At 37.9% G+C, this 114,564-nt stretch overlaps 4 protein-coding genes across 4 annotated transcripts; 2 read left to right on the top strand and 2 right to left on the bottom strand.

Moving 5' to 3' along the window:
• Positions 1 to 1,891: 1,891 nt before the first annotated feature.
• On the bottom strand, positions 1,892 to 10,004 carry LOC139717108 (calcium-activated chloride channel regulator 1-like). Its single transcript, XM_071628613.1, has 5 exons — positions 9,921 to 10,004; positions 8,045 to 8,318; positions 6,929 to 7,212; positions 3,794 to 4,021; positions 1,892 to 1,918 (listed from the first exon to the last, which is right to left on the bottom strand). Exons 1-5 carry the CDS (start codon positions 10,002 to 10,004, stop codon positions 1,892 to 1,894), a joined length of 897 nt encoding a protein of 298 aa, XP_071484714.1.
• A 25,178-nt stretch (positions 10,005 to 35,182) lies between these two features.
• LOC139717109 (uncharacterized) lies at positions 35,183 to 87,889 on the top strand. The gene is made up of 19 exons (XM_071628614.1): positions 35,183 to 35,303; positions 41,165 to 41,489; positions 46,618 to 46,658; positions 47,075 to 47,193; positions 49,470 to 49,600; positions 51,085 to 51,241; positions 59,052 to 59,195; positions 60,784 to 60,869; positions 61,391 to 61,616; positions 62,760 to 62,941; positions 63,762 to 63,950; positions 64,666 to 64,861; positions 65,754 to 65,951; positions 66,878 to 68,044; positions 71,845 to 72,268; positions 72,701 to 72,841; positions 73,057 to 73,198; positions 78,040 to 78,091; positions 87,764 to 87,889. The coding sequence occupies exons 2-19, from the start codon at positions 41,263 to 41,265 to the stop codon at positions 87,887 to 87,889; spliced, it is 3,948 nt and encodes a 1,315-aa protein (XP_071484715.1). The 5' UTR covers positions 35,183 to 35,303; positions 41,165 to 41,262.
• A 3,321-nt stretch (positions 87,890 to 91,210) lies between these two features.
• LOC139717110 (sugar transporter SWEET1-like) lies at positions 91,211 to 94,431 on the top strand. Its single transcript, XM_071628615.1, has 4 exons — positions 91,211 to 91,327; positions 91,944 to 92,105; positions 93,400 to 93,519; positions 94,318 to 94,431. The coding sequence occupies exons 1-4, from the start codon at positions 91,211 to 91,213 to the stop codon at positions 94,429 to 94,431; spliced, it is 513 nt and encodes a 170-aa protein (XP_071484716.1).
• A 12,039-nt stretch (positions 94,432 to 106,470) lies between these two features.
• Positions 106,471 to 107,343, bottom strand: LOC139716939 (cholesterol 25-hydroxylase-like protein 1, member 2). Its single transcript, XM_071628463.1, has one exon. It carries the CDS (start codon positions 107,341 to 107,343, stop codon positions 106,471 to 106,473), a length of 873 nt encoding a protein of 290 aa, XP_071484564.1.
• Positions 107,344 to 114,564: the final 7,221 nt, after the last annotated feature.

The following is a 114,564-nucleotide window of genomic DNA, read 5'->3' on the forward strand; positions in this document are numbered from 1 at the left end:
CTTTCATATCATTACGTACATTTTCAAACATATTACCATAATACTCTCTCTTACGTAAACGAATTGCACTGTTTTACCATATTTCGATATTTAACATAAACTAATCTTCTATATGGAGTTGGACCCAATTCGTATCAGTAAGCCTTGATTGAAATTCACGTATATTTTCCTCAGTTATTATTCTCTTGTACTCTTTAGGCTTTACATTCAAAATTGGACAATTATGATGATCAACGATTGTAAAAATACCAAAATGATCACTCACATCAGCCACAAGAGTACCTATTTTCATTAGATTTTTTGCATCATTTGTAAATATATTATCAATCAATGTTGCAGTATCTGCGGTAATTCTGGTTGGTTTTAATATCAGTGGAAGAAGTGAAAAAGTAGCTAATAGATCAAAAAAAAAATGGTTTCGATGTGAGTTACAAGAAGAGCTCAATAAATCAATATTAAAATCCCCGATCAAATAACATATTTTTCTTTCATGAATTACCTTGGCAAGAAATGTCTCCAATAAGTGCATAAATTCAATTACACTTTGTCCTGGAGGTCTATGAACTACGGCAAGAACTGCATTTATATGATTGCACTGTATTTCGGCAACAATCGTTTCAATAAAATCATTACAAATGTCCGGATCCTCCCGTCTCTTGTATCGAATACTACTCTGTATCATACATGCAACTCCTCCTCCTCGCTTGTTTTTCCTACCTGTTCCTATAAATGTGTAGCCAGGTATGGGGAGGAATGTTAAAAAGCTGGGCGTGTAGGGTGCATTCCCCCACACATAATATGATAAATTATATGATCGATTGACTGATATACATAAAAAGTGGATGAAACAAAAAAGCTAAGACAAAAAGACCTATAACTATCCTAACTAATCCGAAACAAGAGCCCTGAACTAAGTCGCTGTCATGCCGGAAGAGAGGAACAAACAAAGTTATTACGTCGAGTGAAGATAAAAGACAGACAAAAATATAAAAGAAGACTATAACAAGACGAGACGTAGTGGATGGTTAGCCGTGATTTCAACAGAATATAAAATTGGATTTTCCGATGATATTCATTGCAACCGCACTAAAGGAATACAAAATATTAATTTCCATAGTAATATTTAGATAAATTATTATAACTGTTCATTTTTTTCTTCAGATTACCCTTAAAAGAACTTAAACTTGGTGATGCCTTTAAACTATTGCAAAGGTTGTTCCAATATTGGGTCCAGCAAATGTAAATAAAGGTTGTGTAAACATAGTCCTAGTTGAAGGCAGATGGAATTCATCATGGTGACAAGTCGGATATTTATGGAACGAGCGGTTTCTCGCAAACATGTTGGTAAAAACAGACGACAACAACTTATCAATGAGTTTGTACATAAATTGGCCAAGACAATAACAACAAATGTCGGTTATCTTTAAGATTTTGTTTTCAGAAAATAAAACATTGGTGTGAGGTCTGCAAGATACATGGAAAGTTGTTCGAAGAGCTTTTTTCCGGAGACGGGACAGTCTGTCGTAATAGGTGTGATGATTGTTCCCCCAAGCTATGATACCATAGTTTAACGAAATAAGGTAAAATTAAAGCTGAATATAACATTCAAAGGGTGAGAGTGGGGAAATGATATTTAACTCTATTAATAACACCAATATTTCGATATACTGTGTGACAAATACTATCAATATGTGACTTCCAAGAAAGTTTATTATCAATAACTAAACCTAAAAACTTGATGAAACTTCATCTATAACTATAATTATCATCTATTTCAGTATCATCGGGGAAACTATTCAAAATAATACTAAATAATATACAATTAGTTTTCAAAAGATTTAAAGACAACTTATTTGACCTTATCCAACATAACTTTTTTTTTCTTCCGAATTTAACAAATAAGCCAAAATATGAGGATCTGAGTGAGAAAGAAAGAAAAATTTGAGTCATCAGCAAACAGTACAAAAGATAAGATATCAGAAGCATTTGTTATATCATTTATATACAAAATGAACAAAAGAGTCCCAGTAAGCTACCCTGAGGAACACCACAGTTGACAGATTGGTTGCAGGAGTTTTGACCAGATAAAGAAACGTAATGTTTGCGATCTGAAAGTAACACCTGAACCACTCCAAGGCCTAACCAAGTATACCATAGTGACATAATTTACGAAGTAATATTCTATGATCTGTAGTATCGAAGGCCTTGAAGAGGTCTAGGAAGACACCTACTGTGTGATGAGCCCTATCTACTGCTTTGGCTACTTTTTCAATAAAGGAGAGAATTGCTTCAGAAGTGTGAGTCAGAAATGATATCATAGAAATAAAGACATTTGAGGAGTCTTGAATAAACAACTTTTTCTTAAAATTTTGAAAACGATGACAACAATGAAATTGGTTTATAATTACTAATATCTTCTTTGTTACATTTCTTAAATATTGGGATTATTTTGGTAATTTTCATTCGTAACAACACCATTACCAACACCATTATTTATTGACAAATTAAAAATATAAATCAAAGGTTCAACAATATTCTCATTTATATTTTTAAAAATAGCATTATCGATACAATGAGGTCCCGAACTTCTTTTACTTTCCAAACTCATGATGATATCATTCTGTTGACTGTACGATTATTGTTTTGTCGTTGTTTTTATACGGAAAATGAATAAAACACAAAACAAAAAACCCCTCATAACTAATAATGGGGTCAAAAAAGAATTGATTTGACTGAGGTGATTGAAAAAATTCATAAAATTTCTTCTTGCCAGTTCATGTCCAATCTGAGAGAAATGAAGATCAAATGCATCAGCAATCGACGCAGAGTCTGTTGTTTTCCTATCATTAAAAACAACTCTTGTTATACGGGATTTATCATTTTCTTTATTTATAGCACTGTTTATCATTTTCCAAGTCTTACTCAGATCATGTTAAAAACAAAAGATATCTGATCTGAGTAATACTTTTTTTTTTCATAACGCAATATTCTTGTAAAAATATTTTATAAGTAATATATCTACAGTGAGATTGTTCAGTGCGTTTAATTCTATCTGCATAATAAAAATTATTTTTCGATATATAGATCGTAGAAGACATTTTTTTATCCACGGTAATCTAGGATACTTCTTGTAATCACGTTTAACTTCAACCAAAGGAACATATTTGTGTAAATAATAATGAGAATTCAAAATATTCATAAAGACATCAAATGATAGATCAGCATCATGAGCGCTATATACTTCTCTCCAAGTTTCTTCATTCAAACTATTCTTCAATTTCTGTAAATTTTCCGGTGTAACTTTTCTGAATGTTTCTCTAATGGGACTAACTGGTTTCGTGGTGCCTGGGATGGATGTGAAAATGGGGAAGTGTGTCTGATATATCGGATAAAATAATATTCGATTTAGGAGTGGGCGTAACATTACAAAATATATTATCAATAAGAGAATCTGAATTGTTTGTTACTCGGGTGGGTTTAGCAATGAGTGGTAAAACAGGAAAATGAAAACATACTGTCAAGTACATTCTGAGAAGCATTTGCTGTGTGACATTTGAGAACATCTATATTGAAGTCGCCCATAATATATACCCTTCCTCCTATATACCTTGTTAGTTCTATTATAGTAATAAGGTCATATTCTTTTAACTAAAGGCCAAATATAACCACTCATTTCACAAGTCTTTATTTCATGTTTTTATTTCTAGGATAAAAAAAAACCAACAGTAAAATTCATCTTCGTTATATTTGATGTGTGCATGTGACTTTTATAACGATGCCCTGTCCGACTCACCGACATACTACCACTGATATCTAGAACAAGAACCACTCGTCGGACAGGCTGCTGAAGGATGGTGAACGAAGGCTCAGTGTCCACTTGGTTTGGGTCTGGGAAGTAATCCTCACTTGTGATGTCTCCAGTAGTGAGCATTACTTCCCAGGCACTCCTTCTTCCACAGTGATGGTTTTGAAGATTATCTGCCTCGTAATTGTGTACTAATGGGTCGCAAAATTGGTGGATCTAGAAAAGACGAAAGAGTTGATGTCCAAAACATACTTGTATTTCCAAAACTTAAAACGCTTCCTGCATCACACATTTCATAAGCTAATAATGCCCAAGGCAAAATTCACATGATCGGAATGAATTGCAAGTTTTAACTTCACCTATATACCGATATACGCAAGATTTGCACACATGCACGTGCACATAATATACGTTTATATGTATGTATGTATACATATATATATATGTGACCGTGCACCACAAAACGAACATAAAGTCGCACACACTGATTTTGCGTGAGGACTGAAAATAAGTGAAATGGTTCCACCTAGCCGATCTTGACCTTTTCATATTTTCTGAAAGAGCAGGTCTTCTTTTACATAATGGTAAGACTTGGTATCATAAAACGGGCGGGTAAGTGTCTTTTTTAAGCAGTTTATCTCGAACAGTTTTTGGTAGAATAGTGTGATTAGGTGTGTCTTTAGAGTCCCTTTTTCATTTCTGAAAACTTTGTCCACACTCTTCACTTTCAACTCTAATAACTTTTGAAAGGATAACGCTACTGCTTTGAAAGTTGGCATTAATTATGGACAGACTGTGTTAATGAGGCATGCTTAATTTCAATTTAATCCAATAATCCCTTCATTGCTGTTACTCTGGTGGTTTACTTTCTGTTTTTTGTCCCATTCATCGCACAGTCAGCACGGTATGGTAAAGATTAAGCGCTTGAATAGACACTGTACTCCAGAGCCTCTTTTCTCAGTTCACACTTTTCATGAGTTTGTGCTTTCTTTCCAATATTTAGATGTAGGTTAGGAGAGTCCATTTGACTTGAGTTATACATCATTTTAAAGATTAAAGTCTGCTCTTTCAGAATATGGTCTTAACTAAATATTCATGTCTGGCGACTTTTTGTTTGTTTTGTGGTGCAGGGTCACATATATATCATAATTATACATATACATACACATATTTGTAAAGGTAACACATTCGCTCCTAAGACAATTGCTTCGGTCTTCTGCTCTCCAAAATTTATGTATAGCTCAGCGTGTATCTCATTTAAACGTGTACCTTAGCGTGTACCTTATTTAAACTACGGGATTCCTGCTTGGGGTAATACATATCAGATGTTATTTGATAAACTTCTGTTATTGCAAAAGAAAGCGCTTAGAATTGTTTTTAACTTACATACCCGAGAACATACAGATGCTTTGTTTTCTGACCATAAAATATTAAAAGTAAATGATTTGTATGTGTTTCAACTTGGTCAGTTTATGTTTAATTACAACAGTACCTTTTTACCTGAAATATTCCATGATTTATTTCATCGAAACAGTCATGTTCATAACTATCCCACGCGACGATCCGACGAATTCCATCTTCCGTTAATGAGAACCGCACATGCCCAAAATACATTCCTTTATACCGGACCCAGACTTTGGAATAATTTAGATAATAGTTTAAAAGATTCCCCCAAATTTGTCACATTTAAATATAAACTCAGAAAACATTTACTTTCTACTTATAATCTTAGATAATTTAAATTGCTATAATTTATGCTTGAGCTTTCACCTGTCCTGATGTCGCAGCACTTGGCGTGTTCTGTGTGCAGACCTCTCTTCTTTCTTCTCTCCTTTTCCTTTCCTGTCTATTGTTCTTCGTAGACTTGTATTGTTACCGTCTTCTCTCCTCTCGGTACTGTCTCGCGTCCAACAGTGTATATGCGTGTGGGTAATTGAATGTGTGTACGAATGTATTGTCCTTGTCATATTTTCCCGGTACACGTGGTTCAATGAACAGTGTCCGGGCACTATAGCATTGGTATTCTACATTTTTTTCCCGACCTGTGTATCTCTAAATAACTACATGTATATTGTTATAGAATAGTATATCATTCACTCATTATTTATCTAGCGATCCACGTCCGACAAGCTTTGCTTTTTAGTGGATCACTATTTTCCATGATCGAATTTATTTTCCGCTCGCCCACGTAGTATTTGTACAGTGTTCCTCTTTATTATTGTACATATATGTTGTTCTATGATTTGTCTCGTATATTACATGAATCTTTTGCAAGCGTTTGAACAATATCATTCAATGACATGTATACATTGTACTTTGTTTTTGATTTTCGTTGATTGGAAATAAACTATGATTGAATTGAATTAAAAATTGAATTGAATTGAATTGAATTGACTTGAATTGGAGCAATTGTCACAGGAGCGAATGTCATGGAACCACTTACAACTGAACTTGTGTCATATGACAACAAATAAATAATATGATTTACAAGTCAAATGCAGCATGCATATATCCAAGTTCAAGCTAAAGAATCAGTCAAGTTTCACACTAAGTGGATTCAAATAACAGCTATGTTATCAGGAGATAGGCCTACCTAATCATGAACTCTTAGGCGAGTCCAACCATGATTCTTGTTATTATATCTTTTTTTAATCATTAAAGTTCCATAGCCTTCTTTAGTAATGTATCCAACAGCAAGCATTAAGCGACCGGGGTTCGTATATAGAAAACAATTAGCTGGATTCAACAAAACAAAGAGTTGCAATAAGTTTAAAGAATTGATCAGATATCAGTTTAACTGGTTTGGTTGGTAAACGGTCTGATTGTAGTTTCATCAATAACTTCACATCTGTCTTCCATGTTCACACAATTTATTCTAATTCTAGCAAAATCTGCTTTTATTTGAAGGTTTTGACATTTTGTGATGAAGCACTAATTTTTCAAATTTTGAAGTCGAGTAACTTTCAAATGATACTGCAACCAAGGCTGTGTATTCAATATAGAAGAGGGTACTATATGGCCATGCAGAAGTGAACTCATACATGTATGTCTAGGTTGATTAATATACAATTAGGGCACCAAAATTATAGCACGTTTAAATGATTATGAATCTGTTCAACTCACAGAGTCTACGCAATGCGATCCAAAGAGTAGAGAAGCGTTCGTCGTTTGCTCACTGTCAGGAATGAAGACACACTCCTCGTCCACTTTTCCATTAGGATTCTCTGTACACGACCAGCCATCCCCATCTATCATGTCACCAGTTAGATCACGGGAACACCTAGTCGGTTCATAGCGTTGAGTGGTCGAATCGTAGTACTGGTTTGCCTCCCCATAACCTGAGCCATTGAAGTGCTCGGGAAATAGACCCCATCTCAGGCGGCCCCATTCCCGTACCATCGCTTTCCCTACAATGAGAAAGACAAGAAGAAATCAGTGATGCTGGAATGACCTTAGTGATTTAAGATGCCTAGTGTTGATTGAAGAGTAAGCAAATCGCGATGTGTCATAAGGCCATTTACATTTCATCGTATGAATTCTGAACGTGAAGACCTAGTAATTTTGGACTTTTTTTTTTACATCGGGTGCTTGAGGCTTGTACCTGGATAATTTTTAAAATTTAAGAAAATCGTGCAAAAAAAAAATGTTATTTCAGATCCAGAGATTCATATTCATTTCATTCAGGCACTCCATGTGCCCCAAAGCAGATAGTGTATAACTATTCAAATTTAGTCAAATAAATCAGGAAAAGAATATGATATAATACGTATGATATGCTTAAGACTCTCTCTCTCTCTCTCTGCGTACTCACTCAGATCCTGTGTTTGTAAACAATGAAATGGTAGATATAAGTTATATAAAGCGAGCTTTCCCCGGTTATATTAATTTGCCTTTCGTTTATCTCTTATAGGAGATCGTATAATTCTTGAAACAATCTCACCAAGTCGTTAATATTGGTTCTTTTGTGATTTTCTGGCAAACATCTTGACAAAACCACGACGAATCAAATTACAGAGGTTTCAGACATTAGCAACAATTGCCAAAAGGGCTTTTCATTCGTTGTTCCATACTGTATGCTAAACTTCCATCAGTATAACTACACAAATCCCATTTCTTGAGAGAGCTTTGTTTTAAGCCGAGGAAGGATCATTGTGGAATGCCATGTAGGTGAAGGCGTATTTCGTAATCGTAAAAGAAGTTTGAATTCATCAATGGTCGGAATGTATAATAGTGTCCTACCACTGCATGCGTCGACGTTCTGGAGAAGGTACCCGGATGTAAGCGTCATATCAAGCCCTTGGACTCCGCACCCGGCGTGGTTTGTTATCGAAGGATCCCTAGCAGCTCCCTCTATGACCCGGATGTTGGCGCTCCCAAACGACTGGTAGGTGGCCGTCTCGTAGACGTCGGGTTTTCTATTCCATGTGATAGGAACGAGAATTTGGATCTCACCCCAGGACAGTCTGCGGTCGGTTGCATTAAACAGAATTTCTGAGCCTGTCGTGAATGTTTCCTATGAAATCAAACAAGAACAAGACGGGTTTCTTTGCACCGAACTGTGCTGAATATTTATTATAGGCTTTGTAGTCGGGCAGATTTGTAGCAAAATTTGGTCGAGATGCTCACATCCGGCGGAAAGTATGAAATCTTGCATAAAGGGGTATTTTGTGACGCTGATTTCAAATATTGCCAGATCAAAGAGATCTGACCTTGGGATCGGCCGCCATTTTGAATTCCAATATGGCCGCCATCACAAAACACATTTAAAGATCCCTATCTTCAGTTCTGAATGACTTGTGACACCAAAATTTGGCACACATGAGCGTTTTGACATATTGAATTTGACGGCAGATTGATTTGAAGCGTCTGACAAACATCGAATGGCCGCCATTTTGAATTCAAATATGGCCGCCTCGACGAAATATTCAAAATCCCTATCTCGATTTCTAAGTGGTGAGTGACGCTGAAATTAGGTGTAAACAAGTATTTTAACGTATGAGTTAAAATATTAACTAATGTGATGTGTCTGACAGTGCCTGCTATTTTGAATTCCAATGTGGCTGCCAAGACAAACATTACGACTAACATTCACGGGCATGCCAAAAAGCGCAGCAGAAAGGAAGCATAATGCGCCTTTCACTGACGTCACAATGTAAATACAGCAGCGCGCACTCAATCAGTAACAAACGCGCCTAATCAGGTCGCCTAATTTACAAACCCGATAGAGATTTTCAATACTCCAACATGGCAACTATGTATAAAAATTAAAATTGGCTGCTGTGCAGCTTGTTAGACATATCAAATGAGTCTGTTATTGAAATCATCATATCACCATGCTTTTATGTATCAAATTCCAATGGCTTATGTTATTCAGAAATGAAGGTAGGGATCTTTGACGGCGGCCATATTGGAATTCAAAATGGCGGCCGACCCCGTGGCCAGATCTCTTAGATGCGGCATTCTTTTTGTTTTTAAATCAGCGCCTCAAAATACCCCTATATGCAAAATGTCATACTTTCCGCCGGATGTGAGCATCTTTTTCACATATCTGCCCCACTACAATGATGAGGTAATAGACCGAATCCAACAAGAGAAGTCGTCGGGTCCTATGAAGACCTGCTATCAACTGTGAAAATAGTGAGACAATCAGGACTGGTCAAAACAATCTTACAAGGCACAGTGAAAGGAAAGAAAGCACAAGGAAGACGAAAGAAGAGATGGGAAGATAACATTCAAGACAAGGTTGAGAGAGTCACAGAGAGAGGCAGAGGAGAGGGAGGGATGGAGGAAACTGGCTGCGAAGTCATCTGTGTCTTCTCAACATGTGTAAGGGCCCTGTAAGGACACCTTTCCGGGTAAGCTACGCGGGCTCCTTGCGAGTAGGGATTTTCCAGCAGGCAGGAAAATTTGTACCTGTTTTAATATAGAGGCGTGCTATTTACCTGCTACTTGCGTGTATTCCGTGTGACCTGCGTGAGAGCCTTGAAACCGATCCATTTTCAGCTACGATCGACATGCGGGGACTGCGAAGTACCTTCGTTACAGGTGCGAAGTACCTACGTTGGAGTTGCCTGAGAGGTGCTGCCGCTAAGGGCCTTCTACCTCCGCGACTCACCCGGAACAAGTTATAAGCACGCTCAAAGTCCTTGTCACATCGTGTCTGACGGGAAGCCTTGCAGGTTGACTTGCGTGGAAGCATTTTTGCTACCAAGAGCTCTCAGCAGTTAGTCCGCAGTACCTGAGAGTGCCTTTAGCGTGTATCTCGCCCGTAGTTGCCCGGAGGTGCGCACGCAAGTCCGATTTACATGCAGCCAAGTCTTTTGCATGACCAAAACTCTTTCCTGGTGAGTGGCGGGGATTGCCCGCAGAGGTCCACGCAGAACGCCAGTAGGAGGCCCTTAGCAGCAGCACCTTGCAGGCAACTCCCACGCAGGTACTTCGCAGTCCCCGTATTCGGTAAAGATAATGATATTCTGTGGGACTTCTACATGCCATTCCTTCTGAGGAATACTTTCGCTGAGTCGTCAGCTCCCACGCGCCTGGCACGCAGGTCAGACAGAATACCCCCAAGTAGAACTTAAGCAAGTAAGACACATGCAAAACTCGCCCTAATCCTTGTGCGCCCTCATCAGAAATTGTCCGGTTTATGCTGGAAAATATATCCACACGCATCAAGCCCGCGTATCTTGCCCGGAAAGATGTGAAAGGGTCAAACGTGGCTGCGGGTAAAGACGACTTGCGTGCGCATCTCCTTTTAACTACGTGTGAGATACGTGCTAGGTACCGTCATGTGCGGGTTATCTGCGGGGACCTCCGAGTAGCAAAAATTGAAGACCTGAATATAAGAACGACCCAAGTCAAATTTTTGGCCAAATTTGACATGGGAAATTGTAGCTTATGCATGGACTCATCTTGTGTATAAATGATAAATCATAATTACCCCCGGAAGTGCCTGAAATGAATGACTTAAATTGTATATTAATGTAAGAATGAAGGACTTGGGTCATTCTTACATTCATATAATAGCGCCCTCTCTCATCCTTCTCTCATCTCTAAAGCAGAATATCATGTATATGAATCAAAGAACGACCCAAGTCCACCACACAAAATGGCCTCTCCACAATTAATGTAAATGTCAATTGTCATAATAATATTCTAATTTGTATATACAATGTTGCCTTCCCATCACAGTTAAATAGAATATTATTGGACAAATAAAAAAGATATGAAGTTTTTTTTAGTTTACTCGAAATGGTCTTCCATGGACTTGGGTCGTTCTTATATTCATATACTCAATTATTCTTTGCAAGTACCACGCAAGGCTTGCCCTGAAAGGTGTGACACGGCTTTTAGATGTACTGTACGTTTAACACGACAGCTATTTTATATTGGCTCGTTTGACTCACTCAAAGTCTTCAAATACAAAGCAGGAGTGTAGAGCTACTACCAATATGTTCATGAATGCAGTAGTATTGCTTTTTTAGTGTTTATGACGCAATTGTAAAAAAAAAAGATATAAATCTTTAGGTTGAGTTTAATGGACATTGTAATCTGCCTCCGCCACAAACCCTTCCCTCTTGAAAACAAGATCCAATATATCCACTCTGACATTCGAACAATATTCATCATGCCACATATAATGTAAAGTGAAGTTGCACGCTGGATATCAAGCAACTTGATATCGATTATTTTGACAAAATTGATGGAAAAATGATGAACCAATAAAATTATCTAAGTATTGTCATAATCCACAAACGTGTAATACGCGTAAGAGATTTTTCCCACAAACCTCACCCAACACTAGCATTAACATTCAACTGGGTACTACAGATGTACTGAGAAAATCTTTTATAGTCCAAGAGCATTTGGTCAAAATAGGCTTTAACCTTGACATTCTTGGTAACAAGCTGGGTGTTTTTTTTTTTTACAGGATAGGTCCAGAAATACGTCTCGAGTAACATTCTAAAAGTCCTCATGAATCCTCCTTTAGAGTTTTCCTCAATCGAAGATAGCGTCCAAAATGGTGGCTATCATTTTCAGAAATTCTTATGACCTTTCAACCAGGGAATCTAAATACTAAATTTGAATATCTAAATATGTGACCCACCACGACAAAACGACCAATAAGTTGGACAGGTTTTTTTTTAAGTTCCAACACAATCAAAAAGCGGAGATTCTAAGCTTTAAAATGATATATGACACACCTTGTATGGGCAAATCCAAGAAAGTGGGGATGTTAGACAGGGTAATTACCAGAATAGTGGCGAAAACGGGCTCTAAAGAACTGTGACCATTCAGAAGCGCAGAACCGTGTCCTGCTGTCTGGGGACAAAAGGTTTTATCAAATCTCCTTGGCAACCACTACGAAGGAATAATCGGATTAGGATTAAACTTGATACAGCTTTCAAAAAGACATACCCCTCGAATTATCTTAAAAATATCAAGACTAATATTGCTTACTTATTTTTCAGCTATGCGTAGTTGTTTCAAAGCTTCAATGTGATCAAATCAAGCCTTTCTCGAATGGTTTTCTTTCATGTAGCCCTATGAGCTAGAACGTACCAATGACAAGAACTATTTTGAATATTTCTTATAGTAAACATCAGACTCTAACATTTTGTCAGGTAATAGATCGATAGATGGCCTTTCAGATGATACCTAAAAAATAATACCAAAAACTCTTCTCCAACCCAACCCGGCTATTTCAGCTGTTTAGGTGAAAAGTCCCATTGCGACTTATTGGTCGTTTTGTGGTGGTGGGTCATATGTATGTTATGGAGTGTGAAAAACTGAATGAAATACACATTAAGAGATATTGACGCAAGTATCATAATCGAAGATGGTGTCCAAAATAGGCGCCATATCCTGAAAACTCCTCTAAAATTTCAACTAGGTAGCCAAAATACAAAAATTAGATGTCTAAATAAATGTTTTTGATGATGAAGAAATCAATAAAATACAGTGTACATATCAAGAGATGTTGACGCACACAAGTACGGCAATCAAAGATGGCGTCCAAAATGGCCGCCATTTCCAGATTTTTTTTTAATATCCTTTCAACTAGGCACTCCAATACAAAATATTAGTGTCTATGTTTCGGAACATGAAAAACTCATTAAAATACTTATTAAGATATGTTGACGCACGCTAGTACCGTTAGAACTTTTCCCAAAAATGGAGTGCAAAGTGGTCGGCAATAACAATTTTATCCCACATTTATGTTAACGAATGTCAATATAGCGTATTAAAAAAAAATATTTAAGAGAGATTTCTTATGTGTAAATTATACAAATAAAAGCATTTGGATGTTAGACTCAAGGAGTGTGTCCTTGATTTAGAGAGACACATTTCACCATCAGATTTGTTGCTAAACAGATTCGCCAACCAGATTAGGCATTTTGTTCATTCATTATAATTTTTTCATTATAAGTAGTTTAGAAGTCTAGTGCAACATTTCTGATGACATTTTTTTTTGTAGATACTTTATTTTCTGCAAATCAATATATACATAGATTGAATAATCGTGAACATGGGAAACATACAAAGTATATTTGAAACAGAGACGTTTGACTTGAATAAACAACGATATAAAAGGAAATTAATGATATTACAGTATGCATGTCTATGCAGCTGGGATTACAATAACAATATTATATTTAAGAAGTGGTAATGCAGAGGGCCGCCATTGTAAGCATTGCTTGAAAAGATGACTCTGATGTGTGATGGTGGTGAATGTGCGTGATGGTGGTGAAATTTGTTAATGTCAAAAACTGTACAATATCTATGGAAAGGTGCCGAGCGAGTTACGTTTAGCTTTTTCTCTTTTTTTTGCAATTTAATGACAAAGTGCATATACTTCATGTTGACAATTTGGAAAATAAAGATTGTACAGACCACCCCCCCCCCCCCTTCCCCAAAGGGCGGGAGGATGGATCCAATATAATCTATACCCATGTTAGGCACATTTAAGGGGAAGTTTACGCCGGACCTTCTGACTTGTAGAATTATGTTGAATTTCTTTGTCTCTTGAAACAGGTTAAAACAGCAATCTTTTGATGAACAAAATTTTGTGCAACATTTGGTTTCCACGAAGGACTCGTGTGATTTTATTGGTACAAGAACTTGCTTGCTTCATGATCTATAAATGGTTCCTTATGTCTAAAAATATAGGCCTATATTTAGACATTTAAGTGCACATCGTGGATACATATATAGTTGCAAGCTTTGCCTATGGAAAAAACAGGAAATGACAGCCATTTTTGACACCATAGTATTGGGTTTTTCAAAGTAATCAAGTGCTTTATTCGTGTTTCAAAATCTCTGAATAAGTATCATACTTGGTTCCTTGCGACACACAACGTTTATTTCGACATTCTAAGTGTACAAGTGAATTCTACTTGCAAATATGAGGAAAAAAATCAGGAAATGGCGGCCATTTTGGGCGCCATTTTGGATTAAGGTATTTTCATGCTTCATCAACTCTAAATGTTTTAATTGAGTTCTTCATGCTTCAAAACATATATTAATTAGACATTTAATTTTTGTATTTGGGATACCTGGTTGAAAAGTCACAAGAATTTCAGAAAGGCGACCGTTTTGGACGCCATCTTGGATTACGGTTTACGTGCGTCAACATTCTTTTAAATTAATGTTATTGAGTTCTTCATGCTTCAAAACATATATTAGGACATTTAAATCTTGTATTGGGGATACCTGGTTGAAAAGTTATACAAATTTCAGAAGATGGCGGCCATTGTGGACTCCATCTTGGATTGGGGAAAATGCTCAAAGAGAATTTATGTGGACTTTTATTATGTTGTTCTAGACATATGTTTCTAGAGCTATCCTGAAAAAAAAAAAAATCAGCTTGTTACCAAAAATGTTCTGTACAAAACTAACGCTCTTGGACTATTACAAAACATATATCAAGACATTTAAATCTTATATTTGGGATACCTGGTTGAAAAATTATAAGAATTTTATAAAATGGCGGCCATTTTGGACGCCATCTTGGATTGTGGAAAACGTTCAAAAAGGATTTATGCGGATTTTTACTACACTGCAAAAAGTCCGGTGCTAAATAGTGAACACCGAGCTGGTGTTAAATTTTCGGTGCTCATTTATGGTGTTAAATTAACACCTACGGGTGTCATTTCCAAATTTTAAACTGTTTTTGAAGAGTTTCTTAGTAACTGCACTTCTTGTTGATTTTTAATTTAAGCAAGACGATCAAGAATTTTACATTAAAATACTAGATTTTTGAAAAAATGTGAAAATAAATTTACACCAAAGTAACACCAGTTGGTGTGGTCCCTTATTGAAGCTGGACGGGTGTTAAACCATTGATATTAACACCAGCAAATATCAAATCAACACCATGTGGTGTCATTTTTTAATTAACACCAGTACAGCGTCAAAATAACACCAGGTACAGTGTCAACTTAACACCACGAAGTGTCAGGTGAACACTTTTCAACACCATCAGAGTGCATTTTTAACACCTGTGGGTGTGGTCCTTTATTGAAGTTTGATCGGTGTTAGATTTAGCACCCGTGGTGTTAAATCTAACACCGATGTTTTTACAGTGTATGTTGTTCTAGACATATATTTCTAGAGCAATCCTCAAAAAAAAAATCGGCTTGTTACCAAAATGTCCAGGTTTAAACTAATGCTCTTGGACTATTCGAACTCAAGAATGAGGTATGCCAGATAATGAAAAAATCCTCAAACTGTTATAATTGGCATTTTGAAGCTGAAAGGTGGGTGAAACCTCATACCTTGATACTCTTACCTTGATATCTTGTATCAATGTGTCGCTTTCTTCAACATCCGAATCAATGGCAATGAGGATGTTGGTGTATTTTCCATTCTGGAGATGAATTTCATTTCTGTCTTTGCACGAGCCCCTGGCAAACATGCAAGAAGCCATCAAAATGCAACGCAGAGCAAAACGCCACAAAATCATTCTTCTTCTTTACTCTACGAAGTGAAATGGGGCAAATTGCCAATCACTTGAAGGCATAAAAAATCTCAACGAAGATGAGAAATAGTACGATTATCAATTATCCTGATGCTTTTGTCTCATTCCACAAAAGTCGTCCCGAAGACCTACGGTACGTGAAAGTGCATGTGTCGAATTGTTAAAATGAAACGTCAGCAAAACAGCATTTTATTTCGTGAGTTTAGGCAAGAACTCACAGTGAGAACCCGCTCAACGCGGGCGCACTCATAAGAAGGGGACGGGAAACCCCCTAAAAAAACCCAGTAACCCAGGCTTGAGTAAGAAAGCCCCCCCTAAAGAGAAGACGGAGCCACCTCCATGCCTGAAGCCATCATGTTTGAGAAAGTCATGGAAGTGCTACCGTCCCAGGCTACTCGATCCAAACGATCGTATCCAACAACAAAAATTACGTGCGGTGTCACAGGGGATCCGTTCCGGCCAGTACATGTATAAATTATCGTATCCGCCAATCGGCGGGGTTTTTGCCTCGCAGCCGATACGATCCCCACCGCCAATTCGATCCGGGTCTCTACCGTACGTGCATTACACTTGGTAGTGGGGAAAAACACCCCTACAGCAAAATGTACTCTTCCGGTCTCCCTTCAAAGCCAATGAGCTTCTCCAAATATCTCACACCAGCCAATGGAACAAAGATGCAATTTGAAATCCTTAATTACGAAGGGATTTATTATTTGTTTTTTTGTCACTTCAGCGAGGTACAAGTATTGGGTAGTCATGAGGCATGCATCTCGGCGTATTAAATCTCTGACCGGCTGACCTTGTTCGTCATGCCAACCACTCTCTGCTTTGAATCGCCTGGAACGAATGATTTACTGTAGTCTGGATATTCGTCATGTAGCAGCTAATCGTTCACCTTCATAATGATTATTTTTCAGCACTCAGAATCATGATTATCATGTATAATAACGACCATGGCTAACAAAATGGCTAACATCTACACGTACAATATTTCGTTTTATTCATTGTATACAACCTCAAAGACGGGTTGGTTTTTGTTGTTGTTTTTGTGAGGTGTGCGTGCAGATCGTCCCGTTTTTTATTTTGTGTCTGGTGTCTGTGTGTGGGGATGTCTATCGGTCTTCTGGGGTATTAATGTCTTTCACAGAGATTTTATTTATTTCATACAGGCGAGGTATTCTATATGAACAATATAGTTTTGGTTGAGATGAGAGATTTACACACATTTTAACTTTTATAGATATCGAAAAAAACAAGCTAAAACAGAGTTAGCCAGATAAAGGGTGGGGCTAACGTTTTGTTGAGATTTCTTTGTTTTAGATATCTCAGCCATTTCAAAACCAATTTTCATCCGATAAACTTTAAATTCTCCTCAGAATTAAGTGCTCTTTCATATTTCATAAGAAGTTTCTCATTATCTCACAAAAAAGTCGGAAACCTGAAGCCCTATCACATGGTACTACTGTACTATCCCGTTAATTTTTAATGCCTTCCCTTTTCAAGATGGTTACCACGGCCCAAAAACAGATCTTCGAAGGTGAAGTGCATGCAAACCGAGAACAACTTTTTTAAAAACTTCTAATAATATTGGGTGCCATAACATGAATATCCCAATAGTACACCAATATGTCCGAAATCTGGTTTTACACAGAAAAGTTGCAGTTTCTTTTCGTCTTTTCACTGTAAAGACATCGGTGTTAGATTTAACACCACGGGTGTGATCAAACTTCAATAAAGGACCACACCCACAGGTGTTAAAAATGCACTCTGATGGTGTTGAAAAGTGTTCACCTGACACTTCGTGGTGTTAATTTGACACTGTATCTGGTGTTATTTTGACACTGTACTGGTGTTAATTAAAAAATGACACCACATGGTGTTGATTTGATATTTGTTGGTGTTAATATCAATGGTTTAACACCCGTCCAGCTTCACTAAGAGACCACACCAGCTGGTGTTACTTTGGTGTAAATTTATTTTCACATTTTTTCAAAAATCTAGCATTTTAATGTAAAATTCTTGATCGTCTTGCTTAAATTAAAAATCAACAAGAAGTGCAGTTACTAAGAAACTCTTAAAAAAACAGTTTAAAATTTGGAAATGACACCCGGAGATGTTAATTTTACACTATAAATGAGCACCGAAAATTTAACACCAGCTCGGTGTTCACTATTTAACACCGGACTTTTTGCAGTGTTCGTACACAATAAGTTTTATCTATAACATGTAGGCCTACATATAATTTCTTCTCAGAAAATACATAATTACACGCACATGTGAAAAGGCATCTTTAGATCTAATAAAGTCAAGGTGATAGATAGAAATGAAAAGAGATGAGAAAGTGAAGAAAAAAAAGTATACCCTACCTGTTGCAAGAAATGACCATAACAAGCTGAACTACAATGTAGGGCCTACATGTATAATAAATATTAGGGAAACGTGGAAAATAAATGTATATCAAAGAAGACAAAGTACCAGTGCAGTTTAGGGCTTACGGAAGTGAGAGGGTATCGGAGAAGAGAAAGAGCTTTGTATGAACAATAACCAGAGAATTGGAAAGATTGAGAGAGAGTGCGAAGGAGAACAATAAAGAGAAAAAAAGGAAAAAAAAAACTAGATAAATGTTATTCATCTCGGGCTATGATCACAGCTTTACTTCTATCTCAGCCTTCTGCATACACATTCATAAATTTTGCGGACTATCAAAGCAACATTTTTTAAAGTACAGTCAATTTCTTACCATAACAAAGACCATTGTAAAGCCTATTTATCCATGCCGTACTCTACAGCAAAACTCCATTTCTCTCTCTTTCTTCATTTTCACTTCAAACAGTCTCTTATCTCATGTATAAATATCATAATGTTCCAGCTTTGCACTATCCTCTGAAGCATTATTTCAATAGACGGATAGAGCCTACATGTATCATAAAAATTGAAAAAAACAACACAAACAAACAAACACATGGTCCCATGCATAAAAAGGATAAAACTACCTGCGCTGTTCACAAATAAATAAAAAGATGTAAACAATGTATATGGAAATGACTCGAAAAAGGGCCCTCTTTCTGAGACCCCCCCCCCCCTTTTTTTGGCACATCCTTCAGGATATTTTGCATAGCATATAATTATGCCTTCAAATCTTAGCAAAGGCTCTCAAATCACATGAATTGTCACTGTATTCCCTCTTTCATGGACTGTCTGCACTATTTACCGGCGACGCGTCGCGACGACTCGACTCCAACTCCCTCCACTAGTCCACAGTTGTGTGCCGGATCGAGATCGACCCCATCGTCTCACCTTCCTGACCCATCGCAACCTTGCAACACAGTCATGTGCCATGCAGCTGATTCAGTTCGTTCGCGCCACTGATTCGTGCATTTTTTCAGTATACGAGGCTACGATATAACTTAAAATGCCAATATCAGAACGAAATACTAGGTCTGTAATTGAGATTATTTAACGTTTGAAGGACAAGCGCGTTGTGGGTGTGTTTCTTTACATTTTCCTCCAACAGTGTCCATCATCCAAAATAAACATGTATTATTTCGTTTTCCATGTATTAGAAAAACGGCTTGTGCTATTCTAAAGGCTCGCTGGGGTGAAATAAGCTTCAAAATGCTAGTACTCTATGGTGTCTACACGAAGACACATCGAAAACAACGTCCATACTATTAATTACAACCCTGCAACGAACGGATACGTCATGTATCAAAACATTGATTGAGTTCGGCAAAAAGCTTTAAGTGAAAGATGATTTCAGCCTTTCCACACAAAAAAAAAAAATAGTTAAGGGTGTTAAACAGGAAAGATCGGAAATTCGAAAGGACAGATGCAAAGTACACTATAACGTCAAAAAAAATTCATGATAATCGGTAGCGAATTCACGAATAATGTTCCAGAGACCCGACAAGATTGGTAAATACAGGTGAAAACAGGTGTATTGTGTCTGTTCAAGACGTGATGTGTCTAAATGATGTAACTCAGTGAACGTGTTATTCATTTCATAGTCATCCTTCTCATATACACTACATCCATCTCACATCCACCCTTCCACAGGCAAGCTCCTTAAAGGACAAGTTCACCTTCATAGACATGTGGGTTGAGTGAATACAGCAATATTAGTAGAACACATCAATGAGAGTTTGAGGAAAATCAGACAATCCTTTCAAAAGTTATGAATTTTTGAAGTTTCTGCTCAGTCACGGCTGGATGAGAATACTACTATAGCTTGTGATGTCATATGAGTGCAACTATACAAAGAAAGTATTTAAAAAAATCAAGATTTTCTCACATTTCTCACAAAATAAAAGAACACTCGACTTTTCTCTTTTCGAAGTCAGGGGGGAATAACATTACCCATAACATAAGTCAGTAACAAGTCAAGGAAATGTGCACTTTATTCAAAAAGTCAAGTTTTGTAAAATTCTCTTTTTATTTCATTTACATCGTTGTACGCATGTGACATCATACACTGTAGTAGTCTCCTCCTCCAGCAGTGATTGTACAGATCTTTAAAAAATTCAAAAAATTTGAACGAATTGTCGGATTTTACCCAAACTTTCACTGATGTGTTCTGCTAACATTGTTGCCTTCACTCAGTCTACATGTATATGAAGGTGAACTTGTCCTTTAACAGTTCTTTGGTTTCTTTCCCTGGTTAAGATCAACTAATCATCCTACGTGTGACAAGCCACAATCTACTCCCACTTCCTCTCCGCTCCCCCGCCATTCATCTCCACTACATCTTATGTGTAAACAAATGTGTACATAAACAAAGCAATATTTTGTAAGCACAATATCATGATACAGTGTAAAAGCGTTGTAGTATAGTGGAGAACACTGAATTATAAGACACTTGCGCTCTGACTTCGACAAGAAGCAGTCGGCTTTGATATCTCGAGAGGGTGCGGCGCGGAATGGAGCGGAGCGGCACCGTTCCACTCCGTACCGCACCCTTTCGAAATAAGCCCTGTGATCATTATTGCTCGTCCATGACAATCCACGAATATTCTTTGCGGAAAAATTGATAGAAAAGTAGCATTTACGAGAACAGATTATGGATGTCATTACTAGGCCTACACATTTGTTTTGGGAATGTGATGTTACACAAAGATATTTCTCTAACACAGGAATTTTATTTATGTTATACAGAATCAAACTCAAAATTTAATTACTTGAAGTAAGTCATACTTGGTTTAAACAAAAAACCTTAAGTGTTACCATGTGTTTTTATAGTTAAAACACTTCATTTTTTCCGCCAGAAATTAAAATAAATTATTCTATTTTACCAGTTTTGTCATATCTTTAAGCAAGCGAAGAGTAAATGAGTCCAATCATGTCAAAAAAAATAAAGGTTTTGTATCCAATATCAACTGAAATCGTATTCATATTATTCAAACTGTTCATAGCTGCCTGTCCAATCGTATTGTTTGTTTCATGTATCAGATTATGATATGACATTTATTTGTACCGGAATGTTGATAAGCGATTCCAGTGTGAAAAAAAAAAGTTGATAGCAACTGAATATTCTTTTTTTTTTCAACGGCAGGCCTACATTTTACAAATCTCTCTGTTCTGTTGTATGCATAATTATCTATGTATTTCTTGTATATAGATATATGACTTATAAATCTGTTAGTTTTCGTGCAGCAATCAAGTCGACTAAGGCCCGTCGTTTAGTGTTAAAGTGGAAGGCTAGTAACTGATCAGTGGGAATCAGTGGAAATGCTGGGAGATGATTGTTCCAATCCTTATGGGATTCATTCAAGAGTTCATTGTATATCTATTGTTGTGTGAAAATGATTTGCTTCAGAACGGTCTCATATTCAAGTAATGTGCAATTTAATGCTCCGTCACTGACCAGGGACGCTAACCTGGAAGCATTAAACTGCACATTACTTGAATATGAGACCATTCTGAAGCAAATCATTTTCACACAACAATAGATATACAATGAACTCTTGAATGAATCCCATAAGGATTGGAACAATCATCTCCCAGCATTTCCACTGATTCCCACTGATCAGTTACTAGCCTTTCCCTTTAAGTAACATTTATTTCTTTGGAAATTGCGGCTTCTGATACAAACGAACGTTTTAAAATCTATTGTTCATTCCGAAATGAAATGCGAACAAAATGTATCAATTATGATGTAATCAGTACTGACGAAGAAGTTAGAGGTACGTAACTATCCTGTACGTTTCTGTTATTTTTTAGTGTGTGTTACATAATGTGAAATGAAATACGTGAAAATGTGCATGGATTGTCAATTCAATTCAATTCAATTCAATTCAATTCAATTCAATTCAATTCAATTCAAAACTTATTAAGTTTTTGAGTCACTTGTGCAAATTGTTATACAGAGTCAAAAGGTGGTGTGTGGAAAGGTTTAAACACCGCGCACCGTCTCATGAACCATATTGTGCTGCATTCAAACATGAAAACAAATGTTTATGACTGAGATTGATGTTATTGGAACCAACTACTAATGTTCAGGAAGTTATCTGTAAAATAATTAAGGGGCAAAAGTACTCTCTGCCCCCCCCCCCCATTAATTACCAGTCGTGTGCTAACAGATTTTCACAATTTCTTAGATTTTGTTTTCATTCAAACTAGAAAATATTCAAGATACATTACTATTTCTTATTTTTGTAATGCTGTTTTACAGGTTTATCACTTTTTTCTTATAAGCTACCTACATAATTATGAAAGTATAAGATGTCGTTTAGGAAAAGGGTATCAGCAGCCCCCATCAAACAAAAATCACCGCGCTCCGCGTCCCAAACAAGACACGTCAAGCCGGAGACTCGACGTTTTCTTTCTGTTTTATTTGTTGTTTCATCTTTTTGGTGACCTGGATTTGAGTACATTTTCACTGTTTGAAGTCATTCTTTTAAAAGTCAATGATGAAAGGCAATGTAAATGACATGGATTTGCACTGTTATAAATATAAAGGTTGAATATATCTTCTTGAAGTATAGGTAACAGATCCGTCTATAGCCTTCGTGACAGTGTTGCTGATAAGATTTCTTACTTTGTCGAGTTTTCTTTTTCTTTAATGAAAGAATTGGCCTCAACTTTTCCCGAAAGTGAGACACGTCCAAATGACGGTGGATTGTCCGACTTCTAGCATGACGCAGGAGTCCAGTGATCGGAGCATCGTATTTTGATATTGTATAAAGAGTTTTTGTGTTTGTAAAGTCTGGGAGCGCATTCTTTCTGTATCGCAGTCATCCTTGGAATAAGATATTTTGCCCACTATTAACAGGTCGGCGGAATCGTTAAAGCACTTGTATTTGTCCGTCATGGGAGGTCCGTATTTGTGTAGAAAGTTATACATCATATAAAATGTCATAACTGAGCATGGATCCATCAGACGGGTTGCACATGCCTCAATCGAAAAATAGTCAAAGAGAAAAAAAAAAAAAAAAAAAAACTTATTAAAGCCAACATGCCATTAACAGCTGATTAACTTGGACTGGAGTATTTGGTTACCCAAATTTTCCCAATTAGTGTAATGTCCTACACTTCAAAAAAGTAGAGTGACGTCGCCGAAAGTCTGGGAGTCAGTCCATATCTGTAATCACAAGGCTCTTCCAAAGTCATGCGTCTTAGTTGGACCCTCATGCGAAATTCCACTTTTTGATGGCATGCCGGTTTCTATAACGTGTCATGTTTGACCTCGTTGCCATTCCGATGCAAAGATGCTGAAAGTGTGCCCGAAAAATTCATTCCAGAGCTGGTAGCCTTACATTTCAAAATTTAGGGGGAAATCAATAAATTTATTGTAACTATTAACAATATCCTGAAAAGTAATGCTCACTCCACCGCAACTTCCTAGATGATTGACTTCTTGTGTAGGCCACCGCCGGGGCAGATCTAAATACTCATGAATATACCCTTAGTTAGCCCTCACAATGACCAAAGCGTCAAGCTCTTTGTTACTTTGCAAAGATGCTTTGCAAAGATGCTTTACAAAGATGCTCCACAGCCGAAATACAAACATATATTAAATATGTTATGTTTGGTTTTTGGTTTTTTTTTTTTGCTCTATTTTGCAACATTTCACATTTGACCTTTCCTCATACTCAGTCATACTGTGCATTTCAGGAATACCTAATCACAGTAGCAAGTGAGGTGTCATTTTAAAGATGATTAATCAGGCTTTCTTATGTCATATTTAATGAGGATAATGCCGGTATAAGAGAAATATAGTATATCAAACTTTAATTGCAGAACTTATTTTGAGGAGTTTATTTCTGGCAAAAAAAAAAAATCTGGTGCTATTGGGACCAAAAAAAAAGTATTGTCATTAATTGCTCTAAGACTAAAATCGATTCGTTATTTTTGATTCAGAAAAAGGCCTTGCGGATTATAAATCGTGCACATTTTTTGGATCATAGAGATGAATTGTTTGTTTCCAGTAAATTACTAAAAGTTTCTGATTTGTATTTGTATCACGTTGGAATTGTTATGTATAAGTTGAGCATTGGCGATCTTCCTAGTTTATTTTCCTCAATGTTTGCTAAAAACAGTGAAATTCATAATTACCCTACAAGACAAAGTGGATCATATCACTTTTCCCCCGTTCGTACAGTTCTAGCCCTTAAGACAATTACCTCTACCGGTCCTTCTTTCTGGAATGAGTTAGATTCTGTTCGGCTGCAATCAAGTTCTCTAAGTTCCTTTAAGCAAAATCTAAAAGCCAATTTTTTTAAATCTTATGTATAGTTACTTGCTGTGACCATTTTGATATATCTGTTCTTATTCTCAATGATGCCTCGCTCGGGTGTCACTCATTTGACTTCATTTGACCACATTTCTTTGACCAATATTGCAATTTTATGGAGCATTGAATCCCTGAGTTTTACCTTGACCATCATAAACTATTTTGTACATTCTGTAGAGTTTATTATTACCTGGACATACCGATTTTCGCTTGTGTTTCGTCATCTTTCGTAATTAGCATGTTGTACTAAACGCTTATATTGTTTCTTTGGAACCTACATCCTACAAGCATTGCTTTTTAGTAGGTTCCTCATATTTACACATCATTTTATTACATGTCCTTATACATTTGTGAAATTATGTCTAAAATTGAATGTTGTGTTATACATATTTTACTCCGAAATCAAATGGAATATGAAGCCTGAATATGGAATGTGGAATATGGAACTTGAATTTAAAAAAAAAAAAAGTCCAAGAATGTGTGTACAATGTCTATTTCACATTGTTTTACACCCTACACAGTTTATTAACACCCATACGTGAAAAGAAAGGATCATTAAAGGTATATAAACAATGAAACCTACCATTTGGGGATTTTCTAAGGCCCCCATCTCACTAAGAAGGCGACCATGACGACCATGGCGATCTGTGACGACTTAACAAATCGTGGCGCGATCGCCGTCCGTCTCCATTTTTTGGTCTCCGATACACTACGGTTTCTCTACGCTCAACCTGCGCTGTAGGAGAGAAAGCTACGATAATGCTAAGACGCTGCCACGTTTTGCCGCTTTTCCAAGCCGACGAGAAGCGCTGCTTCTGCGATCAAAGCGATCGTATTGCGATATTCGTACGCTTATCAAGATCTCGCTACAACAGTGATACGATCGGAGCGACAGTGATACGTTTAAGCCGGACTCTTGCTACAATCTCAAGCGATCAATGGATTTCTTGATTGAGTTTCTTCAGGCAGATGTCAGTGTCAAACCAACATGGATATGCAGAATATGGGTTTACTTTTACATCTTAGCATTCTAGAACGCACCAGTTAGAACCTGATGTGAAATTGCACTATTATTTAAGTCATCCATTCAATTAAAAGGGTAAAATGAGTATATAATATTAAAGAACCGGCTAACGAGCAACTCAAATCGTATCCTACATGAGACAATTTTATATATAGATATATTTGAAAAGATTACAATTGGATTTATTTCATTGACTTGCAATGGTATATGACAAACAAACAATCTGATAAACAGAGTAGATTCGTACTGAGTGTCCGTGGGAAAATGGATTTTATAAGCTTGCTTCATGTCCACCTTCCTGCATGGTCTGTGCATCACTTTCTTTCGTTCATGGTTGGTTCTTGTTACGTAATACTGTAAAAGTGGTAATTTTCATGGGCGATGGGGCCGCTTTCGATGCGCTTGCGTTACGCCTAACCCGTTGCTCCCTCGTCAGAGTTACGAATGTGGCGCTTTTAATGCGCTCGTGAGGCGATTGTGATACGCTCTAAAACCACGTCGACCTCGCTACGGAAGTTTTGGACATGTTCAAAACTTCCGTAGCGAGGTGGCCGATCATGGCGATGGTGGCGACCCTCCGCGCTTCTGAACCGCTCAAGATACGACGCAGAAGAATTGAAGCGATCAAGCCACGATCCGCCGCGCTTTGTCGATTTTTGATGATCATAGCGGAATTGCCGTCTAGTGAGATGGGGGCATAAAGGCAGTGTCACACCTTTCCGGGCAAGCCTTGCGTGCGACTTGCGAAGTACTCGGAGGTCCCCGCACATGACCCGCACATGACAGTTACTAGCACGTATTTCACCCGGAGTTACCCAGAGTTGCTCACGCATTTCCCATTCACCCGCAGCCAAGTTTAGGCCCTATACCATACCTTTCCCTGCAAGCAAGGCGGGCTTGTTGAGTGTAGGGATTTTCCCGTATCCGGGCAATTACCCCAAGAGGGCAATTACCCCCCGGCCAGATCAATGGTTGGTGGTAAGGGTAGAGTAAAGATTAAGGTTAGGGTTAGGTTTAGGGTTAGGAGTTTGGGTTAGGTTTAGGGTTAGGAGTTTGGGTTAGGGTTAGGGTTAGGTTCACGATTAGGATAAGGATTAGGGCCAGGGGAAGGGTGCGGGGTAATTGCCGGGGGGGGGGGGGGATAATTGCCCTATAGATCCGATTCTCCAGCACAATTTTTGCAGGAGCACAAGGATTTGAGGATTTCAACGCTCTCACGCAGGTCACACGAAATACATCACGCAAGTGGCAGGTAGGAATAGCAAGGGTCTAGAAGTAAGACGCAAGTACGGAACTCGTCAACATCCTTGTCTGTCCGCAGAAAATTCTCCCACGTGCTGAAAAATCCCTACACGCAACAAGTCCGATGTGATGTGACAGGGTCTTAAGATATCCTCTGGAGTACAGCATATCCACAGTTGATCGAAACGAATTATGTTAAAATCACACAACTTTCCCCTTCGCACGTGCTTGGCGTGATGCACGAAAATTAAAGGCATTTTATGTCATGTGCAGATGAAACAAAAACCCAACATTACGTTAAGTATTGTTGAATATGCATAACGTTAAATATAATTACAGCTTTGTTTTCTTTTAAAAAAAGAGTGATATCTTTTTATATTTTAGGCGATACTGTTAATAATATAGTAGAATGGTTTGTGATACAACTGACCTTAACATAATTAATGTATCAAATGTGTTAACTCGAACATTTTCTAAATCACTGCTCCCAATGGTAAACAAGTCCTTTAACGTACATAAAGTTAGTAACTCTACACTCTTTTCATACGTATTGGAATTAATTGTAAGTAGAGTATAATTCAATATTTTATACTCACCGATGCAACTTGTCTGACTAGGTAGGGCTATAGATATTTAATGGAAGTTTCGATGAAAATAATTTCTATGCTTTCATTTCTGTTCTTATTTGTTTTAGTTCTCCTAGATAAAAGCATGCAGTACATCCGTTAAGTTCCCTCGTTATATTTCCCTGCCATTGTTTTGTGTATGGTGCTCTGAAATGGAAAAAAAAACACACACAAGAATAAAATGACAGAAAGGAAAAACAAGATCACAAAAACAGTTACCTCAATACCAGAAGAGTTGAGCCTTAATTGCAGTCAGAGAGCAGGAGAGTTGAGCCATTGCTCCACTCTCCTCTGACTGCTTAACTCTAATCAAGGTGGCCAGTGTTAAATCTATTACATACGTGTAAATCATGTTTCAAAATCAGGATATCAAGCATCCATCAATTAATGACAACAAGATTACACATAAATCGCAGACTAACCGTTAGTTGCCATCTCAGTATTGAAAAGGTTCATCCATCAATCTGAGAAATTCACTATTTGTTGTCCTTTGAGAAGGTTTTATATATTTTTTTACTTGTGTCATTATTGTGGTGTATCACCTGTTGTTTTTTTTTGTGTGTGTGCTATAGAGTGACAGTGATCTTTCAAAAGGGAAAAAACAGTTTCTGTTGAGATGCTTGATGGAAAATATGGAAGAGCGTATAATTCTAAGAGGAATTTATAGTTTATCTAATGTGGGACTCAGGTTTCATTTGGATTGCTTTGTTTTACTTTGTTGTTTTGGTATCTCGGTCATTTCAAAATTGATTTCCATCAAACACACATTGAATTCCTCTTTACAGAATAACAAATGCTCTCTAACATTTCATAAAGTTATGTCTAAGTATCACGCAAGAAGTGTTTTCACCAGGAACTCTCCATGCAGCACCACTCTCTAGTTAATACAGTATATAGTGGGACCACTACCCTGCATCTCCCCTGTAATCAGCGACAGGAGGAGCCTCGACCCTGGATAATGTTTTGCAATGAGACTGATATCACATTATAAAAGGGGTTTTCCCCTCAAGTCCTGCAAGGTATCACGTCAACTTAACCGGTTTCATACGGGAACCTGGTGGCCTGTGTACTAAGTCTATAGGGATTTCAGAATTCAGTATGGAACGGGTTAATTGCGTTGAAAAAAATCTCAACATTTTAAAGTCATTGCTCTCATCAAATATCAGCAAAAGAGGAAGTGTAAAAAAAAAACCCCTCTCTTTCAACAGAGGGTTCACGTGCAAGACCTTTGACCTGTGTACTCTAAACACAAGTTTGAGGAGGGGTAGGGGGAAGAAGGGGCGCTTCAACTCTCCTTATATGGCACCACTCTCCTCATGGCACCACTCCTCCCGCATCTCCCCCGCTGCTGTGGTATGTTATGGCATGCTAGAATATTGAGCCAGGGTTTTGAAGCCATTCCTCTCGTCAAAATATCAGTAAAAGAGGAAGTGTTTTTTAAAACCCCCACTTTCAACAGAGGGTAGGAGACCTTTGACCTGTGTACTCTAAACACAAGTTTGAGGAGGGATATGGGGGAGGGTAATGGGGCGCTTCAACTCTCCTTGTGACACCACTCTCCTCATGGCACCACTTCCCGCATCTCCAGAGCTGATGTGGTATGTTATGGCGTGCTAGAACATTAGAGATGGGGTTTTCCCGTCAAGCCCTGCAAGATAACCATGTCAACTTTGACCCCGTTGAAGAAAACCTAAATATTTTATAGCCACTGCTCTCATCAAAATAATATCAGTAAAAGAAGAAATGGTTTTACCCGCCCCCCCCCCCCCCAAAAAAAAAAAAAAATCACTTTTAAACGTTTGCAGGGCCAAAATCATGTAGTTATCGATATTATTTGGACCTGTTTACGCCAACTTTTGATAGATTTTCCCATTTCTAGCAAAAGGTGTTGCGTTCTATTTCTTAATATCCTTTAAGGGCATAAAGGGACAATTTTGTGGAATGCATCTTTACATAAACTGGATAATAAAACCAGAGCAAAGAAATATATTACTTGGAACACCGATTTTGATATTCGGTGTGCCCGCATACACACTATAAATACAGACCTCTCTGACAATGTATAACTTCACAAATAAGGGCAATGTTGATATAAACTTGAATTTACTGTCGAGATACACTGCATCGTCACACAAAGTATACCTTACACGAAATTTGTCGTGATTGGAGGTTTGCTGCTCCCCATCATTGTCGGTTTTTCCAAAGGCAGTTAAGTGCTGCTCCCCATCATTGCCGATTTTCCAAAGGCAGTTAAGTCAGAAAAGGCACCTCAGCGAAATAAAACCGAAATGAGGGAAACGGTTCTTTTGTCAGTGGCGATAAACGATTAGGGCCTACACAATCGTCAATGTCCAAGCACCTGAATGTACTTATCAAGATGCACATAATCAGGTGTTACAATACAATACATATCTTATGATACAAACAATACAATACAATGCAACTTTACAAGACGGTGCAGTGAATGTTTGATACGCTCTTCCCGTTAGGCTCAGGGCGCTTACAACATGGCAGAGAGAGAGAGAGAGGGGGGGGGGGGGGAGAAATTCTTTCAGGTTTTATGAAAAAGATGTAAGGCTCTGTTAACATGTGATATAATTATGATTTGATTTGATCTATTGTTATCTGTCGATCCGAGGAGCGCATTTGTGTCATGTCATATACAGCGCCCCCACAATGTCAGTTCAGAGATGCACGCGTCATCCCAAACCTGGCTGGCTCAAAATACCAGTGCTGAAACTCATCATCCTGTCATTAACATCATGCACCAGCGATTTTTTGAAGGTCTGTAGTTTGAAAAACGTTCGATAACCCCAGTTGCGCCCAGTGGCTGCACCATGGACCTACTATACACACATGGACTATGAACGAATGTCTTTCTTTTATCCGACCTGCATCACATCCACCTGATTATGTGCATCTTTGCTATAGTAACAAAATTCAATTATGGTAATATTGCAGATATTTTGGATGTATGCAAATTAGATGTTAAAGTTCATTCGCTTTAATAAGACCCGTTGTTGTTCTTTTTTATTGAGGATTTGAAAAATATAATCCCACCAGGTGATACATGCTATTGAATAAACTGCATGCACATAAAAAACTCATGAAGCCTATAATTGAGAATTGCACACCAATCACAATATTTGCATTTATTTTGATACCGCCAAGAACGGATTCTGGTTTTTATCCCACCCTCAAAACCTTAAAGTCTACATATTTAGTGTTTTAACTTCCCTCTCCAGAAAAAAAGAAATATATATATATATATATATATATATAAATTACTCTTCCAGTGTTAATATATATTCATCTGCATAATTCAGTCATAATTTGCATGATAATGAAAGAAATATACTATTTACCACATGACAAACGTTTATTCCTCAACTTGCTATTTCCATTCTATGTACAAAGATTTCAAATCACTTTTTTCCAGCTCGTTTGAAAAAAAAAAATCCAGAAAATGCGTGTCCGAAACTGACAATTTCTGTGGCTGGGCAGTCAAGATCGGTGAATTTCGCTTGGGAACCAGAGTTTTCCTATTAACTTGCCTCTCAAGAAAAAAAATGTAACAATTACTCTTCCAGTGTTAATATATTATCTGCATATTTCAGTACTAATTTGCTTAATTATCAATACAATAATTATACTAGTTACCACCTGAGAAACGTTTATTTCTCAAATTGCTCATTCCATTCTGTGAACAAAGATTTCGAAATCACTGTTTTTCCAGCTGTTTGCAAAGAATTTCTACAAAATGCGTATCCGAACGTAACTAATATCTGTGGCTTGGGTAACCATTCTGTTTATGCCTGTTTGGCTTATCTCGAAAGGGTATACGGCGCGGAATGGAGCACTCGGAGGGCCAAGCTCTCCCTACTGCACCAAGCAGCTCACTTCCTCCATGGACTTAATATAACGTGGACTATTCACGGCAGTCTTTCTTTGATGTAATGATCGTCACCGACACATGATTATGTGCATCTTAATGAGTACATTCAGGTGTCTTGACAATAGCGATTGTGTAATCATGTATCGTCACTAACAAAAGAATGGTTTCCCTCATTTCAGGTTTGTTTCGCTGATGTGCCTTTTTCAAAAGGAAATGTCTTTGAATGAAATGTAATACAGATGATGAGGAGCAGCAAACTTGAGATCATTACAAATTTTGTAATGATGGGTAATTGCTGATTCACACATTTTCGCACACGCATAAGACCTTGCCTAATGGCAAGATAACAGGGGCGGATCCAGGAATTCTGTAAAGGGGGGGCGTGACTAATACTTCTGGTGCCACTTCCGGGTTTAATTTCAATTTTTTTCTTTTTATTTCCTTTGTTTTTGACGAAAATAAAGGGGAGGGGGCGTGCGCCGGTTGCGCCCCCGGATCCGCCACTGAGCTAATAATCTGTTCTCTACCATTACCGTCTCTTTTTGCTCTGGAATAAGCTGGAGAAAAGTGAAATATTGAAATCACAAAAGACAATCATTCTGCCAAGATGTTAGCTTTCTTTTATAAACTGCCTGCTTCTCCCAAGCGTTTGTTTGAGGCATGATTTCATAACATACACTACAACAGCACATTAACTTCGCTTAATTGATTTTTGTGAGTTATTTTCTTTTGCGCATACAGTTTTAGAACTACAGTATTCTCGAATCTCCGTCTTGTTCTTCTCCCGGCTTGCTGGCGGTGACGATCATGGGATCAAAGCAGTGAAGCATGCTATGTCTTCGTGGGGCTTTTGAGATGTACAGGTGCATGAATTAAACAACGATACCATGAATGTTCTTGTATATTAGGTCTATGCTTCCTCCAATGTTGTTATTTGCGCCAAAGGTTTTTGATCCTACATCTTACTGTACAATTATTCCTTGACCATCTGAGCATACGTGCATAGGACCCTACTGGCAGCGCAATGGTTGTGAGGGTCGCTAAAGGAAGCGCGCCATCTTGCGGTCATGATCCCCCCCCCCCCCCCCCCCCCCCGACGTTGTGTTCATGGTAAAATTCATACAAAAGTCCTGAAAAGAAGAGAAACGAAAAAGAAAATGGATTCGGACGATTGTCCGGATAAGTACCAAAATTAAGAAAATGGTTCTTCGTGCAATGATCACTTTTTTCCCCGAAATTTCATCTGAATCAGTTCATAAATTTTTGAGTCACTTTGCAGACAAACAAACAAACAAACAAACAACAAATCAACCTCCTTGGCAGATTTTGAAGGATGCGACTCATAAACCTACGCATCTGAGGACATGGGCCTTTTGTGAGTAAAAGTTATTACTGACACAACACGATCTGTCTCATTTCATGAGAATCGGAGTCATGCAGGAGAAGATGATGATGATGATGATGTCATGATACCAGTTGATACAAACTTGTAAATAATCCATTCTGTTTAAGGAACTGTGGGCACTGCAGGCGCCCTATAACTGTTTGAGTCTTTATTTTGTTTTTATGTTCCAATGGACATTTTAAACATACGCCTATTTTATAATTATGTCTAGAAAAAAAAAACATCTTGTCATTATTATCTTTTTTCCTCTAATATCCATATCATTTCTCTATATCACTACCAGTCTACCCAGTGTATGTTTGAGTTTGTGTAGGCAAGTGCAAGGCGACTGAAATTGAAGTACAGATACTAAACGCTTAGCCCTTCGAAAATAGAATAAAAGAGGGGTAGTAAGGTCAAGGAGGTACTAGGCTCTGAAGTACGGGGTCTATTCAAGTGCTTAAAGGGATGGTACAGTATTGGTGGAGATGAGAATTGGGCTTTTAACTTTTTGTGAGATACCAAGAAAACACTTATGATACATAGTACAGAACATACCATTTTATGAGGAATTCAAAGTTTATTTGATGAAAAGCGGGTTTGGAATGACTGAAACATCCAAAAACAAAGTAAAACAAAGCGATCATAATAAAGTGTGGGTCCCACACTTTATTAGAATCGCTCTTTTTTGGCCGATATCTCAGCCATGTCAAAACCAATTTTCATCCAATAAACGTTGAATTCTTCATAGAATTACATGATCTTTCATATTTCATGAGAGGTTTCTCATTATCTCACCAAAAAAAAAATGTTAAAAACATGAAATTAGGTCTCAACCAATTATACGATCCCTTTAATCTCTACTAAGCCATGCAACCTGTGCCATGAATAGGACCAAAAAAAAAAAATGATTGTTAATTACCGTAGCATCAACAATCAAGGGATTATCAGATTAAGCTGAAATTAAACATGGTCTATCACCACATTCTGACAATGATAATGTCAAATTTCAGAGCAGTAGCACTATCAATCTAAAAGTTACTAGAGTTGAAACTGAAGAGAGTGCAAAGGATTTTCAAAAAAATGAAAGGGTCCTCTAAAAAAAACCCAGATCACAATACTCTACCAAAAGGGGGGTTGTAGAAAAACTGCTGAAAACAACTTTCCCATTCAATTTTTGATCCCAAACTCAAGAAAAAGGTAGAAGAAGAATAGGTCTTTCAGAAATTATGGCCCAAAACTCAAAATTTACTCGGTTCACCTATTTCACCTTTCTTGAGTCCTCACGTAAAATAAAGGGGTGCGACTTTTTTTGTGTGTGATGCACGGTCACATATAAGAAAAATTCTCATTATCTCAAAGTCATCGTAAAGAAAAAAAAACAAAAAAACAAACATCGCAAACCATAAGCCCCATTTAAACGGTAACTGTAAACCATCCCTTGATAAAGAAGAAAAAAATACGACCGTAACGGTATTTAGGAAGAAAAGAGAGAGAGAAGAAGAGGAGCAGGTCTGGTGAAGAGTAAGAGGAATCATTGTAAGCAAAGACTATGACGGATGTGAGGGAATTATATGAGTGACTTAAAGAAAAAAGAAAAGAAAGAACTTTTTGAAAACGCATACTCAGTACGTAGTTTTCAAAGCCCACGGATACGAAGAGAAAAATACCCTGTAATGTATAACATACCTTTTTATAGTCGTTCAAAACTGTTGCAGATTTTTTTTCCTTCTTTTTTCAAACAAAATTTGTTTCTGACCTTCATCGAACAAAATCTCAAGTAGGGGTCTATGCATCCCCCCTCTCGTACCTAAGTATGTAGGCTTATTATCCTGATTAATTAATATTTTGTGCAGGATCTAAACACTTTAGACCGAACAAGTTTATTGCAAGTACATGCATATCATTGTCGGTTTGAATTTTGGCTCATGAAAATCATTTCATTGCCCCGCTGTGTTACCATTACCCAGAAGTACAATGGACATTCAGGATGGAAAGCAATCAAGCATACAATCTTTCAGTCACTAATCTCATCAACTTACAAACCACGATCTTTTGTCATTGAGGGACGAGCCAAATGGATCCACATCGGCGTAGCTTGGGACACAATACAAAGGAGGCTGGCCATTTATCACACAGCAACCATTGTCCAATCACAACACAGTTAGATGACTTAGCGATGCCCTCGATTTGTTTGGACCTGTTACACCCAGAGTTCGTTGTGAATGGGCGAAGAAGAAAATAGTTCATAATTGAATCTGATTAAGATAGCAACTTAGGTATGTATATCGTCTATTATTAAAATATAAGTATCATGAAATAAGACAATTTACATTTTGTGTACCAAACGAGTGATAGAAGAAAGAATTCTTTTTCAGTTAGAGGCGAAATAATATCATTTTCAATGGTAGCCATCTTGTTCATACTACTGTACGTGCATGTAGTCCGTCCGTACACCACCCACGTACTCGACTCGTGCACACTGTACATACGGGACTAATGAAGACTCGTAGACTGAGAAACTCCGATACGTAAAGATTTATGATCAAACTTTTGAGAACTATTAATTTTTCTGGCTTACCACGCTTGACTACATGAATTCTTGAACTCCATCAGAAGGTGAGTTAATGAATTGTGCTCAATTTGTTATTCTTTCCCATGTACATGCTGCCGTATACTATATTGTGGCAATTAACTCACCAAAGAAGGACTCTGAAATGAAGCGAACACAACACTTTCCTACGAGCAGCAGTTATCGTTGATTGAGTGTGCGGGGTGAGCGACGGCGGCTGTACTGTGCTGTGCTGTGGCTACAACACTACTGTATTTAGTAAACACAGTTACAGACACAAAGACACGTTGCTGCTGTAGGAAGGGGACGTTAAGTCGAGAACAAGATCTAACAGCTAAACACTACTAGTTCATCTAAAGTTTATTATACTTTTAGTAATACCACAACAATGCTGTGAATGTTTTCACAGAGTCTAGAGTCTAGCTAGACGTTCTAGTTACGACAATCTTGATTCTTGTCAGTAGGCCTAGGGCCTATACTACCACTGCAGAGGCAGAGATTCTTCCCAGAGCAGATTGCCAGAGAGATGCTTTCATTCACTTAATCAGGTTATGGAACATCCTGCCAGAGCAGGGAGGTGAGTCTCATCTCCCTGGCCAGAGGAACTAACAATATACAATACTAGTTACTAGATCTAGATCTACATGTAGATCTAGTAAAGTTTACACCACCTTTGCAAACCTTTTTAAGGAGGAGTTGCAGAGCATCCTGCGCCATTAAACTTTAAAGTGAAAACGTAGGCCCTAACAATAGTTCTAACTAAGGTAACTGGTAAAGTAGACAGAAAGATCCGTCTGTCCGGAGGACTCTTTTATATTTTGCCATTAACGCTGTCCTCCGTAGACAGACGGAAGGTTGCAGTACCCATTGCTGTGTGGATGTTCTTAACCACTGTCTCTATGGAAAATTGGGTGAGGTACCTCACCCTTCTCGATTGCGTCTAATTCACGGCCCTAGGTCGGCAAATTTAAGCTTGTATGGTGAATTTATTTTTTTAAGAATACGTTACACTCACCAGATTCATGAATAATCCAACATTTTAGGAGAATTTTCAACGTAAAACACAGCCTGTCGCGTCGTCACATTCAAACTGCAGAAACATACACTATGAATCTATTAGCCAATCACATGCGAGGTAGTTTCTACGTGTTTGTTTTACTAAAACACGTACCTCGCATGTGATTGGCTTAGCAATTGTTATAGATTCAAAATGGCGACTTACTGCTCGCGAACGGCGATGTTGCGATATCGATAAAATTTCTGCATTATAACCGAGGTTATGTGAGTATTTCGATTGCACAATGTGAGAAATTTATCCTAAATATTGCTGCATAATGTGTCATGTCATGTCATACTTGTTTGAATGTAAAAAAGCTGTCTGAAATTTGGTTTATCGTAACGTTTGATCTGTGCGCGACTGCTCCACACAGGAGCCGCAATCATTGACTTCGGTCTGTATACGGAGGGGATCCGTGAAGCCAGACGCAGTCTCCGCGGAACATTCCCCGACGGACAGATACAGACCGATCTTTTGGTCAACTGGTAAAGGCCTATTTAGGGTTTGAAAACTCATCGCACCATTTCATATTTGCTTGCAATAGACCCTATGGCCCGAATTCACGAAGGTGGTCTAAATTTAAACCATGGTTTATGGTTCTGCGTATTTATGATTGACAGATTGCGTATGCTAACAGGCATCCAGTAAAAAAACGTGCATTGATGCGCGCATGTATTGGTACGCCTATTTAACGCTTATTTTAGACCATGGTCTAAATTTGTACCATGGTTTAAATTTAAACCACCTTCGTGAATTCGGGCCTATAAGGCTAGACTATATTGAAAGAGTCTAGTAAGTGTCTAGCGTCTACCAAGAAACTAACTATACACAGCCCAGTTACTGCAGGTAGCAACAGGGCTGTACAGACAGAACCACCAACCACGAAGAGAGTTCAACTAGATAATATCTATGCGATTGCTTTGAATTTTGATACTTTCAGATCATTTTTTGTCACCACAAACTCATCTAATGAAATCTTCAATAATGAGACTCCATATCTATGCTATCAATATTTAAATTCACATTATGCAACTTACCGAAATTGATGATTAGATCTATATCCAGCATGTCCAAACGGTACACTGTACATGTAGTGTGTTATGCAGTCTGCACACACTTCAGTGTAGGATGCGTTGCGCATCATTGCGCTTGAAAAACCTTGTTAATCTGCCACCTGAAATCCATTCGAAATTAAGAATATGCTTGTGTTAAAATTGGTTTTGTCACCTGTTACATATGGTAAAATACATTTGGATTACAATTCTACTGTGTTTTTATGGAGGAAAAACGTGAATAAGGAATGTCTTTTGAGAGCGTTCACATGATTGCTCTAACTTTATGTCAGTCATATGATTAGGATTCATATTGCCATGTTTTTTAGAGGGAAAACCCAGGTTTTAAAAGGCCTCATTGCTGCACTACAAATGTACTTGGTATTGTATTCAGTCATTTATTGCAATGCTCATTGTGGCAAGATAGTCTTACAACATATTTCTGAGCCATGATGCCTTGTCTAAAGGCTATGATAATTTACATTATGATTTCTCAGCCATTTCAAAACCAATTTTTGCACAACAAACTTTGAATTCCCTATGAAATCCAATGCTCTTTTATATTTTTAAGCGGTTTCTCATTAGCTTCGAAAAAAAAAAAATTCATTCTGATGTGCCATCGCTAACCAAAACTGTAGGCCTACGGTCCCTTAAGCGTACCCCAACCACGCTTAACTTACGCTTCTGACTGCATAAACTGATGTCAGGGGTAACTACCAACATTTCACTTTGTGATGAAGATGTATAAAATCATATTTTCAGAGTTGATGTTAACTTTTAAAGGTCCCTGTGTATTTAACATCATGTTCATATGTAAGAATATGTGTTCATATGCACACATCATGACAAGACAATATTTCTACAGACATGATGTTCATGCATGTTACAGTACTTGTATGTCATTGCGTATCATTACCTCCGCCAAGGGGGGAGGTTATTGGGCAAGTCCAAGATAACGCGCACGTTACGTACAGTATGGGACATTCAGAGACTTTTATGACCTGAAAAATAGTGTTAATGGCCTTTGATCATATTGAACTTCATCATGGTGATTGATATCTAGGAGAAGTATAATCATGTAAAAAATTGAGAAAAATTACCTTGACAATTATATTCTAGAAGAGAAAATATGTGCCGTTACGTATGGGACCAGAAAAATTTTGTTTTTTTGAACATTTTTTTCAATCTCAAAACTCTCTGAAAGTATATCATTCTACAACTTGTAACTCACTGTGATGAAAGTCACAACACTCAAGATTATCACAGGTAAGTTTCATGTCATTAGGCAAAAAGCTCTAATTACAGGTTCTAATTAAAGACAGACATGACGCGTTACGTATGGGACAGTTACGTATGGGACAGTTTGTCCCCCATTCATTTAGTGTGTGAAGAACCATGTTTATGGGTATTTTGCATAATTATTGAAGTAAAATCAGTTGAAACTACTCAAATACTGATCCAGATTGTCAAGGAAACAATATTCCCCAAATATTCACCATCATAATCATATTCAATCATATTTTTATATATTTATGACCAACCTAGGTATGCATGCCCTTTGTCCCCCATTCGTTTAGTGTGTGGAGAACCATGTTTATGGGTATTTTGCAAAATAATTTTGCAAAATACCCATAAACAAATTTTTGCATAATTATTGAGGTGGAATCAGTTGAAATTACTCAAATACTGATCCAGATTGACAAGGGAACAATATTCCCCAGATATTTACCATCATAATCACATTTAATCATATTCTATATTTTTATGACCAACCTTTAGTGTGTATGCCCTATTTTTATCAGGATAGTTACAACTGAAAAATTGAATAGTTTAAAGTATTTACCTCCTATGATGAAGGGCAGTTTGCCATTCAGTTTCAATAAAAATCAACTTGACACAAGAAATATCAAGTTTAATAAATAAGCAATACCTGCTGCATGGAACCCCAGTGATCGAGTAGATTATGATGTCTGTCTAGCAGTCAGGTCATTGATTCGAGTCACACCTCAGTATGTATACCCATGAATTTTGTTGTGGCTACTATTGAAAACTGAATAAGGACAATTTGTGTATCACTTGCAATAAATAAAAAAATCATTTTACTTTATTTTTTTTTACGACCATTTCAAATTCGAACTCCATACATAAACTTTGAATTCCTCTAGTCTTACGATTGTATGCTCTTAAGTAATTCATATAATTGGTTTCCAATCATCTCATTAAATGTTGAAAACTGAATCCTCATTTCTACAAAAAACTATACCATCCCTTTAATGCTGATTTTTCATTGTGTATTTTGCCATTTTCCCCTCCCCCTTTCTGAAAATTGTTCAGTCAAGTTCATGTATTGTTTCAAGTGTCTATAACTCAAAAAGTAGCTACAATGTTGGGATGCTTTCTTCAGGATGATTGACCATATGTGTACTGAGAGACCTTCCCAGCTAGCTACATGCATTCACATGCAATACTGTATGTATGAGGATGTCCCATACGTAACGCATTTGTCCCATACGCAACATTATTTCAATGCCTAATAAAAAATGTTCCTTTTACTTTTTTTTTCTTTTTTCTCTGGTATTTAATTTCTCTAAACAATAAATTAGAACTTTCCAAAAGGGCATTAAAATAACCTTAGCAATTTCAGAAAAAACCTAAAAAAATGACCTCATTTTGTTACGTATGGGACATCTCATGATAGGACACGAGCTAATTTGCATAATTATTTGCATAATCCCTAAATTTTCATACCAAGTTAAACTATGTGATGAACTTCTTATGTCCACATATAAATCAAATATCATTTGCTTTCCTTTGAATTAATATGAATTTTTATAAATGTCCCATACGTAACGCTGTGTTTCACATTTATGCAAATGAAGCCCTTGAAATTTGCATAAATTTACATAATATCATTTTTCCTCCATGGAAATCAAAACTTCAACTCATAAGCTTCAAAATGATACCAAACATGTCAATATTGATCGAAGATGAAATTTTGCCTTCTGAGGGGACCTTATCTTGGACTTGCCCTATTGTTTTCGTTACCATTGGTTTTGTTTGTTATGTGTACTTAGTTTGTTTGTTAGTTTGTCCGTGTGCATTTTTTAGGTTTTCATGCATGCACGTGTGTGCTCTAGTTTCTGCTGGGGAGAGGCGCGTCGCGCATCTGAGGATTTATGACGTAGCAAAGGCTTAAAGGGGATGGCTAGTAACTGATCAGTGGGAATCAGTGGGAATGCTGGAGGATGATTGTTCCAATCCTTGTGGGATTCATTTATGAGTACATTATGTATCTATTGTGTGAAAATTTTTTGCTCCAGAATGGTCTCATATTCAAGTAATGTGCAGGTTAATGTTTCCAGGTTAGCGTGCCTGGTCAGTGACGGGGCATTAATCTGCACATTACTTGAATATGAGACCGTTCTGAAGCAAATAATTTTCACACAACAATAGATATATAATGTACTCTTAAATGAATCCCACAAGGATTGGAACAAGCATCCCTCAGCATTCCCACTGATTCCCACTGATCGGTTACTAGCCATCCCCTTTAATATATTGGGAAATCAGGCGATTTTTCAGTGGGTAGAAATCACTGATCTCTATGGAAGAGCAAGATCAGTGGTGGAAAGTAAACTGCTTGGCAGAGGTCTGCGCTCTCGGAGTGCTTTTTTAGTTTGATATGCACTATTTATCATTACAAAGTATGTTGGAACAGTTCTAGTAAAGCTATGCTATGCATTCCAATATACATACTGTATGTCATAACAATTTGTGTGATTTTCTTTGTATTATACAGAATTACAATGAATCATCCAACCCGCGGAAGAATTTACCATAGCAAGGACGACTAGTGGGAAGTCATCAGCGAGTCAGCAGCAGCAAGCTGAGAAAGAGATGGTGTCAGACACCCCACCCAGCGAGAGTAAGGATGGGGTGGATGGAGACATGTCTCATAGGAGAGTGATAGAAGACATGGAGGATGAGGGGGAAGGCTTTGAGGAGGAGCTGGAAGGTGAGGGAGACATCGGTGACAGTGGTGTGGAGGATGCTGCAGAGACACAGGATACTCTCACTGAAAAACAAGATACTGTGGTCAAGAAGAAAAAGAAAAGGAAAAAGAAGTAAGTTCAATTTACATTGTTTTAGTGTATCAAAATCATTCTGCCCAGATAATACGTTTTATATTTCTTTGATATTAGTCCACATTCGCTGCGTACATTTGATGTTGTATTTTACATCAATAACAATCATATTGCTTTGAACTGTTTAGTAGACCCTAATGACAGTGCATTTGGTTATTTTTTTTTTCTTCATCAGATCTGCTTGTAAGTTACGAAAAAGAGAAGACTTGGTTACACTTTTGGAATTGAACTGAAGGAGATGGTGCAAGTAATTTACTGCAGACACTCCTAGAAATGGATATTACCATCAATGGTAAAATGAGACAAAACATATGTTTTACTATACACAATACATACAATTTACAATTCATCAAATACCTGCTTTGTTTTGTTTTTCCCAAATCTTTGCTGTAGATACAACATTTTTTTTTTTTTTTTTTAGATTTATTCATGGTTGTTGACATGGTAAGAGTGAGGCCTACATTATTCTACCCTTAGAAAATAAAATAGTTACAATGTACAATGTACATGCTGTACATCCTACATTGTAGTTACGTCCATCACCACAATGTGAGTGTAGTATACTTGATGAATCCTGAATATGTTCAAAAGCTACAGTACAGTGTGTAGTCGTATTCTTAATAGGCAAATCAATATAAAGTGTACCTACAAATATTGTACAATGTAGTGATTGCATGAGAAGCACGGATGCATTCCAGTTGACCTGTGTGCAGCAGTTGAATTGCTCTACAATACGTACACTTGTAGTTCTAAAGGACCATTGTACTACACTGCAGTTCTAAAAGGGTTGTCACTTGTAGCTTTTGCTGCTTCTTGTATCTGGATGCCTAAAGCCTCTATCTACTTTATGCTCTCTATTACCAGGTATTATTGTTGTTCTTTGAGGCAAATAATTGAAGTGATTTTTTTTTTTTTTTTTTTTTTTGCTGTATTGTAAAAATGCATTCTTTACAAACCTTTATGTTAAATGTACTGAAGTGCATGCACTGTGATATAATGTTTTTTTAGGGTTTTTTTCAGCATAGTGTGTACAGTATCTACGCATTACAATAATGGTGTTTACATGTACGTTGTACAAATGTATTGTGTTGTACTGTACACTACTTGTGAGGGAATGTGATACAATGTACAACGCAGTGACAGACTAAAGGTGCTGCACCTACAATGTAGTACATTGTATACAGTGTGATTACATACATTGTAGGCCTGCAGATTGTTCACCCTCCCTTTTGGACTGTGACTCAATTTTGCCTAGAAATACTCATACCTCACAACTGTTTGCCCAAGGACTACCCTGGGATGTCACAAATTCAGTCACAAATACACACATGTCATACAGTATGATTACTCACCGTGCAATACTGTCCTGTCAGGGGTAAGGGATAAAGTAACTACGTGGATTCGTAGTTGACTTTTGAACAACATGTGTGATGTACAGTTGTATTATTGTTTGTGAAATAGCTATTAAAAGAAGAATGAACATCCCTGCAAGACACTTGTAGACTATAATATACTAGTAATGCATATATAAGCATTTAAAGGTTTGTTTTACTGTATTTCTCTGATTATTCAAAAGGTGCCATTGTATACCAGATAGCATTTTCCATACAACGTAGGTACATACACGTACATGTACTGTACATTGTAGTCATAGGCAACAAACGGATCCTAAAGTCGCTGACAGCTGAGCCGAGAAAATCAAGTTTGAAGTCACATTGATCAAAATTGGTCAAAACAATCGGATTTCTGTTTTTGACATAATTTTGTAGTCTAATGTTTTGTCTATCATCTGCCAAAATTACGAAGCTAAATGTACAAAGGAAAGGCAAGAAATCAGCGCTTTTCTGGGCCATGATTTTCCGACTTTCAACGTACATCGTGTCAGAAGCTTTGGATTTAGCGCGGCAGCTACGTTGTAGACTCCACCCTAACAACGAGGGAGTGATCTTAGTGGTCAGTGCGTGGCATCCTGATTTATTGGTCGTGCGTAGACCGCTGGCACTATTAAGCTTGAATGAACATAGCGGATTTCCTCTGGAGCATACCTTCTATTTTCAAGTGGTGAAAACTGTCTTGCCTCCCCTTGATCATGATAGTGTCGGAAGGAAAACTCTGAAGGCGTTTTTATCAAAACTCTGATTTCCACAACCACTTGACGTGCGCTAATAAAATCATCGATATCTCCGCAACCGATTATGAGTTGTGCTATGGTTTAAAGTAGAAGAGTAAAGGAAATAACGTCATGCCTTTTTCAGAAAATTCTCCTCCCGACTTTCGGATCCTTTTGTTGTAGCGGATCACAAATGTATTTGGGGGGGGGGGGGGGAGAGAAAAAGTGACACAGTACAAACTTTTCTGAATTGTATGCTAACATTATCAAAAGAGAATGTACAGTTGTATGTGTACACACGATGTATTGCATACAGGGGCAGTGTATACAGTACATGTGTGTTGTAACTTGAATACATTTTCACTTACATGTATTTGAGTGTACTATGTACTGTTGTACAGTACAATGTACAAAAATGTACTTACGCGTGTACAATTTACGGTACGCGGTCCTTAACTTTCATGCACTGTACAATGTACTGTAGCACACAAGTTGTCTGTACATTGACATGATGGTGATCTGCAGTTAATAAATGTAGTAATACGTATACACAGACTCTATTTGTTTGGTTTTAAATTACATTTTAATCCTGGAATTATTTTTTTTTACCTGTAGGAATCTTTATCAATTGAAAACTAAGCTCTGTACAGTGCAAGGTTCTGATCAGACCAAGGAGGTTTTATACATGGAGTTCCAACTGGCTGTAATTATTCAAACAGTTGTCGGATTTCTATTGATGTACAAAAGAATTCCACAGGTGCACTTGTGTTTTTGATGATCGTTGTTCCAAGCCGCCGTCTTGCTGAGCAATCTGAAGATTCATTTTGAACGTTATCATAAAAGCATGTTTACAAAACAAAAGTCAATTCCGTTCAGAAATTTGCGCAAAAGTGTTAATCAGAGCTGTATTACAATTGTATGTCAAAATGTTTAAAAATGTACCATCCTGGAAAGCTGGTTTTATCACTTTTTGACTTAATTTCCCCAAATGAAACTAACATGTAATAATCTTCAAGTATAATTCTTTAATGATATATATATATCAGATTAGTGCCCGCGTATGCCCAGTTGAGTAATTTTTATCTTCATTTCAGCATTTTCCCCTCAATTTCTGTTCGCGCGTCCTCGTGTCTGTACCACCTAACTTTTATAAGAAGGGATAGCGAAAAGTAATTACCATCACAAAGACATATCTTCCTTTGAAAGTGGCTGGTGATTATGAAATGAGACACGAGTCAATTGTCTTCGTATCGGCGCGGCAGATCCTGTTTGGCACATGCTTCAAATATTTTTGAGCGGCGGCTTCGAATATAGATCGAAGGGAATAACTTTGTTGTTACTCCATCTCTTCAACCTCCTTGATCAGACTAATAATGTTGTGCTGATGTACAAATGTAATCATGAATGGGTAAATAGAAATTGACTCAGGCAATTCAGATCAAAAGAGGCTTTGTGAAGCAGCAACGTACAAACATCTTAAAGGGATCGTATAGTTTTGGTTGAGACCTACAATGTAATTTCAGGTTTCTAACATTTTTGGTGAGATAGTGAGAAACCTCTATAAATATGAAAGAGCATGTAATTCTATAAAGAATTCAACATTTATGTGATGAAAATTGGTTCTGAAATGGCTGAGATATCCAAAAGAGAGCGATTCTAATAAAGTGTGGGACCCACACTTTATTTGACACAGGAAAGTACGGAAAAAAAAAAAAATCATCCATGCGTTTGTCACAAGCAGATTAGATTATTGTAACAGTTTATTTTATGGCTTGCCTGATAATCAATTAGGTAAACTACAAAGGGTGCAAAGTGCATGTGCTAGATTTGTTTGTAACTCTCCTCGTTTTTCTCATTGTAGTCCAATAATACGTGCATTACATTTGGATAGTTGCCTGTAAAGCAGAGAATCATATTTAAAACTGCTAATTACATGTATATAGAGCTATTCATGGTACAGCACCAGCGTACGTACAGCTGTACAAGAACTTGTAGAATCAAAAACATCATTTCAAATATTTTATCATCTTTGAAATTCACGGGATCAAACATTATTGAAATATCCATCGGGGAAATCAAAAGTTACTCTTGGTGACAGGGCATTTTTGTACGCTGCACCAAAATTATGGAATAATCTCCCTTTGTTTGTAAGACAAGCAGTTACAATTAATGAGTTTAAGGCCAGGTTAAAAAGTCTTCTTTTGAAGTACCGGTAATGTATTTTCTGTTTGAATTTCTTGTATGCATGTCATTTTGTAATGCGCAGTAGAGTACAGCTGCGCAATATAAATGTCCTTTATTATTATTATTATCATTATCATTATTATTATTATTATTATTATTATTATTACGATCGCTTTGTTTTACTTTGTTTTTGCATGTTTCAGTCATTCCAAACCCAATTTTCATCAAATATACTTTGAATTCCTCTTAAAATTATGCTCTGTACTATACAGTGTACAAATTGTACATGTATCATTTAAGTGTTTTCTTGGTACAGTGTATCTCGCAAAAAGTTAGAAGCCCAATTCTCATCTCCACCAATACTGTACCATCCCTCTTAAGGAGCAACTTTTACTGTGTCGTGATCTCAACTTCAATGAATAGTTACAGTAGTACATGTGTGCATTTTATTACATACATTTCACATATTTGTATGTACAGTAATAATTGTCCAATATTGTCCTTGGTCCTATACTAGCAGTATATTACAAAATATCTATGTACATGGTACACTGCTTCAGCATATATTTTTTTCCATTTTTTTGTCCATAAAAGTAGATGCTACGAGTGAATTAACTTCTAGAAAATTCTGTATCTGTTGAGGATGGGCTGATTTTGCTACGTATTTCCCATAGACACTTGCCCGAATAATACTCGGGACTCGTTCTCAACGGGTTAATCTTTCAATCCTTTTCATTTCTTTTTCTGTACTTCCGTCGATACATGTATGCTTAATTGTTTGTTTTTGTTTTTGTTTTACTTTTTCTTTTTCAGATTGATTGGCATCAATCTCTCGAGCTGCAAATATGACTCAGGTAAGACCAAAGATATTTGAATTTAGTTTCCTCTTCGTATGGAGTTTTGATTTTTTTTTTTATTATTTAATATTGATCCATCCTCGTGGTTAGAAAGTGAGTGTTTCCTATAGTCAACTTACATTGTAGGTCTTGTGATCAGGCATGCAATGTTCACAAAATGTGTGAACACAATCTAGACAGAGCTTGGAGGGAAGAGATTTCTGGCATGCTCTACAAAATTCCTCTTTTCCCTTTGACCACTAAATCAAATTTAATGGGGTTTTCTGTAAGATGTGGGCAACGAGTTATAGTTTCATACCCTGAAATTGTATTTGGATTGATTCACTGTAAATAAAGTTATCGTTGCGGAGGGTCCCGTTGTAATTTTTTTGGACATACAGTGCTATACTCTTTTCTTGTCTTTGATGTTGCAGTGAGGAGGATGGCACGCAGATTTGGCATGAAAGAAGTGGGGGAGGATGAGGACTGGACATTATACTGGACAGATTGGACAGTGGCCCTGGAGAGAGTGATGGAAATGAAGAAATACCAGGTTTGTATACTTACTGATAAATAATGCATTATGCCAGATATTTTGCTGTCATAATTTTACGTGAATCAGGAGATGTCACAAAATTTTGCAGGTGGTTGAATTCTTGATTAGAAATCACCTATCAACAGAACATGGTAACTGAATACTATACAACAGTATGGTATTCTGGAGTAAGATATGTACAGTACAGGTATTAAACAGTCAGTGTGAACCCTGCACTCTGCTGCACTGTAGAGGCTTCAGTGATTTCTCAGGCTTTTATCTATGGCTGTAGCATAACTGGGTAATTCCATGAAGTTGGGGCAGTGTCCATGTAGCATCGTGATATTTGAAAAATACATTTCAGCATAACTCAATATTGATTATGCTATACATTTATTGTTTGTAGGCTTTACATTTGCATTGAGGCCACACATTTTCCTGGAAATTTTGTGCCATTCAGACTCAATTTTGATGAAGTTATTAAACAATATGTAACGGTGTCCTGTAGCATCGTGACGTGTCCATGTAGCATCATGAAATTTTAAAATTTGGTCCTAAGAGACAAATCATGGCAATCAGCTTGACCAAAATTTGATGCAATATGCATATTTACTAGATTAGTCAGATAGCTAAATATCCCAAATTTCCTGTACACAGTTTTGATTTTAAAAGAAAATTACAAAATGTATCACGATGCTACGCGGTGTCCTTTTTTGTTACATTTGGTGGACACCGTGTAGCATAGTGACACATTGTGTAATTTTCTTGTAAAAGTAAAACTGTGGAAAGGAGAGTTAAGATATTTAGCTATCTGACTAATCTAGTAATTATGCTTATCATATCAAATTTTGGTCAAGCTTATTGCATTAATTTGTCTTTTAGGACCAGATTTTAACTATCACGATGCTACATGGACACGTCACGATGCTACAGGACACCGTTACTTTTTTTTTTAATAACTTCATCAAAATTGAGTCTGAATGAAACAAAATTTCCAGGAAAATGTATGGTCTCAATACAAATGTAAAGCCTATAAAGAATATATGTATAGCATAATTAGTATTGAGTTATGCTAAAATGTAACACTTTGTGCCCCAACTTCATGGAATTACCCAACTACAATGTACGGGTAGTTGTTATTTTCTCCCCATGCCTACCTCACCAGACATTCTTATGTACTGCACGTGTACCACCCAAAGTGTAACATTTAAAATCCGATTCAAACTTGTGGTTTCAGATAGCATGACATGAGTCAAATCAGTAGAGCAGATCCTTTTAATTCCATTGTATCAACTTGCATAGAGGTGAACATTACAGGCTGTGTCGTATTACCTTACTAATACTACTCTGTACTAATCCTAAATTATTCATGAACACAGCTTGTAATTCTGTGTGCCATTGTACAACATGTACATGTGTATGATCTTTCTTGTGCAGAATGAGACCTTTAAATGCAATTATTTTGTCTACTTTTCTGTGTACTATTGTACAATAGTTATGTTAAAGATTTGTCATGATGCACTTTCATTATCATCAAATAGCATTGTAAAGCACAGATTTGTGGAAGAAATCACTACAGTGTATCATGGTCACATGACCAAACTGATATCTTGCACTCTTATGAGTGTCCAATGCTTGCGTGTTGATAATTATGGTGTTGATGTTTTGCTGTGTTATGAGATCACGAGCATAATTTTTTTTTGTGAAGGAAAAGCGTTGCTGCAAAGGATGTATTCGTTACACAGATAAATATACAATTGTACTCTATGCTTCTTTATTAACACTGAATCCAGATATTCCTTGTGTTTGTTGGAAATCTGGCCTAAATTTATTTAGCACTTTTCTTAATACAATATAATTAGCCTTTTCTAATATTATTGTTTAAAATTAAAATACGTTTACACTGTATTGCAGATTTACAATATCTGTGTTTTTGAATGGCATACCATATTCATAATACCAGTAAAGTGCATTTGACTGTTGTACATGTAGTTCTGCAATCTGAGACATACAGTGTATGAAAGCATGATTTTGTGCCTGAAAATCTGTGTAAAACTGTCTCACTCGTACATTGTATTGAGTAGATGAAGGGTAGCAGGCCAGTTTTGTTGCTTTTCAGTGATTTCACAGGGTCACGAAAGTTGTTTTTCAGAAAGAGCTGTCCAGAAAATGATCCAGCCAGTAATTATACCGAGGGTGTGTTTGGCCTCGCCAGGTCGTCTTACTCTAGCGTAACCCTAATCCAATTTCCTCTTGTTTGTGCCTTCTGTTTTTGTTTTTGTGCTGCTGTGTAGAAAGTCAACCACTTTCCTGGCATGACTGAAATCTGCCGCAAAGATCTCCTTGCGCGCAACATGACCCGACTGCTCAAGCTGTTCCCCAAAGACTATGCTATCTTTCCCAGGACCTGGGTTCTGCCCGCAGAGTGAGTGTATATTTCTTGTAGTCTGCATCAGTCTTTGACTCTCTTCACCTGTGAAATTGTGAAGATCAGAAAATCAATAATGCCATTTGCAGCCTTTTACTGGACACCTGTTAGTGTTTTAAATGGAACAATGATATTGCTGTTCCCATTTAATAGCTAAACATTCCTGTTTCTTAGAAAAAGAAAAATCTTTATTTCACTCTTGTGTTCCTATTTTGTCAACACCTAGTGATAAATGGGAAATTGAAAGAAAAATCCTGCTTCTGTATTATTTTCTCTCAGTTACAGCTGTATTCCTATTTCCTGACTTGTAGGCTTGGCAAATAAAATGCAGCATTTTAGAATTGGGAACCAAAAAAATAGAAAAAAAGTTCTGTGTCCTATTTCATCTGTAAGATCAATAAAAAACTTAAAAGGTTGAGTGACATACTACATGTAATTATCATGTTCTTTGAATATCATCACAATCCACATTTTGATGGTACAATGTAGGTAGTTGTCAATGTGACAAGGAAACAAATATGCATCCAGTGGTATAAACCCCATTAAAAAAAGTTTTAATCTGTAATTCAGGTTTGAAGGATGACGTTTTGGGGCGGATTTATTAAAAAAAAACAAACAAACAAACAAACCTTGTCTCATCAAATTATCATGCTTTCCAAGGATTTGCCGTCTGCTGTCATTATGTAATCATTGAATTTGAGCATAGAAGAAAGTCTGAAGTGAAATATTTCAAAATGCATTGTTTTCAGCACAGACGTTTCCATACAGTGTACATGTAATTCTTGAAGATGCAATATGTTTTGGATAGTGCCTAGGTGACAGCACATGTGTTGTTTTTTTCTTCAAGGGACAAACTGTATTTGAATGATGATCAGATGGTTATTGATAAAGTCTAAAGACATTTAATGATATCACTTTTGTGTGTGAGATGATATTTACCTTGAATAATATTTGTGTGAGATACAGCTGTGGATCGCTGCGTGGTCATTTGTGAGATGTAAAGATGCCAGATTTTGCAGCTTTCCATCTATTACAGCTGTACATTTCTGTATATTCAGAAGGACTGCACATTCCAAATGACACATTTTAAAGAGAATTGATCAAGGCTTATAATCAGGAAACCACATTCATGTAAGATGATTTAGGCAACAAGGGATACATTGCTATTAAACATATTTTATTTTTCTTTATTACATTTGGGTTAAATACAATATTTCATACCTAAATAAGTTGCTAGAAATGTTGAGTTTGAGTTGAAGCATGCTTCGGAATGCATAGTGATAATGAAAACTTAAATTCTTTGATTAAAGTTTGTCCCATGTGTTTATTTTGTATCAGGAAAAAGAACTCAATTTGCATGCAGAGGCAGTACATTTGTATGTGTGACAGCTTGTCTTGTCAATGAGATGTGGCTACATGTACATGTAGCTGTGTAATTCCTGTAATGTAACAGGATGTGCACTCTTATGCTTTTGATGCAGCTACGGTGACTATCAAGCATTTTGTCGGACCAAGAAGAACAAGACTTACATCTGCAAACCAGAGAGTGGGTGCCAGGGCAAAGGTATTTTTATCACTAGGAATCCAAAGGACATCAAGCCAGGGGAACATATGGTGTGCCAGCAATACCTCTCCAAGGTGGGTCTTGCAGCTGAGTAGTGATTCTGTATCACTAGTACTAGTAGATATTAGATATTATTGAGGGTAGTACTTTCATTCAGTGGACAAATTAACTGACATATGATACAGGTCATTGTATTTGTTTGTTGTTATTTTTTAGTAATGGGCTTGAATACAGCTTAGGAAATATATTGTAAAACCATACATTTTTGCATGTACAATTGCGTTGTATGAAACTTTTGCAAATTTTGCAAGTTGCCAAGATTGGAGAAAGTAAAATGCATGCTTAACTTTTTGTCAATGCAGTGCACTGAATACTGATACATAAAGTATACTCATAATCTTTTATGGTCTGCAAGTAGTGAATGTTTCATGCTGTAAATATTTCTGGTTTTGCAGTACACTTGTTGCTTGACCACAGAAGTTGGTATTGCAGTCTGTCAAATGTACAACGCATATGTATAGATTTCTTTCTCCAACACCTAAACTGGAAGCTTGTTACTGTCACAAATGTACACACTAGTAGTTATGTACATGTATGATGTACTGTATGCATGGCTGTTTTAATGTGTATGTACACAGGTTGACCAGATTAATGGAGAACATTCTATGTGGTATAGATATAGTACATACAGGCTGACCAGATAAGTGGAGAATTTTCTAGGTGGTATACAATGTAGCTATACAGTACATGCATGTAACAGGAAATACATTATAGCTCACTCAATCTAGAATGATTTCACCCATTCCAGAAAGTTCTGGGAAGTGCTAACATATTTGGCTGAGTGAGGCACTGTCCCTGTAGCCCAATGTGATTGGTAGTTATTCTTGGCAGTGATGTTTTGTACATAGTTAGGCAGTGAGTCATCCAGGTTTCCTGGAACTTGGACTGGCTAGTAGGTTGGAGAGAGTTATAGAATGTGCTAGAAGGGGGTGAATGGATAGTATATAAGCCAGAGAAATTCTGCAGTAGGCAGAGTACCCAACACCTCTGCTCTGAGAGTTACGTCACTTCTGGCTCTGAAGCGACTTGTTATAGTCAGTCCTGTGTTACCTGCTGACCTGTTATGTTTGTGGAGATACTTGGCCTGGGAGACATTTTGCCTACAGAGAATTAATGTGCCTTCATTGGACTCCATATTTTTGTATCAATGGACATTGCTACGGCAAAGCTGTGACGGGCTGGATTCCTAGCTGAACATTATTAAGTGAATCATCATTCAACGCATCAACTGGACGTGGTCGTCACAACGTTTGGACTCTGCACGTTTCGCCGTGGACATATATCGTGGATTTTACCCCGGATCTATACCGAGATCGTAACCTGCGCCTCTGGAGTTACGTCGGAGGAATCATTCATCGGTGCATCGCGGATCATTCATTTGTGCATCGAACATCGTATTTGGACATTTCCAGGGATATTGCGTGTAATGCCTATGTAAGTAATTCCATTACTGACTTATATTTGTTTCTCGTGATCATTATTGTACTGATGTGACGCCGATTACCAGTCTGTACCCACAATATCACTGTTAATAAACCGCCTGAACATCAGTTGATTGTTTCTTTTGTGCGATCATTCTCGGAGTGATTTTGGTCGTAACAAAATTGGGGGCTTGTGTCCGGGAAGTGAATTTAAGCCAAAACTTAGAATTTGGAACGTTCCGGAAGCCAGAATATTGGTACAGACAAAAATACCAGTGAGTTGATTGTTCAATTGTATATTGTGTGTAATACATGTGACAATGTCAATCAGTACAATGGATGTTCAGGCATTTGTTCAGAGGACAGATTTGTCCCTCAAAGATTTGCAAAGGTTACGCAAATGTGATTTGACTGCTATTGCACAGCATTTAAGTGTAGATGTTCCACAAGGTGCAAGAAAGGCAGAAATTCTTGACTTAGTAGCTGGTCACATGGAGCTCAAAGAAGAAATTGACACTCCAGATCAAGCTCAAATTTCAGATCAAACACGGCTTGAGCTTGCTAGATTGGAAATAGAGAAAGAGAAGATGAGATTAGAAAGAGAGAGGGAGAAAGAACAAATGGAAATGAGAAAATTTGAAATGGAGCAACAAATGAAATTGCGTGAGATGGAATTGACTCATGCACAGACTGTTGGAAATCGTGAAAGGGCTCCCCCTGAATTTGATTTGGCCAAGAACATTCGATTGGTGCCAAAGTTTGAAGAAAACAGGGTTGATGCATACTTTGTGTCATTTGAGAAGGTGGCTAACAGTTTGAACTGGCCACAGGAATTTTGGCCCTTGCTCCTTCAAAGTGTGTTTGTCGGCAAAGCAGCCGATGTGTACTCATCTCTCTCTGAAGAGCAATCACGTGACTATGCTACAGTCAAGAAAGCAGTGTTGAATGCTTATGAGTTGGTGCCAGAGGCGTACAGACACAAGTTCAGAAATTCGTACCGCAGACCAGGCCAGACACATGTTGAGTTTGCTCGTGAAAAAGAAATGACGTTTGATAGGTGGTACAGATCCCTGAAGGTGGATCAGGACTTTGATAACCTACGTGAGGTTGTTCTCTTGGAAGAATTCAAAAAGAGTGTTGCTTTCAGTGTGAGGTCACATTTGGATGATCACAAAGTGACAAGTTTGCATAAAGCAGCCTTGATGGCTGATGAGTATGAGCTGACCCACAGAAATGACAACAGACCACCTTTCAGGAATTTCTCTGGAAATAAGAGAGACAAAAATCAGTCGAGCAATCCAAAGAATGCTGGTCCTGAAAAAGGCACGAGTTCTGACACTTCATCGGCACCAAAGCCTCAATCTGACAAAGGGTCCAGTACAAGTGCAAATGTCATCAAATGTTTTCACTGTAACAAGACAGGGCATGTAAAGTCACAGTGTTGGAAGTTGCAAAACAAAACAAAGAAGGACTTGGGATTTGTTATGTCAAAAACTGTCCTACCCGAAAACAGTGTCCCGTTCAGTGAAACACAGGCCATTGAAAGTCAATCTCCCAAAGTCAAAGATAGGCTGAAGCAGGTGGATGAGAGCTATCGTAGCTTTTTGTTTGATGGTGAGGTGACCCCATGTACTTCTGGTGAGGCAGGTAAGCCAGTAGTCATCCTGCGGGATACGGGGGCCTCTCAGTCGTTGATGGTGGATGGTGGTATGACTTTTCCACCAGATAGTGCAGTGAATGCAAAAGTCTTGATTCAGACTGTTGATGGCAGTTATATGTCAGTGCCACTGTATAGAGTGGATTTGAAGTGTGACCTAGTTTCTGGTCCTGTGACTGTTGGAGTTGTTCCCGAGTTGCCCATGGCAGGCATTGACTTCCTGTTGGGGAATGACTTGGCTGGGGACAAGGTAGTTGCGTCTCCAGTTGTTTCGGAGAAACCAGTGGTGGTTGCTGAAACTGAGCAGTTGCAGGAGGAGTTTCCTGGGATTTTCCCAGATTGTGTTGTGACTAGGTCTCAGGCTCGTAGAGCTGTTCAAGATGATGCGGATTCTGTTGATGTGGAGGAGAATTCCGGTGTTTGGTTGGCAGAAACCTTTTTTCAAGGATTTGAATGATGGGGTTGCTGTATTAGGCTCCAAGGCTAACAGTGATGGGCTGTTTAGCAAGTCTTCCTTGGTTGAAGCACAGCAGGCAGACTCTGAGTTGAAAGGCTTGTCTCAGACGGCGTGTTCTGAGGCTGAGGCTGAAAAGGTCCCTGAGTGCTATTATGTCAAAGATGGCATTTTGATGAGGAAGTGGAGACCTCCCCATAGGCCAGCTGATGAGGATTGGACGGTGGTCCGTCAAGTTGTTGTCCCTCCCAGTTACCGCGGTGAGATCTTGAGGATTGCTCACGAGTTACCTGTTGGCGGCCATTTAGGCGTCAGAAAGACAAAGGATCGGATCATGAGGCATTTTTATTGGCCGGGGTTGAATGTGGATGTGGCTGAGTTTTGCAAGACTTGTCACACATGTCAGGTGGCTGGTAAACCACAGCATTCGGTGAAGCCGGCGCCATTGATTCCGATACCTGCGTTTGAAGAACCATTCAGTCGGGTTCTAGTTGACTGTGTTGGACCTTTGCCTAGGACTAGGTCGGGTCACAAGTACCTCTTGACAATCATGGATATGTCTACACGGTTTCCAGAGGCTATCCCATTGAGAAATATCACTGCTAAGACTGTGGTAGATGTTCTAGTGCAGTTTTTCACTAGGTATGGGTTGCCCAAGGAAGTGCAGTCTGACCAAGGGTCAAATTTCATGTCAGGCATATTTCAAGAGGTGATGTATCGTTTGGGTGTGAAGCAGCTGAAGTCGTCAGCTTATCATCCCCAATCCCAAGGTGCGTTGGAGCGCTACCACCAGACCCTAAAGACAATGATTAGGGCATTTTGTGAGGAGTATCCCGAGGATTGGGATAAGGGCATCCCTTTCCTGCTGTTTGCAACGAGGGACTCCCCAAACGAGTCGACGGGTTTCAGCCCATTTGAGTTGGTGTACGGTCATGAAGTCAGGGGCCCACTGAAGCTCATCAAAGAGAAATTCATGACGGAGGATGATGAGGTCCACCTACTTGACTACGTGTCAAAGTTTCGTGAAAGGCTTTCAAAGGCTTGTGAGGTAGCTAGGGAACACTTGAAAGTGTCACAAGACTCTATGAAGAGAAAGGCAGACAAAAATGCCAAAGCCCGAACTTTCAACCCAGGTGACAAAGTTCTTGTACTGCTGCCCATACAAGGTGAACCACTGAAAGCCAAGTTCAGTGGCCCATACTGTGTCAAAAAGAAACTCAATGATGTGAACTATGTGATCAGTACGCCAGACAGACGCAAAGATCAGAGGGTGTGTCACGTAAACATGCTGAAAGAGTACTATGAGAGAAAGGCTAGTCAGCCGGTAGGTGTAACCCAGGTGGTAGAAGAAGAAGTAGATGAAGAGGGAGAAGCTCAAGATGAGAATGGAAGTGAGCCCTCTAGTGCCAGGTTGTCTAACTCAGAGATGTTAGGGAAAGTAGATGAGGCACTGAACTACCTACCTGATGATCAGAGGAAAGATGTGACTAGTCTGTTACATGAGTACGAAGAATTGTGTAAGGACAAACCAGGCTGCACCCCTCTGGCTGTACATGATGTTGATGTAGGAGATGCTGACCCTATCAAGCAAAACCCTTACAGGTTAAACCCGAGCAAACTGCAAAAAGTAAGGGAAGAGGTTCAATACATGCTAGACAATGACATAATAGAACCTAGTAAAAGCAGTTGGAGCTCCCCAATCGTCATGGTGCCCAAACCGGATGGGTCTCAAAGATTCTGCATAGATTACCGAAAGGTGAATGCCGTAACGAAAACTGATTCTTTCCCCATTCCTAGACTTGAAGACTGCATTGACAGGGTCGGAAATTCTGCATATGTCAGTAAAATAGACCTTCTTAAGGGATACTGGCAGGTGCCCTTGACCGACAAAGCCAGAGAGATTTCCGCCTTTGCTACACCAGATGGCTTGTTCCAATGCAAAGTAATGCCATTCGGCATGAAAAATGCTCCGGCCACCTTCCAACGGCTGACAAACCAAATCATTGCTGGACTTGACAATTGTGTAGTATACATTGATGACATCCTAGTGTACAGTGACACGTGGGAGGAGCACATTACACACTTGCGGCAACTTTTTGATCGACTCAGGGAGGCCGGATTGGTGATTAATCTGGCAAAGAGTGAATTTGCAAAGGCCAAAGTGGTGTATCTCGGGCATGTAGTCGGTCAGGGACAAGTATTGCCAAGAGAAGCCAAGGTAGAGGCTATACTAGGCTTTCCCATCCCCCAATCCAAGAAGGAGTTGCTCAGATTTCTGGGCATGGCTGGTTTCTACAGGAAATTTGTACCGAATTTCAGCACTGTAGTCACCCCCCTAACAAACCTGCTGAAGGGCAAGGCAAAGTACACCTGGACTGATAAGTGTCAAAGAGCCTTCGAGAAACTAAAGGCAGTCCTTGCTAATGAGCCTGTTTTGGCAGCTCCTGACTTCGCAAAGCCATTCAAGGTGGCAATAGATGCTAGCGATGTAGGAGTGGGAGCGGTTTTGCTCCAAGAAAATGAAGAAGGCACTGAACGACCAGTTAGCTACTTCTCCAAAAAATTGAACGCATACCAAAAGAAGTACTCCACAATTGAGAAGGAGGCTCTCAGTCTCATCCTTGCTCTCCAGCAATACGAAGTGTACTTGACAAATAGCAAAGGGGAGATCACGGTCTATACTGACCACAACCCCTTGGTCTTTTTAGACCGGTTCAAAATGAAGAACAACAGGTTGTTCAGATGGAGCATGATGACGCAGCCATATGCACTCAAAATCAAACATGTGGCAGGCAAAAACAATGTAATTGCCGACGCTCTGTCAAGAGTGTAACATGAAGAGAGTATCAAAGGTGAAAAGTTTTCACCGCATATCATTTCCAGTGTATGTGTTAAGCATATTCATTAATGTGTGCAAAACAGTTTGATATGATTGTATAAGCTCCGAGAATCCAAGCAATATCATTGTAAATAGTATCCATGAAAAGAGAACATGGAATTAATACAGCTATCCAAAAGGCATGTGATAGTATGTGATTATTGTAGCTTGACTTGGATTTTACCTCACATTTATTGTAAATAATAATGAGAAATTGTGAAGGTAAAAGAAACCCTTGCTACGGCAAGGCTTTCTTTTTCCCATGGGGGATGGTGTCACAAATGTACACACTAGTAGTTATGTACATGTATGATGTACTGTATGCATGGCTGTTTTAATGTGTATGTACACAGGTTGACCAGATTAATGGAGAACATTCTATGTGGTATAGATATAGTACATACAGGCTGACCAGATAAGTGGAGAATTTTCTAGGTGGTATACAATGTAGCTATACAGTACATGCATGTAACAGGAAATACATTATAGCTCACTCAATCTAGAATGATTTCACCCATTCCAGAAAGTTCTGGGAAGTGCTAACATATTTGGCTGAGTGAGGCACTGTCCCTGTAGCCCAATGTGATTGGTAGTTATTCTTGGCAGTGATGTTTTGTACATAGTTAGGCAGTGAGTCATCCAGGTTTCCTGGAACTTGGACTGGCTAGTAGGTTGGAGAGAGTTATAGAATGTGCTAGAAGGGGGTGAATGGATAGTATATAAGCCAGAGAAATTCTGCAGTAGGCAGAGTACCCAACACCTCTGCTCTGAGAGTTACGTCACTTCTGGCTCTGAAGCGACTTGTTATAGTCAGTCCTGTGTTACCTGCTGACCTGTTATGTTTGTGGAGATACTTGGCCTGGGAGACATTTTGCCTACAGAGAATTAATGTGCCTTCATTGGACTCCATATTTTTGTATCAATGGACATTGCTACGGCAAAGCTGTGACGGGCTGGATTCCTAGCTGAACATTATTAAGTGAATCATCATTCAACGCATCAACTGGACGTGGTCGTCACAACGTTTGGACTCTGCACGTTTCGCCGTGGACATATATCGTGGATTTTACCCCGGATCTATACCGAGATCGTAACCTGCGCCTCTGGAGTTACGTCGGAGGAATCATTCATCGGTGCATCGCGGATCATTCATTTGTGCATCGAACATCGTATTTGGACATTTCCAGGGATATTGCGTGTAATGCCTATGTAAGTAATTCCATTACTGACTTATATTTGTTTCTCGTGATCATTATTGTACTGATGTGACGCCGATTACCAGTCTGTACCCACAATATCACTGTTAATAAACCGCCTGAACATCAGTTGATTGTTTCTTTTGTGCGATCATTCTCGGAGTGATTTTGGTCGTAACATTACTTAATTCATCCATTGCTTCATTTTGTCTTCTTAGCCTTTCCTCATCGATGGTTACAAGTTCGACTACAGGATCTATGTTGTGGTGACGTCTTGTGATCCGTTTAGGATATATGTGTACAAGGATGGGCTGGTCCGGTTTGCTACAGTGAAGTACACTGAACCAACCAATTCAAACATGGTGAGTCAATCCTATGTTTGTATGTACAACAAATATGTTACTTTTGTGTTTGAATTATGATGAAATTTGTATCTTTAAAATCTCTCTCACAGGTTGATGAAATGAAGGATATCAAACGGAAGGCACTTTTATTATATCCTCATTGTTAACTATGCCATGGAAAAGTAGTCATTGGCAGATGTTAACCTGTCAAGAATGGACTTCTTTTGCTATTACACACATTTCCATACAGACACCTGCCGAATATTCTCGGGACTCATCTTCATTGGGTTAAGGAATAAATTAGATTAGGAAACCAAAAGACCAAGTTAATATGTGAGTCTAATCAGATGCATTTTATGTAGGATACTGGATGCAGATATCAAAAGATGTTGTAAGGCTTGAGTTTCTTGCAGTTTTCTATATAACCAGATGTACTGTATTTGTTATATGACTTATTCTGTAAAAAAAAAGAATAAGTCTAAATCCACATACAAGGAAATTTAATCAGTGCAGGACATATGGGTACATTGAAAGGCTGAAATTTACAACATTTTGAGTAAACCTATATCTCAATGTCTTGGCACAGTCTATGTGATTTATGGCATGCTCTCAGATACATATAGTACATTGTATGTCAAAAACAATGAAAGCAAAAGTAGTTAGAGTTGGTCAGCTTTTCATTGAAAGTTTGTACAGCAGTAACTGTTGTTTTCCAGTATACTGCATTGCAAACATATTGTTTAAAGTTCTGTATGTTAGCCTATACTTTAATCTGTGTGTTGGACATTGAATATCCTTCTTGGAAATATATGATGTGAAACTTGTGTCATTGATGACATACAGTCACACTTGTCTACAGAGGCCTCTCAAGGAAGACAAAAAAGTGGCTGCCATAGACAGGTGGCTGTAGGCAGGGTCTTTAATATGCTTATTGGGAAGGAGGGGGATTTATTTATAGTGTTTGTATACATTGGAATGCAGTGGTGATGGTATGTGTCGAGGAAGAATGAGAATGATGTCCTGAGGAAAGTGCTAGAGTTTGAAATGAATGAGCCATGAAAGGAAGGACTAACAAAGAAAACGTGGAAGAAACAGGTGGAGGATAAGCTTGAGAAGGTACAAGATTTGTAGTCTTGAGTATTGAGGATGCCCCATGTCAGGGGAGATGGCGGGAAGGTGTGAGAGCTGTTGGTGTTAGAGTAAGGTATAAGTATGGCCACCTCCCTTATGAGGTACAGACCCGGATTAAAACTGGTGATGATAATAATGGTGATAATGATGATGTGACAGGCAGCAGCTTCAGATATGTGGCCGCTATTTAAAGACAGGTTTGACTGTACTTCGTTTATGAGATAGACATGGAGTTTGATGAATATGAAGCCTGAAGGCAGCATTAGAGAACCAGTGACCATTTGGGATAGAAGACCAACTAACATCTGTAATGGTGATATGTATTGACAACTTGTTGCTAGAAAGTTTAGCATAGTCCAGTGCTTCAAAACTTTGGTAAAATGTGAGGCAATCTTCTCTAAAGTCAAGAAGTACCACTGTGGCCCACTGACTGACCAGCGTTTACATCAGGATTTCCATTCTCTCTTTCTTGCAGGACGAAGTATGCATGCATCTCACAAACTACGCCATTAACAAACACAGCTCAGATTTTGTGCGTGATGACGAAAGTGGCTCTAAGAGGTATGTGCTTGTGAAGCAGATTATTCAAATTTCTCCTTCCGAGGCCAGTGTGTTCAGAAGATATTCATTATGCTTTACGACCAGAGCTCAGTTTTTTGTTTTTCATCACATCATGCTGTCAATTTCTGCGCTATAATCCACAAGTACAATTATTGCTAGATTTGATAAGATGTTATCAATTCTGTAAGGGACATAAAACTTGTTGTTTGATAATACATATTTGTGTTTACAATGTAGGACTTTGCATTCATGAAGTAAATCTCACTTGAAAGTGGACTTTTAAAAGTTGTTAGCTTCAAATTCATTTGAGAGACTTGGAAAATTGTTATTCTTTTCAATCAATTGTTATTATTATTATTATTATTATTATTATTATTATTATTATTATTATTATTATTATTATATATTTTTTCTTTTTCTTTATTTTGCATTCATCATAGTTTGTATTTGTTTACTACCAAAAGCATGCCGCCCAAATAATTTGATATGTACCTCTGCTTTACTATGATTTTTATGTACAGGCGTATTACAACGGTAAACGAATGGTTTGAGAGCAATGGATACAGTGTAGAGAAGATCTGGGCAGACATCTATGATGTCATCATCAAGACTCTGATCACAGCTCACCCAGTGCTCAAACACAACTACCGCACCTGTTTCCCCAACCACATCAAAGGCAGTGGCTGCTTTGAGATCCTTGGATTTGACGTCATGCTGGACAAGAAGCTCAAGCCATGGTTGATAGAGGTAAAAACAGGAACACTAAACAGTCACATGTAAAGGCATAATTTACCATTTGCAGATGAAACAAAACCCTAGCACTAGTGCTTTAGAATAGTTCTAAAGTGTGAGCTAAGGATAGAAACAGTCAATATAATGATTTGAACCAGTATAATCGATGTTAAGTATTGTTGAATATACAAAATGTGAACAATAGTTATAATAAAAATGTTTCCAGACTAAACCCGCTACAGTTATGGTTTAATGAGAAAAATACTGATTTCTCCTTATATAGGTGTTATTGCAAAAATTGTATATGGTAGGATGTCTTGTGATACAACTTACCTACATAATGTATGCTTCAAAAGTGATATCTTGAACATTTTTATAAATCACTCTTCCAAAGGTAAACAAGACCTTTAACAGTGGAGGTAGAAAATCATGTACTGTAAAACATGATATATTCACGGCACGAAATTTTCGCGAATTGGAGCCGACGGCCTTTTTCGTGGCAAGAAATTTTCGCGAATTGCCTCTTGCGTTCAATACATATAGTGTAGATAAAGACATTTCGCGTGCATTTTAATTTCACGAATCTTGGCGCTCGCGAAATTCGCGAAATTAAAATGCACGCGAACATTTCTCATTTTACAGTACCTCAATGACTTCCACAATAACTTTGAGAAAATGAATGAGAGAAGTTGAGCGAAAAGCATATTATGTATGTGAATAGTGTCAGTTGCAAAGATTTAAATATTAGATATCCTTTACAAAGAATTGGGGGACATGTCTTGTGAACCAGCGAACCTGACAGGAAATAAGCTATGAAATACTTCACAATATTTTGCCATACTTCAATTTTAGGATACAAAGAAGTCACCTTGTGGTGGTGGTGGTGGTGGTGGTGTTGTTGTTGTTGTTGTTGTTGTTGTTGTTGTTGTTGTTGTTGTTGTTGTTGTTGTTGTTGTTGTTGTTGTTGTTGTTGTTGTTGTTGTTGTTGTTGTTGTTGTTGTTGTTGTTGTTGTTGTTGTTTCTTCTACATGTAGCAATAGACAGGTCAGTCATTACCTAGTAGGATATTTTAATATTGAAGACAATGTATCAGTGAAGAAAAGTACCTGTATCCTTTAAGTTTTGTCTGATGTACGTATCTTTGTCTGGTGTCACCAGGTGAACCACTCACCCAGCTTCCACACAGATGCCAAGCTGGACAAGGAAGTGAAGGAGGGACTACTCTTTGACACTATGAACATTGTCAACCTGACGCCCTTTGATCGCAAGAAGTGTATGGAGGAGGAGAGGCGTAAGATCAAGGAACGACTCATGGCTCGCTCCAAGCCCAAAGAATTCAGGTATTCTTCTCTTCAGTCGCTGTTCCTCCCCCACCCCTGCCCATCATTGTACTCGTAGCCCCCCCCCCCCCATGCCTTTGCTCACGAGCAAGGTTGTATAGTGCTTTGATAACCTTAACATGGTGGGAAAGGCTGATATAAAAGCTAGTGTATTATTAGAATCATTGAGTGTATCAAACGGGCCATGGCTGCGTCCCATGTTATGATCGAATTTCCTCAATTGAACACGCTTGAGATGATTTTTGTTTTAAATATTTACCCATTCTTCCTTTATTTTTCTTTTGTAAAGGAAAACAGGATTTACAGTACACACATCCTCGCACACTTTGAGTAGAACAAGGCAAACTTCATCAAGCCTGTGTTTAAAATTTCAATATCAGCAGGAAGTTATTCCAGACATTTTATATTGTGACATAATATATTGGGTCATATATCATTCATTGTAATGCAATCAAAGGCAAATGTTTTTTTGTTATTATGTTATTTGAAAAGTTGTAGAAAGTTTCAGACAGTATTTATTGTGTATAGGAAATCATACCATGATTTGAGGATAAACTCTTGTCAGCACTGTTTATATGAATTGGCATTATAATTCTATATGACTGTTCACCATTTAGATTGGGCTCTTACAGTAAGATTCATAATCTTTGGTCTTGAATTAAATTTACTTGTGGTATTACTACATAACTATTTTTTTTCTTTGTAGCATTTGGAAAGAATATTCTATTAGCCTATTAAATGGTTTATGTGAATTCATGTGATATGATTATGTGAAGCCAGAATGAATGTAGTCTGAATGCCGTTGACCTTTTGACCCTAGGAAAGAGGAGTATGAGGATTCCTATGACAAGGCTGCTGAGGCCCAGCTCAAGTATGAAGAGGCACACATCGGAGGCTTCACTCGTATCTACCCTACTGAGGACTCGGAAAAGTATGACAAGTACTTCCAGCACAGCGGTTCACTCTTCCAGGAGACAGCAGCCTCTAAGGCCAGGGGAGAGTGTGCCAGGTAAGTAGGTCATACACGTGTATTCAAAAATCATTGCTTGTGCAAGAATCAGACTCATTATTGACCATGCCATAGGTTGTTTGTTGAATACCCTGAAATAATCTTGTACATGTATGTCAGACCTTCATCCTCACATACAGTGTACAAAAAAGCATAATTTAATGGTATGCTGGATGTGTAAAGGCACTTAAAAAAAGGTGATGAACAACTGTGGTCTTGATTTCTGCAGTGCTGACATCTGCCTTGGATTTTATCTAGCAGGCTTGTAAATTCTGTTTTGATGGACAGCCCTGTCATGATATTTGATATTTAGATTGATACAAGATATTGTTTTTCCCCTGAAACATATCTACATGCAACTGATTGACAAATTGTCCTACATCAATGTAAATAAAAGTAGCACTGAATTTATGAGTGTTTAGTAGTAGCCATGACAAATGAAATCATGGGCATACATAATTGGGCAGGGTTCAAACCTACAACTTCGTGATCACTGGACAGGCGTCTTATCCATTAGACCACCAAGCTTCTGCCCACCCTATGATTTCTGTTGCCATCTCTGCTACTAAACACTGATTAATTCAGTGCTTATTTACGTCGATGTAGGGCTATGTGTAATCAGTTGCCTAAAAAGATAACTAGATGTAAGAACTTCGTCAATTTGACTATTTATATGTATACCCCTCATCCAATCTCCTTGTCCATGGCTGTTCAGACAACAGAGGGAAGAGATTCGTGCCAAGCAAGAGAAGTTAGAAATGATGCTGAAGAAGAAGCCGAGTGAAAGGAAAGACTCTGGTGGTCTCAGACCAGAGAGTCCCCAGGGAGATGGGCGGAACCGCAGGCGACTTCGCCCGACTGTTCCCAGGGTGGCCATGGGCAAGAGGCCCTATGGAAGGTCCCAATCAGAGGTACTTATCTCAGCATATCCTTTAGTGACATCACATGATAGGGTGACACGAGCCAGGTGAAAGAAATTTTAGTTCAGAAACCTACTTAGGTTTCTGAAGAATTGTCATTGGTGCATCAAGCTATATGCTAGATGACAGGGGATGAGAATGTCCTGAATCATACTTTGTGTAATGAACCAAATGAGAGCAATGCAGGTACACTGTACTTCATTAAGTATTTGTATCGATTGCTGTAGTTTAGTTTTAAAAGCCGTGTAGAAGTGTGTACTTTCTGTTGTGTTGTGCTGTTCTTCATTTGAAGATTAATACTTGTTTAAATAGAAAAATAATCGTTGTATGTCTCCTCTTCATGTAACAAGTCTCAAAGATGCACAACTGTGCTTATGTGCAGGCAAAGAATATGGCATTTTGATGGTACAATGATTATCCATTCATTTTACTGTTGCACATGTGACTTTCAGAGCACTTTCATAGTGACTGTCATTGAACAGATAGTGAATGTTGCATACACGCAACTGGGATTGGCAGGTTCATTTTAATATAGAAAGCATTGTCAGACTTTTTACCTACAGCGTAAATCTCACTGTTATCTGTGCCTTAATACTTTGTCCTATGAGATTTCTTTCCTTCCATTGTTTGTAAAAATTATCCTTCCTCTTCATCACTCTCCGTATCATTTCCTGCTCTTCATGTATAGATAGATTTTCAGCTGTCTTAAGGGCTTGTGGGGGGAATTTAGGTTAACTTGTGTTTGTTCATATTTAGTATGCAGTAAAAATGAATGTCCACCATTTGTATTGTTTTCATGTATTTGTGAAGTACTGTGTGCTGTCCGTGAACACTGAAAATGTTTTATTTAATCACACACAAATTTGTGTATCTTGATTCATAGTTCATGCTGGATTATGAAGCTGTGGACTCAACTAAACCTCAAGACATTGTAGAAGAAGAAGAGTTGGAGAGGATTAGTTCCCTTTTGCAACGAGACAACCTTGTCCGTGGCTTGGGGGTCGTGGAGCATGTCTACAGGTTACTGCACTGTACTCCAGGAACAGTGGGTGTTATGAAGAATGCAGACCGACAGCCAAATGTAAGTTCACATGTTATCATCACCTACCATGCTATATGTTGTTTGGAACGATGGAGTATTCACAAGACTTTCATAATGGTGGCATCTAGAGGCTTGTTTCTGCTTGCAGTAATCATGGGATGTGAGTCTCCTGAGAAGACTCGTGCAGTCTGATTGTGCAGTGCTTGATAGTTTGTGAGCTAGGGTTCTATGGTGATGGTCAAACTGTCCTTTCTCCAGAAAATCAAGTACACGTTTTCACTGTGACTCGTGGTTTCATCTTCACCCAGAGCAAACAGAGCATAATGCTTTGCATTAGCTTCGTCCAACACAAGATAGAAATGCACAGTCAATGATGCAGCACTGATAGCATTCATTCTTCCATTATTTTTCCCTGCCTTATGTACACCAAATGGATTGGCAATTGTTATTGTATTTCCCCATCCTCATTTGTCTCATAATTATGTCTTGCTTTCGTCTCTCTTGACAACTCTTACAATGTAGAACATGTTTATGTTTCTCTTTTCCTCATGTTTCCATTCAAACTATAAAAAACGGAACCATTTTCATCTGATGCAGAATTAATTCTTTCAAGAGGGAATTAATTCAGAGTTTCATTCATCTTTTCTTCATGGATCTTTCATTTCCTGTCCTATCTAAGATTCTTGAGCTATTTATCTATGAATCGATGACAAAGTTAAGGTCTTACTTGTTCAAGTGAACAATACTCTGCATAATAAGGTAACAGTCAAGCATGTATGAGAAATAAAAGGGACAGTGGAGAAAGATATATATACATCAAAATCAGAGAATATGAGAAGAACAGTCTAGACTTTCCTACAAGATTGTTTCATTCTTCATTTTGATACTTGATACTTTACCAGAGCAGTAGCTGAATGTCAGGAGTGTAGCTTGATATTTTCTTTCTCTTATCGATGGTTTAGCAGCAATACCAGCGCCTTGGTTTGGTATCCTCTGCACCATACTGGAACAGTGCTGTTGCGGGTCGCATGAATGCATACCTGCATCTTGACACGCCGCCGTACCATAAAACCCCGAGTCACCATCCCGCAAGTCGCAACAAGAAGACAAATAGCAAACCTGGTGCTGTCGGGAGCTCAGTGACTTCCAAAAAAAGAACTGCTGCTAGTCAAATCCCAGAATTATTTTCATACAACATGCACAATCACTCCTACTACCCAAAGAATGACAGTGACCGAAAGGTTGAAGCAAGTAATGACCTTGCTTCCATTGACCCAAGCTCTAGTAGGTCTAGGTCCTACTCCAGCCAAGACCCTCAAAACCACACCCCAGGTAGTGACCAAAATAGACAGGATTCAAAGCGGGTAGACATCAAGGATGCACCAAGGAAAGAAAAACATCAAAACAACAATAGCTGCCACAATGCTATCCTGTATCCAAACCAGTACGGGGTGGCAAACAAACACAGACCTGGTAATGGTGGTGGTTCTATGGTGCTGAGTGAACAAAAAGATTCAGAAGCTATGAGTGGTGTTCTCACTGTAGAGGCCTTAAAGAAGTGGATACCCAGTGGGAAACAGAAGAAGTGTGCCAGAGAGCTGGTCACTCCTGAACTTGGACTCCAGTTCCTGACCAGCTGTCAGAAAACCCTTGCAGCCCGACATATGGCCAAGACAGATGCTGCCGAGGCACACACTCCAGGAAAGTCAAGTTCTAGTCCAATACCTCTGCTTACCATGAAAAGTCATGGAACTCCTGTAAACCGAAACAATAACAGAGCAGTAGAGGGCAGACCGGGGGAGGCTAGCCCTGGGACCACACCCTCCTTCACTCTCAGTCCCCTCAGGCCAGCTACAATGGGGGACTTTCCATCCATTTCAGGAAGTGAAAGTTTGTCACCTTCTGATCTTTCTGAGGTGGACTTATCCTCAGACCTTCCCAAAGAGACCGCCGTCGATTCTGAGACGTCACCCGAGGGCCTCCCTCCCTTACTGTGTTGCAATGTACCTCATGGGAATCTTGAGGGAGGGGCCACCTCAGACAGGGGAAAGTACCAGTGTCACAGATGGGGCAGAAGACTGCACCTTAACATCAATGACATCAAATTTGAATCCCCTCAGGACAAAAAGGAGGTACAAAGTGTTAGGAGAGACACCTCCATTCCCAGAATTCCAGCCAGAGTTGAGTTTTGTTGCTGAGCTGGAAGTGTTGTTTGCTTCAGGCAGTTGTTAATTCCAGGTGTTGCCAGATTTTCCAAGCCGACAAAGCCTCTAATCTCTATATTTTATGAGACTAGAGTGTTGCTACTTATTCATCTTCAATTATACATTGTAGTTCACATTCCTCTTCTTTCTTTCATATTATATTACATCTTTGTTTGACTATGCATGTGCTTATTGATGTTGGAATTGTTTTCATAACATTTCGTTCTTGTTGGTATACAATGTATGAATTGTTGACTATTGTTATGTTCCGGTTTCCATTTGGCAAATTTTAATTGAGGTGGACAGTTTCACATGACTTTGATACAACATCTGCAGTTGCCCATTGAATCAGCAGCCTGCTGTATATAATATGACGTAAACATACATATGTGTGTGTACATAGGTTGAAATGTACCTTCTGTACCTTGTTACTCATCATCAAGCTACACAAGCTTTAATTTTCTCAAGTCTTGTAGGCCCTCTTCTTACTAATTTCACATTTTAAAAGAGCTTGCAAATTCAAATATTAGAAAAAACAAAAACACTGCCTACCAGCAAACATCTCATGCATAAATCTGTGTATCACTATGCAAATGTACAGAGTTGTATCTTGGTCAGTGTGTCTCATTCCAATTCTTCTTTTCTTCTCCTTTTTTTTTTGTTTTTTTGTCTTTTTGCATGCCCTAAATGTTCATTTCATATCATTGTTCCTGCATACTTCTGTTCTCCTCTAGCACTCTGCTATTTCTCGAAATAGCCAAGGCACCGGTCTCTCCCAAAGTACATGTGATACTCTGGCACAGATGATAGGACAGAGTGAAGAGCAATTGTACACTCTTCACCTCCAGCCTTTTAGTGAGAAGGTGATCAAAGGCTTCAAACCTCTCCCCACATTGCACAATGTACATGTAATGTGTGCCATATATCGAACAAAATCAAAGTTTTGTAGCTGCTTGAATAATGTGCATCACATTGTCACCTCAAACAAGCTCTTTGTCACACCCACTAAATGATTTAGTTTAGCTCATGTCCACTTGTAATTTGTTTTCTGCACCAACATATTTTTTGTGTCTGCACCAAATGCTAATATCTCGTATAGCAAAGTTTTGGTTTTAATATGTGAATTGTGTAAGCTAAACCTATATAACACATACCCCTGCTCATATACATTACCCATTATAATACCCAATGATATGGTTAAGTCTCACACATTTTATTATGTGAACTAGTAAAAACTATCAGGCCTGTTATAACTACATTTCAAAATGCATGTAGATGTCATACATTGTAGTATGCTTGGCCAATGTTCAGGCATCCATGTTATGACTACATGTAGATATTCATGTCCTACGTACAATACATAGGAAAAGCTCAAAATACAATAGCTGTTCACCTTTAAGGAATGTTAATATGCAACAATGGTTATTGTTTAAATACATGACTGATCAGAAAGCATGTGATGGTCCCTCACCCTAGTGCCTGACACGACGTATTTCCTTACTTTCTCAACCCTGTTTCTCACCTTTCTGTCTACTTTGATGTTTTGTATTCTTTGTTACTTCTGTATGTGTGTCTTCCTTCCTGTCTCTCTGAATGTTGCTAATGTTCAATTTCTCCTTAACATCAGTTTCTGTTACTACTGTTTTTATTTCGATTTATATCCTCTTCCATTTCACTTTCATGTCTTTTGTATGCATCACACTCACATTTGACGTGCAGTTCATACAGTGTTGAGCGTGGAAGTGTTATTAACACATAAATGGCATAATTATGTCAATAACACTTAAAGTGTTATTGACATGATGCCATTTACGTATGTTTGCTCCTGAGATACTGTTACGATTTTTTTTTTTAAAATTACGGACTGCTTATGAATTCAATAGCAGGGCTGCACACTAACCCATTTTTTTCTACTGGTCGGACCTATCTGTGGGCCGAGTAGGTACCCACTTTTCAATTTTTTACTTGTCCGTTCCCGAAAAAGTTATGGTCCGATAATGATTTTTACTGGTCCGATCGTTGGACCAATTCCAGTGTGCAGCGTTGTCAATAGAATTATAATCGATTGTGTTGCATAATCAATCTCAAAATAAGTTTGTACCCATATTCGGTTACATGTTCTATTTGTTAGAGAATTCATCTGTTTATTTTGTGACAATTATTATCATGCTATCAACCTAATTTACCTAATTTCCATTAACCCTATTTTAACTGGGCTATTTGAGACCAAGTTTTTACTGGGGGGGTCAATTTGACCCCCCCCCCCCCTTCAGATCTCGGCCGCCGATCGCGTGATCGCCGCAAAATTTTGCCTGAAGATAGAATCGGATGTCAACTACAAGATTACATGGTCATACAATAGAAAAATATTGGCTTTCTATTTTTAATAAATTAATTATGCAAATTTATGCATGAAATCATATTTTCACCTATAACTCCATTAAAAAGACTGAAGGATTGCTAAATTTTTGTGTCAGAGTTCCTCACGACACATCAAACAACTCTTTTTTTTTACAAATAACACAATCAAAATCAATTTCTTTTGGTTTTATTTTTTTTTTAATTTCTTATGTATTTTATTGTTTTTTCCGACATTTTATTTTCTATTGTTTTTTTGCCAAAATTTGTTGCAGGCACTTTTTCAAGCTTATCTACATTAGAATTGATTAATTTCAATGGTTAAAAGTTGAAATAATCTAATTTATATCAATTTAACCAAAAAACACAATTTGCATTGGATTTGCACACGATATCATGAATTTGAGCTGTTTTCAGGTTGACATGCATATTCAAAACATTGCGTAACTTCAGAACAGTGTACCCGGATGTCGCAAATTTGGTCTCAAAATATGCGGGAGACTTCAATGAAAAAAGTCATGAAACGACTCGGCAAAATCTTTGCGCGTCGCGGAATCGTGGCGCGAAATGTCAAGGGAGGGTCAATTTGACCCCCCCTCCCCCAGTTAAAATAGGGTTAAGGCTAGTTTGTAGTCTGTGTCTGTTCAGGGTGAAAAATTCTTGGGATGTGATTTTTTTTTGGACAAATTTCTTTGTTTTTCCTCTGATCTTAAAGTAATGCATAGTCAAAGTAGCTCAGTTCGGTTCTAAGAATGTTGTGAGCATGATTGTAAAATCAAACCTTATAGATTTATGTAAAATATGTGATGGGTGTAGGGATAGCATGTCTATGAAAGCAAATTGTGACTGTATACTTTTTTCGCTGTTAGAAGTTATAGCGTTCTATAGCCAACTTCAAAAGTGTGTTTGGAGGCCATGCGGTATTAATCAGTGTACAATTTTTTACCTCAAGTGCATCTGCATGGAAGGGAAAAATGAAAGGATTCTCTGAATGTGCCATTTCCTTGAATATTTGAGGGGCTTGTTTGCATTATACTGAAGTAATGTCCTGTAAACATCTACATGCTTGTACTTTTAGCATTAATAATGTTAGTGGTCATGTCTCCACAAATCATGCTTGCCATTTCTCTTGTAGTCAAATGTGAACTGCTTCCTGCTAGAATCCCATTCTTTACCGATGACTTTGATTTGCATACTGTGAGTTTCATTTCGCATGGTGATACAAGGCCTTTTTTAAAGGATGGTATACATTGTATATAGTGCACCAATGGGTGCTTGCCCAGGATGCTACATTTGTAGTACTAGTGAACATGAATGATATGAAGTTGTTAGTAATACGAGTCTGGTCGTCATTTTTACTACCCAAACAGGGTTCAAACTTCCAGGTGGGGATGACAAAGACCCAGCCTCAGCCCCCAGGAGGGGTGCCATGGCCCCAGTCAGCAAGCAGGGCTACACGAGGTCTGTCCCAGTACAGTGAACACACCTACTCCAATGCCCAGAATGCAGCTGTTGTAGGAATGGGGCCCAACCTAGGTAGCCAGAGGCAGCGATTTGCCCCACGCAAGGGGCCAGTACCACGTGAGACGCACACAATGAACAACCTAGTCATTGCAGAGCAGGACCTCCAGAATCTATCCATGATGGACAATGATAGCATACGAGGTGGTCGCCATGGCAACATGCCATTGAACTCCAATACTGCAGCAATGGGACAGGGAGACTGGAGAATAATGGAAGGAGGATACGCCAGGAGAATACTGAGTGCAAATACAGGACAGAGAAAAGAGTCGGGTAAGTCTACCATTTCTTCACCGTCTACTCCTTCTCTACATAACATCTCTCACATATTGTATACAAGTGTACACAGACTCACTTCCAGAAATGTAAAATACATGAGATTGAATAATGTTAGTCAAACTGATTTGCCCTTTCAGAATATTTACCCGTTGGGGACGAGTCCCGAGTATACTCGGCAAGTGTCTATGGGAAATGTGTGTTGTAGCAAAATCTATCTGTCCTCAATGGATTACAGCACAATTCAAAAAGGGGAAGAAGGGGAAGGAATTAGTCTATACCATTCCCTTTGATGAAATCAAATGCTGAATCATGGGCAGAAGTCTTTTCTAGATTTCCACAGAGTTGTGTAAACATGCAAAGAGCTGAGTGAAATCGTTGCTTATTCTGTTCATTGATTTGATTCACTGTTTCCTAAATTTCCTGCAGGGAGCATCCAGATTCGTCTCAACACCCGTGGTGGCAACTCCTACAATACATCAACTACTCCTCCGCCTGGCATGTATGCTACAAACAGCAACTTTCCAAACCTGTTGAAAGTGGGCCCCACAGGGTCCAACACGTCAGCAGGTGAGGCTTTGTGACCTGGCTAGCTGTACCTAAATGAACATGGTCTAGACAAAAATAAAAATGTAGAGACTGCCGTAAAGCAAAAAAGAGACAAACTTTAGTTGTGCTGTTTATTTTGGTAATGTACTTGAATGCAATCTTGATAAGGAACATGAAATGAATGACTGTTGAAGTACTTCCTTCATCGAGGTGAAATTTTCCTTTGTATCCTGCAGGTGCAATGATCAACCTATCAGTTGTGTCTGGGCCTGCACCTGTTGTCCACAGACCAGACTTGGCAAGTGCTGGGAGCAGTCGGGCCACGGTCAGTAGGGAGACACTAGGCAGTGCGCCGGACTCTTATAGCCATCCATTAAGGTCAGCATTACTCTCAGTCTAGTGTAGCCAGAAACAGCTAAGCACATCAATACCTTTAATACAAAATTCACATGGAACTACTAATGAACTAACATGTGCTGTTATCAAAGCAAGTCCACTGTGTTAAAAAGCTTGAACTGCCTTAATGCTATTAAAATCAATAATCATTTTGTTAATAATACACTCTTCACAATCTGTGTTTACTCGTTACACCTTGTGTAACTAATCCTTGTTTGTGCTGGATGTATCACATGAATGGTTCCAATAAACATGCAACTTTGGAAGGAGAAGAGTGCAGTAAACCTGATGAGTTACTAATGAACTAATCTTAACCCTCTGAACATTATAAGAAGTCCCCCCTCCCCCCCCCCCCCAAAAAAAAAAAAAATGTATATATATATATATTGACATAACCTGCCCTACCCTAAAAATATCCCTAACCCTTGGTTTCTTTTTATCTCACCTGGGCCAAAGACTCGGCTGAGCATGGTGCGTCATCTATCGTGTGTCTTCCATTGTGCATAAACCTTTTACCTTTTTTTTTTAAATGTGTGGTCAAATTTTCTATAAACTCGGCAGGTATTATTGCCAGCGTGATAGTCTATACAAATGAACACCATGCCCCCTGAAGGCCCCCCCCCCCCCCAAGTTGCTCTGCCTATTTCAGGTAATAGTCTGCAAGAAAGTGTGTGAGGTGAACTCGCAATACTCAGATGAATGTATGATAGTCAGGTGAGCGCAAGACACCACTTGGTGTCGTTGGTTTGTTTGGTTTATTGCTTCTTTGTGCGTGTGTGTTGGGGGGGGGGGGGTCCCTTCTTTTATACCTGGAGACCAAAGAAATAAAGTGTTTGTTTTTGGTTTGGTTTATGTCCACCAAACTTCATAAAGAGAATAATACACCTGTAGGCTGTTGGCAGGGGGAAAACAAGTTTTTAAAAGCGGGACAGTGCCAGGATGAATTACTACCGCAGTGAGTACCATTGATGTGTTAACATGTCACATCACTGTCAAATTCAGATGGACAAAATATGTAGCCATTATTAATATCTATGTAAGGAGAAAACTAACACTGAATGACAGTGTGCAGCAGCGCTAAATGGAGTGACTGTATTCATTTGAAAATAACCATTTCATTGTTTTGGGGTTGCAGTTAATTTTTTATATCCCTCACTTTCTATTTGTGAGGTGCATTGTCATCAGCAAGGATGCTGTACTGTGGCAGCTACAGTGCACATTATGGAAATTGAACCACAGAAATAAAAAAACTAGAAATACATGAACACACAAACATACACATCACACACAGTTCTGAGCATTTGCTATGTCAGGACTGCACACTAACCTATATTTCCCTACTGGTCCAAACCTTGAATTTACTGGTCCTGTACTATTTTCAACTGCCCTGACAATGTAATTTTTGTTATTTTACCTGTCATGTTAGGCTAGTAAATCTAGAAATCCCTGAAAAGTTTAATACTGGTCCAACAGTGATTTTTAGCGGTCTGGGACTGTTGGACCAGTGCCAGTGTGCAGCATTAGCTACAGTAAATGAGTGGACAAGATGAAAGTAGTGTAATAAATGTGTATGTGTTATGTTGTTGATTTGCTGTTATCATTAATTTGACACAATCCCAATGTAACACTAAACCAGGAATAGGCAACTAACCAAGGAAGAGATTTGGGATCTGTCTCGCATGGACCCGAAGTCTCCCATATACCGTGCATTGAGTGGACTACTGAAAGACAGACACCAGACATGTATGTCAGTATGAATCTCATCAAAGCCTCTCTGCTGCAGTATTTCTTTTGTCTCTAGATGCTGAGAGAATGTGTTTTCTATTCTGGATTCAGCTGTCATGAAGATTTTTTCCAAAGTTGTGCATTTATATTTCACTTTCTACAATGTATGCTGATGTTTTTTGCTACCTAGTATTCAAAAGCATGTGTTTGAAGTGCAGCTTTACAGTAAGTTTTCATCACAGAGCTACATGTAGAATAGAGCTCAAAATACTGTAAAAGTGGAAATTTTCGTGGTGCTGAAATTTTCGCGCATTTCGCGCAATCAGATACTAGCGCGAAAATAAAAGCATGCAAATATTTTTGCTTGCCATATGTTCCTGTAGTTGATGTCTTTATACCGCGGAATTAAAAACACGCGAAACTCTTCTTACTGCGCCGCGCGCGAAATATTAGTCGCGCGAAAATATCCACTTTTACAGTAGTGCATTTATAGTGCTTTTTTTTTTTTTAATATTCTTACTCTTTGCCAGTAACAAATACCGCATACAAATAGAACACAAAACAAGAACTCTGGGTTTAATTTAGTTTTCAGGGAAATAATCATTGTGGGCAAACGGTTTTTGTTTTACAACACATGCACATGTAGCATGGCATACGTGAATATTCCCTGCTGTTTGCTTACTCATGATTTTGTATGCATACGCTTCTTTACCTTGTCAATCGTTCAAAAACAAAAAAGAAAATGGGAAAAGCTCTGCATTGACTCAACTGTGTTTGTGTGTATGCTCATGCTTTCTACGCATTGACGGTCAAACTGCTTTAGAATGGTGAATATGTTCGTACATTTTGCCGTAGCTTGCCTTTCTAGAAGGCAAATACCACCCATTTGCAGTTCTAGTGATGTGTGTTTATGACATGAATATGCCAAAATTGGTAGTTGGACTTGTTGTGTGTTTGGTTTCTTCTAGAAACTCTTTAAGTAGGACAACCACAAATCATTGCTTTTCTTTTCTTTAAAGTGTTTTGTTGTTTTTTTTTGTCCCTATGATACTGCGCAAGAAAGCAACCAATTAGATGAATGATGATTAATATTGGACTTTCTTTTTGCTGGCAAATCATTCTCTAAATATTTGAATATCTATTTCAATTGTCTCTGTGGTATATTTCTTGCAAAAAGCAAAGAAACAAAAAGGTTTTTTGGGGGAGGGGGAAGGGGAGGGGGGTAATGAGGACTTGATCAACATGCATGCTGCTTTGTACACTGCATTTCTATTGTACAAGATGTGATGCATTGTAGGATTCTGGGAGGATGGCTTGCATTGATTTTTACCTTTTGTTCTCATCTGGAGATTCGCCAAGAAGGTCTATTGAGACAATGAAATCTTGGATACAGTATGACACCTTGAAGTTGTTTGTTTGCTGTCTGTATAGTCATTGTAGATTGGTATTATATGGTTGCTGTTGGCTTCACACAACTTGATGTAACGCCCTCCCATTCATGCCTTCCTGCTTCCTGCATGCTATGTTTCAAAATTTCTTTGAATGTACTATTTATATATGATATCTTTGCATGAGGACAAAAATTAATGATGTAAATCTCATTCTTGAGTTGTGAATGAACTGGTAAACCTTGTAGACCTGTTGTCATTTAAGACCATCTATATTCACACTATCATTAGCCTGTTGAGGATGGTTTGATTTTGCTACTACGCACATTTCCCATAGACACCTGCCCGAGTGTACTCAGGTCTCGTCCTCAACGGGTTAAGGTTGCTCCTAACATATGAATAATGTTCACATGGTGCTCATCATCAAAAAGACTCAAAGATAGCTAACAACGAGCTACTATGTACGCTTGATAAAATCTGGAAACGTTGTAGTGCTATTAATATGCAGTGACCCCCATTACATGTACATGTGTATACCAAGCATTTGAACATTATTATGGGAGGTAATTTAGCACTCAGAGGGGCCAGGCCTAATAACAAGCACGTTTAACTGCTTTGACATACATGTAGGCCCTCTGAATTACTACAACACTTCACAGGGGTCGCCCTTATTATTAGTGTGGACTTGATATCACACTGACTCACATACTGTAACTAACCTTCTTGCAAGTTCACTCACATGTTTCCTAACTTTAACTTCCCAGGGGCCCTAAGAGGCCAGCTCAGTGTGAACCTAACTACTGTGTACAATCAATAACTGTCACATTTTGTTCTCATATCGCTTGCCATGCTTCTCATTGCAACTTAAATAATTATTTACATATCCTAAGGTACTGCCAAATACCATAAATATATTCCAATAATTTCACAGGCATATTTTGTGAACCAGGAGTTGTAAGGCAATTTTGCAGGTATTTGAATACACAATTGGTGATCAACTACAATGTGCACTGTCTCAGCAAGACATGGTAAATTTGTGATAGGGAAAGACTGCTAGGGAGTGAAAACAGGTGGACTTTTAATTCCACTGCATATTAAAAAAAGGAGCTCAGCAAGAATGTACAATGTAGGCTTGCATGTACGCATACACTTTTTGTAGTATGCTAGTCATCTATTTGCAGTTGCTGGTTGCCCATGTTACGTGTATGGACACTGTTCTCATGTTTGAAAGTCATGACGTGGAGGGCGCTGTTTTGGCAAGTTGTTTAATTCGCTCGTCTTTGTGGTTCACAATTTGCAAAAGTAAAACCCAGTAAAAGAAACAGCAGCTTTGGTAGATGTACTTTGACCACAGGTTGTATACTGTACCTTTTGTCTTTGTGTTTATTATGAACCCATGAAAGATAACATTGTACCTTAAGTGTGAATCATTGAGTTTAGAGAAAAATAACAAAAGCAAGTCCAGGTGCATTCTGTTCATGTGCAGACACATGCTGTGCATGATGGCTTGTGTGCAGAACTGAATGGTTTTAAAATTCATTATCCTTCTTTGCTATGTTCAAATGAAGAGAGGCAATATTGTTTGAATGCACCACGCTGTTATTATGGCTCTCATTTACATGTACATTGGTGATACTGATATGCTATATTCATAGATGAGCTGAAATCAAATGCCTCTTATTATCTTTCTCTCCCCCTCTTGCTGTGCAGGTCCACAAAATCGCAAAGAATAAGAGGAGCTTCCAATACTCTACGGCTGAAAGTAAGACTTTTTTCCTTCTCATTTTGACTTTATGCTTTTTTATGCCTCCGCCACGAAGTGGTGCCGGAGGCATTATGTTTTCGGGTTGTCTGTCCGTCCGTCCGTCCGTCCGTCCGTCCGTCCGTCCGTCCGTCCTTCCGTCCGTCCGTCCGTCCGTCCTTCCGTCCGTCCGTGATGAATTTTGTGGACAGGGTAACTACCAAAACCTTTTGAGGTATCCTAATGAAACTTGGCATGTATGTGTATTAGGGGGTGAAGTTGTGCCTATCAACTTTTGGGTGCACATGCTCAAGGTCAAAGGTCAAAAGGTCAAGGTCAAATGATTAAAATTTCACTATTTCCCCCATATCTATGCAATGCCTAAAGATATTTTCTTGAAACTTAGTGTATACATGTATTACCCAATTAAGATTCTCTGGTGAAAGTTTGGGGTCATGAGGTCAAAAGGTCAAAGGTCAAAAGGTCGAGTAAAGTGTTAAAATTTTACTTTTTTCTCTGTATCTTGGAAATTGTTCAAGGTATCTTCATGAAACATAGTCTATATGCATGTACTGACTGGCAGTGGTTATCTAGGGAATTCAGGGTTCATTGGGTCAAAGGTCAGGGGTCAAAGGTCAAGGCAATACTTCAAAATTTTACTATTTTCCTTATATTTATGCAATGCCAGCAGGATTATTTTGTTTAACTTGATGTATGCATGTATAACCCAATAGAAATTATCTGGGATTTTTTTTTTTTGCCAAGAAGGTCAAAGGTCAAAAGGTCAAAGTGAAAGTGCTGAACTTACTTCTTTCTCCATATCTCGGAAGTGGCTCAAGTTATCTTGAAACTTAGTACATATTTATGTATGTTCTGCCTGACAGTGATTCTCTTATAAATCAAAGGCCAGATGAAAATGATAACAATTTACTGTTCAATACAGAAATTGCACTTTTTCCCCATACCTTGAAAATTACTTGGTGCATAAACTTATGAAAGGGTCAAAGTCAAGTTAAAGTTCTTAAATCCCCAAATACATGCTCTCCTCCAATTCATCCAATTAAATATACATGTGTAGGTCAAGGAAGGTAAACATTCAATACATTTGTGACGAACATGTCATTTTGATATTTTGCCAATTTTGTGAAAATGTAATCACACATTGTCCACATGTACCTGGTACTATAGACCCATTAGGAGAATCATGCATTATGGCGGAGGCATACCAGTCGCCATAGCGACATTTCTAGTTTCTCTTCTAGATCATCTTTTGGATTGTGTACGAGGGGGAAGGAACTTGTTTCATCTTTAATATGAGTTTCTCAAAGGAAGAAATTAGCTTTGTGTTATTAAAGTTTTAAAAAAATTGAATCAGCAGTTAGGGACTATGACTAATTCCAAGAGAAATGTTTTAATGGTGAACAATGTTTGGGTAAGTGTTTTTGTTTTAGTCATTAGTTTGTTAGGAGAGTCTGTAATTTACTGCATAGCAGTGCTGTTTTCATGATATGGGAGATTGATGTGAATTCTTCCCTTGTTTTGCCCCACCACAAACAATTGAATGAAGTACAGTGTCTGCGGTTAATACAATGTGGTATACACGTCAGCGAAGAGGGAAACAATCACAAATAGTTTACCACGTCATTACACAAATTTCACCCCTTGTAGAGGAGTAATACCTGATTGATATCATTTAACAAGTATTGCATTGCTATGATACGCATGTTTGGCCATTTTAAATCTAGTGTCCTGAAGGCCCATCAGACTTGGTGTAGTGAAGTCTTCAACCTATAAGTATCTTTGTTTTCAGCATTACATGTTTTAGAGCATCTTGGAAACATTCATCATCTGCATTTGTAGTGCATTGCTCAATCAGTAGTAAAGATATTTGTCTGTACAAAACTGGACTTCCTTTTAGGATAAAATGTTGGGTATCACACTACAGCACCATACTGCTAGTACCTACAGTATGTTGATCTGTATGTTGATGTAAACTTGAAGTGGTTTGCACATATTGAACAGTTTATTCAGTACGGTAGCTCATTCAACCACTGCCAAATTTCTTGTGTATCTTTGAACAAATCACAGCAACTGGAACTGAGAGAGAATCATGCCGTTGTGCTGAGTTGACAGTAGTCTACAGTGCCAGACCCGACTGAGAGAGGAGGAATGAGGCCTGTATACTCTCACCATCTCTGCTGGGTTGACCAAGCCAAGGAAGGTTTCTATGCCCCTCAGCAAACCAGCCATTTAACTTCTCTGTGCCATTCAACATCCTGAAGGTGGTAACATTACATAAGATGACTTTCATACTTGGTAATGGTAATCTCAAATTCTCACTTCCTTCACTGTGATGTGTACCTTAGTGTTAAAAACAGAAGAAAGAAGGTGTTAGAGTGTCTTCCAGTTCAGTGCTACAAGAAGCATGTAAACTTCACATACCAGCTGTGATTTGTAGAACATTGTGATGAAAGGCATCCTCTTTCTCGCTGCACTGTCTATGGAGTAGAATCTAGTGCTTTACTACAGGTATGGAGGAGGTATCAGATAGTCTGCAAACCTAGGCAGAGATTGGTGGACAGACAGAAGACAGGGAAGTATGCCTTGTAGCTGTTTGTCAGAAATCTTGGATAGATCCGAGAAGAAGTCAGTCTGGGGAAGAGAATAGATGCAAATAATGTGTATCCTACAGCAAAGATGTCATAACGTGAAGAAAGTATTTAAAAGACTCTAATGTAGAAATGTACGACTGATGATTGTGACTTTCATGGAACAGGCCACCAGTGTAGGGAGGATGTGTCCAAAAAGCTTGCAGGTGTTGCCCTTTGGCATGATGCCAAGTTGAATCCATTCATGTTTTTTACCTGCTGTGGTCAGATGAGTTCTCTCTTTACAAGATTGCTGTCAATTCAATCTTGAAAGGTACATTGGTACTAAACTGTACATTAAACTCTGCAAAAGTATTGCAGGGGTATGCATGTTAATCATTTTCAGTTCAATGTTTGTGAGGTATAACAGGTTACCGGTACATGCTAACAGTATTCATTGTTTTGTTTGAAGGGTATTATTGATTGGCGACCTGAAGTGACCGGTCAGATCACCGGTGCCATCACTCACTCCACTACAATGTACCAAGGCTATGGGATTGATATTGGCTTCCATACTAAGTTTAGTGCTGCTTCATTAGTAATCATACAGTGCATTCTGAGTTAACTTCACTCAATGTTCATGTAGTGTAAAGGTATGTTGCATAAAGTTTTCACACTGATGACCTTGTGTATTGCAGTGAAATATGTTTCCTTCATTATGAAAAGAGACTCACAGAGCTTTTTGTAGAGGCAACCCTGCTGTCATTTTAATATTGTTGCTGTATGTGTAACGTTATAATTAGTCAGGGTGACAGCAGAGCTGGCAGTGAGCTTTTCAAAAAGGAGTTGTAGTGATGATTGTCCCTCAAGTGTCAAACCAAACTCTTGTAATAGTCGTGCACTGGTAGTAAAAGGGTTAGCATAATTTTCTTTCAATGAATCAAAGGATTACATTAGTTCTACTTAATGTCTTCTGTTTCTCTGCTGGCCCTTACAAATGTAAATCAGTGTGTGCTGAATGTATTCTGACTTGCACCTTTCTGGACCAATGCTTTCAAGTTTGAACTCTATGGGAATATGGGATTGCTAGAGTATTGTGCACCATCTTTCACAAATAGGTTTTTGCTCCAGAGGCAACTTTCAGTATTCACAGTGCCTTTAAGCCAGACATTTTTTTTTTGGTAGAATGCTGTGATGTTTGATTTCATGTCTTTAAAACTATTTCTTTTGTGTGATCATCTGTTCTTGGAGAAGAACAGTAATGAAATGAATTGTTAAATGAAGATGTAAATGCAGTGCAACTGAGTTTTTTCATCAGAATGCAATTGCAGCTCCTTCAAACTTCAGATCAGTGCCTGATTTGCATTTCTTCTAACTGTTTTTTTTCCCCACATGAACTACTGGACTGTCTGTTTGCCAGACACCCACCCAACATTCGGGATATCTCTTATTTTTGGAAGTGTTTGCTACGTTGTGCTGAAAATTTCTCAGTTGTTGTGTTGTTGTTGTTTTTTTTCAAAACAAACAAAAAAAGTTTTACACAAACGAATAAAAAGTGTGCTGCTTCACAAAACTTTTGAGGACACTTCAAGTGCCAAATTTGTAATGATCACTTTAACTGGTTACTTTGCAGTCCATGTTTCAGTTCTGCTGAAACCAATTTAAATCAAAGAAAATTTCATGTTGGATGACATAATTCTCCAGACAGATATGTGAGATGATGCATTGATATTGTGCTTCAATTGTTGAACATGGTTTCTGTCATGAGGAAAATGAAGAGATATGAAGATAGATTAATTGCTTAATAACTCATCATATTTACTGTTCAAATTGACTTCAACATGCTGACAGGTTCCTTTGCTGCTAACCAATAACATTAACCATTCCACTGTAACTCACTGACATAATCTTTTACCTGTCTCCAATGAGGTCTAAATGATAATCCAAATGAGTGATAGTGAAGGCAGATATGTGTGTATTACACTGACCAGTTATCTTATTTTGATTAAGATGAAGTCTAGCTTTAAAAAAAGATGATTGACAATTCATTGACTTTTTAGAGTATTTTTTAATTTGACCATTTGCAAGTATCTCCTCTATTTAATCTTGCAATGCTTTTATAGGTGTACCTGTATGAATACTTCCAGTCTTTCAAATTATGTGGATTACCTAGCTGATATTTTGGACAGAGCTCAGTGGAATTAATGATATCACCATTCTCATTTAGAAATAGTTAAAGTGCATTATAAACAAGACCTGATTGATACAATGTATGTGATTACCTCTTGTGTGTTTGAAATCACATTAGGTAATCTGCATCAAATACAAAAAACAAAAAGATTATTCAGACAAGAGTGTTAGCTGAATCTTAAATGGAACAAGGCATGTACATAATTTGACATTCAGTTCTGCTTCCAAGTTTTTACTTGTGATTCCCTTGATTGAGATATACATTTACAGACTTTCTTTGTTAACAGCAGGATGTAGGGTTATCAATGCATAGAAACTACTGTGTGAGCTATATGTGATTAACTTTTCTTTTAGTTCGTGTGTAGTGAATGAATGAAGGTCTAAAAATGTGCACTCTTTTTTTTTTTTATTAAGCCAGTGTAATTCATTGAATTTGCATGCTCCATGTAAATGTATAATTGTTTGCATATTGAAGTGACAATGTAAGTTTGTCATAAGCTGTGCATTATCATACCGCATTGGACTAGGCTCCTTGTGCACATTAATTCTTCGCACATTGTTAATATTATACCATGCGTGTGTGTTGTCATCTGCCTCTTTTTTATACATGTATGCCTCTTCTCAAGAGTCTTGCCACTTTTTTTGTATTTGAAAATTTTTGAGTGGTTTTCGTCCGTCCATTTGAATACAAAAGTCAGTTTGATGCAATGTTGTACAGATAATTTTATGTGTGTGTATATGGATGCACACGAGTCAGGGGAAGGGGGAAATATAAATGAGTGACATATATTTTGGGTTCCCATGTGCTATGTCTATGTTTTGTTTTTGTTTTTTCTATTGTCATCCCATAGACATTGGAAGAGTAGACATTTTTGCTAAGCGCATATTGGAGCTAGCACACTATCTTGTTTATCACAGGAATGTGAGAGTTGTGGGGCCTGTTTCATAAAGATTGAGCTAAGTTGCAATCAATCGCAAATTGCGTTTCATAAACAACTTTGCGTTTGATCGCAAGTAATGCTCAATCTACTGACAGTTTGACTTGATTTTTCTTGAAATCAAGGGTAAGTGTCTTTATGACACATTGCTCAGTTCAATGAGTTATGCTCAATAAATCGAGCGTAAGATGAATCACAACTCTTTATGAAACAGGCCCAAGAGCTTAAAGGGATCGTACAGTTTTGATTGAGACCTAATTTCAGGTTTCTAACATTTTTGGTGAGATAATGAGAAACCTCTTATGAAATATGAAAGAGCATGTAATTCTATGAGGAATTCAACGTTTATTTGATGAAAATTGGTTTTGAAATGGCTGAGAAATCCAAAAAAGAGCAATTCTAATAAAGTGTGGGACCCACACTTTATTACGATCGCTTTGTTTTACCTTGTTTTTGGATGTTTCAGTCATTCCAAACCCAATTTTCATCAAATAAACTTTGAATTCCTCTTAAAATGGTATGCTCTGTACTACATTTCATAAGTGTTTTCTTGGTATCTCACAAAAAGTTAAAGCCCAATTCTCATCTCCACCAATACTGTACCATCCCTGAAATCTCATGTCAGATTGTTTTACTCTGCCCAAAATACACTTTTCAGACTGTTTGGCATTTCATATGCATTGAAATGTTCACAGTTGTATTTACTTCAGACTTTTTTTATTTAAGATTTTATCAAACATTTTTTTTTTCTATGAGTGTATTCACCCCTGTCTATTGACTTCTTTGACCGTATATTCTATTTTGCAACATGCATTTTTAGTTTCTTGAATTTCCATGTTCTTCATTTAATGTAAAGTACAGGAATATCTTCTGTCCATTTCTCGAGTGCATTGTGCTAACTGGTTCCTGTCTGCTAATAAGCATGACCAGCAAACTTCCTTGGAGTTCTGATTGATTCTTCCATTACTACACTGATTTAACACAGGGTTGATGTCTTCTTGGTTATCAGTGTGTGAGCGTCATGCCATTTAAATTCATACAATATTTCGCAGAATTGATGTTTCCGGTCGTTGACTTTACTTTAAATCATCAGTCACTGTCTCTTAGTATGCTTTGTAGATTAGGATCTGAAATACATGATTCATCATCACAGTGATTTTTACAGATATACCTGATGTGTCTTCATGTTTGATGAGTGATGAATAACCTTGAGGTAAAACTGATAGTCCTAAGCAAAAATGAAAACAATAGTGGATTCAAGTAGGCAGGTTTTAAGGAGTGTCCTAGTCTCTCTGAGATTGTTTATACAGTCCTGTATTCTATCTTGCATTTATTTCAATGTTGAGAGATCAGTGGTACAAATAACTAACTACAAATTATACAATATGAATGTGAAATCTTTGAAGTTGTCAACAAGAAGATATTGCAACAATGTAAAGTCAAAAGTAACAATGCACCTCTAAACCTTAAACCTTATAGTCAGTGAATTTATTTGATCACGTGAAATTCTCTCTCGCATTTTATGAATATTACTACAAGCCTCTGACTGGAAGAGAACATTCCTTAACAAGTGTCATTCCATATGTTCTACTTCCTGTTAGAGCTTTGATATGACCAGTCAAAATCAAGCCATATGTGCATTATGTCATAACCTTGAGTCTTGTACACACCTCTTTAATGTAAACCACCATTATTCATTTGTCATTAGAGATAAACTATCAATAATTATTTTAAATTTCTTGTTATAATGATATCTGTGACAGAAATTTACTATAGTGAAATTTGTTATACTTTTTGATATGTAGATGATTTTTATTTTCAGGGAAAGCGGTTGAATCTATTCCAATTTACAAACGAAAATGTGGAGAATCAGAAGAAAATATATCTTTTATCCTATGTAAAGCCATGAGATATTGCCTTATCTGACTGTCTTATTTCATTGTGTCCTTCGATCATGTGTAACCATGCTAATATAGCATTTTATCTCCCATCTTTATCCACTACTCAGTACATATCTACAGTATTACATTATTAACTACACACAATTCCACACACACATATATAATTATATATATATATATATATATATATATATATATATATATATATATACATATATATATATATATATATATATATATATATATATATATATATATACATATATATATATTGTATATATATACAGTGGACTCCCCTTATAACGAAGTCCTCGGGACCGGCAGTTTTCTTTCGTTATAACCAAATGAATAAACAATATAAATACATAGAGTTGATAATGTTGCGGCCCTAAATTTTACTTCGTTGTAACCGGAATTTTGTTATAACCGTGTTCATTATAACGGGAGTACACTGTGTATATATGTATATATTTATATATATATATATATATATATATATACAGCTGTATGCATTATGTATGTATATGTACAGTGTACATACATAATGATACTTGTAGTCCGAGTGTTGGTACCAGTACAGAAAAGATGGCAAAGTAGGGTGGTAATGCATTACAGTCCAACAGTGTTATTTATTCAGACCAAATTTTCGATGAATACATTCGTCTTCCTCAGGGTCGACAATAACAATTATCATTGTTAGATGAATAAGAAGGGGGGAAAGTTCTAGTGAAGGATGAAATAACACCAGACTTTCATAACAACATCAGCCTGTTCATCCAACGTTTAAATCCATCAAAATGTTTTACGAAATTTGTTGATAAACACAGGCATCTACACTAAAATTGAATAGGGCCTATAATATTATGTCTGTTGTCTTCTTCCGTGGCTGTATTACATCAGTCTCAGAAGATTGTAGTATTACAATATAATCCTACCATGAATATAGGCTAGACAATGATACTCGTTCACTAATTTGTGATATGTAGTGAAACAACAGCAACAACACCTCTTCATCGTCATCATCTTAGAAACAATGCAATTTCAAATTTCCAATGACAGGTTTATGTATTACGTCATAACCAACTTTGGCGTAGTACGCGGTACTGAGTTAGTGCGCGCACGTCTGTTGGGAGGAGACACTTGCAAATCAACACACACAGATTGATTGTCATTCCTATGAAAGTGAAATTTTTGCAAAGATAGTAGCATTCTTCATCTTCGCAGTGAATCTAGGCGAGATGGCGTGGCACTTCAGAAAATAACATCGGCTTAATGTCCGGATTTATGTCCAGGATTCTTGAGTTATGACTCGGAAAGATTTCTAGCACACGGATCACCAAGCACATTGTACAGTTTTGAAGTGTTTGAAGTTTAACACCATGGATCCGTTATTTTTATTATCCTGGCTGACCGTCATTTTTACGGTCTACATGTATTTATCCGGCATGTGAGTATATTTCCGTTTCACATCTTGATTAGAAAGATTCATCTTTTCAAACTCACCAACGTATGTGTGTTCTGTTGTAATGGTATTTCTTTTTTATCAATCATCTAGATGTTATTCGATCAATATCATATGGACTGTACGTTAGCAGGAAAATCGCCGTCTTTGTCGTTGTAATGGTTACTATGATTATCAGTATAATAATATGATCAAAAACCATTAACTTATAACATGAAGACCTAGATGACAGTGTACAATGCCCGTGCCATTAGCACTCGGCGGCTGCATCTTGATGAGAAGCCGTTCACCGCACCATGGTTATTTAGTGTCCTGGCAAAACATAGTATCAACTACCGAGGTCCTGGCTCGTAGTGGCCTTCCTAGCAATGTTCACTCTGCTCCGACGGCACTGACTGGGGCATGTCGATCGAATGAAGGATAGCCTCATACCAAAACCAACCAACCAACCAACCAGCCAACAAACAAAAAACGAAACAAAACAAAACAAAACAAACAAAACAAACAAACACACACACACACACACACACACACACACATCCTCTGCAAATCATGTCAATACGGAGATCTGGCATCGGCCAACCTCAACTGCGATACTTGGATATTGGGAGGAGATATCCGAAGAGTCGTTGGAGGGTCTTGGAGCTGACCGGATGAGAATGGAGGAGTACCTTATCAACCAGTGTCACAAGTCAAGGGAGGAGAAGGTGATGATTGCAGCGGCAGGCAAGAATGCCTGACAGGAGAAAGAGCACCAAAATCATTCCAACAGACCATTACGACCAAAATCACACTGAGAATGATCGCACAAAAGAAACAATCAACTAATGTTCAGGCGGTTTATTAACAGTGATATTGTGGGTACAGACTGGTAATCGGTTTCACATCAGTACAATAATGATCAATAGAAACAATTATACAACAGTAGTGGAATCACTTACACGCATTACAGCATATTCTTAGTCACAAGGTTCATACAGTCCCCTGGTGATGTCCAAATACGATGTTCGATGCACGGGTGAATGGTCCTTGATGCACCGATGAATGATTCCTCCGACGTAAATCCAGAGGCACAGGTTACAATAGTCCGCGTTATAAATCCAGGGTATATGTCCACAATAGATCCACGGTATAATGTTCACAGTGAAATGTGCAGAATCCAACGTTATGACGACCACGTCCAGTCGATGCGTTGAATGATGATTCGCTCAATAATGTTCAGCTAGGAATCCAGCCCGTCACAGCTTCGCCGTAACAATGTCCGTTGACATTAAAATGGAGTCTATCTCCAATGTAGGCAAATTAATTATCTGCAGGCAAAATGTCTCCCAGGCCTTATCTCCACAAACATAACAGGTCAGCAGGTAACACAGGACTGACTATAACAAGTCGCTTCAGAGCCAGAAGTGACGTAACTCTCAGAGCAGAGGTGTTGGGTACTCTGCCTACTGCAGAATTTCTCTGGCTTATATACTATCCATTCAACCCCTTCTAGCACATTCTGTAATTCTCTCCAACCTGGGGCCACACACCTGAACATACTAGCAAGTCCTAGTTCCAGGAATCCTGGATGACTCACTGCATAACATCATTGCCAAAATTAACTACCAATCACATTGGGCTACAGGGACAGTGCCTCACTCAGCCAAACATGTAAGCACTTCCTAGAACATTCTGGAATGGGTGAAATCATTCTAGTATTGAGTGAGTTATAATGTATTTCCTGTTACATGCATGTACTGTATAGCTACATTGTATACCACCTAGAAAATTCTCCACTGATCTGGTCAGCCTGTGTACATACACATAAAAACAGCCATGCATACAGTACATCATACATGTACATAACTACTAGTGGGTACATTTGTGACACCATAATATTATGTCTGTTCACATCGAAATAAATAAATAAATAAATGCCGCTCCAACCCAGCTGACAGCAATGTACTACCAACTGCCATTCTTGGCCAACAGACCACCCCCCCCCCCCCCCTCCCGCCAATGCAAACTACAGGATTTTTTTTTTTTTTTGGTGTGTGTGTGGTTTTTTTTTTTGCTTAATAGTATAACGTTCTATAATATATGATATCAAAGTAATATTTCTTTAAAAAGAAATCCACTCCAAAATTTCAATTGAAATTCATAAGAAAGAGAAAGTGCAAAAATGATTAAAATCGGATAAGAAATAAAGAAGTTATGACATTCTGAGATTTCAATATTTTTCGGAAAACACTTATTTGACCAGTCGTTATGAATATTCAAATCAGCAAGTGGATGATGTCATCCTCTCACAATTATATTATTCATGTATACAAATATGACTAAAGGCACATATTTCAGCTGTATAGTTAATATAAAACTTGCCCGAAAACGACCCAAAATAAAAGAGAACAAATGCTACCTCTGATATATTTTGGTATGGGAGTATACTTTTACCTCTATTAGCTAAAATTAACAATTTTTCCCAATTTTACTATACAACATACATAAAAAATTGTGAATTGAATTTTCATAGGGACGCGTCAAGAAATAGTTTCTGAAAATGTGAAATTTCAAAATGGTATATTTTTCTTTTTTTCATATTCGATTTTTGTCAGGTTTTTGTTGTTGTTGTTGTTGTTGTTGTTGTTGTTGTTGTTGTCTTTCTGTCGGGGTTTATCTATTTCGTGGGTGGATTTGCTTTTTAATGAACATGCTCTACGCCTGTCACACGGTCACCTCCTGTCTATTGGTCACATCAAGCACTGTGATATAAGACAAACATGTACGGAGCTGAAATGACAGTTTACGCGTTTTGCAACATGATAGTTGTTCAGGTACTATTCATGGATTTGTTCTAAACCTGTTATTCTTATTGTTGTTTGCCTTTCAGCTCAACATGCACCCTCCTCTTCCGGTCTAGGTCCTCATCAAACATCTCTTTTGTTCCCTTCATCACCACAGCAGTCAAGTAAGTTCGGCAGGCAAACAAACACAATAAAAGTATTTTAAAAAAAAGGAAACACGTAATTTCATCTTTGAGAGTAGATTGCGTTTATTCACATAATAATACATGTATGTATGTCCATTTTTTCTTGAATTCGGCTGTTCTGACCCGCTAGTCATATCACCGCCATGCAAAGTTTCCAGCCGTTAAACTTTTGTTTTATTCAATAAATCACATTTGTTTCATCATTACACCTCAAGACCGTCTTACTGCACCCAAGTACTCCAGAGCTGATCCTGCTCTCCAACGCTACTTCTCTCATTTATTTAACAATAGATCCTAAAGTGTGCTTTACTCTTGGCAATTTAGTATTGTGTGTTCCTTGTCTTCAATAAACATGATTCGTGTCATACATAAATAAATAGTAGCAAACAGATATAAATGAACCTATCCGGGTGCGGTTCCTGCTTGTCATTACTTAATCTTTCACTTATTGCTATGTTCGTATAATAATCATACCAATCATAATGTCTACTCTACTGCCCTCTATCGCTTTATGTTTTGTAATCGCCAAATAGGTTCCACAACTGTTATGTTGAGATCAAAACCGATGCACTTATCTTCAATCTACACTATTCCATCTCTAATCGGTTCATCTCAATGTTCAATGTTATTTCATATCCCATGCCCAGTACCTCCGTATTGTGTTAATTTCTGCATCACTCCATGTATGTGTTATACAGACTACAAACAATGTCGAAAGCTTCTATAGATCTGGCGTCCTATGACCTCCCTTGTCACATTTTGTCACGCCTGTACAGTGCACTCCCGTTATAACGAACACGGTTATAACGAAATTCCGGCTACAACGAAGTAAAGATTAAGACCGCAACACTATCCATTCTTTGTTGTTGTTTTTTATTGTTTATTTGTTCGGTTATAACGAAATTTCGATATAACGAAAGAAAACTGCCGGTCCCGAGGACTTCGTTATCCAGGGAGTCCACTGTGCTGTACATTTGTGTATGTCTTTCAGTCTGTCTGTCTGTCTGTCTGTCTATATCTGTAGACCTATGTTTTGTGTTATTCTGTGTGTTTTACTCTTTGTTTCTGTCCTCTTTCATCAAGTATTATGATGTGGCTCTGGTACGGGTTTCTCTGCCTCGATACAGCCATTATTATTGTTAACATCATGGGTCTCACAGTGCAGCTCATCTATATCTCTATCTACATCTACTTCCGGGAAGCAAAGGTTAGGATGAACTCTTTGCTCTTACAGTAGCCTACATGTATCTTTCACAAACTCTGATTCCCCAATTCTATATATAGGAGATGAAATGTATCCTCCTCCCTTTAGGGAACGTAAAGGTAACAATGTGTGTGTATGGGTGGCTGGGGGGGGGGGGGCGAGGGTACTCGTTTAATAATTAGTATTCTGATGTGTGATACCTTGTGTAAAAGGCGCGTAATAAATCGTCATACAAAAGAAATATGAGTGCAAATTAACGCAGATTCCAGGAATACTTTGGATTGTAGCTCATGAACTGAAACTTGGCAAAACATACAGATGATACGGTACATTGCGTCCATGCATAGTCTACGCATAGTTGATCTGGTGAGATTGGTCAGTGGTGTCTTTATATTACAAAATTGTGTTGGTTTCTATATAAGAAATATGGAAAAAAAAGTATTGTGTCGATCAGTTCATAGAAAGTCGGGGAGAGGGTCAAGAGAGACAGAGAGAGAGGGGGGAGGGAGGGAGAGATTGACAGGAGGAGAGGGCGTTAAGGAGAGATGGAGAGAGAAGACAGAATATGAAAGGAATAGCAACATATTGAAGCTTTATAGTTTTGTTCAATTTCGGCTAGTTACGCCCTATTCAGCTAACCATTGCTGGCGTAGCCTTTATGGTGGGTCTCTACATCTACGTGTCCGAATTCGTACCGACGAGGGCGTCCTCCCGTAAACAAGTCGGTCTCATAGCCAGCATCGTGACTATCCTCATGTACATCTCCCCTGTGTGCGACATAGTGAGTATACTAATAACCTAGCTATCAAATGATCACTTACGGCAACAACGTATAAATGTACCCCATGACAGGCGTATTCAGATTTTGTGCAGACCTATGTTTGACAACCAGAATTTTGTCCCTGCCGACCCGTGCCCAGAAGGAAACAACACTAAGACAGGAATTAATAGGTCAACTGAGTGACTCGTTACCAGGTTTTAAAGAAGAAGAAGAAGAAGAAAAAAAAAAAACATGTCGAAACCAACCTGTCCCGGGCCTTATTACTTTAACAAAGGTTGCATTTCTAGACGTTACCTTACTGACACAAGAAATGTTCAATCTTGATGAGTTAATGAAGGCCTAATATTCCAGTACGACTTGTGTAAATATCAAAGGAGCCTACGAACAATCCAGACTTTTACATTTGCACAACTTTAAATTGCTTACACTTGGTACAGAGATTCAGAATTTATAGTGATTGGGATGAAGAATAAAGAATATTTTCAAACTTTCTAACAAATCACAATGAATAAGGATGATGATGTGGCAGCTTTACAACAAGTATGCATGCGAGTGGGGGCTCAAAGGAAGCAGAACAAAAGAAGCAGACATGCATAAATTCCTTCTTAAGAAAACGGTATTGTAATGAAATAACATCGCTACATTTTTTTTTAAAGTATGTGAGCCCCCTATGTCACCATCCTCGTTCAGTGTAATTTGTTTTGGACTTTTCAGAGTATTGATCTCTGTGCTAAGGACCACAATAAATTCCACAGAAACAATAATGTACATGGAACTGTCGATTCATGTACTATATGCTGTGAAATTATCAAAATCGTTTGGACTTACCCTTTAATATACTCACAATTATGTTTATAAGTTTAATGGCAATGATTGTTATAATGATAATAATCACGGTAAAAACAAAACTACTGACAAAATACATAATATCAAAATAACTATAATGATAAATTCCTAGTAATGATAAGGACAAGAATGATTATAACAGAATTGACACAAAAAAAATGATGATATGCAGTACAATAGGCCTATATAATTATTGTAAATTTCTCCTGAGCACAATGTAGCCACCAAAGGTGTTAGTTGTGTTCTATAAGAACCCAACAAAAAATCGCAGTCCGTTCAAATTTCCAAGCTTGAATGTCAATTTGGTGCTCAACGACAACGAAACAAAGCACAAAAATTAATTTTCCTATGGTTATTACACTTGTCATTGATTTTTAATATAATGTTACACATAGTTTATATAAAATCATGATATCTGCGACGCTCTCTAACGTCCTATCCGTGACAGGTGTACTGCATCCGGGTCAAATCAGCACGCACGATCTCAGTATCGATGTCGCTGGCTACCCTCTGTTCCTCCAGTCTGTGGTTAACCTACGGTATTCTACTCAATGACACCTTCATAGCGGTGAGTTCACCCCTCTTCTTCCCGTGGCATCGGCTATTAGAGTAGGCCTACTCCGTGAGGGCCGGGAAGCATGACATTACCTTGATTATGTCATTACATGTCATTAGCTGAAATTTGCTTTTGCATTTGTCTTTGTTTGTTTGCTTGTTTGCTTCTCTGTCTGTTTTCTCCAAACATTGCAAGTGGCAGTATCCTTTGTAGGGCTCCAGACATTGTCAGATGCCCGGATTTCATTTTAAGATTTCACCCAAAAATTCGTACAGTCATAGATAAAAATTTAGACGTGAAAACCGTTCTATGAATTTCATTGAAATTATTATTGTTTTGTTGTTTTTTTATCTCGACGTTGCTTAGCTCGAAGGATATTCTGATGTTACTTTTAAACGAAGAATTCAGTCACATCAACCTAAATTTTGTGATACATATACCGATATCCAAATTTAGAGAATACTTTATATACATGTACTAGATGTTTAAACGAGGGCTTCCAAGTACAAGTTCCGGTTACTATGTAATTATGAAAATATAACTGACTGTACAGATAGATAAGTGGTGATTTTTTGACGTCACAAATGGGACGAACGCTGGGACCAGCCCGCAGAAATGGTCTGAAGTCATTGAAGCCTTTGCAATTGATTTCATTTTCTTCGTTATTTTTTAAAATTAATTTGGTGGGGGGTGGGGAGCGAAGACAGCACCTCACTGACGGAAGATTATAAATCATAAGATGAACCATAAATTTACCTTACCGTGCTGTAGCAACGTCTCGTTCCATTCCCTCCCTCCCTCACCATGCAGCTACCAAACATTCCCGGTCTTCTCAGCAGCGTGTCCCGCCTCATTATCTTATGGAAGTTCAACGGAGCTGGCCGCCTGCCTGCAGTCCCAACCTTACACACCCAGCCCGCTTAATCTGTTCCCGTCAAGCCATAGCCAGACTGCCCATCCCGTTCCGTTAAGGTACTCTGACTTGCTTAACACTTACCGGTCGCGGTTCGAACCTATAGACAGTCGATCTTGCAGATGAAAAGTACCGAAAGTGAAGTGAAGAAAAAGTGAAGAACCCTTCATGGCAGATTCTGAGATCCTCAGATTTACTACACCACTCTATTATCTTTGCACTTTTATCTTTCCATTTAACGCTTTCCTTTTTTATAATTTTCTGCGAGAGTCTGCATGTGACTGTTGGGAACCTTACTGACATTTCATTGTTATGCCATGTGTATGGTCTTCTTTGCGATGAAGATGTGGTGTACTTCATATATTTCATATTTATTTTATGCAAACCTAAGGACATTTTGTTTTGATGAAAAATTACTTTGTTTAGAAAAAAAAAACAAATATTCAAATATACAGATGGTCAGGGGTGTACAGGTTCTAGAAGTTACATTATGGTATAGTTGTACAGAAGTATGCATAAGTAGAAACATTAAATGCAATAATAGTGCTCACGACCACATCGCTAACGATAACTATCACATTGATATAATACAGCACTGATGATGATATTAACAGTGACGTGACATTAGTCATATTTTTAACTATTGCAGTATATTTCATAGTCACCATTATCATTGCTGTCTTCATTGCTATCGTCATACAGTGCTTTACTGATATTGACAACATATTCAGAGTGGAGAAATACAAAGTGTCTAATGCATTTAGTGAACATGATTAATGAAAGGAACTGTTTCAGACGACGTTAAACATTTCAATCTTTGGTGATCTGCCATGACTAACTATGACTTATAGAAAGATGAATCTAAATGCTTTCCATAAACTGCAAAGTACATAAAACCAAGGATTGACATAAACTTCTGCTGTCTTTATTACAGTACAAAACATACAATACGAAACAAATCAATACAATACAATACAATATAATATAATATAATACAATAAAATAAAATACAATACAACACAGTACAATAAAATTGATTATTAGTACACACTTCCCATAAGGCACATAGTGCTTATAAAGAAAAAAATATTTACAAACACAATTAAAATTTCAAATGAAAAACCATTTTAAGCAATCTGCAATTCACAGTTTGGATATTAAACACACAAACACACACACACACACACACACACACACACACACAAATCTCTTTAACCAGCTCCCTTACTTTCCTTTCTCTTTACTTAGTAGTGCCTATGAAATGTACTGCCTTTGTAAAAATAATGGGGAAAAATCTTAACTTACCCTTATCATTGCGCTTGTTTTGACGGCGTACTGCACTCTTTCAGAATCAAGGTTGTGACTCTCGGAATTGTTTAATCGTTAACCAGAGATACGAGCCAACCACAAGTAACTGGAGTTTCACACACTTGACACTATTAAAATAAAGATATTGAAATAATTCTCGATTAACTTCACCACTTATGAAACATGATATAGGTCGTAAAAGTTTGAGATAAGTCACGATGATTACAAAGTCACTGACATTTAGTTTACCTGTTACTGTAATTGTGACCTCGTTTTAATCTGGGCAAATTGTTTCGCTCTTGCACGTGCATCATGTCGTTTTATTATCATTATTAGCCAAGTTTTCTTTTCTATTACTTTAATTACTCTTTATGAGTAAACTTCTCAAGTTCAACAGAAAAGTTCAATTAATGATTAAAGAGCAAATACTTTCTGTATGAATGGACATCATTTGTTTTTAAGTTTATCGACTCTCCAGGCGAGAAAGAACGCAACCTAAAATACATTCAAGCTCCAAATGATTTTACTCAGTGTTGAATCGTACAAGTTAACGAAATAATATGTTGGAGAAACGCGCATGATAGACAGTAAGTAAACCCTACTCCTGCCATAAGCGATAAGGGACTTCGAACGTACAGTGTTTTTGCCACGTTTATTTGTTTGTTCATTTATGATAATTGCCACCTGTTGGCAATATCATTTAAAAAATAACCAGAGAGAACTTTGATAAACTGTCACAATTTATTCGTTGTGATAAAAGGATCAGGAATGGAAAATGGAAAATGAGGGAAAGGTTTGTTAACCCAAAAAATGAAATAAGGTTCGTTAATCCGAAAATGAAAAGGAGATATGTATTAACGAACCTTCAGAATTACGAACCTTATTCTTTTTCTGAGTAACGAGCTTTTGGGATTACGAACATCTTTTCATAATCATTTTCCGATTTACGAACCTTCCGAATAATAACTTTATTTCATTTTCGAATTAACCAACTTTCGGAATTCTTTGGAATGACGGACTGCGGAATATCGAACCTTATTTCATTATGAAATTAACGAAACTTTCGGAATAACAAACCTTATTTCATTATGGGGTTAATGAAACTTTCGGAATAACAAACCTTATTTCATTATGGGGTTAATGAAACTTTCGGAATAACAAACCTTATTTCATTATGGAATTAACGAAACTTTCGGAATAACGAACCTTATTTCATGATGGGATTAACGAAACTTTCGGAATAACGAACTGTATAATTGGATGTCGATTGCTCTCTCCGAGGACTTCTGCCTGTGTAGATTTCCTCCTGAATTTTAGCAGTGTGAATGATGATCAAAACGTTAACAAATCTCAGACATTTCTATAGCATTATTATCATTGAGTATGTGCCTTCCGTTTGTGATTTTGAACAGAATCAATCATCATGTAACTTGTCCCAAATCTCTTTTAACTCCTCCCCCCCCCCCCTCTCTCTCTCTCGTCCTCTGTCGTTCCTCTTTTCTTTTCTTTTTTCCCCTCTTTTTCTTGTTCTTATCTGGTAATTTTTTTAGACGAAGAATATTTCGACTCAGGAATGACAAAGACTCATCATCTGTGGATACCTTTGCCTGTAACATAACGAAATGATATATGAGACTCACACACACACACATGCGCCCACACAGCGGTCACTCCATTCTATAGGATTAAAGCAAGAAGCATGACCGCCCATCGCAGCACTCCGCCGCCGAAGACAGGAAAACTCTCCACGCCTATCCGCCCAGTATACCACACAATGCTCCATACTGAGGCTGCAGACCACGTTGACGAGAAAACGAGGGCAAATTGAAATAAATGCAACACGACGAATGAATGTCTGCATTTGACGATGATCTTTTGTGTAATTTGTCCTTATGCCTTTTGATAATGGAGTGCAGTTGCTGATAGGTTTACAATTACAGGGGAATGAAACCCAGATATACATGTGCATGTGGGGTGAGTGAATGCAGTGAACGGTTACATGACTAAATACTTTAATGAACTTTGAACTCTATGATGATGATTCGTAAGTTATAGGAAGGAGCCGCGCCAGGATGCTATACATCTCAAAGGAAAAACATCGACATTTTCATTAAGCTTGATACCAGTGAATATCAGTGTAACATGGCGTTGTATTTTAAGGAATCGAAGCATCTAAACATTTTACTCCACGAACTATAGATGTGGTAATTGACAGGAAAAAGTAAAATCTTAAATGGATGAATATCCATTCTCCGATTAAAAACAGAAAATCGCACATGAAACCATTGGGGTATAATCCCTTGATAAAATGGAATGGTGCCGAGGTGAGAGAGGTTTTTTTCTGTCTATGCTGTCATTTAAAAAAGCTGTTTCAGATAAAATTCTACGTTTTAAATAATTTATTGTAGAAAGTGCCGCCATTTAAACTTGCATTGTCATGGAATGAATACAATCCATCCCTGTAAAATGGATGTATATTGAAATCCATCTTATTTATATGACTCGACTGAAAGTAAAAAGAGACTTCAATTCAAATCAATTAGTATTTCTCATGCCAAAATTGCTTTGGTTCACGCTGAAAGTTTTACATAAAAATGTATGACACGTGATTCTTTGACGTTAAAGTTTCAACATCTAAGTTTGGATAAAAACAAAAAATAAACAATAGAATCTCATGCAATGGAAAATGTGTATTTAGAAAGAAACTTAACCAGCGTGTATACACTCTCTTAGAAATGTATATTACAGTGTGCGTTTCTTAGCACAATTCAGTTGAGCACAGCGTGATCAAAATTACTTAAAATACAAACAAACACAACCATGACAGAACCCCATCTAGCAGTTAAACAATATGTTTGTAGGTCTAGAGCTTTTTTCTGTCTTCTGCCGGGTTCAACCCCCTATATGTCTGCTACAATCTCGCGTCCAACAAACTTTGACAGAAGTGCGAGTAAGCGAGGTCGACAAGTCAATAACACGAGTTGTGTTTGGATCTATCAAACCTTTGATATTGGAATTATCTCGTCGAATATTTGCTCAAGACTTCAGAGAAGGTAAGTCATGTACATATTGACATGGCCCAATAAATTACCCAGGAGTAATAACCACCTCAATAGTTGTCTTACGGCAGAGTTCGTGACAGCCTTAACAGCAATGTATTGTTTCCTCTCTTTTTGTCTATGTTTTTGTTGACTTTATCTCCACCATCTTTTTTTTTCACATTTACACACTTTTGGTAAATTCTTGCAGACTTGTTATCTAATTGAACGTCTTTTAGATCACTCGCGTTTCATCTATTAGCCCCTGTCATTATATTGTTTTGTTCAAACGAAACGTAAATTCTGTCCATATCCACAGTGTTTGTATTTAGCAGTCTGATCCTCCGAGATGAGATAAAGCACTAGTTATTATGTCAGACACTATGACACTAAAGTCTTCAAAAGTTCATTGACCATGAAGACTACTTTGCATCTAACGGTCGAGGAGATAACATCCTTATCAAATTATTGTCGAGAAGAGGAGACCACGTAATCTGCGCATGAGCGGAATATGTATTATTGTGAGGATTATAGATACAACAGGTTGTCAAAATGCATAGAGTATAAAGAGTGTGTGTAGACCGTTCCTCTGTCCACAAAGACTTTTTAGGTAAGCAAGGAATCTTTCAAGGTTTTATTTCAGTTACAAAATGAATTCGCCTAGCTGTTCTATTGTTAATCTGATGATTACAACACCAAAAGAGTGACATATTTCCGCGCATACGATATCTGCCTATGCAATTTGTTTAAAATATTTATTGCAATAAAAGATGAACTTGCGCGTTAGTATTTCCGGACTTGGTGTAGCTCAGTGAATAAAACCACGGATTACCAGTTATGACGATCCTGATTCGAGCCCCTAGCTTTGGCTGCAGCGGTTGTGTCCTTTAAAGGCGAGACACTCTATTCTCATTGCTTTTAGTCGTTCGGAATTGACACAAAGCCATCTGTCTCGTGCTTACAAGTATTCAAAGTTTCCGTGGCTGTCACGTGAAACAAAATCATTTCGTATCAAATATTCTTCAGCACTTACAGGCAGTCGCTGTCCCTTGGAGTAAACTTTAGATTTCGGGTTTATATTCTTCCGCAAATGCAAGATACACAAAACAAATTTATTTGGTGAATCATCGAACCGCAACAGAATTAAATCAAACTATATGAATTAGGCCTACTCATAGTCAAATAATTAGATAAGGCGAGTTTTTACAGTAACAGTCTTCATTCGCTTTAAGGCTGATGCTTTTCATAAAAAGCCAGGTCCAAACTTAACATGCTTAAGGTGGAACATAATTTTTTTTTTCATTTCTCTCAAATTGACTTCGTAGAGTTAGTTCCTGTATTCGTATGATATTGATTTTTGAGACATAATCTATTTGGTGAAAGATGAAAGAAACAGACATCCCACAAACTGATTGTATAACAGGTGGATACTGTCAACGATCTATCGTATACGTGCCGAGCTACAAGGGTCTCTTTCCTAGAGAAGAGTTTTGAAGATTTACTGATAACATTTTTGTACTCATCGAAACTTTATCTATCCGCAATAAGTTTAAACTTCATTCTCAACTTCCTGTCGACCTATGGGAGGTTGACCTAGTTGATGTACATACGACACGGACCATTATCTGTCAATTTAAGAATCATGAATACTATCACACAAAGAGATCGGAGTTTACGTGGGAAACGTGACAAGTTTCTGCAATCAGTATCCGTGCTGCAATCACGTCAGGTCGTCTTGTTAAAGCCGTCCGCCAATCACTCGCTGTGTTCAGTGGGATGGAACGTAGCGCGTTCAGACACACATGAAATAAACACACGTACAACAAAATACGGCAAATCTTTCAAATAATAAATTGCACACATACACGCCTACTGACACGCACACAAACAGTCACTCATAATTATCATCTAACTGATCAAGCCCATATATGTTTATACCTCAGTTAGACGAACTTTAACTGATACTCGTCTTCTATTAAAGACATCATGTCAACATCCAATCTATGATAAAAATATGATACGGTCAAGGCCAGGATGTACACAAAGTGCTATGAGCTTGCAAGCCATATTTCATCTGCATGTTGCAGTGAAAGGAATGTAAACCAAAGTCCTCGTGCTTTTTCAAGCATGGGAAAAATTCCGCAGTTCATCGAATATGAAGAAACACTATCGATGATAACGGGAATTTTCTTCTCCAAGTTTTCCAAAGCCCACGTCGGCGATGTAATGGTATGCATAACACGTCCTTGCTTTTCTGGAAAAAAAAAAAAACTCCCTGCGTTCTGGAGTGCATGCAAGATGGGCTTGAATCTTTTTGAATTGGTACAACACTTTCCATACTTTGATATAAAAAAAGAAAAAAAATCTCATGTATGTTTTGTCAACAAAGAAATTTCGTGAAAATGATAGATGCGTTATCAGGAACATTTGAGATGAATGATGCATGGTCCCAAGAGATGGAGCACGCTACTATCGATAGACTCGAATCGATTGGTGTTTTTGTATATATATATATATATATATAATTATATATATATATGTATATATATATATATATATATATATAATCATATATATATATATATATATATGTTTGTTTTGTTTATGTCAGACATTGTATGATGAGTTTTTAATTTAACTATCAGGTAAATTTCTATGTGGCATAAACTTTCTTACACACTGGAAGGTAAACGGTGAGACCATGTGAGAGACAGGAAAATGGTCATTGTTTACCATGGTTACCTACCTATAGTGAATTCCCATAAGTCCACTAGTATAGACTGAATAAAAGAAGTTGATTACGAATACATTTATGTTTCGCGGTTATCTCTTTTATTATCAAAAATAAATGTCCTATACAGTGTCGCCCCAAAATGTTGACTTAAATTGTTAGTACTGAACAAGTGATGTTATTATCACTTGTAGCTTTTTTATGAAGTGGTTGGTTATCATTATACTGTACGCATTAACACGTAGAGTTTTGAATATATTTGTGATTTCAGTTAGATATACTGCTGACACCGTGGCTGATGCTTGAGTTTCATCGATGACTGGCCGTTAGCCATGACGTTATAACACTTCCGGTTTAAAGGTACTCATTGTACCCCGAATTGTTTAGGTTCTCTTCATTTGTCATAGATTTTACCCCTGAACTACAGGGTCTATTTCCCACTGGAAGAGACGTCGCTGAGACTAGCTCGAAAGACCACCGAGACGCTTCCAAACAAGGCGACAACTTATTCGCCTGGAAGTTGCCACGCCGTCATGTCGCCGCGACATCTTCGAAAACTCTTAGTCGCGGAGACGTCTCCGCGGCGCCTCTACATCGTCGTTGGTGTATAGGTTGCCATGGGTTTCCGCAAAGTCGCGGAGACGTCTCGGAGACTTCGCGACGTGGCCGCAATGTTACCATGGAGCTTGGTAGCTCCATGATGTTACTAAGGAGACATCACGGATACGCTGATGCCTGAAAAAAGTCTCCGAACAAATCAACCATGTTCGATTCTCCTGAGACTCCCCAAAGACCAGGCTGGTTTCCGCGACCAGCGAGACTCGGATCGCCACTACAAGGTCGCCACCTAGTCTAGAAAACCAAAGAGATATATACCCACTAAACGTAATTTGACCAATTTCCACGACTTTCTTGTGAGAAAATTATTGCGGCTATTCTCTGTTGTGATTTAACTAGTTTGGCTAAGGTGATGGAGTCGTTAAACATGGTTGTGTTTATAAAACACATTCATTCACAAGACGGCGAACACCATCACACTTCACACTTTTTGGGGGGCGAGTCCGAAATTTTCGAGAACAGGGCGGCGATGTGGTTCTGTCGGTAGCGCGTCTGCCTTCAATCACATGGCTCGGGCTCGGGTTCGAATCCCAAAGAGTCTTACTGAGCAATGTAGTGTGTTCGTCCCCTCTGGTAGAGGCAAAATGCTTTGTCCCTCGGACAAACGAACGAACGAACGAACAAACAAACGTTTATGGGATTTTCTGTGGCCTATCAGCGTCAGACACCATAAACACTGGTTTACATTAGATTGTTATTCCGTGTGATAATAAATTGCTGTTTGACACAAAATCTTCCTTGTATAGGGCTGTTTTATTGCATGTCACTTCAATCATCACGAAATATTCATGTGGTTATCACAGTTATTGAGATAATTGATCGATACTTACAGCCAGTTTTAAAAACGCATTCTATCATACCATTAAAATGCATTTCTCCAGTCAAAACTCTTCAAAATTTGAGTTCATGAAGAATCTGCGTACATGTTCGTATGATAACTGCATATTGTAACTTTTTTTGTCATGAAGAAATCATTCTTTTAGGAACAGAATTACATCAACTACTTTTTCTCTTTTCTTGGATTTGTTATTTTTTTCCTGCTCAAAATTTTACCACTTAAGAATAAATATCTTACAGAAGACCATCAGGGGCCCGTTGCATAAAAGTTTCTATTATATGGTAACTTTGCCATCCAATGGTAACTTCCATGGAATTCTTGATTGTGATTGGCTGTTGAGTGTTGTTGCCATGGTAGTTACCATTGGATGGTAAAGTTACCATAATAGTAACTTTTATGCAACAGGACCCGGCACTATAAATACATCTTCAGCAAAGTGTGCATATAATATTTATATGTTTTGTCGTAACAAAGACATATATTTGTGCCGCACATTGAAGCTCCGAGCAGCTTGGCAAATGCTTTGGCAATTATCGTGTCACATACACACATTATATTTTTGTTTTGCATGATCAGCAATCCCACCAGCCATCTTACACACATTGAGGTGTGAGTATTATATTCACACACAGGTTGTCTTTTCTCTTGTCTGTTCTATTCTTTTTTTCTTTCTTTTTTTTTGTGGTCTTTTTACAAGAGAAACAAATTTTCCAGACGAAAACTAATTGTTAAAAGAAACAATCAAGACCCTCTTCAAAATTAAACACTAAATAGAGAAACATTACAGCTTGTGATCATAATGTCAATACATCACACGCTTTGGAGTGCATATCATAGTGAATAATCGTGTAAGAGGCATAGTATGCAGATGAAATAAAAGGAATATCATAATTGTAGTAGATTTCGTTCGCAAGCTAATACTGACAATTTCGAAATTTTGTAAATATGTGGAAAGATATAAACATTCATTAGTAGAGTGATATAAGCTTGATGAATCTTGCACAAAATGTCATTGAATGAATATTCTCAGAATTAAATTGTATCATAAAGGTAATAAGTAATATTAATCACGTTAATAGAGAAATTAAAATCTCGTCTTGTCTTCAAGGGCTACTTTTCAAGTCATTTCCAGTCCATAAATCAAGAAATTGTTTGTCAGACTACCCTGCATTTTCCTGGAAAAGAAATGGAAGACAATTTGACTTGATTTATGTCTAAAAACCAGTCATTACACCTGGAATTTGAGCTTCCACTTATGACATGAAACGAAAAAACATCATGATACGGCCATCCGATACTCACATCTTCCTCTGGCCGGATTTTCTGTTCAGTATCGTTTCCGTGGAAAAAATAAGGAGTAAAGTCTTTTGTACTTGTATACGTGGTATTAATGTAAACACACGCACGTTGAGCTACTTCAATACAATGCGAAACACGACAAAATAATACACGCCAATTTCCTATTTGTGAACTAGATGGCAAATACACTTATTTGCATAGTTGTGTGAGGAAGCAAGCAGCATTAGACTTGTTCTGATAACTATGGATAAAGGTGCATCAGTGGTGAGGTGATGGAATAGAATGCAACAACTCATCTTGAGTGTACATTGCACTTACTTTATACCTTCACTGTGGGATGTTTTGGTTTACACTTCTGCATGCTTACTCTGTATACTGTTTGAGAAAATTTCACACACGAATAAACACCATTCATCAGTTCATGCTATATACTGCAATAGTGATAGTTGACTAATATGATTTTAAATACCCATCATTCACATATAAAACATTGGGCACTCGTTTTCCCAGGAGGGAAATAGTCCCACATGAGGAGTACAGCGTATGTATGATATACATGAGAGCTGGCAGCATATACTGTATATATTGTAATTCCTAATGTTCTGCTGTGACTAAAATGATGCCTCATACATAGTCTGCGCAAAGAGGTTTCCATCCCGCTAATCATAAAGCTCAATGAATGAGTCGTCATAGCAGTTTTTTCCTCTTTGCGGGTCATTCTCAGGGTTACCACGTATCTAGTGAAACAGGTCTGAATATTCTACGTGAAGTGGAATACAGCTGGTGTGAAGTGTATGAGTCATCACGGTCATGACTTGTCATGTGGGATGTTTTAACATAATTCTGGATGCATAGTGTAGCTGTATTTATTAAGGAGACAAAACTCCGCTTGAATTCTCGATCGGATTGAGTCTGCAGTTAAAACAACTGATTTTGGAGACACATGCATGAAATGATAATTCATTTTCAGCCTTTGAATGCCAAAGTCAATCGATAGCTGTTCTCTTTCATATTAAAACACGGTATACACTTCAGATGTCGTGTTGAGATTAATTAGTATTTGCAATGTTGTGAGCAATTCGCCTCTGGTATACAGCCGATCTCAAAATGAATATTGCATAGATTTATCAACCCTGCCACTTCATTCAAATTAATGGCAATGATTTCGGCTAGGGAAATCCATCTTATTCATTTTAACGTCCCGTTTGAAACTCTGAACATTATCATCTCCTATCTGTTGAATTCACAAGTCGATTAAGCACTCCGTATATTTGACTTGCATGTGGAACAAGAAGAATCGAGTGGACTTTTTTTTTTTGCAATAACTGTTTTGGACATGATGATTATGCTCGACTTTAGAAGAGATGTAAAAATAATAGTTTTGTGAACACAATCTTAGAATTAAGCAATACTTGGAAAATATGTGGGTTTTTTTTTTAAGAGAAGACCATAGTCATACTGACATAAACAAACAACACCATACACACACGCAAGTAGGCCTACAGACAAATTAAATATGCATGTGGCGATGTTATTCATAACACAATTATTCATCGCGACCAGAGCAGATAACACTGGACAATTGACTATGTATATAGTAAAGAAGTAAATTATAGGAGCAAGATATCAACAAGCATCATTATAGTTAAAAGAATAAACAATTGAGAAATACAAATAAGTATATCCTTCTCGAATTTCGTAGACTTACTATGCACACAAAGCGCAACAGCGAATTGTGCCTTTCTGTAAGAAGTTGAATGTAGACGGAATGTATGCAGTAAAACAAGGTAAGTAATCTCTAGGAAGACGTCATAAGAATTAAATTTTCGTAACACATAATCCTGGAGCTACATAATTGTTTAGAAAAGGTTAAAAAAGGACGTCCAAACTGGGTTAAACCCTGGCGATTTCTGACAAGATTGGGAGTTTATCATTACATCTTTCAAAATTTGATCATGTCAATCTGTTTGCCGACCATTGTTTGCGAGCATCAAGAGAAAATATCGATGATCATCACAGCAGCACATCCATCGCCAAATAAATTTTCGTAGCACAATGCAATCATATCTCACTTTTGTTTTACAGGCATTCAAGCCATAAAGCACGCAAACAACTATCTTTCTAGCCCGAAGCATCTTCATGCATGTTTTACCTACATCACCTGCAGTCACTAGGAGAGACAAGAGGGTCTCATTTTTGTTGTTGATGTTGAGAACGTTCACTTTTTCTTCTTCTCGTAGCCATTGAACTCCCATCCCATCAGCTTGTCGAGCCATGTCAGATGGGGCTGGTAGTTCGACATCGGCTTCATGTGATGAAGGTCGTGCTTGCGGGGACCGGCGACGATATCAAATGGGACGATGACGGAAAGAGAAAATGGGAACTCGTAACCGGCATGGGCCTCGACACTGATCCAGATATTGAATATCTGAAAGCCGTAGTAACTCAAGGTGTGGACGCCGAGAGCTTTGGGTATGATGGCCGTGGTGGCACCGACGAAGATGAGCTCGAAAGGATGGAGGTATTGGGTTACCCAGCAGAAGGGGGAGTGGTACTGATGATGCACGGAGTGAATGATGCGGTAAGCCCATCGGTTCACGTGGAACCAATAGTGAAGGATGCCGTAACTCAAGTCGAAGATGAAGAGTGAGAGGGTCTGATCCCAGAGGAACTGCATGAGTAGAGGAGCGTCTTCTTCGAGAGGGAAGGGAGGAGAGTACATCCACTGGAGTACCCCGGCGGGTATGATGTAGAGGGCATGGTTCCACATCGTCAGGTTGAGGGTTCGGTAGAGCTGCGAAGGGGTGACGTGGATGTCCTCATGAAGTTTATATTTTCGCAGCCATGCCCAGCGTTTGACGCCATAGAGATCGAGAAACATATAGATGAGACAGAGGATGAAGTAGTAACTGACGGCCATGCCGACGGGGAAAGCTGGCGAACAAAGAATCTCATCGCCAATGTAGTAACGGAGTGCATCCCAAAAAGGCTGCAGTGCTGACCGACTCCCGTCCATTCGAACCCACTCCATAGCATCATGAGATAGGTTACTCCACACTGCTGATAAGTCTTGCTTGAAAACGGTCTCCATCTTTTATTCTTTTCCTGTGCTTTTACCAATGTCAAACAGTCTATATTTGTAATCCTGCCAACTGTATCTATCCCGGTAAAATTGTCAGAGATCAACAAAGCGTCGAAAGCAGTTCAGGTTGTAAACGAAAATAAACTCTGGCGTGGAAATAAAAGAGTCTCCAATCAGATATCAATTCATGAAGTCGATAGGATGGACGCTGAGCGAAGGATGTCATCCGTCACAAGGTCTACGAAGAGAGAATAATTTGAAAATTTAACGTGACCAGACTCTGTCACCGTCCTGTCAAATTCAAGAAATGTTATCGTTTAAAGAGAATATCTAACTTCCTTGTCAAGTCATGTTTACTGAAACTGTCATAATGACAGGGAGATTTGTCGGGCATGGCACGATGTCAGCAGTCCAATCCGATCTCACTAGGCTATCTACAAACAAATTGATACCTGAGCTGAGCCAATCGCAGACGAGATGGGATGCAAGGCTTTTGATAATAGCAAATTGCTGGGAACGTACAAGATGTCATAATCGTGCGCCAACATTAAGGTACTTCAGAAAGCAGAAAATGTCAATGTCAGGATGAAGGACATGGTGTACTCTCAGCCACAATGAAAGTCTGTCTGCGTCTAACTGTGATGCTCTCTATTTCAATGTGTGCTCGCATCGCATCAGGAGCAGACGGCTTCTATCATTGCCAACAATGCAATAATCAATGTTCTCAGACTACTGGAAAGTCCGTCGACCTTATGAGGGAGCTTCTGAAAGTTTGTCGACCTCGAGCACACAGGTGCCTATTCTAGTCATGCAGACCCAAAATTTCTGATCAATTTCTACCGGCGACGTTTTGAACGTTTAAGATTTAGGCCCTACCATATAGAAATAATATCAAATACAAATAATTCTTCTCGATTGTACATACGTAGTTGTTAATGGAACTTAAATTCGTTTGATATGATTATTATTATCAAAGGGAAGAATCAGGCAGCCATATAATCTCATGTAATGCATCAACAGTGTGTTCAGCGTAGGAAACTATCTGGTGACCTGGCCATGACCACAACTATATAACTCATCAACCAAAAGCGCCTCATGAATACTGATACAGATACAAAGATATGGAAAACAGAAGTAGACAATGAATAGGTCGGAAGCAACTGACGTAAAACAAATCCTATCGAAACGAATGTAATTCAAATCATCATTAACTAATATTCGCAGTCCCATTTGCCTGCCGTAAATGTGAAGGGCTAATCTAGTCGAGAGCACTTTTGTTTGTTGATTGAACATACAGAAGAAATTGTGAATATTTTTGTTTATTTTGCTTAAATTAAAGAAAAGAAAACAAATAAAAAAGAGCAAAAAAATCTAAATGAAATTGGAATACAAGCAAGGAAACAAGGAAAGCTTGTACCTATCAGTGTGCCTGTCATGAAAGTATCCCTAGTGCCATGGAAATGTCTTTCTTGCGCAATGTAAGTCCATGGTCAGATAGAGCAAAATAAAACATTTCCAATGTTGTCTCACTTGTAACAAGGAATATTCTTGAACTTATGATGAAAAATCCCATACTCTCTTATCACTGCCTTTTTTTTCTGCCAAGTTCAACCATACATGTCTAATTGACCAGAATGAAGATAACTCCTTTTGATTTTCAATTTTCAATTCAATTTCAATTCATTTATTTTTCATTCTTCTTTTTCCAACAAAACATACGGCATAATATATTTGGAATTACATCATAAGCATAAACATTCGACTTTGTAAAAGATAAATGATACAAATAAACAAAAGAATGCATACTGGCAAAAAAGTACAAAGTTATGCTTCAGTTGAGAAAAAAATATATTGATATCGAACTCTTCATAATCATAGGGAAATCACATTATACATTCTCTCTAAAAAAATCGACTGAAATGTTCACTCTCAAAGGAGTGAATAACAGAAAAGAGTGAGTCTAGAGTGAAATTGTAATGGAGTGAATTTTGAGTGAAAATGTTCATTTTCACTAATTTTGGAGTTACGTCAGGATCACTCGAAATTTCACTCGAAACTCACTCTTTTCTGTTATTTACTGTTAAGAGTGAACATTTTTACTTTATTTTTTTTTTAGAGAGAGAGAGTACGTATCCATATTCAAGATATCCATAAACTCAAACTCCTCAGAGATTTCTCATGCCAGAGCTAAACGACATTATCATGAGATCATTAAATCATCGCATATCTCGCAAATTTTGCCCATTATATCATTCGGACTGACATGTATCCCTGGTCTTCCAAAAACGGAATGAGCAGCAAAAATTTACTTTTATATTGAGAGATTTCTAGAAATTGACCCTGATTCCAACGGGCCAAAAAAAAAAAAAAAATGGAATGACACCACATTTATTCTCTCTCTCCACCCACATGAAGACTAGCAGTGACAACAACCATGCCTTCGAGCTATTCTGTTAACCTGGTTTTTTAATAAAGAGGTCATACAATGATAATAAGGAGCTTTGTCTACATTGCGTAACTTGCTGCTATTCTTCTGTCGGTCCGTCAGTTTGACGATCATTTTCCCATAGGTTCTGTCATGTTGCGGAATATCGACTGACTGACTAATCGCTGATGCTCCGTGCACGAGATGCTATTACCTGAACGCTTGTTATCACGGATTGTATTTTTAGTTACGGATCTACATGATGCTTTTTCGTTTAAAACACATTCTGCGTTCGTACATCTACAGGAATACTCGACAAGAAAATTAGAATCTGCATGTGGACCGAACTAGCTAGCTAATTTTTGTCCTATAGTATGTGTCTCTTTGGTGTACAGAAATATGCTGCATTTGTATGCCTACATAATATAGTGATTTTAACATGTTTGATGATTGATTATTTTTGTATGCTAAAGGGGTCGCTGAACGTTTTTTATCTTTAGCGTGTGAAAGGTGGGGTGGGGCGAAGGTCCGTATAATAGGAGTAAATGTTGACCCCTCTCCCCCCCCCCCCCCCCCATTTTGACGGGAAGATTTTCGGGGTGTCATTGGTTTTTCCATTTTTTTCATTTTCGATTTTTTCTAAAAGAGTCAATAGCGTCATGATATGGAGGGGATGGCTGCAGCTCCCCAGCCTCCCCCCCCCCCCCCGCTTTTGAGATGAAAGCGATGAAAAGTGGTGAAGCAGGTCAGTGGCTTCGTATAAATGCGTTGTGAGTCACCCACGTATCTCTGTTTCCACAGAGATCAGTGAAATCATCGCATTATTTCACTGCCACACTGCGCACAGAGATACTTAGCTGTGTAGCATACTAGCCTTAAACTAGAGGTGTTCCGTGGAAACCTCCTTGTAGGGCTCACACGGGTAAATAATTCCCCATAAAGTATAGAGACGTGTGTTAAAATTCAAATTTCAAAAAATTCTGTAAAATAGCTGGGAGAAATGAGGTGTTTCATCTTCACTAACCTGAATAAGTGAGATATTACCTTTCATCCATCAGATTTCCAGGGTGGGTTGTTCTGCTCTAATTCTGTCCAGGGGTCCGCAAAGCCAGACTACGAGTTCTTGTCACTCAAAAAATCACCTATTTTCCGTACACGTACCCAATGAAATATAGTCCCCTCAAATTCCATCAGAAAAGCTTTCATCTTCCAACCAAAATGCAGTTTGTAGAGGGATTCATACTCAATATCTACAGCTATTCAGTTTTTTTGCCAAACTACATCATTGATTTTTAATTATTTTTTTTCTTCATTTATTTTGGTATCTTTGGTACGAATTTGTGAAGGGGTCTGGGACAGTCCATTTTATTTACAGGTGTGAGCCCTGTACTGTCGCCCTCCATTTCATATATTACAGGGTGCGTTAAGACCAACGTAAGGTGTATCCCGTGCGAGGAGCATAAATATTGCAGGAAGGTCCTATGTAAAGGAACTCTTGACGATGAATTTCTGATGAGACGAGACACCACAAATAGTTTGGATAAAAACTCTACATGTGCATATTATCTTAAGGAGGATCACAATAAGAGTAAAGAAAAACATACATGTGGATGGGGTGAATGCAGCATGAGCAGTTGAACACAGTGAAAGTTAGAAGAAAATCAGAGAATCCGTTCAAAAATTACATATTATATATTTTAAATTCATGTACAGTCACTGCTGGATGGACACGCTTAGAACGACACAAAGAAAACATAGAGAGAATTCCGCAAAATTGTATTTTTGGAGAAAAAAAGACCACATTCCCTCTTATTTGTTACTGACGTATGTTTATTCGTAGTAGTATGAGTATTATTATTATCCCGTCTTCTGAAATAAGCAAGTCAAGCGCCCTTTTTATTATAGTAGAAAAAAAATAATGTTTCATATTTTTTTTAAACATTGTTCTACGAATGCATGTGACATCAAAAAAGTGTGGTCTTCTCCTCCAGCGATGGTGGGACTGAAACTTCAAAACTGTATAACTTTTATACGGATTGTCCAATTTTCCCCAGACATTCACTGATGTGTTCTACTAATATTGCTGCATTCATCCAATCAAAGTTTATGAGGTGTACTTGTGCCTGTACCTGTATCTTTAACGGAAATGATGATTGAAATCAATCGATACTCTGTAAAAGAATAAATGTGTGTGTGGATGGGTGTGTGTTGTGGTATGCGCTCCTATTCTCCCGTCCGCTTTTCGTTGTGTAAACTGCGGGCTTATAACGTTAAAAAGAAACAACAAAAACGATATTCATAAAAAACAACATGGATAGAAATTCCATTACACTAAGACACAAACCAAGAAAGTTGTAGAATCTTAAATGTTTGCATGTTTCTACAAAACTTTCATTTTAGATGAAAAGAATAACGGATTGCGCATTTAGCATCATACACTGTAAAGACGATAACTTAGAATTGATCATCTGTGAATCAACTATCTTATACTTACTGAACTGTAGACCATAACATATCTTTCTGTAGCATACATTCCCAAAATTAAATGGAGAATTGTGGAGAACTTACTGGAGTTATAATTATCAACGCTCTACCTAATTTGCACATAATTATACATTGTCTATCAGCATGCAGCTTTCGGCTTGTATAATCATGTGACACTGAAACTCAGAGTCTTGAGCTCCTTACATTTTGTTTGATCGTAATCAAACTTGTACCATTTTGTTTGTTTGACTTCATCTTGTCTTTTTATGTCAACTCGGACGTAAAGTGGAATTTCTCTTCAACGAACTGTGAGATCAACACATGGGAATCCGCATGTTAAATCTCATATTTAAATCAATATGGATCATTTATCGTTTACATGCATTCTTAATCAATGCTCTACGTGAAGAGCTCATTACAATTTTGAATTTTATTTTGTGAGGTGACTTCAAGATTTGGGCCATTACAGACGACATCGGAAATTCGCAACTTTTTAACACATAACGACATGCAAAAATGGATGTAAGGTTACTATTATCATAATTATATAATCATGTCCTATGGGATTGTTCTGTTTCTATCATCTTTTTTTTTAATCGTTACAAGGACGGCTATATGTGGGAGGCAAATGAGAAAGTTTTATCTCTGAGATAACGCTTAATAAAGTAATGATTTTGGGCAACATAATATATGTGTCGGCATCATAATATATATGTTGTAATATTATACTGTTGAACTTGAAAATGTACGAAATGCGTCCTGCTTACGTCATGTTTCCGTCTTTTCTGAAATCCTGAATTTTGAAACATATTTCATATGTGTAAACTTTTCCTTGCGAATGAGCATAAGATTCACTTCGTGTATATTCTGGGATGCAGTTCTCATGGTCGACCAAAAAAAAACAACAACAACAACAACAACCGCGGGATGTGATGGAAGGCGGAAGAGGGGCGGTGACATTCACACCTCCACCTCCTCACATGCCCCCCCCCCCAATAAAAAACAACTGAATAAAATCCCCACAGACATTTCCATGTAAGCAACTTGTGGTATGATATCGTATTATCATATGGACAATATCTCGGAGCTATGATATTAATCAGAAACTATCAGTCAAGGACACCGAAGCCGACTACTGTCTAAATACTGCGAGAGCAATGACAACAGATGCAGGATCTATTTTTAAAACCTTCAAGTTCGTTGACTCCTCAAGCAAATGGAATCTTTAGCACACGTCGCCAAACAAGACGAGATAACGAGGAGATAACCAAAAAGTTCGCGGGTAAATATGACTTGGTGTCATGACCAGTATGTTATTCGGATGAATGCAATGGGCAACCCCCACCTCCACCATGTCCATAAGAGTGCGAAAGGTTGCGCCTTTCCCAGGTCATGGCATACTTCACGCGTCACTGCCGTATCTCGTTAGTGATGCTGCACCCTTATCATTCTTAAATCGGAGTACTGATTAAACATCTAATGTCAAATGAAATAGTGAAGAGAGGTCATTTCAATGTTAATCTGAACTGCTCCATTTTGCCTGGTAATCATCCTTGTTTTTGTTGCACGTTTCTTAAAATTCAATGAGTACTTTATCTATCTCATGAAAAGTATTTCACTTTAAAAATCCCTACAAATCCTCAATTGATTTAGGTATCTTTGCTACATGATTGTAAGACCAATCTTTTCAAATAAACTGCATTATAGGCTAACAGACAGACAAACAACATTATGGACAGACAGAAAAGTAATGTAATATCTTTTGCTATACACAACCATTCCGTGACATAGGGGCCTATAAGTCGCATATACGCGACTTTGCAAGAGGGCAGCTCAGCTATAGGCCTGTATCTCTAATTTCTTTCTCTTTTTTCTTTTTTTTCTACTCTCTCGACACTTTTTGGCTTATTTGCTCCCCAAAAAGAAGAAGTCATTAAAAGTCACCATACACGTTTCACATTTCTTTTTTATTTCTTTTCCAGCAATACACATAGAGAAAAGGTACACTCTTGTACGTTGCTGCTAAGACATTGTAAAAAACAACAAGTAAATATGGCAAGCCCAATTCCTCTTTTTTCAGCAATAATCATAGAAATATATACAACACGTCAGCAATATACAAAGCAAAGCGTCTAATATTCTGTTTCAATATTAAGAAAGAACAATCCCGTTAATTAACATTGTCAGTCCAATTCCAAATGGAAAAAGTTAAGAGCATTTAAACATATACCAGAATTAAACTAATAATGACATAGATCTACAGTATATGAATAGGTTGCATGTTTCATTGAGAAGAAGGCAGAATGCACGAATGAAAAGAA

Source organism: Diadema antillarum, unplaced genomic scaffold, assembly GCF_040938485.1.
Source record: "Diadema antillarum isolate AM-2024a unplaced genomic scaffold, OU_Dant_1.0 scf00000071, whole genome shotgun sequence".
Taxonomy (NCBI): Eukaryota; Metazoa; Echinodermata; class Echinoidea; order Diadematoida; family Diadematidae; genus Diadema; species Diadema antillarum.

Bases quoted from the DNA above. Each gene is read 5' to 3' on its own strand.
- LOC139717108 (XM_071628613.1), bottom strand. From the start codon at position 10,004: ATGCTTCCACGCAAGTCAACCTGCAAGGCTTCCCGTCAGACACGATGT. The intron at 8,319-9,920 runs GTGAGTCGCGGA...TTGATTTCATAG, and splicing joins GTGCTTATAACTTGTTCCGG to GAAACATTCACGACAGGCTC. The intron at 1,919-3,793 runs GTGAGTCGGACA...TTTCTCACTCAG, and splicing joins ATATCAGTGGTAGTATGTCG to ATCCTCATATTTTGGCTTAT.
- LOC139717109 (XM_071628614.1), top strand. From the start codon at position 41,263: ATGGTGTCAGACACCCCACCCAGCGAGAGTAAGGATGGGGTGGATGGA. The intron at 63,951-64,665 runs GTAAGTAGGTCA...ATGGCTGTTCAG, and splicing joins GCCAGGGGAGAGTGTGCCAG to ACAACAGAGGGAAGAGATTC. The intron at 78,092-87,763 runs GTAAGACTTTTT...TATTGGGAGGAG, and splicing joins CCAATACTCTACGGCTGAAA to ATATCCGAAGAGTCGTTGGA.
- LOC139717110 (XM_071628615.1), top strand. From the start codon at position 91,211: ATGTGGCTCTGGTACGGGTTTCTCTGCCTCGATACAGCCATTATTATT. The intron at 91,328-91,943 runs GTTAGGATGAAC...AATTTCGGCTAG, and splicing joins TCTACTTCCGGGAAGCAAAG to TTACGCCCTATTCAGCTAAC. The intron at 93,520-94,317 runs GTGAGTTCACCC...CTCACCATGCAG, and splicing joins TCAATGACACCTTCATAGCG to CTACCAAACATTCCCGGTCT.
- LOC139716939 (XM_071628463.1), bottom strand. From the start codon at position 107,343: ATGGAGACCGTTTTCAAGCAAGACTTATCAGCAGTGTGGAGTAACCTA.